The sequence below is a fragment of the Coenobita brevimanus genome, chromosome 76, assembly GCF_032717465.1.
Source record: "Coenobita brevimanus isolate Jiangsu-jjx chromosome 76, ASM3271746v2, whole genome shotgun sequence".
Taxonomy (NCBI): domain Eukaryota; kingdom Metazoa; phylum Arthropoda; class Malacostraca; order Decapoda; family Coenobitidae; genus Coenobita; species Coenobita brevimanus.
In genome coordinates, this window is record NC_137029.1 from 16,582,179 (window position 1) to 16,726,357 (window position 144,179).

The 144,179-nt window shown below is 41.3% G+C and overlaps 1 protein-coding gene across 1 annotated transcript; it reads left to right on the plus strand.

Annotated features, from left to right (window-relative positions):
• The first annotated feature begins 125,625 nt into the window (after nucleotides 1-125,625).
• LOC145408179 (uncharacterized) lies at nucleotides 125,626-126,024 on the plus strand. The gene has a single exon (XM_080278932.1). The coding sequence runs from the start codon at nucleotides 125,626-125,628 to the stop codon at nucleotides 126,022-126,024; it is 399 nt and encodes a 132-aa protein (XP_080135058.1).
• Nucleotides 126,025-144,179: the final 18,155 nt, after the last annotated feature.

A 144,179-nucleotide genomic window follows, 5' to 3' on the forward strand; every position in this document is an offset into this window, starting at 1 on the left:
TTCACCCTCCATCCTCTCCACATGGCCAAACCACCTCAGTGTGTTCCTCATAACGCTTCCTATCACATCCACATCAACACCACAACGCTCCTTTATATTCTCATTCGTCAGCCTATCTCTCCATGTGACTCCACACGTTACTCTTAAATAACTCATTTCCACTGCTCTCACTCTTGACTTGTGTCCTTCCAACAACGTCCAAGCTTCACTTCCATACGTTAGAGTTGGTATCACAATACTGTCATGTAGTAACTTTTTCACTTCCATGCTCACTTCCCTGATTCTTATCACTACTTTCAAAGAACCAGCAACCTTTCTTCCCTGCTGTACCCTTTCAAGCACTTCGCCCTCCAAACTTCCATCCTTACTCATCACACTACCCAAGTACTTAAACGTACTCACATTTTCCAATTCCTCACCATCCATCCTCGCTGTACATTCACTGACTTCACCTCTCTCAAAGACCATCACTTTACTCTTCCCTGCATTCACCTTTAGATTCCGTTTCTTACACACTCTCCCAAACTCATCCACCAAGCCTTGCAGCTCCCCTTCGTCTTCACTCAACAACACAGTATCATCTGCAAACAACAGTACAGGGAGTGTCCAAACACTATCCTCTCTCACCAGGGCCACTCCAACATCCACTACCCTACCTTGTACCTCTTTTATTACCCCATCCATGTACAGACTGAACAACCATGGAGACATGACACATCCCTGTTTCAACCCAACTTTCAAAGAGAAAAATTCACTTAGTTCACCGTCCACACGCACTGTAGCCTTCGCACCATCGTACATACTCTTCACAGCATTCAACAACTTCCCATCTACTCCATATATTCTTAACACTTTCCACAATCCTTGTCTATCCACCCTGTCATATGCTTTCTCCAAATCCATGAAAGCCGCATATAACTTCTTTCCCTTCTCTAGAAACTTTTCCACTAAAGATCTAAGAATGAATATCTGATCTACACAACCTCTTCCCTTCCTAAAGCCTCCCTGTTCTTCTCCAACTAATTTCTCTGTTCTTTCTGTAACTCTGTCAATAAGTATCCTACCATACACTTTTCCTATTATACTAAGAAGACAAATGCCCCTATGATTACCACACACTTCTTTTTCCCCTTTTCTTTTGTACAAGGGAATAATTATACCTGACTTCCAATCCTCCGGGACTCTACCTTCCTCCCAGGCCAATCTGCACATCTTCCACATCCATTCTACTACTATCTCTCCCCCATGCTTCAGCATTTCACCACACACTCCATCAATTCCTGGGGCTTTCCCCGATTTAACTTTCTTCATTGCTTCCACAACTTCTATCATACTGATTTCTTCCTGTCTTCTCACTTCCCTCCTTCTCCCAGCCATTCCCCAGCCACTTATACTCGCATTACTTCCATCCTCTACGTTCAACAATTCCTTAAAGTGTTCTCTCCATCTGCTCACTTTTTCTCCCTTCTCCACTAGTAATCTACCATTTTTATCTTTCACTCCCCTGCTAACTTCACTTCCACCCTGTCTTACTCTTTTCACCTCTTTCCAGAACATTTTCTTACAGTCCCTCCACTTTACACTCAAATTCCTTCCAAATTCCTCATCCACTCTCTTCTTACTTTCTCTTACTAATCTTTTCACCTCTCTCTTTCTTTCTACATATAACTCTCTCTTCCGCCTCTCAACTTCTTCCACGCCCCTATTTCTCATCCATTCATTGTATGCTTCCTTCTTTTGTGCCACAGCCTGTTTCATCTCTTCAGTCCACCACGCTGTTCCTTGCACCCCCCTCCGTCTTCTCTTCCTTCCACACACCACATCACATGCTGCACATATTTCTTCTGTAAATATCCTACACACACCTTCCATGTCTCTCATCTGCTCCAATTCATATTTGCCCAATCGTTCCTCCACTTCTCTCTTATACTCTGCCTTTTTCTCATCCTCTTCTAACCTTTCCACTCTCCTTGCCACTACTCCTTCCTCTCGTCTTTCCTTTCTTCTATTCCTCCATCTTACTTGAAATCTAATTCTGGCCACCACCAAGTAGTGGTCAGAAAGTCCACTCCCCCATCCTCTATAAACTCTTGCATCCATTACACATCTTCGCATCCTTTCATCCACACACACATAATCAATCATTGCCTTCCTTTCATTCAGTTCACCACCCACCCTTCTCATCACTCGCCATGTATACCTGTGGATCATTTTATGCCTGAAGAGGGTATTGGCTATCACCAACCCCCTCCCAGCACAAATGTCCCCTAACGCACTCCCATTCTCATCTATCTCGGCAGGCACATCCCACTCACCAACTATTCCATCCACCTTCACATTCCCAACTTTACCATTCATATCACTAATCAAAAACACTGTCTCATTCCTTCTAATATATATATATATATATATATATATATATACATATATATATATATATATATATATATATATATATATATATATATATATATATATATATATATATATATCCAATTGGATCCCAGGGGTGCTGGGCAAGGCATGGCACTGGGTGAGTACTAAGCGTACCGCCCTCCGCCTATCGGCTCATAGTCGCGAAGCTCATGGGTCCCTAGGGACCCGGGGGTTCCCTAATTTACACAGACTTGAAAAATCCCAGTTCTGTCCAATATTCTGGGCACCGGGTTCCAATGGGATATATATATATATATATATATATATATATATATATATATATATATATATATATATATATATATATATATATATATATATATATATATATATATATTACAAAGAAATGGGAGAGATAATTCACTGAAAAAATTTGTGTAAGTAGAAAGGAAAAAAAAAAAAACACTGATGGGCAATTACTGCAAGATTTGCCTGGTGTCGAAAATCTACACAAACGCTGACGTAATCCCTTGTTTTGCTGCTTTATCGTTTACAGTGATAAAATAATGGATCACTGGTAGAGCAGAGAATCCTATCTTAATCTATGAATACGAAATTGGTACTGAGACCAAAATATAAATAAATAATGCGGAAATTCCTATGGTTTTCCGAGAGTAACTCGTCTGGCCCTCTGGCGAGAATCGGCTGAAATAATTGCGTATCAGGGACAAAGAGATAGCGACAAGATAAAACAAAACTATTTTTGTTATATATATATTTTTTTTACCTTAAAGCGGTGCAGATCGCCGTCCTAAGCACTCTACACTCAGTCATAGAGATTCACAGAAATAAACAGTCTCTTCTTCAATACCGTCTATCACCCAAAGCTAATCAAACACTCATCCACTACCAACACTCACAGACGTTGAACAAACCGTATTAACACTTCATAAACTACACTTAGCGACCAGACAATCAGGCAGACCACTCACCCAAACTCAGGACAATCACACTGTTGTAATTACACAAGCAAAACACTGAAACAGAGCACTTAGCTGTGGGTATTTGCAGAGCGGACCAGCAGGGCGTCTGGCTAGCACAGTGGTCAGAGAGAACAACATCTTAATTTCAGGAATACTCCCAAGGATTGGTACAGGGAATGCCTTCTTCAGTAAAGCATTTAGTATAAATAACAGGGTCAAGTCACTTTGCCTTCAGGAAAGAGTTGAGTTCATCGACACGTGGAACCAGTTTTATGAGCAGTGAACACTATTTGCGAATGATGGCCTACACTTGAATGCCACTGGTTCTGCCCATCTCTGTCGTTTGCTTACTGATGCCGTAAGTTTTTTCTAGAGAAGAAACAAGCATCAAGGGAGGCAAACGTACATGTCATACGATCCAATGAATCAATAAGTAATGAAAGCTTCACACATGGGAAAGTAAAACACATTAAAGCTCTTCTTGTAAAAGCACGTAGTCTACATAATAAATTTTCTGATTTAGAGGCCCTTGTCTATACTGAAGATTATGACGTAATTGGTATAAGAGAATCGTGGCTAAATACTGAGCAGAGATTTTCTAGCCGAGTTTAATTTACCAGGCTATCACATTTTCAGTAGTGAAAGGAAGAATCAAGCAGGGGGCAGTGTATTGTTATATATTAAATCACGATTCATCCAGTCGTAATTACCAAGGCATGTATTGAAAACATTGACACTATTTATATTCAGCTTACAATTGAATCTTCTCATAAAATCACACTTGGGTTAATTTATCATCCACCCGGTCAGCCACTCAACATCGATAATGAAATCTACAATCAAATTGCCGAAATATCTTGTACGCAAAGCACTGTAATATTCTCCTAAATGGGGAGAAGCACTATCCTCACACACAGGGGTAGACCTATATACAAACTTGCAGGAAAGTGCTTTGTATCAATTTGTAAACTATCCGACATGTGGAGCTAACATCCTTGATCTTGTCTTAGCCACATCAGAAAATGTAGTGAGTAATGTTATTGTAGGAGAAGAATTCAGTACAAGTGATCATTGCACAGTTACATTTAACATTAAAATCAGTGAAGACAAAGTCAGGGCCAGTTGTGAGAAAGTGCCTGACTTTAAGAGGGCAAATTTTAAGAAATTAAAGTCAATTGTTGGTGCAGGTAACTGGCATCCTGTTGCCGAAACTTTACACATCAATGATGCGTGGAATTATTTTACAGAAACTCTCAACAGTGCTGTCTGGTTATGTTTTTCAATGTGCAACAGAAGGCCTGCCAAAAATTCTAAACCAAATGGTGGAACTCCGACATTAAACATTGTCTGGAAGCAAAAAATCTTGCATATAAAAATTATAATATCACAAAGAGTCAAAGTGATAAGAATAGATGCGATACCCTTCGACGGAAAGCCAAAAAATTAATTAAATGCAGTAAGAAAAACCTTGAGGCACATATTGCAAGTATCAGTAAATCAAATCCTAAAGAATTTTTCAGTTACATAAGAAGCAAAAAGGTAACTCCGACAATCGGTCCCTTAATCACAGATAACGGAGAGCACACTGAAGATGAAACTATGATGGTGAAAATTCTTAATACTTTCTTTGCGTCAGTATTTACAACAGAAAGTATACCTACGATTCCGTTGTTTCCCCCATTCCTATAGAAGAGGACAGCATAATCACTGACATTACAGTTAGCGATCACGACGTACTACTTGCAATTAGCAAATTAATAGAGAATAAAACACCGGGACCGGACAAAATATCTCCACGTGTTTTGAAGGAACTACAGAATGAAATATCAAAGCCTTTATCTGAACTTTTTAACTTATCACTTAAGAGCAGCAAGGTGCCACATGAATGGAAACTTCCAAACGTAACCCCAATATTCAAAAAAGGCAACAGAGCACAGCCAGAAAACTACTACCCAAATAGTTTAACATTAGTTATTTGCAAATTGCTTGAAACTATTATCAGAGACAAGTTTGTGAAACATTTAGAATCAATCAATCTCATCAAACATTCTCAGCATGGTTTACATAATAATCGCTCTTGCCTCACGAATCCGCTGGACTTTTTCAATGATATACTGCATGTATGATGACACTAAATCAGTTGATGTTGTTTACCTCGATTTTCAAAAGGCTTTTGACAAAGTTCCACACAAAAGACTCCTTCAAAAGCTACAGGCACATGGTTTCAGCGGCAGTGTTCTCGGGTGGGTAGAAGACTGGCTCACTGGACGAGAGCAAAGAGTTGTAATAAACAGAAAAGAGTCAGACTGGATAAATGTTACAAGTGGAATGCCACAAGGTTCAGTGTTAGTTCCTATTCTTTTCTTAATATATATCAACGATATTAATGAAGGATTATGTTGTAAAATTTCAAAATTTGCTGACGATACTAAAATAGGTAACAGAGCACATACAGCACTGAAAAGACAGGCAGTTCAGAGAGATCTTGATCGACTGTTTAACTGGTCCCAAGTTTGGCAAGTGGATTTCAATATTATTAAATGCACAGTGCTAAACATTGGCAGCAAAAATGTAAGAGCTAGTTATAGCATGAATAATGTCCAACATGACAGGGTAAACTATGAAAAAGACTCAGGAGCTATAATAACAATCGATTTTAAATCAAGCAAACAATGCACAGAAGCTGTGAAAAAAGCCAATAAATTGATTGGATTCATAGGTAGAGCATTTGATTATAAATCCGATAATATTGTCCTCACTTCGTATAATTTCTTAGTACGCCCTCACTTGGAGTACTGCGTTCAGTTTTGGTCACTGTATTATAAAAAGGATATGGAAAAACTTGAAAGTGCAGCGAAGGATGACAAAGATGATACCTAGAATGAGAAATAAACCATACGAGGAATGTTTAGAAGCCCTGAATCTATTTATCCAAACTAAACGGAAGTTACGAGGAGATCTAATTCAAGTATTCAAAATATTCGAAGGACATGATAACATGGCTCTTGATAAATACTTCACAGTTGATCACTCGAATTATACTAGAGGCAATGGGTATAAAATAATTGGCAAACGATTCCAGTCACACAAAGCTAAGCATTTCTTCTTCGATAGAGTTGTAAATATATGGAATAAATTGCCCTCCAGTGTAATAAATTCTAATACAGTACTGACCTTTAAAGGTCGCCTTGATAAGTATTTGTCAGCTAACCCTCAGGTTAATATGTTTACTCCTGAATAAAACACTTGTGTATGTATAATTTTCTTATTTTATTTTATTTATTTTTTTAGAGCCCAGATCAATTTATTGAATGCAAATATAATATATGCACAGACTAGGATATGCACAGGTAGCCCTGAGTAAACAGTCACTACTCTTACTTTCGACCTGTGATGAGCTGTGGATCACTGAGGGTCCTTGTTAGTTAAGTGACAACCATCGGGATTTTTTTTAATGTACCAAGGGTCACTGCTAGAGGAGGAGACTCGTGTGCTTGTTGCGCATGGGAAAGCTCCTAGTCTCAGTGAAATGAAAGGAGCTGGGGCCTGATTGACTGTTGCCTACCTTAATAGCGCCAGGCAAGGCTGCCACACCACCCCTGAGCATCCACATTGCACTGTGCAATTTCCATGCTGTGTCCACAGACGCCCCGTTAAACTCAATGTACCTGTACATGTTGTCATGCGTTATTTATTATTCGATTATTAATTTTACTTTACTACTTTCTCTTTCAGGTTATTCATACTTGTAGCTTATAGATAAAGTACTATGGAAAGTAATTTTCCTTTTCAGTCTTCCCTATGAAATTTAAATGTCAGTTTTTCCATGCTGCATGGTGGTTTCTCACTTGTTCTTACCAGTTTTAACTGAAGGGTTTGGAGGTAGGAGGAGCCCTCTTGCTTTATTATCCTTATCCTTCAGCATGTAGAGTACGATCTCGTAGTCTTAGTCTACTCCGTAACATACATCCTCGAAAGGACCATAAGGTCTGTTGCTGTTTGTTTTCCTTTGTACTCCTTTGTACTCTGTACTTACCCCTTCACCACCCTTACCCCTTCACCACCCTCATCTTTTCACCAGCCCAACCCCTTCACCACCCTCACGCCTTCACCAGCCTCACCCCTTCATCAGCACAACCCCTTAACCACCCTCACCTCTTCACCAGCCCAACCCCTTCACCGCCCTCACCCCTTCACCACCCCCACCCCTTCACCATCCTCACCCCTTCACCAGCCCAACCCCTTAACCACCGTCGCCTCTTCACCAGCCCAACCCCTTCACCGCCCTCACCCCTTCACCACCCCCATCCCTTCATCGCCATCATCCCTTCACCACCCCCACTCTTTCACCACCCTCACCCCTTCACCACTTCCACCCCTTCACCACCCTCACCTCCTCACCACTCCCACCCCTTCACCACCCTCACCTCTTCACCAGCCCAACCCCTTCACCGCCCTCACCCCTTCACCATCCCCACCCCTTCACCACCCCCACTCCTTCATCACCCTCACCCCTTCACCACCCTCACCCCTTCACCACCCTCACCTCTTCACAACCCTCACCTCTTCACCACCCTCACCCCTTCACCACCCTCACCCCTTCACCACCCTCAACCCTTCACCACCCTCACCTCTTCACCACTCACCCCTTCACCACCTTCACCACTTCACCACCACCACCCCTTCACCACCACCACCCCTTCACCACCCCCACCCCTTCACCACCCTCACCCCTTCAATAGCCCAACCCCTTCACCACCTTCACCCCTTCACCAGCCCAACCCCTTAACCACCCTCACACCACCACCACCCCTTCACCACCCCCACACCTTCACCACCCCCACACCTTCACCACCCTCACCCCTTCACCAGCCCAACCCCTTCACCACCCTCACCCCTTCACCACCTTCACCCCTTCACCAGCCCAACCCCTTAACCACCCTCACACCACCACCACCCCTTCACCACCCCCACACCTTCACCACCCTCACCCCTTCACCAGCCCAACCCCTTCACCACCCTCACCCCTTCACCACCTTCACCCCTTCACCAGCCCAACCCCTTAACCACCCTCACCCCTTCACCAGCCCAACCCCTTAACCACCCTCACCCCTTCACCAGCCCAACCCCTTCACCACCCTCACCCCTTCACCACCCTCACTCCTTCACCAGCCCAACCCCATAACCACCCTCACCCCTTCACCAAACCAACCCCTTCTTCACCCTCACCCCTTCACCACTGTCACGGGGTTTTTAAAGAATATGCAATATTAAAGAATATTATTCAATAATCTTGAGACCAGGACAATGAACTGTCTTGTGAAAATCAAGCAATGATCACTTTATGGCAGCTTACTTCGCTGATTCTCTAAGGACGAGAATTTATAAACTTTCTCGACAGTACACAGCAGAGACTAATTATTCACACGTGCTGTTTATTAGTACTGTTGGCCTCTGGAGAAAGTGACTCAACCCCTGACAATCAATAACTAATGCTATTAATGATAAACATGTTCTTGCTGATGCAATTAACTCCTAGATGGCACAAAGGATTTGAGTTAATACAAAAGGACTGGCCTAAGTACCAGTTATGAATAGCAAAGCGTTTATGCAAGCTAGGAACTGCAACTAGAATAAGCTTATGGGGAAATAAAACACGAGTTTACATTACATTAAGCTCAAGAAAAAGAACTGTTAAATTTATTGATTACAAAGAAATAAATTTACGTTACATTTCAAAATGAATTCAAAATAAGGAAATCAGACTCACTCAAAAGCTAACTCTTAAACCTAGGAAAAAACGAAAAGAAATACTGGTCAGAAAAGTGGACAAAGCGGATGACTGGGCGTCGTTACTGAGGAAGGAGACTGCACATGCTGAGCCTCTTGCCAATCACGCTAGGTGGGAATATGGCGGCGGCAGGAACTAGGCGTCGTTGCTGAGGAAGGACGCTGCCACACACACTACCTGCTTCCATGGCGCGCAAATCTTGACTGATTCAAATTGTGGGAGAGAGGTGAGTGTCGTGGCTGCACTTGCTAACGGCCAACAAGTGCGAGCGATACACAACTGCAATTCACTCAGCAAAGGTGCTAACATTGCGCACAAGGACGATCACTTATGAAACAGTGAAAAATGTCCTGAAAAACACTCCCGATTGGGTGAATACGTGGCGGTTACTCTGAGCGATAAATACTGGGATTCCACTAGAATTCGCGGTTTCTCACCAAAGTTAATGTCACGAGTTTATTCAAATACATAATCACGCCAACTCGTGACATTACGCCTCATCAAAAATGAATTTTTTTTTTCAGGAAAAAAATTTCAATATACATACTTATAAGTCCTAACTCAGTCACACAAGATTCACACTGTGGTGTGTGTGTGCTATCCTGCTACAGGAGAAAGTCACAGTCGCCAGTGAGCGAAAAAACCTCATATTTACGTTAATAGAAGCAAGCTTGAGGGAAAAACTCCGTGACGATGGTGAAAAATCCTGTTCTCAGGTCAAACTGAGTGAAAAGTTCGCTACATTTCATTAACAAGTAATTGTTATGTAGCGTGGTGTATGTAATACACAGTGTAGGTGTGACAGTTGTGGTGTAACTGTACCTACGTGTAAAATTACATAATGCAAATCAATAATAAATGATGACGACGAGGCAAAAGAGAAGAGGCGGCAGCATGCGTCAGGGACGATCAGGCGTTCTGCACGGCAATGCTGCACCCGCCAGCTGCACCTGCAAAAGGAATCAAGATGGAGCATCAAAAGTGTATTTCTCCCTGCCTAGCAATCAGTACCTATGTCATTATTAACCAGGAAACATAGTCTTAGGATTCACAAATCTCTCAGGACCCTTATAGTTTACTGGTTAACGCTTATTAACTAGGAAACATGGCACAGTTCTTGAGTTGCTCTAATCTCTTAGAACAGGCAGTTTACTAGTTAACCTAACATTATTAACCAGGAAACGTGTCAGTCTTGAATTGCCCAAATCTCTTAAAACGGGCAGTTTACTGGTTAACCTAACTCTACACTTACGATTAATGACAGGAAGCTGAGAATCGCTACGCAATCTCGGGCAGGTCACGTTTTAACACCCACCGTGGGTGTGAACACTCGTGTGGATATTGTGCATTCTCTGGGAATCCTCAGAGAGGCCCACAGCTCGAGACGTTCCACAAGGTAATTAATACACAGCCTCGGACTGTCTCTGGAGGGTTCTCAAACTTCCCCCTTAACGTATGGTATACATGTATATACAAGTCCTGGACGTAACGTGTCCTGTGGGACCAACGGGCAAGACGTCAACAATTACTGGTACACTTTTAACTGGGAACCGGGCTGGTCCTTGGATTACTCAAATCTCTGAGGACGCCTATCTTACGGAACCCAGCATACAACAGTTGCCCGTGTTAGTCAGCAGTTAGCAGGTGAAACATCAGGTCTGCACCTATGTTATCACTTCCCTTGATGTATCTCACAACAAGATTAAACTGCTGTAAATACAGTGTCCAGTGTGTCAATCTTGCACTAACCGTCTTGGTCGTGCTGAGACCAGTGAGTGGCATATAATCAGTTTCTAGAGTGAATGGTGCTCCATATAAATAATAATAATATTTCTTAACACCATCAACCACGGCCAAGAGTTCCTTCTCAACAGTACTGTAATTCCTCTCAGCGGGTTTTGGCTTATGGCTGTGGTATGCCACTGGGAAGATTCCTCCTTCCGATTCCTACATCAATACGGCACCTACTCCATCTTGTGAAGCATCAGTGCGCAGTATGATAGGTTTGTTGGAATCAGGCAACTGCAAGATAGGCTCCTTGCACAACATGTTTTTAAGGGCGGCAAAAGATCTCTTTTGCGCTTCTCCCCATTCAGTGGTGTTTGGAGCATATTTCTGTAGCACCTCGTACAACGGTTGGGTAATGAAAACAAAGTTGGGGATAAAACTCCTATAATACCCCACTAGGCCAAGGAATGCCCTAACCTGTTTCTTGGTCACAGGTCTCGGGGCTTCTCTAACCTTCCTGATCTTGTCACCCTGACACCTGCAGCGACTGTTGCCAACAATATGTCCGTGGAACTCCACCTCACTGTGAGCAATCTTACATTTGCTAGGCTTCACAGTCATGTTGAAACTCTGGAGTCTACTGAAGACAATTTCCAAGAGTCTGAGGTGCTCCTCCAACATGGCAGAATGAACGAGGATATCATCAACGAACATCTCTACTCCTACGATACCATGGAGATGAGGACTTTTCAATAATACCTGCAATCTCCATGTCAGCAATTTCGTTATCTAGTGTGCCCAGTAGTCGCATGGGAATCGGATATGGCTTAATCTTTATGGGAGTATCGCTGGTCAACTCAATCTTTTGACAATCAACCTTTGCAAGTCTAGGTTGGTCAGAGAAGACATCAGCATAATGACAGAGCAGTGACCTTATGGCATTTTGATCACCTAATGCTAAGTCAGCGTTAAGTAAAACATCTCTGACAGTCTCTTCCTGATGGGACTGAGTGGTTAAGGGCTCGTCATCATGGTCATCAGCTTGGATCACCGCGGCTGCCCCGGTTTCTTCCAGTGGCTGGTCACTATCATCAGTTACTCGTAGGCCAGTCTTCTGGGGGTTTGACTCATGATATGCCTTCACTATGTTAATGTGGAACCTTTTGCAAAGATTCCCCATCTGAATTATGTAGTTGAGGTCTGAAATGCGCTCTACTACATCATATGGACCCTTCCACTGCGCCAACAACTTGTTCTGGGCAGTGGGGAGTAACATCAAGCACTTATCGCCTGGACTAAACTTCTGAAGTTTTGCCTTCTTATCATAATAGGCTTTCTGAACTTCACGCGCCTTGATCAATTCTTCCTCAGCTAACTTGCACGTCGACTGGAGGCGGTCAGCTAGATCAAGGATGTAGGTGTAGGTGGTCTTGATTTCAGGGTCGGGTTCTTCATCGTCCCATAACTCGCGAAGGACTTGAAGTGGTCCACGGACCGACCTTCCATACACCAGTTCAAAGGGTGAGAACTTCAAGGAGTGCTGTGGGGCTTCTCGATAAGCAAACGGAAGAGGAGCAAATGAACTGTGGCCATTCTTCTTGAGAATCCCATTGAACCTCTCACACAGCCCGTTACACATGGGATGATAAGGCGTAGTTCGCAGGCCTCTGATGGACATCAACCTGAATGCTTTGTCATCATTGCAGAGGTGAACTGCGAACCCCGGTCGCTTAAGACCTCTTTGGGGATACCTATGCGACAGAACACTTCGATCAATGCCTCAGCAACATTGACGGCCTGTATATTATTAAGGGCCACGGCTTCAGGCCACTGTGTGCTGAAATCAACAATAGTGAGGATATACCTTGATCCATCACTTGCCCTAGGAGAGATTGGCCCAACAATGTCAACTGCTACTCTCTCAAACGGTTCAGAGATTACAGGCATTGGTTTCAATGGCGCAGGACGGACACATCCCCGGTCAGTGGTACGCTGCTGCACATCGCAGGAACGCACAAGTCTTTTTATTTCCTGTCCCATTCCTGGCCAGAAAAAGTCAGCATGGATGCGGTCAGATGTTTTCTTTTGGCCCATGTGACCTCCCATGACTGAACAATGACCTAATTCAAACACTGCCCAGCGATACTTTGCGGGAACAACGAACTGCAGTCGAACCTCGCCCTGGGGTGTTTGTGACTCATGGTATAGCCATCCTCGATTGCGAAGGAACCTGGCTTGACTTCCCCGTGAATACTTAATCACTTTACCCTCCAGCTTCTTATGCACTGAGGCAAGTGTCGGGTCAGACTGTTGTTCTTGGACAAAATCTTGACTACGAATCAAATCTTGTGGCATTGCGACGGTCAACGGGCTGACACGATTCGGAGCCTTGGCCATGGCTCGTGTTACTGCAACAGCCGAAGTCTGAGTAGTAACATCTACGGCGCAACTGTTTTTGATGCCCGGTATGTTGCCGATAATGAGGTCAAACAAAGGTTCTGGCATGACAACAGCAGCTGTCAAGCCAGTGTAGAAAGGAGATGCCACCTGGATACGTGCCTCAGGGAACAATCTCACTGACCCATCAATAAGTCTAACTTGGATCTGCTTACACGTGTACTTGTCGGGCCAAACTAAACTTTGCTTGACAGAGCAACCTGAGGAACCATTATCTCTCAGGACATTTACAGAAACACCTCCCACAAACCCTGGCTGAACAAGAAAGGCAGTGTTACTGGTGGAAGGGTCTGAGGAGGTAGCAGCCAGTCATTGGTGAGACTGCAGAACAAACGATGCAGCAAATGTGGCGCCCTGAGAACTTGATACCTGAGGGGTCGTGCTCACCATCTGAGGAGCTGGAGCATTGACCACCTGTGGAGGAGGGTTCACTGTCACTGGGGAACTAGTGAACTGCAGGGAAGTACCCGTACTGGTGGGGTTGGCACCACTGTATGCTTGTTGTGGCATGAGGGCTGCATTTTCATCCTGCCTCCGATACACTAAAGTCGATTGTCCTGACTGAGGGTTGCGTGGTTTGTCCTTGCCCTGCTGCTGCTTGAAATACCGATACTGCTGCTGGTTAGAATTCTGCTTATCGTACCGCTTCCACTCAGGTTTCTGAGTGCTTTGCCCCTGATCCTTCTTCTGCGGTTTTGGAGCTTGGCCATTATTCTGAGAACGGCCTTGTTGCTGGGGTTCAGTCTGAGACAGTTTCCCAGATTTATCATGTTTCCTGTTCCAGGTATGCTTCTTGCGAGTTTGATACTCGTATGCAGTGAAGAATGCGTCAGCCTTCTTCACCATTTGGCTGGCATCTCTTACCTGGCAGATCTTAAGCTGAACCATAAGTTCAGTTGGCCACGACTCTTCCAGCTGCGTGCGCAGCATGAGGTCAATTATCCTCTCACATGTGGAAGGAGTTTCATCTTTCTCCATCCACTCATCTAAGTAAGCAGTAAGCCGGTCAAGAAACTGAACGGCAGTCTCTTTTTCCTGTAAATGCGCCCTCATGAACTGACTCTTGGCGTCGTCAACTGTGAGACCGTACGCTTTGACGATTGCGGCGTTCATCTCATATGTGAGATTGTCTCCACGAATTCTGTGGAGAATATCGAGGGCAGGGCCCTCAAATAGGCTAAGGAACTGAAGCCTCTTAGCTGCATCATCCAGCTGGTAAAGCTGAGCCATGTCTTCAAAACGAGCTATGTATGGCTCGATTCGCTCACTTTCCTTGTATGGGGGAAGCTTGATGTGTGGGGTTGCCAGAACATGTGCAGGGAGGGCGCTCGTGGAACTTGGGCCAGCTGCACCAGATGTGTCTGAAGCCAAGGAATCTCGCTTGAGCTTCAGCACTTCAAGTTCATGTTTTTCGCGTGCTTCTCGCTCGGCACATTCATGTTCTCATTCTCCGTCTCGTTGTTCACGCTCGTACTCACGTTCTCTCTCATGTTGTTCTAACTCGTGTTGACGTTCTCTCTCACATTGTTCTAACTCGAGTTCGTGTTGTTTTTGCTCGTGTTCACACTGTTCTCGCTCCTGTTCGCACTGTTCTCACGCTCTTTCACGTTCCTCACGCTGAATTCGATGCTCCTCACGAGCATCACTCTCGCATTGCTGCTCGTAATTAAACCGAGAGAGGACAAAGTCCTTTATTTCTGTTGGGTCTGTAAGCCCCATATCTTTGGCTTCCTGTACATAAACGCTGGTAGACATGATGCTAACTCAATCTGCCAATAATCAAGAATAAAGAATATAGGGACAGGTTAGTGGTGACCAGTTTTATCTAATTAAACTGGTAAAGAAAGAAAATTATACAAACAACTGACTGTGAAAACTATTACGTAAATTAATAGAACTGAATCAATAATCACCAGTAAGATAGTGCCTATAGACTTTAATGACAAATACCTAAGTATAAGTGAGTGAGTATTATCTCGTGAATAGCTTTAGAGCTAAGAGTTAATATCCTGGCATGAGGTCGCCAAGTGTCAAGGGGTTTTTAAAGAATATGCAATATTAAAGAATATTCTTCAATAATCTTGAGAGCAGGACAATGAAGTGTCTTGTGAAAATTAAGCAATGATTACTTTATGCGGCTTACTTCGACGATTCTCTAAGGACGAGAATTTATAAACTTTCTCAACAGCACACAGCAGAGACTAATTATTCACACGTGCTGTTTATTAGTACTGTTGGCCTCTGGAGTGACTTCACCTCTGACAATCAATAACTAATGCTATTAATGTAAAACAAGTTCTTGCTGATGCAATTAACTCCTAGATGGCACAAAAGATTTCAGTTTATACAAAAGGACTGGCCTAAGTACTAGTTATGAATAGCAAAGCTTTTATGCAAGTTAGGAGCTGCAACTAGAATAAGCTTATGGAGAAATAAAACACGAGTTTACATTACATTAAGCTCAAGAAAAAGAACTGTTAAAATTATTGATTACAAAGAAATAGATTTACGTTACATTTCAAAATGAATTCAAAATAAGGAGATCGGACTCACTCAAAAGCTAACTCTTAAACCTAGGAAAAAACGAAAAGAAATACTGGTCAGAAAAGTGGACAAAGCGGGTGACTGGGCGTCGTTACTGAGGAAGGACACTGCACATGCCGAGCCTCTCGTCAATCACGCTAGGTGGGAATACGGCAGCGGTGGGAACTAGGCGTCATTGCTGAGGAAGGACTGTGCCACACACACTACCTGCTTCCATGGCGCGCAAATCTTGACTGATTCAAATTGTGGGAAAGAGGCGAGTGTCGTGGCTTCACTTGCTAATGGCCAACGAGTGTGAGCGATACCCACAATTCACTCAGCAAAGGTGCTAACATCGTTCACAAGGACGATCACTTATGAAACAGTGAAAAATGTCCTGAAAAACACTCCCGATCGGGTGAATACGTGGCGGTTAAACTGAGTGATAAATTCTGGGATTCCACTAGAATTCGCTGTTTCTCACCAAAGTTAATGTCACGAGTTTATTCAAATACTTAATCGCGCCAACTCGTGACAACCACCTTCACTCCTTCACTACCCTCACCCCTTCACCAGCCCAACCCCTTAACCACCCTCACTCCTTCATCACCCTCACCCCTTCACCAACCCCACCCCTTCACCACCCTGACAATGATTCCTATAGCCCTTGCAGCCAAGTTTCGTCTGACTGGAAGGTAAATTCGGATAGAGTGAAATTATATTCAGCTGACGTAACAATAACATTACCAAAGCTTAAATACTAAGCCGTGGTGTCATGAATTTCAATAAACCTTAGTTATGAAGAAGAAATGAGTCTCCCTGGTTAAAAGTCAAATCGCTCTTTCAGTCTGACTGCACTTGGCCATCAACTGAACTGGGAGGGGTTGGGGATGTTTGTCAGGTTAGAACAAATGCACTGTGGTACCTAAGAAGACTCATTCCTTCATGTAACCTCGATATAATGTTCATCTTGTGGAAGTGTCTTAACTCCGTCAGATGAAAACAAATCGACTTTTAATAGCCAAGCAGCGCAGTTCTACTTCATAACTAAGGATTATTGAATTTCTCCTCGCCGGTGGGCAGATCAGGAACCCGCGTCACCCTAACGTTCACAGTGGCTTCGTAGGAGATTCTTAATAAATAAATACATGATAATTAGTTCGTGAGGCCCTTGAGGTGGAGCCAGGATTCTGAGGGTTCAGTGGTGTGTGGCTGAGGTTATGGCCCATGTACAGTACACTTGTGTGCACTGTAGTAGTGATGATACAGTGCTGTGCTTGATGAATACACCGCTCCACACAAGGTTCAAACTCTCCACAGAAAGTTACTATAATTGATTTGGCTTATGTGAGGTAAACAACACTGGGGTGTATACCTGTGGAACCTTGTGGTTTGTCTGGGTTGCCCTAAAGGAACTGGAGGAGTTAGCATTATGAAGGTTAGAATATTATGCTTTGATGAGGCATAAAGCATCAACTATGGTCTTGTTGTGAAAGGATATTGAGTGGTGGATATGATCAACGTTCTCATGTTAAGTCCAGTGCTCCGGTGAGGATGTGCATTCAGACCAGGGATGCCGAAGGCCAGATCACGTATGGGAGGTTAATTCTACAGAAACCAATGGGGACTAATGATAACAATGGTCATATGAGCAGGGCTGACCATTTCGGCCAAATGGTATGGCCGTGTGACATCACAGGGAGTATGCTGAAGCAGACCCCCCCAGTTTGCTCTGTACCACACTGAAATGACATTCCACAATGCGAACACCTTGGACAAATTTCATAATTCTCCTGGCTTGTTGAAGTTTACCCATCTCACATTCTTCATTGAAATCATAATAGTGCTTGTGCATATTTCAGACCAAACAATGGATTTTTTTCTGTTTTGCCTATGCACCATGATCAGAACATCCTGGTAATGGAAGCAAGAGCAACTGAGCTGAACCATGATAAGAGTGGCCCACTGGATACTTGCAAGCCACCAGTGCACCTACTAATTCCATGGCTGTGGGACCCTCCACTACAACAACACTCAACAGCATGTCCCATAACTGCTTCACTATCCACCTCCACCCCTAGCTCTTTAGGACCTGCCATTCCAACCCTCGAGGAAGAAGACGAAGACAGGGAGGAAGGGCCACTCTAACATGAGGGGAGAAGGTGTAGGAGAGGTGCCAATGGAGACACCGAGAAGGGCGGGAGAAGAAAGTGGGTGTTTGACAGTGATGGCAGGGTGGATATTCCATTCAACCAGTTCAGTGAGACAGTGCCTCCAAAAGGATAATGTGTAAGTTGTGCACTGTAAAGGGCCATAGCCTAGGTGGGACACCCAATTCAAGCATTCGGAATGAGACATATTCCTTTGTCACGGTGATTGCTGTTCTTCCTGTCACACCTGGAGAGCTTTCTGGGATTGATAACTTCTGTCCTAAACCCGCTTCTTCCCTTTTCTGTCCATTCCAGTACTAGAATTTGACTCTTCCAAAGTTGTTTCACTAAAGATATAGACTAAGTACATAAAATCTATCCTAGACAATTACCAACCAACAAATCTCCAGGTCCAGAGAGTATTCCTCCAATCGTTTCGAAAAAGTGTTCCCTAAAACTTCCTGTTGCAGCCAAATTATTCAGACCAGGGACGTCCACAGAAGTATTTGTGGTGGACGTACATTTTGTAAGGGGGTCCAGATTTTAGAATTGGGGAGTGGTGAGCAAAGTGAGCCTATTCAGCTAATTTTTTTCCTTTTTTTAAGTTTTAATCAATTTAAAGTGCATTTTTAAGCTATCTATAGAGGTAAATTTAGATGTAAAATAAAAAGTTTACTTTGAATATACAGGTATTTTATCTGAAATTTACATTATCCAAGTAGCTGAATGATACAATAAAATGTTTTTGAGTCACCATACTCATGGTTTCAATACTTTATTTGGTAACTACATCAACATTTGGTAACAGTAGACTGTAGCACCAGTCGAGCAAGGCAGTACTCCCGAGGTGGATGGAAAGCTGGTGACAGGGAGAGCTGGAGCTCCCATTTCATCAGCCCTCAGGACTAGTTCCTGACCATGCCCCTTTGCTAAACCTTTTCAGTGTCTCAGTAACACAGAGAGAAGGCCAGCATGCTCTCCAATATAAGTTTCTCTATCTACGCCAAACTACATGCACAGTACACACTACACTTCCTTTTCCAAAATTCAAAAGAAAATTATGGCTACCAAACACAGGGCCTCAGAGTTCCCAGGTGGGGGGACCATAAATGCCCCCACCTTTCGTTCCTCTCCCGGTGACGACTTGAGCTGCCTGGAACCACTGTCTGACTCACTTCTTCATTTCTGCAACATTAGCGGCCTTTCCTCTAACTTTCGCTCTGTTGAGCACCACCTCTCCTTCTCTAAACCTCACCATCTCTTTCTGACAGAGACTCAACTGTCTGAGGCAACTGACAGCAAACCCTATTCTGTACCCTCCTACTTTCTCTACTGTATACTCATTTCAAAGCCAAAGGTGGCTGTTGTGTTTATATATGCAACAACTTATCTTGCTCTCGCGTTCCTGAACTCGATTCTTCTGAATTCTCTACACTCTGGCTTCGGCTATCCTGTCATTCTCTGCCTAAATATATCTGCGCTGTTTACTTATCTCCTAATTCTACTGACTATCAAAATTTCTTCGACTATCTTCCTTCTATGATGGAACACATTCTACCCATTTCTCCTTTCTCTTAAATCTCCAATTTAGGAGATTTCAATGTTCACCACCAGCTTTGGCTCTCCTCTTCTTTCACTGATCCACCTGGTGAAGAAGCCTACATCTTTTCTATCCTTAATGACCTAGAGCAGCTTGTACAGCAACCTACCCGTATCCCTGACTGCCTTGGAGACAGCTCCAACATACTTGACCTCTTCCTTACAACTAATCCTTCTGCTCACACTGTTAATCTTTTCTCTCCGTTGGGCTCCTCCAATCACAACCTTATCACCTTAACCTGTCCTATCGCTCTGGTACGGCCTGTGGACCCTCCAAAGAATGTTGTCTGTGGCACTTTGGAGCTGAGGATTGGGGGGCCCTCAGGCAGTACTTCTTTGATTTTCCTTGGAATGATTATTGCTTCCATGGCCGGGAGCCATCTGAGTGTGCCTTGTGCATTATGGAGGTTATTCTCTTGGGCATGGAAGCATACATTCCTTTCTCATATCCTTTGACTAATACAAGAAAGCCTTGGTTTAACCACACTTGTTCTAATGCTGTCCGCAACAAGGAGAGGGCCTATAAAAGGTACCAGATCCAACCCACCCCTGAATCACATTTTGCTTATGTTTCTGTCCGGAATCGTGCTAAGTCTGTTCTTTGCTCTGCTAAAAATAATTTCATCTGTACTAAATGCTCTCAACTCTCCAACTCGAATTCTTCCCGCCCCTTCCGGCATCTTGCCAAGTACCTTTCTAATAACTTTACCTCATCATCCTTCCCTCCTCTTTTCTACTCTCATGGTTCTGTAACTATTTCTTCTACTGATAAACCAGATCTCTTCACTCAAACTTTCTCCTCCAATTCCACCTTAGACGATTCCGGTGCTGTTCCTCCTTCACATCGCCCCTCTGACTTCCTCATGGCTGATATTAAAATTTCTTCAGCTGATGTATTTTCTGCCATCACAGGCCTTAATACTAACAAGGCATATGGGCCTGATGGAGTCCCTCCTGTTGTTCTCAAGAACTGTGCTTCTGTGCTTACACCCTCTCTAGGCAAACTCTCGTCTTCCTTATCAACTTGTACCTTTCCTTGCTGGAAGTTTGCTCTCATTCAGCCAGTTCCAAAGAAGGGTGACCATTCCAAACCCTCTAACTATTGTCCAATTGCTTTAACATCCTGTATCTCAAGTTTTCGAGTCAATTCTTAATAGAAAAAATTTAAAGCATCTTTCCTATTGCAACCTTCTTTCTGATCGTCAGTATGGGTTCCGTCAGGGACGTTCCACTGGCGATCTTCTCACCTACCTTTCAGACTCCTGGTCATCCTTCTCTGGGACTTTGGCGAAAGCTTTGCCATTGCACTTGACATCTCAAAGGCTTTCGATCGAGTCTGGCATAAATCTTTAATTTCCAAACTGCCCTCTTACGTTTCTATCCTTCTATCTGTGCCCTCATCTCTAGCTTCCTTTCTGGTCGTTCTATAGCCGCTGTTGTAGACGGCCATCGTTCTTCTCCTAGATCTATCAACAGTGGTGTTCCTCAGGGCTCTGTCTTATCACCAACTCTCTTCCTTTTATTCATCAATGACCTTCTAAGCTGTACATCTAACCCTATCCACTCATACGTTGATGACTCCACCCTTCACCTTTCCATTCGGTTCCTGCAACGTCCATCACAGCATTTACTTCAACAAACAAGGGATGAGGCTATTGCACACCTAATATCTGACTTGGCTCGTATCTGTGACGGGTAAAAATAATCTAGTTGTTTTTAATGCATCAAAGACTCAGTTCTTACACCTATGAACCCGACAAAATCATCCACAGGTGTACCCACTATGGTAATGTTTAATAATACTCAACTTAATTCTGCATCATTCTTGACCATGCCTGGGGCTTCATTCACTCAGGACTTATCTTAGAAAGATCATATTACATCTCTTGTAAAATCTGCTTCCAAGAGATTTGGTGTGCTAAGCCGACTCCGTTCCTTTTTAACCTCTGCACAATCGTTGACTCTATACCCGGGTTTTATCTGCCCCGTGTGGAGTACAACTCGCATGTGTGGGGAGGTTCTCCACATACAGCTATTCCCAACAGGGTGGAGTCAAAGGCTCATTAACTCTCCTCCTCTTACTGGCTCCCTTCAACCTGTGTCTCCTCGCCGCACTGTTGCATCTTTATCTCTTTTCTATCGCTACTTCAATGGTCGCTACTTCTCTGAACTGTCTGCATGCATCCTCCACCTCTACACGGACGCATAGCACCCGTCAAGCAGCAAACTCTCATCCCTTTTCTGTCCAACTCTCTAATGCAAGAGTTAACCGTTACTCCCAGTCCCTCATTTATGCAACAGGTCAACTCTGGAACTGTCTTCCTCTGTCTGTATTTCCTGCTTCCTATTATCTCCAGTCTTTGCAGTGTGTCCAGCCATGTCGAAATGATCGGATCTTGAATTTGGCTCTCTCTTGTATTTTGTTCTTCTCTTGGATGGGACAATAATTGCTGGCTCGTGGCCTTTGGTTCCTTCTTCCTAGCATTAAAAAAAAAATGCACAAATTATTAGGCCAAGTTATAAAGATAACATTATGGCCAACTGCTCGTCAGTGAAAAATTCTCGGACTCTGTATAGGAGTCTCAATTTTTTAGAGGCTTCTTTGGCAATGGATCTAACATAGGGTGTCCAGCTTAGGTTAGTATTTAGTGTCACACCATGAATGTCAATACAAGAGGAAGTGGGAATATTTACATTTTAAAAAATTATGTGGGAATGGGAAGGATTCTGTCGGTTAGAAAACTGAATTATTAGAAAATTTCGATGAATAGGACATAGCATATTTACCCTAACAATGAATAATGAACGCTAGGTTATGATAAAAGAAGCAAATTGTGACAAATCTGTATCTAGGTAAAGCTTATACAAGTGTCGTCATTCAAAAATACCATTTTTTTCTAATGTCAAAAACACATATAGGCTTAGGCAGTCTAGATCATAATAAGCCCAAGTGTGGAGCCTGTGGAATGTAGCACCAAAAATCCGAAATGGCAGTTATCCCTATGTTCAAAGAATATTGATATCTTCTATTACCGTAGTATTTCACATTGGTTTTGTGTCCCTACCTTTAGTAGCAGGCTATCTATCCAGGCTTAGGTTTGTAAGCTATGCATCCCATAGCAGAATGAATTGGTTTAACTGACGGCTGCTGCAATTCCTCAATATCTAGAAATGTAACTGTGGATTCTTATGGAGGCTGCAGGCATAAACAATGCAAAAAAAAAAAAAAAAAAAAAAAAAAAAAAGATATATATAACATGTTATAAAACACAGAAATAAATTACCGCTTTCTTACCTTTTCCGAATGTAAACAATGAACGTTCTCCAGCATTCGAAAGGCAAAAAATCATAATATTAATTGATTGTCTTGTGAGTCTCTTATATAGGAAACTAGCCTGTAATAAAACCATTGTTTCATCAAATATTCATTCGGGTGACCAATTATCCAAATTATCAAAGAGATACCGAAACACAGCATTCGACCTTGTATAAAACAAGATTATGGTAACTAAAGAAAACCATCCCGAAAGTAAGGACGGGGGTAACTATTAATTTACTATTGACTACTCTCTTACATTGTGTGTTCTTTCTTTTCTTACATTATGATAAAGTTATCAAATTATTTTAATCATGATTGAGTACATGTTTAGGTAATATATTTGATTATATTATACTATATATTGTTGTCCAGTATGAGGTTTACTTAAGTAAGGTTGAGATTTCCCTAACAGGGCCCCAGGAGGCCCTTTCTTGCCTGGCGGCCATACAGTGGACGCAAGTGCTTCCGGTATGTGCGCCAGGGGGCGCCCTTGATTCAGACTATGAATACGTGCAGGTACTTTTTCATTCCCTCATCCTTGGAAAGATGCCAGCCTCCAGCCAATTCCAAAGAAAGGAAGTTCGTCTGATCCCGATGATTACTGACCAATAACTATCACATCTTCTCTAGGAAAAGTATTTGCGATTGTCATTAATAAGCAAATTGTTAAGCATCTTGAATCCAACAACTTTTTGGCAGTAGACCATAGCACCAGTCGAAAAAGGTGTTATTCCCAGGGTTTGTGGAAAGCAGACGATAGTGAGAGCTGGAGCTCCTGTTTCATCGGCCCTCGGGACTAGCTTCTGACCATACCCTTTTGCTGAACCTTTTCACTGTGTCAGTAACAGAGAGCAGGCTAGCATACTTTTCTATATAACCTCATCTAACTGTCAGCACCAACCACATGCACATTACACACCACACTTCCTCTTGAGAATATAAGAAAACAATGGCATCTGAACACCCAGGCTCGGAGTCCCCTGGGCGGGGAAAGGAGGGAACCATAAAAGCCCACACTATCTGCCTCTCTTCCGGTGAGGGCCAAGCAATATGCCTCGAACAACTGTCTAACTTCTTCATTTCTGCAACATCCGTGGCCTTTTCCCCAATTTTCTCTGTTGAACACCACCTATCTTCCTTTAAACCTCACCTTCTCTTCCACACAGACTCTCAGCTGTTTGAGGTGACTGAATGCAAACCCTTCTCTGTATCCTCCTGCTTTCTGTGTACCAGCTTCAAAGTCAAAGGTGGCTGTTGGGGATATGTACGCAACAACATATTTTGTTCACGTGTTCCTCAGCTTGAATTTTCTGTGTTCTCAACTCTCTGGATTCGGCTATCCTGCCATCCTCTTACACATGTATCAGTGCTGTTTACTTGTCCCCTAATGCTACTGACTGAAAAATTCTTCGACTATCTTACATCTAAAATGGAACACATCCTATCAGTTTCTTCTTTCTCAGAAACCTCCATTTTAGGCGATTTCAGTGTTCGCTACCTTCCTCTCCTCTCCTTTCACTGATCCACCTGGTGAACAAGCCTACATCTTTTCTATACTTAATGACCTAGAGCAGCTTGGACAGCACCCTACCCATATCCCCGACCTCCGTAGAAAGAGTTCCTAACGTACTTGACCTCTTCCTTACAGCTAATCTTTCTGCTACCTCTTCCTTACAACTAATCCTTCCGCTTGCTGTTATGACTCCCAAGACACAACCAGTCTTGTCTCTTTTATGTGAACTTCCAAGATGCCAATAAAGAAAGAGTGAACCGAATAAATATAGGGCAGAATCAATATTCATTAGAAAGAAATGATCTGTACAAAGATACAATATATTGAAATATTATAATAAAGTCACCAAGTAACATATCATTAGCTAGTTGGATAGAATCAGCAATTTTCACTTATCACTACAACAGATCACATGTGGAATATTAGGGGAAAGGCTTTTTTGAAGTGTATCCTGCAGTTGTCTTGGAATATATGGGGTATTGGATTCCTTTTAAAACACTCACGCCAATAGCTGCTAACACACTGGAAGTCCCTCACGTCACGTGTGTCCGCGGACCACCTACGACGGTTGTTCGGTTGCAAGAGAGACCCTCAACACATCAGTAGGCGGGACCCAGGCCCACTCTCTCGTCTTCATGTAGTCTCATCAGCCTGGAAGTCCGTGCACCGGCATATGTTGCAACTGCGGTCTCTGCTACTAGTAGCAATATCTTTCAGCTTCAGTATCCTCGTCCATGGATCGACGAAAGACAGGCGTGCTCAACACTATGGAGAGTATTGAAGAAGGCAGTCAGCTTATGATTGGCAAGAGTAGCGTGTTGTGCTAGACTGCTGACAGGCGATTCGTATTAATTGCCAGGCATCAGCTCGCCTAGCCAGCTCGTTTGACTCGATACCAAGACATCATGAAATCCTACTCACTTTAGGAAGCAACCAGCTCGTTTGACTATACCGAAACATAAAAATGAAACCCTGCCAAAGTTAGGGAACAGTTTACTCATGCGTTATATATTCTGTATATACAACACGTGAGTATAATATATAACCAAATTATATTCAAGAAATGGTAGACAATGGAACACGAAATTCGGAACATACCGGTAAGAAATATCAAACAAAGAAATATCAGTTAGCCTTATGAACAATGATCACCGGAACATCATGCTGTTAATATTTTCTCTCCATTTGGCTCCTCCAGTCACAACCTTATAACCTTAACCCGTCCTAGTGCTCCCATAAGTCTTGTGGATTCTATAAAAAAGCAGCGGCTGTGTTACTATGGAGTTGCTGATTGGGAGGTCCTCAGGCAGTACTTCTTTGAATTTTCCAGGAATGATTATTGCTTCCATGGTCAAGAGCCTTCTGAACGTGCCTTGTGCATTACAGAAGCTATTCTCTCGGACATGGAAGCACACACTTCCTTCCCTTATCATGTGACTAATGCGAGAAAACCTTAGTTTAATCACGCTTAAGGTACTGGAGCCAACTCACCCTTGAATCTCATCTCTCATATGTTTCTGCCCGGAATCGTGCTAAGTCTGTCCTTGACTGTGCCAGAATAAATTCATCTGCTTAAACACTCAGAACTATCCAACTCTAAGTCTTCCCATTCTTTCTGGTACCTTGCCAAAAACCTTTCTAACAACTTTCTCATCATCCTGCCTTCCTCTTTTCCACTTTGATGGCTCTGTAACTATTTCTTCTATTGATAAAGCAATAACTTTTCACTGAGACTTTCTCCTAAAATTCCACCTTCGGCGTTTCCGGTGCTGCTCCTCCATCACTTCCCCCATCTGACTTGCTCATGGCAGATATTAAAATGTCTTCAGTTGGTGTGTTTTCTGGTATCACTGGCCTCAATACTAAGAAGGTATATGGGCCTGATGGGGTCCCTCCTTTTGTCATCAAGAACTGTGCTTCTGTGCTCACACCCTGCCTAGGTAACTTTTTTTGCCTGTGTTTGTCAACTTGTACCTTTCCTTCTTGCTGGAAGTTTACTCTCATTCAGCATATCCAAAAGAAGGGCGACCATTCCCAGCCCTCTAACCATCTCTCATGGTTTGACGTTCTTAACTTCTAAAGTTTTTAAATCTGTAAAGATTTTTTTTTTCTTAATAACAGAACGGAGGAAGGAAAAACAAATGGAGGAAAAAAAAAAAAAATCCATACACCAGATTACTGGTGTCCTCGGTTCATAAAATATCTGTAACAGTTAGACTTGAACAGTTGTAGGTTGAAATTTGGAGGAAAACAACTCTGGGGAAGCGAGTTCCAGAGAGATGCAGTTCGGGGAATGAAAGAATTCTGATAGGCAGAAGTTCTGCAATATGGTTGAGTGACATTCCAGTCATGAGCGCTACCAGATGCCCGTGTAGCACGAGGGAAGGCATGGAGAGGCGGCACCATGGACGCAACTTCGTCTGAGCATTTGCCAAAAAAATATCTGTAAAATAATGCAAGGGAGGCAACATTCCTTCTTACTTGCAGGGGAGGTAGTTTATATGTAATGGCAGGGTTGTTAATGATTCTAACAGCTTTATTCTGAATTTTGTCTAGTTGTCTTAATGCAACCTCTCCACAACCATTCCACAAGGGTGAGCAATATTCAAGCTGAGAGCGCACATGACTCTTATAAATTTTAGCTAACTGCTCATCGGCGAAGAAGTTACGGACTCTATACAATAATCCAAGTTTCTTTGAGGCGGTTGTAGCAAGTGATCTGACATGAGAGGTCCAGCTGAGGGCACTGTTAAGTGAGACACCAAGAATTTCAATACTTTTGGAGATGGGAATATTAGTAGCACTGAAGGTAATGTACGAATCTGGCAATATCTGTCTATTAGTAAACTGTATATATTTAGTTTTACTAGCATTAAAAGAGACAAGGTAATAAAATAAAATAAAATAAAGCACCTTGCCTAACACAACCTTCTTTCCGATCATCAGAATGGGTTCCGCCAGGGATGCTCCACTGGCGATCTTCTCACCTTCCTTTCAGACTCCTGGTCATCCTCTTTTCTGGACTTTGGCGCAAACTTTGCCATTGCACTTGACATTTCAAAGGCTTTCGATCGAATCTGGCACGAATCTTTAATTTCCAAACTACTTTCTTACGGTCTCTGTCCTTTTATCTGTGTCTTCATTTTCAGCTTCAGTTTCCTTTCTGGTCGATCTGTAGTTACTGATGTAGAAGGCCACCATTCTTCTCCTTGAGCTGTCAATAGTGGGGTTCCACAAGGCTCCGTCTTATCACCGACTCGATCTTCCTTTTATTCATCAATGACCTTCCAAGCTGTACATTTAACCCTATCCACTCATACGCTGATGACTCCACCTTTCACCTTTCCATTCACTCTTTGCAGAGTCGTTCTCAGCAGTTACTTCAACAAACAAGAGATGAGGCTGTGGCACACCTAATATCTGAATTGGCTCATATCTCTGGTTGGGATAATAGTAATCTTGTTTTTAGTGCATCAAAACTCAGTTCTTACATCTTTCAAACTGTCAAAACCTTCCACAGGAGTATCCTCTAATTTTTAACAATATCTAACTCAAGGTGACTTCTTACCTTCTTTACCCTTGGACATTTATCGACTTTATACAAGGGTATTATTCGCCCCTGTGTAGAGTACTACTCACATATATGGGGAGGCTCCCACATACAGCTCTTCTCAACAAAATGGAGCCAAACACTTCTTGCCACATTAACTCTCCTTAGTGGCTCCCTTCAACCTGTGCCTCTTTTTCAGCAATGTTGCATCTTTATCTCCTTTCTATCGCTGCTTCAATGGTCACTGCTCCTCTGAACTGTCTGCTTGAATTTCTCCACCATACAGCGGGTGCACAGCACCCGTCTAGCAACAAACTCACATCGTTTTTCTTTCAACTCTTTGATGCAAAAGGTAACAATTATTCCCAGTCCTTCATAATTATATGCAACAGTTCAGCTCTGGAACTGTCTTCCTCCGTCTGTACTTCCTACAGCCTATCACCTCCAGTCTTTCAAACGCAGTGTGTCCAGGCATGTGGAAATGAATAAATCTTGATATTGGCTCTGTGTTACCTATTTATTTTTTCTTGGAGGGAACGATCTAGCAGGCCTCTAACCATTTCCTTCTTCCTTCCATAAAAAAACAAAATAGTGACAGACAGTATGTTTTTCGCCATGAAAGTTCCACTGTTGATTTACTGAATCTTTTTCCGCATACCAACCATCAACTAATTGACTCACATGGAAAAACCCATGCAGTAGCCCTTGATATTTCTAAAGCTTTTGACTGAGTGTGGCACCGTTCCCTGTTATCCAAGCTCCCTTGCTACGTCCTATCTTCTTTTGTCCCACTGATATCCTCATATATAAGAGTTAAGGTAGATTATGTGTATGTCAGTTTCCACTCAGTTAATGCCGGTGTGCCACAAGGATCAGTCTTGACTCCAACAATATTCCTCATTCATACTAATGATCTCGTGTCTGTCACCCATAATCCCATTCACTTTTACGCAGATGACGCAACCCTTCTCAGTTTTTTTAAACTTAACACCCATTCACAAAGGCTAATATCTCTAACTCCCAACTCAGCACAGCTGTTTCCATAATTAAATCAAGACATCCAAGATCACTGAACGGGGACAAAATAACATCGTCTCATTGAATGCTAAAAAAACAAATATATCTAATTCACCAACAGACAGGTATTGTCTGACTACTATATCACCTCCAGTGAAGCCTATACTCCTATCTATAAAAGTATTGAAATTTTCCGTGTTTCACTTAACAGTACCCTTAGTTGGACTTCTCATGTTAGATTACTTGCTAATATCACTTTGAAGAAACTTGAGTTATTGTACAGAATCCGAAACTTCTTCATTGACTAGCAGCTAGCTAAAATTTACAAGTCATGTGCGCCCTCAGTTCAAATATTGCTTACCCTCGTGGAGTGGATGTGGAAAGGTTGCACTAAAACATCCATCCATCCATCATCCAATCCTACATTGCCCCATGAGGAGCGTAGGAGCCCGGGGCTAGGCAGTTGGCCCCGACATTTAAGTTGAGAGTGACCAGCCTCACTCATCCCTGAGTTGCATTACATGAGCAATCGACCCCAACCATCCCTTGGATATAAACCTTCACCGGCTCAATCCGATTGGAGCGCAAGAATTACTCACTAAACCACTAGGGGCCAAAATTTGGTTATATGGTTACCACCCAGCGTAGTAAATGGTTTCCTGGTGCACAGTAAACCATTTGGCTTGTCACTCAGTGTAGAGTCACCCACAGGCTGAAGGAAGTGAAAAGAATGAAGGAAAGAAAGACAGAAGAGGGAGTGTAAAGTCACCCGTAGGCAGAAGGACAAGGAAAGAATGAAGGAAAGAAAGACAGAAGAGACTGGAAGGAAAGAAGGATAGAGAGGAAAGGGCAGACACCCGAGAGCAGCACTACATCGACTGAGTGGATGGTGAGCCCCCACCTACCACAAATACAACTGGACAAAATTCAGAACAAAGCTGTAGGAATAATTAATAGTACAGCAATTACAAATTAACCCTCTCCCTTACAAGTGAGACATAATGTTGCCTTTCTTGCACCATTTTACAGATACTTTTGTGGCAAATGTTCAAACGAAGTTGGATCCATTATGCCACATTTCCACACCTTCCCCATTGCTGCACTGGCATCTGGTACGGCTGATGATTAGGCTATCACACTGCCATATTGCAAAACTTCTGACGATCAGAATTCATTTATTCCCAGAACTGCTTCTCTATCGAAATCGCTTCCCAAGACTGGTTTCCCTCAAACTTCAACTTACACCAGTTAAAGTCCAACTGATACAGGTTTTTTATGGACAGAGGACACATGTAATCTGGTGAATGATTTTTTATTTATTATTTTTATTGATCACCACTTAGTACCTCAAGTGGAGATCTTTGTCTCCATTATTATTATTATTATTATTATTATTATTATTATTATTATTTTATTATTATTATTATTATTATTATTATTATTATTATTATAATCCACCCATTATCCACCCACTTAGTGTAGTGGTACTATGTTTTTAGGGTAGCTCTACACTGAGTGGCAAGCTAAATTATTTCCTGTAAACTAGGAAAGCATATACAACGCTGGGTGGTAACCTTATAACCAACCAACGCGTGCTCCCTACGTGTAAGTGGGTTGGCGGAGGGTTAGTGGCCCTCCCCGGGAAAACAACTAACTAAAAATACGAACAAGAAGCCTCGGACCAGGACTGACCAAAAGATGACGACTAAGGACCGAAGAAAGGACATGGTATGGATAGCTACTTGGAGTGTAAGGGGTGCAAATAATGAGGTGAAGGTAAGAGAGATTGTCCAGGTGCTTAAGGATGCGAAAGTGGATGTATGTGGATTAACTGAAACTAAATGATGAGGTGAGAGTGTGAGAGAATGGGAGTATGGATGGGGTATATGCGCGGGAGTAAGTGAGAATGGGAGGGCCAGAGGAGTGTGTATTGTTATGAGTAACAGGTGGAAGGAGAATATAAGAGAGTATGGATCAGTTGGCTCAAGGATTGTGTGGGTAAGACTGAACGTTGGACTACAAATGTTGGCGATTGTGTGTGTGTGTATGTGCCAATGCAAGATCGTGCAAGTGGAGTGAGAGAAGTTTGGACAAATATGGAAGCATGCATGGAAAAGTTTGAAAGGAATGAGAGAGTGTTTTTGATTGGAGATATGAATGGAAAAGTAGGGAATGTGAAGGTGGATGGAGTAGTTGGTGAGTGGGGTGTGCCTGCAGGAATGGATGAGAATGACAGTGCATAAGTGGACATTTGTGCCGGGAGGGGGTAGGTGATAGCCAGTACCCTCTTCAGGCACAAAGTGATCCATAGGTATACGTGGCGAGTGATGAGAAGGGTGGGTGGTGAACTGAATGAACAAAGGGCAATGATTGATTATGTGTGTGTGTGTGTGTGTGTGTGTGTGTGTGTGTGTGTGTGTGTGTGTGTGTGTGTGTGTGTGTGTGTGTGTGTGTGTGTGTGTGTGTGTGTGTGTGTGTGTGTGTGTGTGTGTGTGTGTGTGTGTGTGTGTGTGTGTGTGTGTGTGTGTGTGTGTGTGTGTGTGTGTGTGTGTGTGTGTGTGTGTGTGTGTGTGTGTGTGGATGAAAGGATGAGAAGGTGTGTAATGGATGCAAGAGTATACAGAGGTTAGGGGAGTGGACTTTCTGATCACCAGGTCAGAATCAAGGGCCAAAGGAAATGGAGATATAGAAGAAAGGAAGGACAGGAGGAAGTAGTTCATGCAAGGAGAGTGGAAGAGTTGCGAGAGGATGGAAAAAAGGCAGAATATAGGAGGGAAGAGGAGGAGCGACTGGGTAAATATGGATTGGAGCACATGGGGGACGTGGAAGGTGTGTGCAAGATGTTCACAGAAGAAATCTGTGCAGCATATGAGATGGTGTGTGGGTTGAAGAGAAGACGAAAGGGGATGCAGGGAACAGCATGGTGGAATGAAGAGATGAGAGAGGCTATGCCACAGAAGAAGAAGGCATATAGTGAGTGGATGAGAAACAGGGGCGTGGAAGAAGTTGAGGGATAGAAGAGAGAGTTATATGTAGAGAGGAAGAGAGAGGTGAAAAGATTAGTATGAGAGAGTAAGAAAAGAATGGATGAGGAATTTGGAAGGAATTTGAGTGTAAAGTGGAGGGAATGTAAGAAAATGTACTGGAAAGAGGTAAAGAGAGTTAGACACGGTGCCAAAGAAGTTAGTTGGAGAGTGAAAGATACAAATGGTAGATTACTAATGGAGAAGGGAGAAAAAGTGAGCAGATGGAGAGAACACTTTAAAAAATTGTTGAGATTGAAAGTAATGCGAGTGTAAGTGGTTGGGGAATGGCTGGGAGGAGGGAGGTGAAAAGACAGGAAGAAAGCAGTAGGATGGAAGTTGTGGAAGCAATGATGAAAGTTAGTAGAATGGATGTGGAAGTTGTGCAGATTGGTCTGAGAGGAAGGTAGAGTCCAGGAGGATTGGAAGTCAGGTATAATTATTCCCCTGCACAAAGGAAAAGGGGAGAAAGAAGTATGTGGTAATCACAGGGGCATTTGTCTTCTTAGTGTAATAGGAAAAGTACGTGGCAGGATACTTATTGACAGAGTCAGGAAAATAACAGAGGAATTAGTTGGAAAAGAATAGGGAAGTTTTAGGAAGGGCAGAAGTTGTGTAGATCAGATATTCATTCTTAGATCTTTAGTGGAAAAGTTTCTAGAGAAGGGAAAGAAGCTGTATGCGGCCTTCATGGATTTGGAGAAAGCATATGACAGGATGGATAGACAAGGGTTGTGGAAAGTATTAAGAATATGTGGAGTAGATGGGAAGTTGTTGAATGCCGTGAAGAGTAAGTACGAGGCTGCTAAGGCTGCAGTGTGTGTGGATAATGAATTGAGTGAATTTTTCTATTTGAAGCTTGGATTGAATCAGGGATGTGTCTTGTCTCCATGGTTGTTCAATCTGTACGTGGATGGGGTTATAAAAGAGATACAAGGTAGGGCAGTGGATGTTGGAGCAGCCCTAGTGAGAGAGGGCAGTGTTTGGAAACTCCCTGTACTGTTGTTTGCAGATGATACTGTGTTGTTAAGTGAAGACGAAGGGGAGCTGCAAGGTTTGGTGGATGAGTATGGGAGAGTGTGTAAGAAGCGGAAACTAAAAGTGAATGTAGGGGAGAGTAAAGCTGTGGTCTTCAGTGAATGTACAGTGAGGTTGGATGAGGAGGAAATGGAAAATGTGAGTACGTTTAAGTACTTGGGCAGTGTGATGAGTAAGAATGGAAGTTTGGAGGGTGAAGTGCTTGAAAGGGTACAACAAGAAAGAAAGGTTGCTGGTTCCTTGAAAGCAGTTATAAGAAACGGGGAAGTGAGCACGGAAGTGAAAAAGTTACTACATGACAGTATTGTGATACCAACTCTAACGTATGGAAGTGAAGCTTGGACCTTGTTGGAGGAGAGAAATCAAGAGTGAGAGCAGTGGAAATTAGTTATTTGAGTGGAGCATGTGGAGTCACTTGGAGAGACAGAAGGACAAATGAGGAAGTGAAGGAGCGTTGTGGTGTCGATGTGGATGTGATGGGAAGCGTTAGGTCGTTTGGCCATGTGGAGAGGATGGAGAGTGAGATACTGACGAGGAGAGTGTATGTGAGTGAGGTGGAGGGGGGGAGAGGAAGGGGGAGGCCAAGGATGAGATGGAGGGATGGAGTGGAGAGGGATATGAGAGAGGGGGATGTGCGCTGGGAACAGGGTAGTAAAATGGTGTTGGACAAGGCGACGTGGAGGCGATTTTTTGTGATCACCACTTATGGAATTAAGGCATCAGGCAATAGATAGATAGATAGATTATTATTCCTTCATTTTTCGTCTCCAATTTTCATCATACCTATTGAGGATGCACAGCACCATGATCCTATAACACTGACCCAGTTTCAGTTACCTTGAGCTACATTTCAAGGTCACAATTAAAAAATGTCCATAATGATGAATTTTCAACCTCAGTTTACTCCACAACTATTATTTATACATGCCCATGGAGGCAATTCCTGTGAAAAAATTGTTTTTCCAACATTCACAAGGAAAAATTTTGGTCATTCGTGTGCAATGTTCCAATATTTCTGGCACCCCACTTTTCAACAATTTTCAATTGCTCTTCTGTACATGAAAAGCCAAAACATAAAATAAGGCACTTCATGACCCTAGATGTTTTGTCTCGTCCTCGACCAGGTTTGTACACACTTTGGTGGCAGTTTGACCAACGGTTTGTGAGTTATTACAAAAAACGTAAGTTCAGCAATATTCTCATAGGTGGAGATCAGTAACTGTCATTGACAGTCTTCCAGTTATTATTATTATTATCATTATTATTATTATTATTATTATCATCATCATCATTGGTCGTCACCTACTACATAGGTGGAGACTACTGTTTTGCTGATATTACTGTTATTCCAGCCTCAGAGTCTCACGAAGATTCCAGGAGAACCGGAGACTGCGGATGGACTCTGAAGGGCCCAGGTTATGTGTTCTGGCAGGGGCAGTTGCTGAAATAAAAAATAACTCCAAATCCTTTACGCACAGTGGAAGGGCATGTCAGAAAGAGTCATATCAGTATTATAAGTGAACGAGATAAGTTGGTCAGTCTACTGAAGATTTCAATGCAACCTGCACAAGAAATCTGAAGGGTGAACTTAGGCCAATTTTCACTAAATTAATACCGAATGTACTCTACCATGACCTGTGAAGACTACTGAGGTGTCTTGTTCATGTCTGTGTGACCGTTAGTCAAGGACTTCCATCCGGAACAGTTGGTGGAGGCTAGTGACTGTCTGCAGGACAGTTACGGAGTTCTGGATATTATTATCACTCTTCCTTAACTCTTCGTCTGCAGTTTTCATCATACTTATTGAGGATGTGCAGCGCCATGACCCTATTATAATGACCCAGTTTCAGCAACCTTGGCCCACTTTTCAAGGTCGCAGGGCCAAAAATGTCTAAAAATTATGAATTTCCTACCTCAGTTTACTCCAAAATTATTATAGATACATGAACATCGAAGGAAATCCAGAGATAAAAATATTTTCCAAACATTTGTATAGAAAAAATTTTAAAGTAATTTGTGCGTGACATTATAATATTTGGGACAATTCAATTTTCAGCAGTTTCGAATTGCTCCTCCATGCAGGAAAAGGTAAAACATAAATGAGGCACTTCTTGGCCCTAGAAGTTCTGTCTGGTCCTGGACCAGGACTGTATACTTTTTGGTGGCAGTTTGACGAACGATTTTTGAGTTATTACAAAAAACATTACTCTCATAGGTGCAGGTCAGTAACTACTAACTGTCTCTGACAGTTACATTTTTTTAGTTTAATTTGTTTTTCCTTTCTTTGTTCATCTTCTGTAAAAAAAAAAAAAAAAAAAAACTACCCCTTCTTATCTCTCCCTTTCTTTTACCTAAATGTTGCCTCATCTTTTCCATTACATTCCGCGCTTCCTCATGCAAGTTTCTGTTACTTTTCGCTCTTAGTACCTTTGTTTCCCCTCAGTCCTACATCTTTCTAATTCCCCTGGCAAGGAAACTTTGATCTTATGCACCCGCATGTACACCTTCAGCGTGGGACATCTCTAACCACGATGGCCAAAATGCCACTTGACAACAAATCAAGCCCAGGAACCCATCCATGTAAGGCTGGTGAGTACAGTACATTCTAATAACGAAAGATTTCCCTTCTCGCACATTTGCTTTGTGTGATATACGCTTTTTTTGCTTCCTTGTGCTCCTTACGATCCTTCCTTTCCATGTACAATATATTTCATTTATATTCCGTATATACATTTACTAGAGTCTGGGCATAAGAAAAAAAAAAAACTACTGTTTATTAATTCTTGGTGAAAAACTATCTAAAGCAAATGTTACTGGAGGTGAAATTTCAATCTTCGCACATCTATAACTCCCATATCTTATTGATTACAGGATATATTTTCTTGGTTTCTTCGTGTTCTTCAGACCCATTAGTTTTATCTACGTGCATTTCATTGCTATATTCTCAATATCTGATTAGCGAGACGGTGATAGTAACACAATAAAGCTGAACACAGTCGTTTCCTTGGGCTCTTAGAGAATAGTCAATAGCTTCGCTACTACGCAGGATGTATGTAATGCATCTAATTAACCTGGTTTCCTTCCCGAAAAACAGTAGCGCATGTTTCAGTTATGAAAACTTCAACTCCCCACAGTTCTCTCTCTCTCTCTCTCTCTCTCTCTCTCTCTCTCTCTCTCTCTCTCTCTGTATGTGAGTGTATATATATATATATATATATATATATATATATATATATATATATATATATATATATATATATGCTCAATCGGATTCCTTTATGTGACGCTACAGAACGTGGTGAAAGTTTCTGGCGTATCAGATGGAGCCAGGATTAGGGGGGTTTGAATGATGAATGAATGGAAGCGTGGCCCAATGGACTGGACAGAGCTGGGCTGTATGGACATTGCTACTTCTTACCCTGCCCTGGGGTGGTAAAGGAGGTTTGGATGATGCTGATGATATATCTATCTATCTATCTATCTATCTATCTATCTATCTATATATATATATATATATATATATATATATATATATATATATATATAGATATAGATATAGATATATATATATATATAGATATAGATATAGATATAGATATATAGATATATTTGTGGTAGGTGGGGGCGCTCAGCATCCACTCACTCGATGCAGTGCTGCTCTTGGGTGTCTGCCCTTTCCTTTCCTCCATCCTTCTTTCCTTCCATCATCTTCTCTCTTTCTTTCCTTCATTCCTTCCTCGTCCTTCTGACTATGGGTGACTTTAAACTCCCACTTCTTTCTTTCCTTCATTCTTTCCTATTCCTTCTGCCTGTGGGTGACTACTCTGAGTCACAAGCCAAATGGTTTCCTGTACACGCTGGGTGGTAACCATATACCAAAATTTTGGCGCCTGGTGGCTTAGTGGGTAATTGCGGCGTACCAATCGGATGGAGCCGGTGAAGGTTTATATCCAAGGGATGGTTGGGGTTTATTGGTCACGTAATGCCAGGTTGGTCACTCTCACCTTAAATGTCATGACCAACTTGTCTAGCCTCGGGCTCCTATGCTCCTCGTGGGGCAACGTAGGACTGGATGATGATATATATATATATATATATATATATATATATATATATATATATATATATATATTTATATATATATATATCACACAGACACACACACACACACACACACACACACACACACACACACACACAAGTTGTTCTTGGAGGTGAAGTGCGAGTTTCACACATGTGTAAAATACATTTTTATTCAGCATGTTTGTTGGGTGATAGACTACGTGTGTGTGGATGAGCGAATGAGAAGACAAGTGTTGGATGCAAGAGTGTGGAGAGGGTGGGGGAATGGAGTCTCGGACCATCATTTAGTGATGGCCAAGGTAGAGCTGCAAAGAAAGTGGTTGAGGAGACGAAGGGGAAGACAGGAGGAAGCAGCTCCTGTGAGAAGAGTGGAGAAATTGCAAGATAGTGAGAAAAGGACAGAGTATAAGAACATAGTGGAAGAAAGTTTGGGAAGGTATGAGCTAGAGCAGATGGAAGGGGTGGAAGACGTATGTAAGATATTCACGAAAGAGATAAGCGCAGCGTGTGAGGCGGTTTGTGGAGTGAGGAGGAGATGCAAGGGTGTGCAAGGGACAGCATGGTGGAATGAAGAGGTGAAACGAGCTGTGGAACAAAAGAAGAAGGCATATGGTGAATGGTTGGCGAGTAGAGGTAGGGGAGAAGATGAGAGAGAGAAGAGAGAGGTATATGTGAGCAGGAGAAGGGAGGTTAAGAGACTGGTGAAGGAGAGTAAGAAGAAAGTGGATGAAGAGTTTGGGAGGAATCTGAGTGTGAAATGGAGGGAGAGTAAGAAATTGTTTTGGAAGGAGGTAAAGCAAGTAAGGCAGTGTGAAAGGGGAAATAGTAGGGGAGTGAATGATAGGAATAATAGATTGTTGGTGGAGAAGAGAGAGAAACTGAGGAGATGGAAGGAGCACTTTGAGGATTTGTTGAATGTAGAGAGTGAGAGCAGTGTGAGTATAAGTGGTTGGGGAATGGCTGGGAGAAGAAGAAATGAGAGGAGGGAGGAAGAGATCAGTAGGTCGGAAGTAGTGGAAGCGATGAAGAAGATTAAGCTGGGAAAAGCCCCAGGAATTGATGGAGTGTGTGGTGAAATGCTTAGGTATGGGGGTGAGATTGTTGTGGAGTGGATATGGAAGTTGTGTAGATTGGCTTGGGAAGAGGGAAGGGTACCAGAGGACTGGAAATCAGGTATAATTGTTCCTCTGTACAAAGGAAAAGGGGAGAGAGAAGTATGTGGTAACCATAGGGGTATTTGCCTTCTTAGTGTGACTGGTAAAATATATGGTAGAATACTCATTGATAGGGTTAGGCATATGACAGAGGAGCTAGTGGGAAAAGAACAAGGGGGATTTAGGAAGAGAAAAGGGTGTGTAGATCAGATATTTGTTCTAAGATGTTTAGTGGAGAAGTATCTAGAGAAGGGAAGGAAAGTGTATGCTGCCTTCATGGACTTGGAGAAAGCTTATGACAGAATAGATAGGCAAGGTATGTGGAAGGTATTAAGAATATATGGAGTGGAGGGGAAATTGTTGAGTGCTGTGAAGAGTATGTACGAGGGAGCTAGGGCTACGGTGCGAGTGGATGGTGAGCTGAGTGAGTTCTTTGATCTCAATGTGGGACTGAAACAGGAGTGTGTGATGTCTCCATGGCTGTTTAATATATATATGGATGGGGTTGTAAAGGAGGTGCAAGGTAGGGCAGTGGATGTGGGGGTGGCCCTAATGAATGAGGGTGAGATTTGGAAGCTTCCAGTGTTGCTGTTTGCTGATGATACAGTATTGTTGAGTGAAGATGAATGGGAGTTGCAAGGTTTGGTGAATGAATTTGGGACAGTGTGTAGGAGGAGGAAGCTGAAAGTTAATGTAAACAAAAGTAAAGTTATGGTGTTTGAGAGGAATGAAGTCACAGAGTGTGCAGTGAGGTTGGATGGTGAGGATATGGAGAATGTGAGTGCATTCAAGTACTTGGGTAGTGTGATGAGTAAGGATGGAACTTTGGGGGATGAAGTACGTGAAAGGGTACAGCAGGGAAGAAAGGTTGTTGGTACACTGAAAGCAGTGATGAGAAATAGGGAGGTGAGTATGGAAGTTAAGAAGTCACTGCATGATGGTATTGTGATCCCTACCCTGACGTATGGAAGCGAGGCGTGGACCTTGCAAGAGGGGAACAAGTCAAGAGTGAGAGCAGTGGAAATGAGTTACTTGAGAGGAGCATGTGGAGTGACGTGGAGGGACAGGTTGACGAATGAAGAAGTGAAGGAACGTTGTGGGGTAGATGTGGATGTGGTTGAAAAGATTAGGAGAAATACACTGAGGTGGTTTGGACATGTGGAGAGAATGGAGGATGAAAGACTGACTAAGAGGGTGTATGTAGGTGAGGTGGAGGGAGGGAGAGGGAGGGGTAGACCGAGGATGAGGTGGAGGGATGGAGTTGAGAGGTATATGAGGGAGGAGGGGGTGAGTTGGGGGGAGGGGAGTCAAATGGTGGGTGACAGAGTGACTTGGAGGCGTTTTGTCTGCGGCCACCCTTTGCGGGATTAGGGCGTCGGGCTATAGATAGATAGATAGATGTTTGTTTTGGCTTTATGAGGTTGAACTTGATCATGCTGAGCATGACCTTTTCTTTCTATCCATGTGTATTTCATATGTATAAATCCAATACAGGCTTCGTCAGACTGGGAAAAAAAAAATTAAAAAAAAACCGAAGCCGAAGGCTTATGAAAACTACGGAAACTTATCGTTCTCTTCTTGACAGGAAAACAGCACAATAAGTATGCCACTTATTGAAGATGAAATACCTATCTTCACACTTCTCTTACACATTTTTACCTCCGCCATCGAAGTTGGATGAAGTTATGTATTCAGCTATGTTTGTCTGTTTGTCCACACTATATTTCCTAAAATTTTAATGAATTTCAGTGACATTTTGTGGAAGGGTGGGGTATGGGCCAAGAAAGAATTGATTTAATTATGGTGTGGATCCTGATCCGGATCCTGTGGATCCCGCACAATATCTCCAGAAGTTCTCAATGAACTTCATTAAACTTTTGAGGAAGTTTGGGCCATGGGTCAAGGAACAATTTATTAAGTTTGGGGGCCGATCCAGATCCTATGTATTTCACACAATATCTCCGTGGATCCGGATCCGGATCCTTTTTAATGGCAATGACATTGGCGGAGGTATGCGCTGTCTGAGTGCCTTCTAGTTTCATCATGCTTTTCTTGGCTTCAGTGTGTTCACCAGTATCATTATTTTCTACTTACAGCAGTTCATATGTATAAACTGAACACCAATTTTGCCAGGCCGCCGAAAAAAATCCTGCTTCCACATCCGAAGTTTATGGTACAGTAACTAAGAAGGATACCTTACCTCAAAATCGGTATCATGGTACCTACGTATGGTGTACTATGAGTCACAAAAGTATCGGTGCACAGGTCGGATGCTTACCGAAAACATTCGAACAACTGCTGACATTACTAATGCCTCACTGTGTATGAACAATGTCTGGTTATATAAACTTATCACTTGCTATATATTTGCAAGAGGTTATTGCTAGTTGGCAATACATGACACCTCCCGACATCAGGGCTCCCAGCAAATTCAGTGACTTTCATTCTGTGGTCCCACATGATTCAAGTATATTGTTCACCGATACATTTGTGACCCATGGCACACATTAACTTTGTTGAAAAAAAAAAAATCAATTTCTCTTCTTTCTTAAAAAAAAAAAAAAAAAAAAGTAAGAGCGAAAATGTGCTCTGGGATGATAATAACCTCTCTTCAAATCTCTGGAGCTCCATTATTATACGTAGTATGAAATTCGGGTTCTTTTATTCCTTTCCTTTCTATAATTACAAGTTCCTTAATAATATTTTTAATAACAATTGGACAAGCCGGGAATAAATTTATACAATAGACTATTAACAAGATCCGTATCAACTCTTCCTTTCAGATAATTCGTAATTGACACTCTATAATTTCTTGGCATGGGTTCTATTACTCGTATGTTGTTGATTCCATAGCTAGCAAGAATCAAATCCACTTTCAGCTCCTTAAATCTAGAATTGGCATACCTGCACGTTGAGTAAATTCATTTCTACTCACTCCTTTCTTACATAAACCAGTCATCCACGAGCCATCTCCCCTTACTTCGTCTGTGAGTGCTCATCATCATCATAATCATCATCAGCCGTTGAGGTCCACCGCAGGACCGGCCTACCCCTACCGAAGCAGGGACGATACAGCCAATGTATCTCTACCCAGTGGCTTAGGCTGTCTGGTAGAGACTGTATGTAGGGTGAGAAGTGCTTGTGAGTGTGATTGTAGTGTTGTAGTGGCTTTGGATGTGTGCGTAGTCAGTGTAATCGGCCCGACTTAAGCCGACTGGGTGTATGCGACACTGGTTCAACCACAGCACTCCATATGTCCGCCAAAGCGGTCAGTGGCTCGTTGAACGCTTCCCAAAGTTTTTACAACTTTGGTGGGAGGCGAACCCGCGTCCACCAGCATGCTAAACGTACACTCTACCACTGTACCACAGAGGCTCTGTGAGTGCTCATACTTGACCATAATTATACATGTCACCACTTCCCATTCATCTATCTCGCCCCTCTCATCATTTCAGTGTCATCACATTATGCCTTGTATCTTTCCTTTCCTGAACTCCTTCTCTTCCTTTATTCTTTGGCACTTTTCAGTCACACCTCAGTCATCTTCACAGTCCCATAAGAGGGCACGGGACCCAGATCCAAGTTTGTATAACAATTATTTTGGGAGGATGGGGTGGGGTGTTGACGGTAGGCATAGTTTAGAGAATAGTGGGATTCCAAACATATATCATCCGGTCCCTTTTAGTGGTCATTACGACATGCAGGGAGTACTACAACATACGTCTGACCTCCGCCGTCACCTCCAGAAAGCTACACTGTTACGAACACACTGTGCGTCCCCACCCACTCACCTCACCAGCCAGGACCAAATCTACCCCAAAACCCACCCCATCTCACCCACCCACCCTGTCCTCACACTCATCCACCCACCCCACTCAACAAGTCACCTCACCCACCCCGCCCACCCACTCATCCATCTACCCGTCCACTCTCACCCACCCAACCCACTCCACTCACCCATCCGCCGATCAAGCTCCACCAGCAGGATGAACTGAAAATTTACACACACACACACACACACACACACACACACACACACACACACACACACACACACACACACACACACACAGTGAAAGCGCACAGTATCTTTTATAGATGTCTGTTTCTCTCCTCCAGTCCTAGAGTGACCTCCTGTACATATGAGTGGAAGTGAAATACATGTATGAAGACTTGCATAATAAGAGAAGGAAAAGAGTAATGAGTTCCCGCTTGCCAACTGGTGGACGGGAGTTCGCGCCTCTCTCAGGTTGCGAAAAGTTTCACTGACGAAGTGGGTGGTTACTGTCCCCCTTGAGCAAGGGGACGGGTGTGTGCGTGTGTGAAGGTCACAGCCTTGCCCTTAGATCGGACTATATGAGCTTTCAGCTCCCTCCGGGAGGGTAAAAGCTGACGATCACGACCATCAAGTGATCCTGACCGACCCGGTGAATTACACACACACACACACACACACACACACACACACACACACAGAGTGAAAGCGCACAGTATCTTTTATAGATGTCTGTTTCTCTCCTCCAGTCCTAGAGTGACCTCCTGTACATATGAGTGGAAGTGAAATACATGTATGAAGATTTGCATAATAAGAGAAGGAAAAGAGTAATGACTTTCACCAGCCAGGTCATTATGGCAGAGTCAGTATTTGGCAGAGACTAGTCGTTGCTACATCTGGGTTCCCGATAAAAGTGCTTGGTGAACAGGGACAAGGGGGAAGCAAGCTTTGATGAAGAATCTGACTGGCCACAGAATCCAGCTTAGGTACTTCCAGGTGCAAGTAAGGCATACTAACCAATGCACCTCTGGCATCACAAGGAATTACATGTGTGGGAATCTCGCGTTATATTTTGATTTTTTGTAGCTCGTAACACTTCATATTCATGTAGTAATTAAAGCCAGTTGCATACACACTCACCGACCCCCGCGTGAAGAAAGACATAAGTAAATAACTAATTAATAAACAAATCAGTCTAAATCTATATCAGTAGCTCTATCTATCTATCTGTCGCTCTATCTTTGTCGATCTATCTATCGATCTGCCTATCTATCTATACACACACACACACACACACACACACAACTAAAACAATTAAAGTCACCAGTGTTGCTCCTGTAACTATAATCTACTCCAGTGAACCACCAGCTTTGTTTTGACAACCGTTAGTGTTACTGTTATTATCAGCACTCAGCTAGCAAAACTCTACAGCAAACACTACATTCACATCTCTGCAACAAGCGTCCGTTGTTCAAGCATTATCACAATCACCAGTGTCTCTGATTGCGTCAGTACACTCTAAAGCCATAGGAGTACTTCCACCACCACTAATACTCCGACTGCTACAACTACGGCTGTCAAATTGGCAGTTCCTACCACGACTGACGCAGTCACAAAAACAATGGTCCCACCACCACTGCAACCATTATAGGCTCCCTGAATGCTATATTACATTTATCTATCATGTAGCGTAGGGACTTGGGGCTAGGTTGTTAGGTTCAGATACTGAAGCTAAGAGAGCAATTCCTTTTCTGCGAGTGCCATTATGTCAAGAAAAATTTCACCCATTTGGGCCACGTCCTGTCTATGTATTTCAACCCTACAGTACAGCATGTGTCCATTTAGTAATATGGTTAACACACAAGTAAGGTGAGGAAAAGCAATACTGGTGACGCAAGGTGAGGCATGTGAGGCACAGTGAGGGAAATTCAAGTGATGAGACAGGTTTTCATCATGAACAGAACCTAAATAAATTAATGGCAGATGTATGTATGGAGGAGGAAAAGGACTAAAGTGGAGCATATGCTGATACTTTAAGTCATTCTCGGAGAAGATTTACGGGCGGTCATGAATACATAAAAAAAAACAAAGTTAAAGGTTAAAAGAGAAGTTATGTGTATGATCAGAGAACGATAAGCATAAAGTAAAGGCTGAAACAAGTGAGAAGTTTTGAAGCTCTAAGGGTGGTAATAAATCATGCACGTAAACAGTAAATGGATAAAGAGAGAAGATCTAATCAGAATGTGGGAATGGTTTAACTTTAACTAAAAAACAGAAGTACACTAACAAAGTCAAAGTCTTTTCGTCTCATTAACTCTCCTCCTCTTACTGACTCCCTTCAACCTCTGTCTCTTCGCCGCACTGTTGCATCTTTATCTCTTTTCTATCGCTACTTTAATGGTCACTGCTCCTCTGAACTGTCTGCATGCATTCCTCCACCTCTACGGAGGGCGCGTAGCACCCGTCTAGCAGCAAACTCTCATCCCTTTTCTGTCCAACTCTCTAATGCAAGAGTTATTCGTTACTCCCAGTCCTTCATTTATGCAACAGGTCAACTCTGGAACTGTCTCCCTCTGTCTGTATTTCCTGCTGCCTATGATCTCCAGTCTTTCAAACGCATTGTGTCCAGGCATCTCGAAATGAATGGATCTTGAATTTGGCTCTCTCTTGTATATTGTTTTTCTCTTGGAGGGAACTGTTATTGCTGGCTCATGGCCTTTGGTTCCTTCTTCCTCGCATAAAAAAAAAAAAAAAAACTGTAATATACTGCACGATACTGAGACCCACCCTGACGTATGAAACAGATCCTTGGGTTCTTAAAACAAGTCACGACTCCAGCCTGCAGAGATGATAATACTGAAGATAATTAGAGTGGTAATGAAAACATATTAGATGAAAACCGAAAAGACGAAGGAAGATCTTGATATGAAGCCCTGTTAAGCATTATGAGAAAAAGCATATTTTGATGGTCTGTACACATGAAAAAGATGTACGAAAGAAGGACGACAAAGTACATTAATTGAACCACGACAGGTAGGAGACCAGCAGCACGTCCAAGTAAGAGATGGATGGATGGTGTAAGGAGCGCACAGGTGGAAAGAGGACAGAGGGTGGAGGAAGTGGAGGAGAATAGAGACTAGGAGGATCGTGAAGGATGGAGGACACTAATCGAGGTCGGCAACTGAATAGTCGAAGATTTAAATTTGTCAAGTGAGCAAGGTGAGAGGCAGGTGGGGTGGGATGAGGCAGGTGTAGTAGGGTGAATCAGGTGTGGTAGTGTGGGGTAAATTAATAAGGTGAGGTAGGTGAGGCATATGCATAAGGTGAGACAGTCAGGTGAGGTAGAGTGATGCAGGTCTATCTATCAATCTATCTATAGCCCGACGCCCTAATCCCGCAAAGGGTGGCCGCAGACAAAACGCCTCCAAGTCACTCTGTCACCCACCATTTGACTACCCTCCCCCCAACTCACCCCCCCCCTCCCTCATATACCTCTCAACTCCATCCCTCCACCTCATCCTCCATACACCCTCTAAGTCAGTCTTTCATTCTCCATTCTCTCCACATGTCCAAACCACCTCAGTGTATTTCTCCTAATCTTTTCAACCACATCCACATCTACCCCACAACGTTCCTTCACTTCTTCATTCGTCAACCTGTCCCTCCACGTCACTCCACATGCTCCTCTCAAGTAACTCATTTCCACTGCTCTCACTCTTGACTTGTTCCCCTCTTGCAAGGTCCACGCCTCGCTTCCATACGTCAGGGTAGGGATCACAATACCATCATGCAGTTACTTCTTAACTTCCATACTCACCTCCCTATTTCTCATCACTGCTTTCAGTGTACCAACAACCTTTCTTCCCTGCTGTACCCTTTCACGTACTTCATCCCCCAAAGTTCCATCCTTACTCATCACACTACCCAAGTACTTGAATGCACTCACATTCTCCATATCCTCACCATCCAACCTCACTGCACACTCTGTGACTTCATTCCTCTCAAACACCATAACTTTACTTTTGTTTACATTAACTTTCAGCTTCCTCCTCCTACACACTGTCCCAAATTCATTCACCAAACCTTGCAACTCCCATTCATCTTCACTCAACAATACTGTATCATCAGCAAACAGCAACACCGGAAGCTTCCAAATCTCACCCTCATTCATTAGGGCCAGCCCCACATCCCTGCCCTACCTTGCATCTCCTTTACAACCCCATCCATATATATATTAAACAGCCATGGAGACATAACACACTCCTGTTTCAGTCCCACATTGAGATCAAAGAACTCACTCAGCTCACCATCCACTCGCACCGTAGCCCTAGCTCCCTCGTACATACTCTTCACAGCACTCAACAATTTCCCCTCCACTCCATATATTCTTAATACCTTCCACATACCTTGCCTATCTATTCTGTCATAAGCTTTCTCCAAGTCCATGAAGGCAGCATACACTTTCCTTCCCTTCTCTAGATACTTCTCCACTAAACATCTTAGAACAAATATCTGATCTACACACCCTTTTCTCTTCCTAAATCCCCCTTGTTCTTCTCCAACTAGCTCCTCTGTCATGTGCCTAACTCTATCAATGAGTATTCTACCATATATTTTACCAGTCACACTAAGAAGGCAAATACCCCTATGGTTACCACATACTTCTCTCTCCCCTTTTCCTTTGTACAGAGGAACAATTATACCTGATTTCCAGTCCTCTGGAACCCTTCCCTCTTCCCAAACCAATCTACACAACTTCCATATCCACTCCACAACAATCTCACCCCCATACCTAAGCATTTCACCACACACTCCATCAATTCCTGGGGCCTTTCCCAGCTTAATCTTCATCGCTTCCACTACTTCCGCCCTACTGATCTCTTCCTCCCTCCTCTCATCTCTTCTTCTCCCAGCCATTCCCCAACCACTTATACTCACACTGCTCTCACTCTCTACATTCAACAAATCCTCAAAGTGCTCCTTCCATCTCCTCAATTTCTCTCTCTTCTCCACCAACAATCTATTATTCCTATCTTTCACTCCCCTACTATTTCCCCTTTCACACTGCCTTACTTTCTTTACCTCCTTCCGAAACAATTTCTTACTCTCCCTCCATTTCACACTCATATTCCTCCCAAACTCTTCATCCACTTTCTTCTTACTCTCCTTCACCAGTCTCTTAACCTCCCTTCTCCTGCTCACATATACCTCTCTCTTCTCTCTCTCATCTTCTCCCCTACCTCTACTCGCCAACCATTCACCATATGCCTTCTTCTTTTGTTCCACAGCTCGTTTCACCTCATCATTCCACCATGCTGTCCCTTGCACACCCTTGCATCTCCTCCTCATTTCACAAACCGCCTCACACGCTGTGCCTATCTCTTCCGTGAATATCTTACATACGTCTTCCACCCCTTCCATCTGCTCTAGCTCATACCTTCCCAATCTTTCTTCCACTATGTTCTTATACTCTGTCATTTTCTCACTATCTTGCAATTTCTCCATTCTTCTCACAGGAGCTGCTTCCTCCTGTCTTCCCCTTCGTCTCCTCAACCACTTTCTTTGCAGCTCTACCTTGGCCATCACTAAATGATGGTCCGAGACTCCATTCCCCCACCCTCTCCACACTCTTGCATCCAACACTTGTCTTCTCATTCGCTCATCCACACACACGTAGTCTATCATTGCCTTTCGTTCAACAAGTTCACCATCCATCCTCCTCATTACTCTCCATGTATACCGGCGGATCATCTTATGACGAAAGTAGGTGTTGGCTATTGACAACCCCTTACCAGCACAGATGTCCACCAAAGCACTACCATTCCCATCTACTTCAGCTGGCACACCCCACTGACCAACCACTCCATCCACTCGTACATTCCCAACTTTGCCATTCATGTCTCCAATCAACAGCACTCTCTCGCTCCTCTCAAACTTGTCCATACATGCTTCTACTCTCGCCCAAAACTCATCTTTCCCTCTTGCCACTCGATCCTCTGTTGGAGCATACACACATACAATCGCCCATGCTTGTATACCTACTTTCATCCTCACCCATACAATCCTTGCACCCACTGTTCCATACTCTCTTATATTCTCCTTCCACTTCTTGCTTATCATCAGACATACTCCCTCTCTTGCCCTCTCATTCTCACTGACTCCCACACATATACCTACACCATATTCCCATTCTCTCACCCTTTCACCTTCCCATTTAGTTTCAGTCAATACACATATATCCACTTTTGCATCCTCAAGCACATTAACAATCTCTCTCTCTTTCACTTCATCATTCACTCCTCTCACATTCCATGTTCCCACCCTCAGAATGTCCTTTGTCCGTTCCTTAGTCGTCAACGTATGGTCCGTCCGGGTCCGAGGCGCTTTATTCGCTTTTTTAGTTAGTTCTTTTTACGGGGTGGGGCACTAACCCACCACCAACCCTTTTAGTCGCCTCGTACGACAAGCAGGGATACTGGGGGAGTATTCTTGAAACCCTCCTACCCCCAGGGGATAGTATGATGAGGTAGGTGAGGTTGAGTGGGTGAAAAAATTTTGGTTAGTCAGGGAAGTTGGTGGGGTAAGTAAAGTGTGGTGAGGCAGGAGAAGTAAAGAGAAGCAAGTGAGGCAGAGTCAGGCAGGTGAGGCAAATGGGGATGAGTCAGAAATGTGAAGCTGTTAGGGGCAGATAAGATGGGGCGAGGCAAGAGAGGTAGATGAGGAAGGTGATGCACTGTGAGACAGGTCAGGTTGGGTAAGGCTTGGGTAAGGCAAGTGAGGTAGAGTGAGGCAGGTAAGGAGGGGTGAGGCAAGTGAGTTAGTGCGAGAAGGTGAGACTTGTCAGAATAGGTAGGAAAAAGAAGGGGCAAAGAACTTTCTGCATCCAGTTGAGACTACTCTTTTCACGAGGAAAGCCACAACAACTGATGAAAGGGCAGGCAGGATGGGAGAGGATAGATGGATGTGCAAGCAGCACCGACAGCTAATTTGCAAGTCAGGTAGGACTGGGGTGAGGCATAATGAATTTAGATAAGACGGGACCAGATCGTGGTAATGACAGCAAGGTGGAGCAGGGGCGATCAATCTGAACAGGAGGCAGAAGAAGCAGCGGGGCTTGATTTGACAGTAATCAAGTGAGGCAAGGCAAGTGGGGCAGGCTAAGGATGGAAGGCATGTGTGTCCTCGCGTGTCTTCAGCAAGCCTGTGTCCGGCTCCGAGAATCTGCCCCTGCCAGCACTACAGAACCACTTGTGAACAGTGCTGGTGGTGGGCATCACTGCCTCACACAACCACCTGCAGTAATATCGACAGACATATATAATTACCCAGATTACAGACCAAACTGACCGTCTTCAGAAAACCACGAATGTATTTTGGATTATTTTCTTATGAAAACCTTGAATATCCACCGATCGATCGACCGCATTAAGGAGCGAAGATAATACATATCAGCACAATTTCGCCTGACCTTTAATAAAAAGTACTTTAGATTTTCGACTTATTAGCCTGTCTCAGGAGTAAAAATAGTGCCACACCACACTCGTCCATTATGGAAGATACTTTCTGTAAAGCCACCGACAATATAGACCATATCAGCGAGTCCCCAGAGGCGCACGCGTGAGGGAGGGTGGCGCGGCGTGGGAGCTAAAAGAATAGGAAGCACCGTGGTAATGGCAAATTGTGGGGGGTTAACCAGCCCAGGCCAGGAATTTGCACGGAAGTGAGACCGCGTATCCGAATTCCTGCATAAATTCTCTAGCTTATTATTATTATTTTTTTTTTCTCATCCACAAAACATGTCTCGTTTTGAGGTGAACAAGAGGGATAAAAACGTACAGATGCCGTGTTTATGGCGGTGTGCTGGGAGATGTCAAGCACTGGCAATCCCCATCGTGCCCTCACCTTTGCTGGCAGGTGTAGTTTATTTCTGTTTGATGTCTCACGTTGCTTCAGTTTTCCCTTTACCATAGTATTATTGAAAATTAACTATTTTCTCCTCAGCTTTTCATGCTTAATCTTAGTTTTTAAATTATATTACAAGCTTTACTTGTGAATTTTGGATTTTTAGCTTATACGACTAGTCTGCCGAGCTTATAAGAACAGTGTATTAATTTGTATTCTGTAAGAGATGAACTCTTTGTTTAGAGCAAAGGCTAGTAACAAACATGACTGTAAAGGACAAAATTGTATTCTCTTCCACACGCTGCACACATGTTTAGTCCCCTCAGCACGAAGGCTTGATTTTTAATATGGTCTTGTTGTCTCGCAACTATTTTAGACAGCATATGGAAGACAATTTAATCTGCGAGTTTCAGACATAGCTTTCATTAACCTCCGAAGATCTTTCCTATCTTGAATATAATTGTTTGCTTCCAATTTAATTAAAATAGAAAATACGACATCGTACTGAGGAGCTAAGGAATGTATGCCATTGCAGATAACTATATATTTAAAGAGTTCTGTGATTGCAGAGTACAGTGGGTGTTGTGGTTGCGAAGTGTAGTGTGTGATTGTGTGGTCTGCCGCCGGCTGCTGTGGCGTGTGGCTCACCTCAGTACCAGAGTTTTTGTCGCTCACCATCGTGGCTAGCAAGGCATGGATCAGCAGGCATTTAATGATGATAAAGTGTAGAAAATGAATGTGTCCATGGTGGCGTGAAGGATAATCACTGTTTGTTGTACGTGTTGCAGTCATGTTCTAATAAAGGTAATGAACGTAAAAGGCCGTAATGATGAGGATAATGAGGCATATGATTAGAATTATTGAAAAGTTCACAATGACGATGATGATGATGACAAATATGAAGTTGGTATTTTCGTACCCAATATTAAGAAGCCATCGTTCACTGGTCAAACGGTATGTCGGTTGGAAGGTAAGGGCAAGAGACATTCAGACAGGCAGAGGGTCAGGTATGGTGGGTCATTTTTGCCGACTGTCACTGTAATCGTTTATGCAAATCGGTCACAATCTCTATATTCTTCCCAGTCCCTTCCTTCCCTTGTCTCGTCCCTGCCTAGCCTTGCCATCACTCTGTCTGGCCCCTGCCCTACTCTCACGGCATCCCTGCCGCTGTGTAGCCATATTCTGTCTTACCCTTCTTTTGTATACCTTGTGCTCTCAGCTTTCACCCCTGCTTTTCTCTCATTCGTTCTAATATAACTCTGCCTCCATTTAAGCCAGCTTACACCGCCCCTGCCACCCTCCAGCAAAAATTGACCCCACTTCTACCTCATCCCGTCGCCTCCGCCTGACTTGCGGCCAGTTCTTCCCTGAGGAAAATTAGGGAATGGGCATCAGTCAACATCTACGGTAAATATGGCATCTGGTAGCAGTTTTCGAGGCTCCTGTTCATGGGAAAAATGCTAATGTCTGATACGAATGACTAACGTCTCCCTTAGCATCATCTTCAATCGTTTCGTTTTTCCTACTTCGTCTCGCAAACGTCGCTTTCCTTCGAACTTTCTTCGTCTCCCTCACAAAAATAATTGGATTAGTGTCGTTCAGACTATGTAGCCTATTCACAGTCTTCTCAATGATACTGTTCTTTGTTCATTAACCACATCATTCTGATGACTTTTTGTTTTATATCATTTCAACTATTTGTCAACTTTGGAGAAAGTTTTTGAAATGGAGACTTTTTTTATAATTAAGATGAAGAGAGGAAAGAAAAACAAGCTAAATAAAAAAAATATATACAGCAGATTATAGGTATCCTCCATTCATTGAAAAAAAAATCTCTAACAATTGGAACTGAACTGCTCTGGTTTGAAGTTTGAGGGAAACTAATTTGGGGAAGCGAGTTCGAAAGAGAAGCACTTCGAGGAATAAAAGAATTTTGAAAGGTAGAAGTTGTGCAACTTGACAGTTCAGTGCAAGAGGTCTGTTTTAAGTGATATTACTCATCTTTTGGTAGAGGACTAAATTAAGAAACTACATCATCGGAGTGAAAGAGTTAAGCAACAGCAAGAGGGAAGAAACATGACTGATTCACACAGATGATTGTTCTGCCAATGAAACCAAAACAGTTTATTTCCAAATCACAAACACCTCAAGTTTTATAATTTACTTGGTCTGGCTTTCCATCTTTGAGAATGCATATGAAGTGCTCTTGAACTTCCTCTGAAAACAGAAACAACGGATTAGAACATTTCTCATTGGGTTAGACAAAGATCTCAACGAAAGTCATTATCCCTTACGATTTTTGCTACTATACTTCTTTCCGTATTGGACAATTTAGTGCAGAGGAATAGGTTTACCTCACTTTAGCAGTCAATCATTGGTGCAGTTTGGCGTCAGTTCAGATATCACGTTATATCATATACATATATTCCTCAATCCTGTGTAGTCTTAGGATGGTCACAAGGAATATCAAGGAAGTCACCCTCAAGCTTCTGTGCCTTCATTGGCAATTCTTCAGTTGGTGAGTGCGAGGACATGGCTCCATTACCGCTCTCCTTGGGAAGTGATCAAGTCTATGAGTAGCTTTTTGTGCTGCCCACATAAAAATGGCATTGATAATGAACAACGGCAATTAAAATTAATGATATTTATTTGTCTACTCACTGAAAAACAAGCAGATCATAAGTGATTTCGAGATACTGTACAGTGAATTTTGTGTACCTGAATGTCAAACCTCTAGTTTAATAAAACAGATGGATTGAATAATACTCCTAGAGCCGTGTAGATGAAAGAACGCAAAAGTCAAATAAAATATGATTTTAGAAACAAACAAATTCGTCAAACCTGACACAATAACGAAATAAGTATTTAAAAAAATATCCAAACAATGTTTTTCAGCTAAAGACAGACTTTTCGGACGGGAAGGGACGAAAACTGTCCTCATTAATCACTTGACTACTAGCGCGCTATCCTAAACTGAATAAAATCGTCCATCAGATGCAAGAATAAGGTACAAAAAGACGTTGTCGGGTTGCTGAAGTTAAAGGTCTAACAATACTGAATTACCATGACTGCTTACAGTAGAAAAGAAAATGAGGTGCAAGTGAACCAGTGAAATGAAGAAATGGTTATATGATGACCTGTGGCAAAAACCGGATGTGATGAATGTTTATGATACTGATGTCTTCTCAGTTGTTTATGCCTTCATATTTTAAGTAGCCTCCCCGCCCCACACATACACGATACAGTAAACTTGTCACATGGATCATGCAGTAACTGAGAAGATTTTCTGTGAAATGAGATGAATAAGATAGAATTCTATGTTTATGAGTAGATGAATCAAGAGCTACATTCAAGCTCTTGGAGTATCATAAATGAGCTAGACATGGAATTGTTGAAAAGTTTGTGGCCCCCACAAAGATTTGTTTGATATACCGGTAATGAAACAATGACTCATTACTGAGTTCCTCGCATTTCTTCTAACGGTGTTGCAGAGCTTTAATCACAGTGCAAAACAACGTTTCCTCCCAAAGAGGAAAAAAATAGCTCTACTGCTGCGTTGACTTCATTATCATCAATGAAGTAAGTGTCGACCAAGTTCTTTTTCAACTTGGAGAACAGGTGAAAGTCAGACAGAGGGAGGCACGGTGAATAAGGCTGGTGATCAAGGAAATCAAAGTGACAGTCATGCAGAACAGCCATGCCAACTCTGGACTTGTGAGGCGGTTCATTGTCTTGATGAAACAGCACTCTTTTTGTGAGCTTTCCAGATTGTTTAACTCTGACTGCCCCGCGCAGTCGCTTCATTAGAGCAGTATAATATGATCCAGTTACTGTCTGGCCCCTCTGGAAGTAGTTAGTCAGCAGTGTTGTTTCTGAATCCCAGAAAACTGGTGCCATCACCTTCCCAGCTGATGAACTATACTTGGTCTTTCCTTGGAGGGGAAATCGGATGTTTCCATTGCTTAGGCTGTTGTTTTGTCTCTTGTTCAAAGCGATGACCCTGAGTTTCATCCATGGTCACAAATCGATCAATGAAATTGGACAGTTTCGACTCGAAGAGAGTTGTTCAAAATATGTTGTGAACTCTCTCATGTGAGATGCCGGCTTCACCAGCGATATACCGAGTAGTTAGTCGACGATCTTTCATAACAATATCATGCACACGATCGATGGTTTCCTGACTGGTTGCTTCCAAGATCTCTCTGACCGTGGGTTATCTTCCAGATTGTCTCTCCCTTCTCCCCTAGAATTCTTCCTTCCCATTATTAACAGTGGAAGAAGAAGGCGCACTATCTCCAAATGTCACAAACATATCTTCGTGGATTTTTGTGGGAGTTAACTCATTGATCTGGAGATATTTAATAACAGAACTTTTGCCAGTGTTATCTGTTCTAGCAAAGTAAAGTTATATTTTTTGTCTGGAAATCTGAAAACAAAGAAGATATTAGCGTATCATGTTGAAATATGATGTGTAATCACCTGAAAAGTTGTATTTAATAAAAAAAAAGTCCCCCTTTCTTTCTTCCTTCCTGAAGGAGCCGTGAATACATCAGCCATTCCTCGTAGTACATCATATCTCCAGTTTAAATTTTTCCTTATTCCTGTTTCTGGATTCTATTTGATTAACATTTGATCCTTAAATGGTACTGAAGAAAGGCACCGTTCCATTGTGGCACTGATACTGGATGGCTCATCTGCCTGTTTATACAGATGTCCCTCAGCTCCCTCCCTGTCGGCCGAATTAATGTTGGTGGACTGTAGAAGGACAACATCAGCCAATGTTTCATTGGATTGACGTTCAGATGAACCTGGGGTAAAAAAAAGAAGAAGAAGAAGAAGAAGAAGAAGAAGATGGTCATAAAAGCACTAGTATCAGTGTTCGCTGACAGAATGAAGAGATGACACTGAAACATCAAATAACTTGACAAGCAAAAATTCTCGTAGCTCACGGACAAAATTGGTTTTAAACCTTTGACAACATCTAAGTTTGATCTTCGATATTCTCTGTACCCAAGAAACCCCCATCGTAGCTAAAACACAATGCTGAAATGCTAAACCATAATTGGCTTAACTGCAGATTTCTCTATATTCTTCCTGCGTAAAACAAGCTTTCTCTAAAGTAGCATAACCTGTTACCTAGGTTTTCTAGCGGAGGGGTTTCACTCTCCAGCAGTTATGGTTTTTGTCTGACAGAATCTTTATACCAGTCTAAATTTAGCAGATATAAATTTAACAAATATGCCGACGTTATAAATAACCGGTGAAAATCGGCAGGGCATTCCCGTAAGCTTTCTTAAACTGAAGAATATTTTTCAGCTATTCATACTCTGTTTCTCGTGTTGAAACTTCAGTATGTAGAATTAAAGATTAAAAAATATGAACTAATAGACAGTTGGTAAGCTCTATGTAGGGATGACGCTGACACATCTATTGAACTTTAACATTCCAAATCCTTCGAAACTTCTAAACATAGTGGCTTATTTAAAGAAACAGTGAAAGAAGTATGGTATATAAACCCATTACATATAATGTATGAAGGTTTATGGATGGCACGGTGCCAAAAAACCATAGGAACTGGGTGGAGGCACTATGCAGGCCAAGGAGGGGTGGTGGTACAATAACCACATGTAATCTCTTCCCCACATCGTTTTAACGCAAGTAATTGCCATTAAGGTGCATGAGTTATTGGACCATAAATACTTTTAAAATGGAAGGTGCCACGAATATGATATAGTTATTTTTCCACCATACTAAATATCAGAATATGGAAAACAATAAGGTACAGATGGGATGGTGTGTGATTAGTATTACATTATCCCTGCCTGGCTGGCATGTATTTTTTTTTTTTTTTTTCGGGTATAAATGGTCATCCAGACATATTGGGATTTTTTAATCGAGTGCCTGGAGAAAAGGCTCGGCAACATTGCACCTTCGCTTCAGCTGGGTGGAAGATGCCAAACAAAAACAAGAAAGGCATAGATAAAGGAGAGAGTATGTCTACGATATATGAATATTTCCTCACCTACGCCAAACAAGCAGTTCGTTTGTTTATTTGTAGGTTTTACGCCCGTCATATTATTAAATTTATCTGTGAATTTACATACTGTACAATATATGAGAACCAATAAGGGACTTAGTTCTCATCGGAAAAAGCACCTTGAATCTTTAAAGAAGATATGAGGGGAACATGTTGTTTTAGATAAGGTTAGAACAGGTAAGTTTAGACAAGATTAGGATTAGGTGGATAAGGTAAGGTAAGTTTAGGTTTGGGTGTATTAGATTATATTAGAATAGATAGGCTTAGGTTAGTTTAGGTTATGTTTGATTTGGTTATATTCGATATGACTGGATGACTAATTGTACCCAAAGAAAGGAACACACGGCCGGCACAATACATCCCTTCCATTGGTACTGAGCCATCCCTACTTATTCTGTTCCACGTAACGCCAGGAATCTGTAGCTAAGCTAAGAGTGAGTCACAAGAGGTTGGATCAGACTGTCACTACTTTCACCCTCTCTTATCGTGTGTCTTATCTTTCCGCCTTGTGTGTGTGTGTGTGTGTGTGTGTGTGTGTGTGTGTGTGTGTGTGTGTGTGTGTGTGTGTGTGTGTGTGTGTGTGTGTGTGTGTGTGTGTGTGTGTTCCACATGACTATAGTTAAGTGGACTGTCATCCTCCTGTTTCTACACTGTCCAACAAACAAGTGGTTTCCTGTAACTCAGAAGGGAATTTACAACGTTGGGTCGTAACCATATAATCAGTTGGACGCCTGGTGGTCTACAGAGTTAAGGGACCCTAACCGGATGTTTACATTCGAGGAACGCTAGAGATTTACTGCTCACATAACGCTGCCATCTGACGACTAGGTGGTTACTCTCGCCTTGAATGTCTAGACTGAATAGCCACTCTACCGAGCCCCTACGTTTTTGATGCGACAATAAAGGTCTGGATGATAAAGTTTAACAGACTCAAGTAGTTTCTCTGCACGGGGTGTCATCCGTTTAGCGACGGTACTTAAAAAAAAAAATGTATAAGCGATGCAAACATAAAGTATTTTACATCAGGTTACTTGTTCACGATACACATAGTTGCATAACTTATTGGAAGGCCTCCAGGAATGGGACCAACAGAGTACTTGTGGGAGGATTCTGTGACTTGCCTTAAATCAGAGTCATTAATGGGTAGCTGAAAAAATAAGGGTTGTCGTCGAAGGCTTTTGAAAGTTAGTGCCGTGCCTGTCAGCCATACAGATGGGATTTAAGACCGTTCACCTGTCACGCGGGTGGGAAAAACATTTAACTAGAGTTTAATTCGGCATTGCTGCTTTGTTTCCATCTTCATTTTCTAATTTCTGCCACCTGTCGACTGTCAGCGAAGATAAGTATTGAGAAGTAATTTTTTTTAACGTATCCTTGTCGCCATTAGAAACATTATTGCCCTTAGATTCCTGTGTCGCTGCCTGGAAATAATTCCCTTCAGAGTACAAAATGAAAGTTTTGAGTTATACAATACAAATAAATTGTGAGAATGTATAACATGCGGTGACGTGGAAGTGCATACCTTCTTAGGACTTGCGGAATGAAATCAACTTCGGAGCAAGAAGCAAATATACGAAATACGTATAGACGGAAGAGTTGGCCTTGAGCACAGGGTGTGTCAGCATATATGCGCAAATTTTATTGCTCGCATGGTCGCCTCGTCTCTAATATTCTAGTTTACCTGCCACAGGGCTGTTATATTCAGTTGAAAATGAGTAACAGGAATTTGAGATTATTAATATGGCGATCATAAACCTTCTTATGGGCGAAAACTCTAGTATTTCATTCCGGCTGACGATAGACAATTTTATTCCAGTAAGAGTGTGTGCAGGAGCCTCGGGAGAACTGTCTCGATCATACTATCTTAGGACGAAACGCCGGCAGGATAGCATAGTGGTTTGAAGAAATACATGATTTTTTCTGATTTTGCATGATCCTATTTTCCTCCTCCTTCCCCTTCCCCCCTCCCTTCTCTCTCTTTCAAGGCCGCCAGTCACACAATCTCTCTCGTGGGCAAACCGCAGCTTGAGACATAAGACGCCTTTTACGCGCTCAAATGGTCGGGTGTTGGATGTTCACGAGGTCGACTGATTAAACTGGCAAATGAAAGAGCGAGGTTGATGGGTTGCAGGAGGGCTGGGAGAGGGAGCAGGGAAATAGGCTGGACAGAAGTATCAAGACAATGGAATGCTTGTATGTGTGTGTGTGTGTGTGTGTGTGTGTGTGTGTGAGAGAGAGAGAGAGAGAGAGAGAGAGAGAGAGAGAGAGAGAGAGAGAGAGAGAGAGAGCTGTGTGTAAGAAGTAATGTGAATAATAATATGATTGATACGGGAGAGAGCTGGAGAAAATGAGGAGAGAGAGGAGAAAGAAACAGGTGATGATGGGTAACTGAAAGCTTAAAACGAAGCGACAGCCACGGTAATGGTATTAATAAACAAAACAGAAAATGACTGGGAGGAAACTAAACGAAAGTGAGGAGTCGTCATCACTACTGAAATATATCTATCTGTTGCCAGACGCCTTAATCTCCTAAGGGATGGCCACAAACAAATCACCTCCATGTCTCCCTATCCCCCATCATTTCACTGCCCATCATCCACCCAGTAAGTGTAGCGGTGCTTTTTTTTTTTTTTTTTTTTTTTCCACTGCCCAGTATCCTTCCACTTAGTGTAATGGTTCTCCGTTTTTAGGGTAGCTCTACAATGAGTGGCAAGCCAAATGATTTCCTCTAAACCAGGAAATCGTTTACAACGCTGGGTGGTAACCTTATAACTAACCAACACATGCTCCCTACGTGACAATAAGTGGGCTGTCGAGGGGTTAGTGCCCCTCCCCGAAACACAGCCAACTAAAAATATGAACTGAAATATATAACGAAAAAAAAAAAAAAGTTGGATCTTTCTGCCTCAGTGCTGAATTTATGGATACAGTGAGATGCAGCCTAATCATTCTTATCGTCGCAGGTGTTTTGAAATAGAATATTGAAAATTACTTGCTGTGCTTCACTTTCGCGGACCCTCTTGAAAATATGGCCATTTAGGATGAATAGACTTGATAGTCTTTCCATGTGATTCTCGTGGCACTTTAGACTAACTCACCACTTATGTCAATGTCACCACAGAAAGGGTATTCACTTTCTGTATTATTTAAACAAAATTTTTTCCAAGATAATCTGAAATGTGCATCACCTTTATTCTTATCATCATGATAGTCATTATTATTATTATTATTATTATTGATATTATTATTATTATTGTTATTATTATTATTATTATTATTATTATTTATTTTATTATTATTATTATTATTATTATTATTATTATTATTATTACTGTGACTACTACTACTTGTGAACTTAGTGAATTTTTCTGAATGTTGGACTGAAACAGGGATGTGTCATGTCTCCATGGGTGTTCAGTCCGTATATAGGATGGGGTTATATAAGAGTTAAAGTGAGGGCAGTGAATGTTGGAGAGGCCCTAATGAGAATGGGCAACGTTTGGAAACTTCCTGTACTGTCGTTTGCAGATGATACTGTATTGCTAAAGTAAGACAAAGGAGAACGGCAAGGCTGGTTGATGAGTTTGGGAAAGTGTATAAGGAACAGAATCTAAAGGTGAATGTGGGGAAGAGTAAAGCTATGGTCTTCGAGAGAAAAGATGTCACTGAATTTACAGTGAGCTTGCATTGAGAGGAAATGGAAAATGTGACTGCATTTAAGTACTTGGGTTGTGTGATGAGTTAGGATGGAAGTTTGAAGGATAAAGTGCTTGAAAGGGTACAACAGGGAAGAAAGGTGGCTGGTTCTTTGAATGCAGGGATGAGGAACAGAGTAGTGAGCATGGAAGTAAAAATGTCCTGCATGATAGTACTGTCATATACACTCTAACGTATGAAGACGACACTTCGACCTTGTTGGAAGGATACAAGTGAGAGGAGTATGTGGAGTAACATAGAGAGACAGACTGACAAATGAGGAAGTGAAAGAGCGTTATGGTGTGGATGTGGATGTGGTAGAATGCGTTAGGAGAAACACACTGAGATGGTTTGGCCGTGTGGAGAGGATGGAGAGCGAGAGACTAACTTGGAGAGCGCATGTAAGTGAACTGGAGGGGGGAGAGGGAGGGGGAGGTCGAAGATGAGATGGCGGGATGAAGAGGTATATGAGAGAAGGGGGTGTAAGCTGGGGGAAGGCAGTGAAGTGGTGGCAGACAGGACGACTTGGAGGTGATTTGTTTGTGGCCACTCCTTACGAGATTAAGTCGTCTGACAATACTGATAGATTATTATTATTATTATTATTATTATTATTATTATTATTATTATTCGGGGGGCTGAAAAGATGAGTGAATGGGAATGTGACCATTCAAATGGGCAAACTTTGGTAAGTATCTGATTATTATTTATTTATTTATTTACTTATTTTATTTCTGGATGATGACGCTGATGAAGAGTCCATGATCTTGCTGTTAACTAAGGCATAACCATCCCGCAACATGCAACCGCAGTCATTTATATGGTGGTAATAACACTTGTTCGTTCATTCAAAGATTCCCTGCACATATAGTGCAGGCCGGGCCATACATTAGCCTGGTCAGTGGGGTATGCGCTGGTTAAAAAACAGTAAATGGGGAGGACAGGACCTGGGGATTGCCCAGTACACACGTCCTGTCTCCTGACTGGCTTTGTGGTGTGTGAGGTAATAACGCGTCATCATTTGAATTTTATTAAGTGTGATCGCAGACCTAATGAGCACTAATATAAATCTGAACCTTATGACTTCCAGGCGTTATTCTCTTCCCCACATAATGGTGTAGCTGTAGTCTAGGTATCATATGTCACATCAACAGTAAAATAGCTGGTGAATAATTTTTTTTTTTTATAATGAATGAAGGAAGGAAAAACAAAGGAAAAAAAAATAAGTCCATGTGCCTAAAGTCATCCTCCATTCTTAAAATACTTATAACAATGGGATTTAAAATCGAAAGGATTAAATGTATGAGGGAAGCAACTCCCAGGAAGTGAATTCCAGAGAGTAGTAGTTCTGGGGATAAATGAATTTTGATAAGCAGAGGCTCTGCATTGTGGGGGAGAGAGTGTGAGTTCATGGGCGTTCCCAGCTGCCCGAGTATTTCGGGAGAACATATGAAGTGGAGGCACAATTGAAGCCAGTTCGTTAGAACACTTACGGTAAAAATAACGATAAAATAGTGCCAATAAAGCGACATCTCTACGTACTGATAAAAGAGGAAGGTCCTGCGTTATGGCAGGATTACTGATTAATCTAATGGCTTTATTTAAAATTTTGTCCAACTGCCTCAATGCAACCGCTCCACATCCACTCCACAGTGGTGAACAGTATTCGATCTGAGAACGCACATGACTTTTGTATATTGTGGCCATCTGCTCGTCAGTAAAGAACTCACGAACTCTGTACATAAGTCCCAGTTTTTTAGAAGCATTTTTAGCAAGGGATTTAACATAAGCTGTCCAGCTTAGGTTGGGGTTTAGAGTAACACCTAGGATGTCAATTGTAGTGGATATGGGAATACTGACATCATTTAAAATTATGTGAGAGTCTGAGGGATTCTTTCTATTGGAGAAATTAATGTATTTAGTTTTCTGAGCATTAAATGAGACCAGATTTTTTTGTCCCCATTGATTAATTTTAGAAAGGTCCTGGTTCAGAGAAATTGCTGTGTTTATTTGGGAATTTTTAATATCAAAGTGTGTAAAGGAGGTACTAAATGTGAAAGAACTATGAAGGGTCGAGTCATCAGCATAAGAGTGTATTGGGTTGTGTGTGACAGATAGGAGATCATTTATATGAATGAGAAAGAGGGTTGGTGCCAAAACTGATCCCTGAGGTACGCCAGCATTTATGGAATGAAATTGAGAATAAATTCCATCTACCATGACCCGTATTTTTCTACTATGAAGGTAAGAAGAAATTAGAGGAACCAGTGATGCAAGGCCATTGTGTGACATCTTAGACAATAAGGCCTGGTCCCATACTTTGTCAAATGCTTTTGTAATAGCAAGTGCTACTGTGCGTGTTTCACCATGTTAGTCTATTGTTTTGTTAATCTGATGGGTAAGAAGGCAAAGAATATCTACAGTTGAACGTTCCTGTCTAAATCCATACTGCCCATCATTGACCAGTTTATTGATTTCTAGATGCTTTACTATGTGTTTGTTAATTAGTGTCTCAAAAACTTTACCGACAACGGAAGTTATTGCAATTGGTCTATAGTCTGATGGATCAGAAGTTGCCCCCTTCTTAGGAACAGGATGGATATTTGCTTCTTTCCAAGGGGCTGGAAAAATTGAGGTACGGATGCACAAGCGGAAAAATTTTGCTAACACAGGAGCCAACACTGAGGAGCAATTTTTAAGTACTATTGAAGGAATTTCATCTGGACCAGTGGCTTTGTCTGCTGAAAGATTCTGTAATACAGCTTGTACGTAGGCTATCTGGTGTGAATCATGAATGGAGGTATTTGAGGGAAATCAAAATCAAGAATGGGAATATTATGATTTTCTGAATTTAGGGTTGAGTTTGTTGAAAAAATGTCTACAAGAAGGTTTGCTTTTCCGCGTGGGTCACTTACTAGATTTCCATTGGGGGACTGTAATGGTGGAATGGAATGAAGTTAGTTTTGAATTAATTAAGGGTTGACCAGAATATTTTGTTATCATTTGGACTGTTTAGTAGTTTGTTAGCTTGTCTATGTAGAAAGTTTGATTTAGAAAGATTGATAATAGTTTTGGCATGGTTTCTGATATCTTTATAATAGTTAAAGGCTTCTTTGGTTTTTGTCCTTGTATAAGTGTTATAGGCTATTGTTTTATGTTCTGTTACTCTAGCACAATTGTGGTCAAACCATTTAGGAGAATTACATCTTTTTCTGTAACTATGATGGGGAATGAATGTTTCCATGCCGACTTTAACGAAATCCTGTATGTGCCCCAATGTGGAATTTGCATCATAGGAGAAAAAGGAGGTCCAAGGAACATCCATGAGAAAATTTTGAAGTCCCTCCCGGTCTGCCTTGTAGTGCCATTTAGTCATCGCGACAGGTTCAGAGCAGAAACCTGCTAAATGGAAATTTAGCACTATCAGTATTCTAAGTACGTAGTATGTGAATTCTTGATTACCTTTTGTGAAGTTCACTTAGTTACCACTAGGATGCTGCAAGACAGTGACGAAGGGTTGAAAGTGGGAAGAAGAAGAAGAAGAAGAAGAAGAAATGAGCGATAGATTAAAGACAACTAAAGTCGGTATTATCGGGAGTGATTATCTCAACAGTTTACATGAGAATGGATAGAATGGACATGTTTTGATAGTTATAGACATAAACATAAAATAATTGGATCGAAGCCACATCCAGGTGTTACGTAGTATAATCATCTTTTCTTCTGTTCTGTTAGTGTTATTATTTTTTTTTTTTTTACCATGCCGACATATTTTCATTGATCTTGTTTTACTTATCTGTTGACACGCAGTCGGGTAAGAATCAATCTCTAGTACAACAAAGAGAATCATTACCATCATCATTATTATCGTCTCTACTTTTTACTGTACACTTAAAGGAAGAGTAAGGCTGGGTCTAGAATGCACAAAAAACGCAAAAATACATATAAGTAAAAATTTAAAAAAACTTATAGAGGAAAACCTAAGCAACATCAAACCCAAAGAAATGGGCCACTCGGTCATTCCCTTTATATATATATATATATATATATATATATATATATATATATATATATGTATATGAGAGAGAGAGAGAGAGAGAGAGAGAGAGAGAGAGAGGAAGGGCTTGTAGATACCATTTATGACGGCGCGGACCATGTGTCCTAGATCTATAGGGTTCCCCCGAATATACTGAATAAGGTGGCAGAAAAATAACATCTCACCATAAACTATGTGGTAGGGAAGTGAGATTATTTGCCACAAACTCTCCAACTAAAACATGAATTATACTAGTAATGATTTCTCAGACGTACCTGTTGGATCAGTGTCTACTAAAGTCTAACCGCACAGCTTCCTGTGCTTGCGGGCAGTGTGCCGCTGAAAATGAGTAGGCATTGACTCGGCAAATCAATGCTCGGGACATTAAGCAAACTTAAATCCATGAAAATCTATGTAACGTACAATGTAAAGACAGAATTAGAAAACATCAGTTGGGACACAGTTGGTTAGAGCGAGAACCATAGAAAAGAGGAAAAATTAATTCAGCACAAAGACAACAACCACCTATTTTACTACAGAGGAAGGCAATATGAAAGAGTTGATGGTGTTGGATTTCTAATTAACAGTAATCTTGGAAAGAACATTGTTAAATTATTAGTATATCTGACAGAGTAGCATGGATTGTAACATAGGTCTACATAATCAAACTTTTTTCTCACATCAAGTATAAAGTATACAATTTCTAGACCAATTTTTGACGACGATCACGAATATGCAGTCCATTTTAGCGTAGCAACTCACAATTTAATGGAAACTACCTTTTATCATTTTGGTTGAATTTTAGTGCTGGACGCATATGCTTACTTATAAAAACGAAGTTTTCCTTAGTACAATATATACAAGGTTTCGAAGTTGTTTGAAGTATGTCGATTTCTCGTATAAATTCAGTGTCCCCAAATTGTCCAAATATACACTGTATTTTCATCCAAATTGAAATGACAAAACAGGAAACTCTCCTGCAAGACATAACAGAAAGTGAGTTTCAGTGCACATTTACCAAGATCAAACTAGCCTAGTCAAAATCGTCGAGCTTTATACTTCCTTTGGTGCTGCGTTCCAGGCTCGTCCCTGTACAGCATCCAGCAGTAATTGGCGAGCATACTTTCATTCCAGAAACCTTGATAGCGATGCTCCATTGCCCTGATATCTTGATGGAAGCATTCTCCCTGTTCGTCAGATATGGCTCCCAGGTTCTGCTTGAAAACTTCAAGGTGTGAATGAAGAAAATGAACTTTCAGCGACATCCAATACCCCATAGCAGCAAATGAATTGAGAAGTCTCTCAACACCATCTTCATAATCGTGACCTTTTGTTTCCCAGGAAATTGTCACATATCCACTTGAATGAGGTCCAGGCAGTCAGTTCCACATTGGCCAAATAGGTGCTGAAGTTGTGGTCTCTCAGAAGTTCCTTTATCTGTGGGCTGATGAATATTCCTTCTTTCAGCTTAGGTTCAGTGATGTCTGGGAATTTGCTTGCGAAATATCCAAATGCTTCAGTGTTTCTTCTTCCCAGTGTCTTCATGAACTGCTTCATTAAGCCGAGCTTTATATGAAGCGGAGGAAGAAGAATGTCTCCAGGAGGAACCAGGGGCTCATTCGCAAATCTCAATGTTCGAAGTTCCTGGCACGTATGTTTGTCTAGGTGGCCATGTCGACTGCACTTAGTGCTTGAAAGTTGCATGGCTATTCCAGAGGCATAAGAAACAACAGTGTTTTGTGAAGCCTGATTGCAGTCCCATCAGCAAACCGATCATTATCAAGTCTCCACGCAACGTCCATTTGTATTCTTCATATTTCATGGCATCTAAATGTGCCACACTGTTTTTACAGCATTCTTTCATGTGCCATGAATGTCCTAAAGGCACAGAGGGTTTCATAGTCCCATTGTGTAGCAATACCTACTTCGAGCTTTTCTTTGATTAATCAATGAATAAACGCCATTGAGAAGGATTATGTTCCTCTGAGGCAGCGGAACAATCCATCAACGTCGTTGTAAAAACATCGTGGTCCAACAACAGAAAAATATGAAGAAAGATCTTCATTTCGTTTCTTGAAGTATGTTACTCGGACATCTTTCTTGAGCAGACAATTTTCTTTCAAACGAGATCCCAAAAATTCAGCCTTGTCCTTCGGTAGTCCCAAATCTCGAACTGAGTCATTCAACACTCCTTGAGAGGACTGCTCAGGTGAGTCTCCATTCTCGGCTAAAAACTCTGCATCCTCAGCTGTTTCACCTGACTCAGTCTGGGCTACACCTTCGTCCTCATCGTCGCTACTGGCGATACCATCTTCTGGTGGTACTGGAATGGGAAGATCATCATTGTGCGGCACTGGTCGTATAGCGGATTCCAAACTGGGGTAAGCAATCTTGTCTTGTTCTTAACAGAAAACCCGGATATGTTGACCTTGCAGAAGTAATAATCTGCAGCATGATCTTTCGGCTCCCTCCATGTCATAGGAACGGCAAATGGCATTGTCTTTTTTCTCTTATTCAGCCAATCTCTCAGTCCATTTGAACAAGCGGTGCCCATTATCTGTCTTGATTTGCAAGATCACAGCTGAAGTACAGATGATAGACCTTCTTGATATCATTCATGATGTTGCGTCGCTGTCTCTTGGGAGTGACAGAACCACAGACATAGCAGAAACAGTCGGGGCTATTTTTGCATTGCCTTGACACTTCAACTGTTTCAGTAAACAACAACAGCTGCAAAAATGCATAAGCAGTGTTAAGAACAGGAATATATGTGAATATTGTTATATACAGTTTCAACATGAAACTTTATCATTCATCATAAAAACTAGACGTGTTAGCAAAAAAATGATAGGATTTTCGGTATCAGCACCTAAAACTGTATCAAGAGCACCACAAAACTTTTATGATGATTTTTTATTGTTGACCAGTGTAATTAGACTAGGAAAAAGATCCACCCTGAAAATAATACAAATATATGCACCGACTTTTAAGCGCTCATATGAAGAAACAGAAACATTCTATGACAACATCTCCCAGATTATGGAAGAAGAAAAGACCGCATATACTATACTAATGGGAGACTTTAATGCAAAAGTTGGTAAATCGAAAAATGGAGAAGCATGTAGGGGAAAATTCGGAGTGAGAGAAAGGAATGATAGAAGTGAAATGGTAAGTTTTGGTGAAATGTATAACATGAGAACAATGAATACATTCTTTCACATAAGAACACGGAGAAAATGATTCTGGAATTGCCCAAATGGAGAAATATGGAATGAAATTGACTTCATTATGGTAGATTAGAGTAATATGATCATAAATATCACAGTTGTCAACAAAGTAAATAGAGGATGTGACCATAGAATGGTGGGTTGCACAACCAGGTTCAGTTTGAGAAGTGAAAGAAAAAAGATAAATAAAATTAAAAAGGTACGTGTACTTCCAAAAAAAGTAAGAAAAACAATGCAGCCTTTCAGTTAGAAACAATGAACAGATTTCAGGCTCTAAGTTATGCTGAGTGTGACACTGATGAGTTGAATGATGGACTTATAAAAGTGCAAAGAGAACCAGCAGAGGTAGTAGGGAAAGCTGATACAACCAAAGCCAACAAGTATTCAGAAATGACCTCGAGCTTATGAAAGAAGGAAGGAAATGAAAATAAAAACAAAGAAAGATGAAGTACAACGAGTGGAATTAAATAAGCTTATCAACAGGCGACAGAGAGAATTAAAAAGAAGGAGAAACATGGATCAGCTCAAAGAAACCATCAAAAAAGGAAAAAGCCTGAAACATGCCCGAAGTAAAATGGCACGAGGAAAGCAACAAATTATATCACTGAAAAACAAAAACGGCGACGTCATTAAAAGCAGAGATAGGATGGTGACGAGAGTTGAAGAATTATACAAAGAACTGTATGCATCAACGACAGTAGTACCAATAGCTAACTTTTTCGCTGACACAAGTGAAATATCTGAGGTAACACCAGTGAAAGTAAACATTTCTCTTAAAAATATGAAAAGAAGGAAGGCTCCAGGAGATGATGGAGTAATAGTAGATTTACTGTCGGATGCAGGAGTAGACGTACAAACAGGTTCGCCCACTTATTATCACTGTGCATAAAGAAAAAAAAAATCCAAAACATTGTGTAATGCAATAGAAATTTTGCTTTACAAAAAAAGGCGTCTCAAAATCTTTTGAAACTATCCACCCATCAGTTTATTACCAGTTAATTAGAAACTCTTCACTAAAGTCCTTATGATCAGATTAGCAACAAATTTGGAAGAAAACCAACCTTGTGAAGAGGCAGGATTCCGAAGCGGGTATTCGACTACTGATCATCTACGCACAATTAATTAGCTAATTAAGAAAACTACAGAATATAATAAACCACTATGCATAGGTTTTGTTGATTACAGAAAGGATTTCGATGGAGTATACATAGTAATTATATATTAAGTGAAGGAACAAGGAGTAAATGAGAACATTAAAAAACTGCTCGAAAACACTGATAAGGAGGGAACTGCTACAGTTAAATTACATATAGACTGGGAAAAAATTGAGCTTTAAAAATGCGAACGAAAATATATTCAGAAAGCTAGACTAGGAGAACAAAGGAGTAAACATAGACGGGGAAAACCTAAACATTTAAAATTTGCAGATGATAATATTATCTTAATCTCAGAAACAAGAGAGACATTGCAAGAAATGTCAAATTACTTAAAGAGATAAGTCTCGAAGTAGAGTTAGAGATGAACCGGAGTAAAGCTAATGTTTAATCCAGATTTACCAAAGAGCATCATAATGTTTAATCCAGATTTATCAAAGAGCGTCATCAGAATAGACAAAGAAATTCTTGAAAAAGATGAGGCATACAAGTACCTGGGGTAATACAATAACCAACAAAGACCGCGATAACAATATAAAAGGACACATTATAAATGGAGAGAAAGTTTTCGGTAAATACAGAGACAACATGAAAAGCACCTTGCCAGTATGTGGCAAAAGAAAAGTATCTAACGAATGTATAATCCCAGTTACAATGTACAGTTAAGAGATGTGGAACTGACAAAATCGATGGAAAGTCAACTAGTCCGTTTTCAAAGAGCAATGGGCGGTTAATGGTGGGAATATCTTTAAAAGAGAGGAAAAGATCAACTTGGGTGAGAGAGCAGACTAAAGTCAAAGGCGTTATAGAAGTTATAGAAGAACAGAAATGAAGGTGGACAGGTCACGTAACAAGAATAAACGATAACCAATGGAGCAAGAGGCTGACTGGACTCCAAGAAATTGTAAGCATTGCAGAGAACGGCCAGACAATAGATGGAAAGATGAGAAGAGAAGTGTGGAGGCAAAATGTGTCAGAGATTGGCTCAGTCAAGGAATTCGTGGAAAAAAATGGAGAAGGCCAGGGCTTTGGTCAGCAGTGGACTTGCAATAGCTGATGATATATATATATATTTGAGCCGGTAAAGGTTTATATCCAAAGGGTGGTTGGGGTTGACTGGTCATATAATGCCGCTCAGGGATAAGTGAGGCTGGTCGCTCTCATCTTAAATGTCGGGACCAAATGCCTAGCCCCGGGCTCCTACGCTCCTCATGGGGCAATGTAGGATTGGATGATGGATATATATATATATATATATATATATATATATATATATATATATTGCCAGACGCCATAATCCCATAAGAGGTGGCCATTTGACTTTGAGTTATTTGTTTTACGGGGAGGGGCACTAACCCTCCACAACTCACTTGTTGACACGTAGGGAACACGTATGGTTTGGTTATATGGTCACCACCCAGCGTTGTAAATGGTTTCTTGGCTTACAGGAAACCATTTGGCGTTTCACTCAATGTAAAGCCACCTGTAAAGGAAAGAAAAGTAATAAGATGTGACAGGAAAGATGGGAGAAATAGGAAGAGAGGAGGGCAGGCACAGAGAAAGAATGATAAAGGCTAAGGAAGAAGTAGGCAACACTACATCAAGTGAGTGGATGACAGTCGCCACCACCTACCACTCACCTATATATATATATATATATATATATATATATATTGTTACATAGCCTATGATTTCATCATCCTTTGTGTAATTCTAACGTACAGTATGCTGCATGTTTGATCACGAGCGTGTTCTACCTCACTCCCCCCCTCCTCCCTTATAGTAGAGTAAGTCGTTCTTTCTGTTGTTCAGAGCAGGAGTGTCAACTCTTTGTCCCCTCTGGCTTCATTTGCGCGTCCTTCTTACAAGTTGTATCAAGCTCTGCCGGCCCCTATATAATGAGCTCAGTCTCTGCATTAACTGCCACTTAGATCTACTCCTCATTTTGTTCACATCTCTGTCCTCCCCTGTACAGTTGTTATTATTGTGAGTGCTCAGGAAGTCTCCAACCATCTAGCAGCTGTGTAATTTGAGTATGAGTGTTATTACATTTTGTTCTTGTGCAGTATAGCATAAGGTGTTGATTCGTAGGCCTAGTAAAGTTTTTGTAATTCATATTGTTAGCCAGTGGTAATAATATTTTGTATCTGTAATAATATATCTTGCATTCACTGAGTATTATCTGGTATTCTCATTTTATCAGGGCTGACTTAGATAAATTTACTCTTGCTAACTTCGTGTTAATAGAGGCTATTGCAGTTAACCATATATTTAACCTGTTTTTTGCCATTACATTATCCTTATGATTCCTGAATGTTTAGTTGTTAGTTTGAGCATTAAACTTTAACTTGTAATTTTACCTAACTTTTGTTTTGAACCTGGAACTTTACGGGACAGTAGTGATTTTTTAGTATTCTCACTTAAAGTGTACATTATCTTTCTCTGTTCCGTAACATAAATTTGGCGACCTCGCCAGGATATTCAGGATATTATCATAAGGATATTGCTAGATATTTAGTGACTGTGATTTATTCATGATGTCTACTATAACTACGCTTGATGAAGCCAAAGATTTTTTGTCAAATGTGCAAACAGTGTGTGATGTAGAAAACAGAACAAAGAATGAACTTAAGCTTGTTGCTCAAAAATTGGGAATTTTAGTTCACTCTCATCATTCTAAAGATCAAATTGTTGGCATGATTAATAAAAGCTTGTTTAATGTAACTCCTCCAAATGAGCAAACGAAGATTGAAATAGCTAAGTTACAGCTAGCTCTGCAGGAGGCTCGTGATAAGGAAGCTGAGTTTCAGGCTCGTGCTAAGGAGGCTGAGTCTCAGGCTAAGGAGGCGGAGTCTCAGGCTCGTATTCAGGAGGCTGAGTTTCAGGCAAATGCTAAGGAGGCTGAGTTTCAGGCTCGTGCTAAGGAGGCTGAGTTTCAGGCACAAGTTGAACTTGCTAGGATTCAGGCAGACCATGAGTATCGCATGAAACAAGGTGGAACTGGATCATCTAGCCCTGATGATTTTGATGTGGCTAAAAATGTCAAACTTGTCCCTCCTTTTAATGAATCTGATTTAACAAAGTATTTTCAGTTGTTTGAGAGGGTAGTTACAGGTTTTAATTGGCCCAAAAAGTATTGGCCAGTACTCCTTCAAACTGTTCTCACCGGTAAAGCTCAAGTAACTTATGCATCTTTGCCTCAGGATCAATGAGATAATTATGATGTAGTTAAGAGCTTGATTCTTAAGGCTTATGAGCTTGTTCCTGAAGCCTATAGAGTAAAATTTAGGACAACTTATAAGCAAGATAAGCAATCCCATGTTGAGTATGCAAAAATCAAAGATCTGTTAGAGCAGTGGTTAAATTCTAAGAATCTAAATTCTGATTTTGATAAATTTAAGCAGATGATTTTGCTGGAGGACTTCAAAAGGTGTATTAATAATGATGTAAGCCTATATCTTGATGAGAAAAGAATAGATAATTTGTCTGATGCTGCAGTTTTAGCTGATGAATATGTTCTCACTCACAAGAGATATTCTAGAGAAAAAAGGAGAGCTGAGAGTAAGTACGTTGCCTCTACTCAGAGTACAGGTAACAGGAAAGAGAATAAAGATGATGTTTCTCAGGAAGTAAATACCAGCTTCACCTCTAGATTTCAGAAAAGTAAATGTACTTATTGTAGTAAGCTTGGTCATACTACGGAGAAATGTTTCAGGAGACAGCGTGATGTGAACAAAAAGGAGTCTTTAAATATTCAGTCAATTGGTCTAGTGTCCACCCTTGAGAGTTCCCAGAATTCTTTAACTGAGTTAACTGAACCTGCTTTGAGGGGTAAATTAAATTCTCATGATGAAGCTCCTCTTTTGAGCAGTAACGTGGGTGACACTCTCAAGAGTTCATGTGCTAATTTCCTGTCTGATGGTTTTGTCAGTCCTCTGGACAGTAATGACAGGAGATCAGTTAAAATATATCGTGATACAGGTGCTTGCCAGTCCCTTATGCTGACCAGTGTTCTAGGGTCTGATGTTAATTCCTCTGATGAAACTGTAATCTTACAAGGTGTAGGGAATAATTACTTCTCTGTCCCTCTGTGCAGAGAGAATTTAGAGTCTGGTTTTGTTAATGGTTCCGTTATGGTTGGGTTGGTTGAGACACTCCCAATGTCAGGCGTAACTTTCTTACTTGGAAATGATATTGGCGGAAGTCAAGTGTGTCCAGCTCCTCAGTTGTCTAGTGAGCCAGTGGCTGCGGCCCAGGATTGTGATGTCCCTGATGTGTTCCCTGCATGTGCTGTCACTAGGGCTAAGTCTAAAGTTACTGGTGACTTAGAGGATAATGATGATGATGATGTTATCCTAGCTGACACTTTTCTTGCTAATTTGGACCACTCACCAGATGAGGCAGTACCCCGAAGTGTTGATAATTTGTCTTGTCAAGAGTTGGTTGAGTTGCAGGTTGCTGACCCTGAGTTGAAAGGTCTAGCTAACTCTGCTTGCAGTGAGGAAGAGTCAGCTGGTGCTTCTACTTGTTATTATGTAAAGTCAGGAGTACTTATGAGGAAGTGGAGACCCCCAACAGCATCAGCCGACTGTGAATGGGAGGTTGTACATCAAGTTGTCATCCCTCGTGTTTGTAGGCAGGATATCATTAGAGTGGATCATGATTCCAGTTTGGCAGGACACCTTGGAGTGAGGAAGACTGTGGCACGCATTTTGAAACACTTCTACTGGCCAGGTATCATCAGGGATGTTTCCTGGTATTGTAAGTCTTGTCACACCTGTCAAGTTGTGGGGAAGTGTAATCAGACCGAAAAGGTTGCACCTCTAGTTCCCATTCCTCCTTTTGAGGCGCCATTCACCCGTGTGTTGGTGGATATTGTGGGCCCTCTTCCTAAAACTTCTTCAGGATTTTCTTATGTGTTGACCCTGATTGATATGGCTACTCGTTATCCTGAAGCCATTCCACTTAGAAATATCTCAGCAAAGAACGTGGTTAAGGAAATGCTAGGGTTCTTCACAAAGTTTGGTCTGCCCGAGGAGGTACAGTCAGACCGGGGAAGTAATTTCATGTCAAATGTTTTCAAGCAGTCTCTGAAAGAGTTGGGCATCACCGAGATCACGTCTTCAGCTTACCATCCCCAGACCCAAGGAGCGTTGGAGAGATATCATCAAACACTCAAATCGATGCTCAAGAAATACTGTTTGGAACATCAGAAAGACTGGGATAAAGGTCTTCCATTCGTTGTATTTGCCGCAAGAGAATCTCCAAATGAATCACTGGGCTTCTCACCTTTTGAACTACTGTTTGGCCATGAAGTAAGAGGACCCCTCAAGTTACTCAAAGAATGCTGGCTGTCGGAGGAAGATGACGTCAACCTGCTGGAGTATGTGATGAAGTTCAAAGAACGGCTGTCCACTGCTTTACAGCTGGAGAGAGAGAATTTAGGAGCTGCACAGGAGAAGATGAAGACTTGGTATGATAAGAAGTCCAGGTTAAGCCACTTTCAGCCAGGAGATCAGGTTTTGGTTCTGCTACCGGTGCATGGGCAACCTCTTCAAGCCAAGTTTAGTGGTCCTTATTTCGTGGAGAAGAAACTCAGTGATGTCAACTATGTCATCGCCACACCAGATCGTAGAAAGAACAAGCAACTTTGTCACATCAACATGCTAAAGTTATATCACAGGCGGGACGAAAATAACCCAGTCTGCACTGTAGCTGTTCCACCCGAGTCTGCAAGTGAAGTTCTCCCATACAGCATGAGCCTGAGTGATAGTTTGGGGAAGAATCCTGATATCATGAATGATCTCCAGACTAAGCTTTCTCATCTAGCTCCCGAGGAAAGGCAGGAGTTTTCGGCATTACTGCAGGATTACCCGCAAGTGTTCCGTGCCACTCCAGGAAGAACCACTGTGTTGATGCATGATGTCGATGTTGGAGACGCAAAGCCAATTAAATTGCCTCCTTACCGTGTGAACCCAGTGAAAGTTCCTCTCATCCAGAAGGAGCTTGGCTACCTGTTGGACCACAAGATGATTGAGCCCTGTCAGAGCGAGTGGAGTACTCCTGTCACTCTAGCCCCTAAGCCAGGTGGGTCACAGCGGCTTTGCATTGACTACAGACGTGTTAATCAGATAACCAAAACAGACACTTACCCTCTCCCTCGCGTGGAAGATTGCAGAGACAAGATCGGAAAGGCTAGGTACATAAGTAAGTTTGATTTGTTAAAGGGATAGGGGCAAGTACCTATAACTGAACGTGCTAGGGAGATCTCATGTTTTGTAACACTAGGAAAGACTTTTGCATGTTCTGTAATGCCATATGGTATGAAGAATGCACCAGCCACTTTTCAGAAGCTCATGAATGTTGTAACAGAGGGTTTGGCAGGGTGTGTTGTTTAAATTGATGATGTATTAATCTTCAGTGACACCTGGAAAGATCACCTATGCCATGTCAGTAAATTTCTTGAGCTTTTGGTTCAGGCTAATCTTGTAGCTAATTTATCAAAGTATGAGTTTGGTCAAGCTAAAGTTCAGTACCTTGGGTATGTAATTGGTGATGGACACGTTGTACCACCAGGAGCTAAGGTTCAGGTTATAAGTGATCTTCCCAGACCTAAAAGTAGGAAAGAGCTACAAAGATTTCTGGGAATGGTAGGTTATTACAGGAGATTTGTTCTTAACTTTTCTATTCTTGTATCACCACTTACAGACCTACTGAAAAAGGGAGTTAAATTTGTCTGGACCGATAACTGTGAATCCTCTTTCAGCAGACTTAAAGCTATCCTATTAAGTCAGCCAGTGCTCACTACTCCAAATTTTGCTAAGCCTTTTAAGATGGCTGTTGATGCAAGTGATACAGGAGCTGGGGCTGTTTTGCTGCAAGAGGATGATCAGGGTATTGAACACCCTGTATCTTATTACAGTAAGAAGTTCACTGCACCTCAAAAGAACTACTCCACTATTGAGAAAGAGCTTTTGGCCTTGATTTTGGGTTTACAGCATTTTTCATTTTATTTGTGTTCTGGTTTTGATCCCATAGTCATTTATACCGATCATAACCCACTGAAATTCCTTAGTAAGTTTAAAGATAAAAATCAGAGATTGACAAGATGGAGTCTACTTCTTCAGGAGTATTCATTAGACATACAACATGTCAAGGGGAAAGAAAATGTTATTGCAGATTGCTTATCTAGACTTTAGACAGATTGTTTTAGAGTAATAAGAAATTTCCTTCGTAAATTTCTTTTTCTTTGTGGGGAGGTGTTACATAGCCTATGATTTCATTATCCTTTGTGTAATTCTAACGTACAGTATGCAGCATGTTTGATCACGAGCGTGTTCTACCTCACTCCCCCTCTCCTCCCTTATAGTAGAGTAAGTCGTTCTTTCTGTTGTTCAGAGCAGGAGTGTCAACTCTTTGTCCCCTCTGGCTTCATTTGCGCGTCCTTCTTACAAGTTGTATCAAGCTCTGCCGGCCCCTATATAATGAGCTCAGTCTCTGCATTAATTGCCACTTAGATCTACTCCTCATTTTGTTCACATCTCTGTCCTCCCCTGTACAGTTGTTATTATTGTGAGTGCTCAGGAAGTCTCCAACCATCTAGCAGCTGTGTAATTAGAGTATGAGTGTTATTACATTTTGTTCTTGTGCTGTATAGCATAAGGTGTTGATTCGTAGGCCTAATAAAGTTTTTGTAATTCATATTGTCAGCCAGTGGTAATAATATTTTGTATCTGTAATAATATATCTTGCATTCACTGAGTATTATCTGGTATTCTCATTTTATCAGGGCTGACTTAGATAAATTTACTCTTGCTAATTTCGTGTTAATAGAGGCTATTGCAGTTAACCATATATTTAACCTGTTTTTTGCCATTACATTATCCTTATGATTCCTGAATGTTTTGTTGTTAGTTTGAGCATTAAACTTTAACTTGTAATTTTACCTAACTCTTTTGTTTTGAACCTGGAACTTTACGGGACAGTAGTGATTTTTTAGTATTCTCACTTAAAGTGTACATTATCTTTCTCTGTTCCGTAACAATATATATATATATATATATATATATATATATATATATATATATATATATATATATATATATATATATATATATATATATATATCCCGGCTCAATCCAGTTGAAGAGCCTGAATTACACACTAAACCTCCAGGCACTATAATCTGGTTATATGGTTAGAATCCAGAGTAGTTAATGGTTTCTTGGGGTACATATATATATATATATATATATATATATATATATATATATATATATATATATATATATATATATATATATATATATATATAATCTCACCAGCCGTTTGTGTGTCCATTACAGGACCGGCCTATCCCTACCGAAGTGGGGACGATACAGCCTATGTATCTCTACCAAGTGGCTTAGGCTGTCTGGCAGAGGCTGTATGAAGGGTGAGAAGTGCTTGTAAGTGTGACTGTAGTGCTGGAGTGTCTTTGGATGTATGTGTAGTCTGTGAACCAACAATCGGCCCACACAATCCGACCGGGTGCAAGCATACTTTATAGTATGCAACACTGGTTCAACCACAGCACCCCTTATGTCCGCCAAAGCAGTACGTGGCCGGAAGAACGCTCCCAAAGTTTATTACCCTGGCGGGGCGAGAACCCTCGTTCTCTCTTGTACGGAAACGCACACTCTACCACTGTACCACAGAGGCTCCATATATATATATATATATATATATATATATATATATATATATATATATATATATATATATATATATGTGTGTGTGTGTGTGTGTGTGTGTGTGTGTATGTGTCTACCTACCTACCTATCTATCTATCTATCTCCCTACCTATTTATCTATTAGAGAGAGAGAGAGAGAGAGAGAGAGAGAGAGAGAGAGAGAGAGAGAGAGAGAGAGAGAAATCGACTGAACAAACCGTCATGCATTCATCACCGACGTAAAGCTGTCACTCAGGGACGTACATACCTATCATAGTTGGTGGCAGAAGGGACTGCCACCCTGGGCGGCGAGGTAAGGAGGGCGCCAAATTGCCTATGATTTTTTTTTTTTTTTCAAAATGTGTATTTTCAAAGAATGATAAAAAAACGAAAAGATTACACAATCAGAAAAGCCTGTACTGCTACTACATTGGACCGAATCATTGATAATTTTCAATCATGAAATATTGGACATTATTGTTATTATCAATTTTCAAGTGTTAGTACGAATATAGCATTGGTTTGGTGGTGACTGGTAACCTGTCTGGTCCCCTAAGGGTCTGTTTGCTGCTCGGCGGCTCCACTGTCAGTAGCCTATAGTCTTTCGTTATGTATAAAGGGTTTTCAGGTGACATCATCAAACGTGAAATCCTAAATCGTGGCAAACGTAAACAAGCGTTGGAATCTGGCAAAATGTAATGTCTAAGACTGTTATGATAGGCATGATTGAGAGAGACTTAAGAGCACTACAGGCTATCGGAGATGTTCGAAATCAGGGAAAAAACATTTAAAAGTGAGTAAGGAGAGACGTTTATGGCTTACAGTCCTAATAGGGAGAGCATGTGAGGGAGAATATTAATCCTCGACTAGCAAATGCTTTCGTCGTATATCGTTTCCCACTTTTATGGAATACACACATTGCTATGTAAAAATTAGTCAAGTAGACTGACATTTAGTACTGAAAGCTAGCCTGTCTTTGCTATCATTTATACTTTCTCAGTTGTAACTGGTTGTGACTGCATGTCTCTAACACTTTCCTAAAACCATCTAATTGTAAGCATCGAGTCCTATAACTTTTGAGATCATCAGTCATTTAAGGGCTTGATGAGAATATCGGATAACGATATCTGGGTAGCAAATACGAGGATGCACATTAGGGTAATTATTTACCAATTATTTCATTTTTTTTTTTCCTGTAGCAACCGTGGCTCAGTGGGTTAGAGTGCTCCACTCTGACCGAAGAGTCGGAGGATCGAATCCACCCAAGGGTCATTGGTAGACATCAGGAAGGGCATCCGGTCATAAAATGCTACACGCTCCAGTCCAAAAGTCCTCTACCCAGGGGCAATGCCTTAGCCCTTCTGGGATACCAGGCGTAAAACTAAATTATTATTTTTTTCATTCTTTTCCTGGACATCGCTCCTTACCTTTATGCTGAAATTCATCCTTGTACGAGTATATATCAGGAACTCTAGACCGACTCTTAAACGTCCTGTTAACATCTGACACTGATAAACATAGCAATGTTGTCAGAGACTGCATGAATAGTTATTTCAGTGTTTACAATAATAAACTGTCAGCATGGTGGTGAATCCAAGCTGATGACGTCAGTGTAAACCCCCTATTGAACATGGACAGTGGCAATGCACACTGAGTTTTTGCCAAATTTATCCAGTCAGCGAAATTTTGTCTTGTTCCTGCGCTGGCTAAAAGAGAGAGAGAGAGAGAGAGAGAGAGAGAGAGAGAGAGAGAGAGAGAGAGACTATTATGTTCCTCTCGACCTGTGTGTGTGTGTGTGTGTGTGTGTGTGTGTGTGTGTGTGTGTGTGTGTGTGTGTGTGTGTGTGTGAACAAAATAACTCAAAATGTTTTTATCTGATTTTAACTAAACTCGTGATGAGGGTCAGTGAAGGAGTAAACCTGTTTCTTGTACGATTAAAGTTTTTTTTTTTTTTTGTGTGTCCGACTCTGGGCATAGGCTTCACAGCCTGCTATCAAGGCCCAGCAGTCCTCCTACATACCATACACCTCTACATGTCACCACTTCGGCGCTAACACCCACCGTCCATATTGAATACATGCTAGGGCTGTCTCATGCAGGACTGGTGTATTGGTATTAGCGGGGGTATTTTTACGACATATCGGCGGGTCTTCTGGTAGATCAGTAAAGCCTGTTTTAATGAAATTCAAATCCTTAAACTGTTCCCTGCCCTAGCCGGGATTCGAACCTGGGTCCGTCAGGACTGCAGGCCACCTCTCTACCGATTGAGCCACCGCCTCCCCCAGGGGCAACTTACACATTTGTCATCTAATTTACTCCGAGTTTATTGGAGGGTTGAGGACAGAGCAAGAATGAAAAGATTTGATTCTGTGAACAAAGATCAAAATCACAGGGCAAGGTCAAGGTTCCACCCTTGTGTTTGTGGATGAACAAAGTAAGTAAAAATTTGGATCTCATCTAGAGCAAACTTAGTGAAATTGTTGAGGAGTAGCCAAAGGGTTAACTTTTTTTTTTTTTTTTTTTTAATACTTGAACATTAGGTCAAAAGTCAAAGTCAACAGGTAAGCTTAATGTGTTTTATTTGATGTAGACCATACTATGTGGAAGGGTTCAGGCTACGGCAAGGATAAAGAAATTTGATTTGAGCATAGTCAGTCAAATGTTAAGTTCACAAAGCAAGGTCAACTCAAATAGTTTTGGTGCAATTTCGACCAAATTGGTGGAATAGCAAAGGGTCAGGCAAGAATGAAGTAATTCGATTTTTAGAACACTCAGTGGAAGGTAATGATCACAGGGCAAAGTCAAATGTTCTGCCCTCAGACCAATTGGTGGGTGCAAATATTTAACTGAGTTTTTTTTTTTTCTTTTTAAGTTTTCCCTCACTTGTTTGCATAACTGTTTACTGACCATTCCCACTGGATGAAGTAGGATGACATAAAAAAAGAATCTTAATAATAATGGCACACTGTGCCTCTAATATTTGAAAAAGGTTTATTGTAATGATTTATCTTTTATATGAATTTCATTGCTTCCTACTATTTTTTTCATGCGAAGAATGTTAATTTTAGGCAATTTTTAGCCATCCTTGGATTCTAGCAATGTTTTTCCTTTTATACAGTATCCTGTTTTTCATCGTACTCACTCACCTGAGCTCTTTATTGGTTGTTGTAATAAATCTTAAAATGCATGCAGCATCACCGTTGTCTTAAAAATATGCATCACCGTCAGTGTCTCAGCAGTCCCTTATTTACTTCTAAACTGTATTATTTAGACGAATTTAGTTGACATAATTATTTGTGACTAAAGTGGGGTTGTAGGGAGTGGAGAGTTAATGGTGGTGAGGAACCAAAAAGGGAGGGAGGCACGAAATTCAGTCATTGCCCTGGACCCCATCAACGTTTGTTACAGCCTTGCTGTCGTCTTTCCTAAGCAATATCTGTTGTGACTGTATGAACTACACAAGTGAAAACAAAAGTGAGGTTTATATTATACATATGTAATTGCAATTAATGTGATAAGCTGATGAATTTACATTATTCTTAATATATACATTGAATAAATCTAGTATACAGTTATTATTATTTTATTTTTATCTTTTTTATGCGAGGAAGAAGGAACCAAAGGCCAGAGCCCGCAGTAACAGTTCCCTCCAAGAGAAAAACAAAATACAATAGAGAGCCAAATTCAAGATCCGATCATTTTGAGATGCCTGGACACACTGCGTTTGAAAGACTGGAGATCATAGGCAGCAGGAAATACAGACAGAGGGAGACAGTTCCAGAGCTGACCTGTTGCATAAATGAAAGACTGGGAGTAACGGTTAACTCTTGCATTAGAGAGTTGGACAGAAAAGGGATGAGAGTTTGCTGCCAGACGGGTGCTGCGCGCCCGTCGTAGAGGTGGAGGAATGCAAGCAGACAGTTCAGAGGAGCAGTGACCATTAAAATAGCGATAGAAAAGAGATAAAGATGCAACAGTGCGGCGAAGAGACAGAGGTTGAAGGGAGTCAGTAAGAGGAGGAGAGTTAATGAGACGAAAAGCCTTTGACTCCACCCCATTGAGAAGAGCTGTATGTGGGGAGCATCCCCACATACAGCATCAGGCTATGGAGAATAGCTGTGAGATCCGTTCCCTGGATCCAGTAACCATCTAAAACACAACAAAGGATTGGCTTCTAACAGACGTCATACATCACCAGGCATTAGGTTATTATAACCAACCATTCTGTTGTGGTATGCTATGGGTATAAAATTCAGCCCATGTATTATGGTAGTATTAGAGGTTATAACGTGTCGGTACAGCCATACGGAAGCGAACGTGGTGATATGGAATTCAGTCATACAGACTTCCCTGCCGCAGGCAGGACTCAGCCAAAACCACATAGCTTCCTGCCATAGCTTTTTTCACCTCACGACCACCTCTCCTTGTTTATTGTTTTTACTTGCTTGTGTATAATATTAGATAATTTGAAGCAAAAACTACATAATATGAATAATTTATAGAAGCAATTTTAGGTTAATCATTATGTCCACGAAAATATAATGGCTGCTAAGTATACGCACTGCTTATATGGCGTGTAGGATACATGAATAATACAGCATACTAACTATTTCACCGAATTATGTGGAGAGTAACACGACGGTCTATCACACCACCTGGCGAAGTGGACTGAAAACACGGCCAGTTATCATAAACGTTCGTTCAATGCATCCATAACTGGAGAACGTGGCCGCTGTAAAATATCAGGAATTTGGGTAAAATAAAAAGCGGCTTGTAAGAGAACACCGGTTTTCGAGGTATCGTTTATCATCTTACGTACTCGCACTGTATTTTTAAGAAATTCTGCTGTTGTTAACAGTCGAGCCTGCGTACAGGTTGGAGTCTCTAATCCAAAATGAGTTGATACTATGCTTGTGGACAGAAAAAATGGTGAATATGAATATGGAAACGAGGTCAATATGTGGTAAATGCAGAAGTGTTCATGGTAAGCCACAGAAAAAAAGGTTCAGCTCAATTGACTGTGGGTAATATATACCCAAGTGTCAGATGGAGAGATGGTTCGGGCACTGTAAGTTGAGGTGATGGGGGAGATGAGTCTGGAAAAAAGAAAGCTTTACTGAGCCGTGGCTAAATCTTAAGATAAGAGGTGAGAAGTCAGAAGACTCTCACCTAAAAATATTTTGAAGATGACCACTGTTGGTGTATTACGAGAGGTGCTTTACTTGTTGCTCCAGCTAAAGAGACCGGTGACAAAATATAAATATGTTGATGGCACTCGTCTGTAGCTAAACCGCATGCCAGGGGCCTTAATACAGCCTTATGTACTTTCTTACTTGGCATTTATATTACACACACACACACACACACACGTGTACTGTATATATACTGTGTGTGTGTGTGTGTATATATATATATATATATATATATATATATATATATATATATATATATATATATATATATATATATATATATATATATATAATATATATATATATATATATATATATATATATATATATATATATATATATATATATATATATATATATATCAGTCAATCAGTCTGTCTATCTATCTGTCTGTCTATCTATCTGTCTGTCTATATGAGGAATGCATAATGGTGTAGGATTTCTAATTAACAGAAATCTTGCGGAGAACGTTGTTAAATTCAGTAGTGTATCTCACAGAGAAGCATGGACTGTAATTAGACTAGACAAAAGAAACACCCTGAAAGTAATACAAGTATAAGAATATGCACCGACTTCACAAAACTAAGATTTTTTTTTTTTTTTATAAATAACAGAACGGAGGAAGGAAAAACAAATGGGTAAAAAAAAATAATCCATACACCAGATGACTGGTGTCCTCCGTTCATAAAATATCTGTAACAGTTAGACTTGAACAGTTGTGAGTTGAAATGTGGAGGAAAACAACTCTGGGGAAGCAAGTTCCAGAGAGATGCAGTTTGGGGAATGAAAGAATTCTGATAGGCAGAAGTTCTGCAATTTGGTTGAGTGACATTCCAGTCATGAGCGCTACCAGATGCCCGTGTAGCACGAGGGAAGGCATGGAGAGGTGGCACCATGGACGCAACTTCGTCTGAGCATTTGCCAAAAAAATATCGGTAAAATAATGCAAGGGAGGCAACATTCCTTCTTGCATGCAGGGGAGGTAGTTTATATGTAATGGCAGGGTTGTTAATGATTCTAACAGCTTTATTCTGAATTTTGTCTAGTAGTCTTAATTCAACCTCTCCACAACCATTCCACAAGGGTGAGCAATATTCAAGCTGAGAGCGCACATGACTCTTATAAATTATAGCTAACTGCTCATCGGCGAAGAAGTTACGGACTCTGTACAATAATTCAAGTTTCTTTGAGGCGGTTTTAGCAAGTGATCTGACATGGGAGGTCCAGCTGAGGGCACTGTTAAGTGAGACACCACCAAGAATTTCAATACTTTTGGAGATGGGAATATTAGTAGCACTGAAGGTAATGTACGAATCTGGCAATATCTGTCTATTAGTAAACTGTATATATTTAGTTTTACTAGCATTAAAAGAGACAAGGTTGTTTTGTCCCCATTCACTGATTGTAGATAGATCTTGATTTATGGAGATGGCTGTATTGAGTTGAGAGGTAGAGATATTAGACTTTGTAAATGGATGTCTGAGTGTGAATGAACTATGTAGTGTTGAGTCATCTGCATATGAGTGAATGGGACTGTGGGTGACAGATAAGAGATCATTAACATGAACCAGAAATAGAGTTGGCGCCAGAACTGATCCCTGCGGCACGCCGGCGTTAATTGAGTGGAAATTCGAATATACATCATCTACTTTTACTCTTATTTTCCTGTCACTAAGATAAGAAGAAATCAAAGGAACAAAAGACGTTAGTCCATAGCAAGGGAGTTTGGACAGCAGGGAACGGTGCCATACTCTGTCGAAAGCTTTAGAGATATCAAGAGCTACTGCATGAGTTTCTCCAAAAAGATCAATTGATTGACGGATGGTATGAGTTAAGAGATTGAGTATGTCAATGGTGGATCTTTCGTGGCGAAAACCGTATTGTCTATCACTAATTAAGTTGTTGGATTCAAGATGTTTAACAATATGCTTATTAATTAAGGTTTCAAATACCTTACCAAGAGAAGATGTGACAGCTATTGGTCTGTAATTGGAGGGGTCAGACGAACTTCCTTTCTTCGGAACTAGGTGGATATTGGCTTCTTTTCATGAATTTGGGAATAAAGAAGTACGTATGCATAGTCTGAATAATTTAGCTAGGACAGAGGCAAGTTCAGGGGAACACTTTTTCAAAACAATTGGCGGAATTCCATCTGGACCTGGAGCTTTGTTGGTAGGTAAATTGATTCTATGATGACATCTCCCAGATTATGAAAGAAAAGACCACATAATGTACTGTACTCAATGGAGACTTCAATGCAAACGCTGGCAAATAAAAAACTGGAGAAGCATGTACGGGAAAACTCCGAGAGGGAGAAAGAAATGACAGAGGGGAAATTGTGGTCGTGTGCTGAAATGTCTAACATGATAATAATGAACACATTCTTTCACAAAATAACAAGGAGAAACTTTACAAGGAGAAGTCCAAATGGAAAAACAAAGAATGAAATCGACTTCACATAAGAATAACAGTCATAAATGTCACAGTTATCAACAAAGTAAGTATAGGAAGCGACCATAGAATGATGGGGTGCACAGCCAGATTATAAATCAGAAGTGAAAGAAAGGAGCTGAATTAAAAAAAGATATGCCCAATAGAAGCGAAAACAAAGTAGCCTTTCACTTAGAAATTACGAGCAGATTTCAGGCTCTGAGTCATGCTGAGTGCGACGTTAGTGAGTTGAATGATAGACTAACAAAAGTGCTGTGAGAATCAGCAAAGGTGGTAGGGAAGGACAATACAGCCAAAGCCAACAAGTATTCAAAATGATCATCGAGCTCATGAAAAGAAGAAAGATGAAAGTGAAAACAAAGAGAGATGAAACAGAAAGAGAAGAATTAAGTAAGCTTATCAACAAGAGACAGAAGAAAAAAAAAAAAAAAGAAATCTGGATCAGATCAAAGTAATCATCAAAAAAGGAAAGTATGAAACAGGTCCGAAGCAAAATGGCGTTAGGAAGGCAACAAATTATAGTACTGAAAGATAAAAACTGTGAGGTCATTAAATGTAGACATTGGATGGTGAAAAAAGTTGAATTTTTTTACAAAAAATTCTATGAATTAAAAAAAAAAAATAGTACTAATAACTGACTTTTCAGTTGACAAAACTGAAATACCAATCCACTCACTTGATGTAGTGCTGCCTACTTCTTCCTTAGCCTTTATAATTCTTTTTCTGTGCCTGCCCTACTCTCTTCGTATTTCTCCCATCTTTCCTGTCACTTCTTATTGCTTTTCTTTCCTTTACAGGTGGCTTTACATTGAGTGACAAGCCAGATGGTTTCCTGTAAGCCAAGAAACCATTTACAACGCTGGGTGGTAACCATATAACCAAACCATACGTGCTCCCTATGTCTCAACAAGTGGGTTGGTGGAGGGTTAGTGCCCCTCCCCGTAAAACAAATAACTCAAAGCCAAATGGCCACCCATTACGGAATTATGGCGTCTGGCAATAGATAGATAGATAGAACATGAGGCGAAGTAGACATTTCTCATAAAAGCATGAAAACAGGGAAGGTGCCAGGAGAAGATGGAATAGCAGCAGATTTACTGTTGAATGCAGGCTCGCCCATTTATTTACTCATTGGTTAAAGAAAAAGAAAATTCCCAATACATGGAGTAATGCAATAGTTATTTTGCTTAACTTGAAGAGCGACTCTAAAGATCTTAGTAACTATCTACCCATTAGCTTATTACCAGTTATGTACAGACTCTTCATTACAACAAAATTAGAAGAAAATCAATCTCTTTAGCAAGCAGGATACCGAAGCAAGTATATGACTACTAATCATCTACACACAGTGAATCAGATAACTGACAAAACTACAGAATGTAAAAATAAACACTGTGTTTAGGTTTTGTTGATATGCAAAAAAGGTTTTCGACTCATCGGAGCACATAGCAATTATAATTTCATTGCAGAAACAAGGAGTAAATGAGAATATTGTAAAACTACTCGAAAACATATATAAAGTGAGAACTGCATCAGCTGAATTACATAAAGGGTAAGAAAAAAAATAAAACTGAGAGAAGGCGTGCATCAAGGTGATACAATTTCAACAAAATTATTTACAACACACCTTGAAAGTATTATCAGGAAGCTAGATTGGGAGCACAAAGGAGTAAATATAAATGGAAAAAACCTAAACCATTTCAGATTTGTAGATGACAGTGTCCTAATCTCAGAAACAGCAGAGACATTGCAAGATATGTTAAATGACCTATATAGAGAAAGTCTCAAAGTAGGGGTAAAGATAAACCGGAGTAAAACTAATGTTTAATCCAAATACACCAAAGAGAGTCATCAGAATAAGCGAAGTTCTTAAAGAAGTCGAGGAGTAAAATTACTGGGAACAAATACTTAAAGTAACGAAAGACCATGACAGCGAAATTAAAAGACGCATTACAGTTGGATGTAAAGCTTCCAGTAAACACAGAGACATCATGAAAAATAGCTTGCCAGTATGTAAGGAAAGGAAAGTATATAATGAACACAAAATATCACCTATGACGTACAGTTGTGTTCCTGGAAACTGACAAAAGCAATGGAAAAGCATCAAATTCATTCTGAAATAGCAATGGAAAGGTCAATATTGGCAATATCTTTAGGAGACAGGAAAATATCAACTCGGGTAAGAGAGAATAGTAAAGATATTATATATATTTTAAGACAACAGAAACGGAGATGCGCAGGTCATGTAGCAAGAATAAAGGATAACCAATGGAGCTAGAAGCTGACTGACTGGACTCCAAGAGTTTGTAAGCGTTGCAGAAAAAGGCCAGACAGGAGGTGAAGAGATGAGATAAAGATTGCAGGTAAAATGTGGCAGGGATTGGCTCAGTCAAGGAATTCGTGGAGAATGTTTGGCGCGGCCTGTGTTCAGCAGTGGGCTTGCAGTGGCTAATGATATATATATATATATATATATATATATATATATATATATATATATATATATATATATATATGGGGGGCGACCATCATCCACTCACTCGATGTAGTACTGCTCTCGGGTGACTGCACTTTCCTCTCTTCCTTCCATCTTTCTGACCTTCCTCTTCTCTTTCTTTTCTTCCTTCTTTCCTCTTCCTTCTGCCTATGGGTGACTACACTGAGTGACGAGCCAAATGGTTTCCTGTACACCAGGATACCATTTACTATGGTCGGTGGTAACCATCAAGCCAAATTATGGCGCCTAGTGGTTTAGTAGGTAATTTAGGCGTTCCAATAGGATGATTGGTCGAATTAACCCGTGACGTCACCAGGGCACCACCCGCCAGGACAACAGTATGTTTTGAGCAGTCAGTGCGACGCATAGCCTGCTTTATTTTATACATTTTATGAGGTTATAGTACCTTTCAGTATGTGCAGTGTGTACGGGTGTTTTGTGGAAACATCCCACTGTTGCTATCCGAGTCACTTTCACATGCCAAATGATAAAAAGAACCAGACTAAAGTTGATACATTTGTGTGGACGGAGGGACGAGGTTTCTTATCACGACCGTGTCTACGAAGGACTTTTCTATTCGGAACAATATTTAAGAGATCTGCAAAGCGACCTTCTAAAGGACAACGCTATAAAGAAAAAAAAAAAAAAAAAAAAACCTAAAGCCTAGAGCAGTCCCGGATCAAAATCTGCCTGCAAAACAACAAGGGAGTACGTAGTGAATGAATAGTTCTACAGTGAAATGTACTCGATGTTAAGGGAGTACGTAGTGAATGAATAGTTCTACAGTGAAATGTACTCGATGTTAAGGGAGTACGTAGTGAATGAATAGTTCTACAGTGAAATGTACTCGATGTTCAGTTATGAACATCGAATGGTTACGTAACTTGTCAACAGGACTGTCTTGCCTCTAAACACAGAATTGTCATCTAGAAACTACAGGGGGTTTGTGATATGCTAAATGAATGTCTGTGAATCAAGTCAGTTCAAACGTAATGTAAAGCATTATCATTGCACCATGACTACATTTTCATTTAGTATAACACTCTTTATATACTATCATGGTGAAATGGTGACAGATTTATTATAATATTCGTGAGGCGGTTAGATATTACGAAAAAATTGGCTAATGGAACAAAATATTGCTACCGACCAACATGTATGACAGGAATTCCTGTGATCACGTTAAATTGATGCACATCCTTGAAATTCCTACAGAGGAAACTGAAATACTGGAAAGTTACAGTAGAAGAGAGAGAGAGAGAGAGAGAGAGAGAGAGAGAGAGAGAGAGAGAGAGAGAGAGAGAGAGAGAGAGAGAGAGAGAGAGAGAGAGAGAGAGAGAGAGAGAGAGATGAAATAGGTGCGGGGTCTCGGTCTCTCTCTCTCTCTCTCTGGTAATATAGTGTTGATATAAAGGCTTGAATGCAAAATAAAGCTAACTGCGTCTTGTTAAAAAAAAAAAAATCCGTTTTGATAGCTTATAACAAATAATTATCACAAGTACTCTAGTTTTGTACTGATATTGTAGGTAGTTGTCTGGTGGTGGTAGTGGTAATGATGGTGGAGAGAGAGAGAGAGAGAGAGAGAGAGAGAGAGAGTTTCCTGATGACGTTCACAGAATGGATATTAGGAGGGGTCATATTCTGGGGATGGAGTAAGCTGCACATGAACACTCTGTTTGTCTCCACACTGTGCCCTACCCTCTCTGTCTGTCTGTCCCCCTCTGTTCGTCTGTCCCTCACTCTCTCTCACGATCAAAACCGTAAAAAATTTGCTTATACACTGAGGCTGGTTAAGAGAAGAATATCTTAGGAAGGATTAAGGGGGTTTGGGGAGTGGAAAATTAATGAAAACATAAGAACACAGGGAGAGGAAAACTGTAGTAGGCCAGTTGGTCGATGCTAGGCAGCTCGTACGAGAGGGAATAAGTCACTAGAATAAGACAAGGATAGCAAAGAAGAAGGCTTTCCCCCATCGACCAAACCCTCTAGCAGAAGCCGGCAGGAAAAAGTCAGAAGGAACACCAAACAGAAAAAAAAAAAAAATGGCGAGAACATTTTAATGGAAAGTGTGAAATGAGAAAAGAGACTATTGAAGTGAGCCTTGAAAAGGAAAAAGAATGAATTAGTACTGGCTGTTAGATCTTTTTTTTTTTTTTAAATCCAACCCTTACTTGTCATATGCTTATCTACCTATGCATGAAACTCTCAATGGAAGGGACAGCAACCACTTTACTAGGTAGCTTATTCCATTCCTCCACTACTCCACTGCCAGATAAGTTTTTACCGATTTCCTTACCACAACGGAATTTATCTAGTTTGAGACCATAACTTCTAGTTCTGTTCTGCATAATCACTTTAAGAACCTTGCTAATATCTTCCTTATTTGTATCTTTCATTCACATAAACATTCAGTTAAATCTCCCCGTACTCTAAGCCTTTCTATTGAGTGCCAATTTAGTCTTTTCAGTCTGTCTTCATATGTAAGGTTCCGAACATCATGTGTAATTTTTGTCATTCTTCTCTGTTCATTTCCTAACGAATTTATATCCATTGTATAGTACGGACTCCAAAATTGCACTACATAGTCTAAATGTGGCCTTGCTAATTCCAGATAAAATTGCATTATTAGTTTAGATGTCCTCTTGTTCAAGCTTTGCGAAATTAATCCTTGTACCTTATTTGTTTTATTTCTCACATTAATACACTCTTACCTTGGTTTCAGGTCTTTACTAACCATAACTCCTAGATTTCTTTCACATTCTGACTTATCAGTTTCTTTATCTAAGCTGTATATAGTATCTTTGATTGTTTTGCTCATGTTAAGCACGTTACATTTTTCCTTATTAAATTCCGTTCACTAATTTTTAGACCATTTGTACAATATAATTATCGAGGTCCTTTTGTTTGTTAACACAGTCGTCAGCTGAATTAATAATATGCTTTATTTCTGTATCATGGATAAATTGCTAATACTGCTAGTTATTTCTAAGTCTCGATCATCTAGAACATAAGGCCGGTAGGCCCATGCTAGGGAGCTCCTACAAAAGTAAATGAACTACTAGAATGAGATATGGATAGCAAAGAAGAAGGCTCTCCCCCGCCCTCCAAGCCCTCAAGCCGAGGCCCGCAGGAAAAAGCAAGAAAGAACACCACGCAGTATAGGAAAACTGGCGTGGACATGTTTTAGTTAAGTGTGAAAGGAGAAAAAGAGGCTATCATAGTGTAACCCGAAAAGTAAAAACAATGAGTTAGTACTGGTTATAAGATTTGTTTTCTATACCCATCTCTTATTTGTCATATGCTTATATAGCCTATGCCTGAAACTCTCAGTGGAAGTGGCAGCAATTACCTTACTAGTAGCTTATTCCATTCGTCAATTACTCTATTGCCAAACCAATTTCTACCTATTTCCTTATTAAAACGGAATTTTTCTAGTTTGAAACCATTACTTCTAGTTCTATCTTGTATGGTCACTTTAAGTACCTTGCTAATGTCTCTCTTATATATTCCCTTCAGCCACTTAAACACCTCAGTTAAGTCTCCCCCTACTCTACGGCTCACTAGTGAGTACAGATTATCTTTTAAGTCTGTCTTCATATGAAGGTTCCGAACATAATGTATCATTTTTGTCATTCTTCTCTGTACGTTTTGTAATGAAAGTATTTCCATTCTATAGTAAGGACACCAAAATTGCATGGCGTAGTCTAAATGTGACCTTACTAATGCTAAAGCTGCAATATTAATTAAGATGTCCTATTGCTCACGCTTCTCGAAATAAATCCTAGTACCCTATTAGCTTTATTCCTCACTTTAATACATTGTTGCCTTAGTTTGAGGTCTTTACTAACCATAACCCCTAGATCTCCCTCGCATTCAGATTTAATAATTTCTTTGTTGTCTAATTTGTATTTAGTGTCTCCAATGGTCCTGCCTACGTTAAGTACATTTTTCAACGCTAAGTTCCATTAGCAAAGTTTTAGACAATTTAGACAATATAGTGAGGTCCTTTTGTAAGTTATGGCAATCGTCAGTAGAGTTAATGATACGCCCTATTTTTGTATCGCCGGAAAAATTACTCATACTGCAAGTGATTCCTAAGTCTAGATCGTTTGTATATATTTGTATATATAATATATAATAAGGGACCGAGTACTGAACCCTGTGGTACACCACTAGTTACTGGTCGCTAGTAGTATTTAGTTCCATTTATTAGTACTCTCTGCTTTGTCCCTTCAATCCCGATTCTATCCATTTTAAGATATAGCCGTCTATACCGTGTGCTCGAACCTTTCTAACTAACCTTTTGTGTGGGACCCTATCAGAAACTTTACTAAAGTCCAAATAAGTAATATCGTAAGCTTTATCGCTATCTACTGCCTCGTAAACCTCCGAGAAGAATGACAAGTTAATGAGGCAGGATCGTCCTAGCATGAATCCATGCTGGCTTTCACTTACAAGATTAAATCTTTCTAAGTGTTCCCCAATTATATCTGCTAAAATTTTCTTTAGCATTTTTTCCTGCTATTGACGTTAGGCGTACCGGACAATATTTCGACATAGATGCTTTATCACTGTTTTTAAAAATGGGCACTACGTTTGCGGTCTTCCACTCCTCTGGAACTTCCCGTGAGATTAATGTTATTAAATAAAGTTGAAAGTGGCTGACATAACTCTTCTTTGGTTTCTTTTATATTTTTTGCATGTACAGTATATCGTCCGGATCTGGCGATTTTTGAGGTTTTAACTTATTAATTTCTTTTAACACGTCCGCCTTACTAATGGTAATTTTACAAAGAATATTTTCCGTACTATCGTCGTAAATATTTGCTGCTTCAGGGACCAGGTCAAGATATTCCTTGGTAAATACTGATATGAAATAATTATTTAGGGTGGAGCACATTTCTTTATCTTCACTGATAATGTTGTCTGATTCTGTTCTGATAGATCCTATTCTATCTTTAGTTTTCATACGGTATATTTTGTGAAAACCCTTGGGGTTTTCTTTCGATTCACTAGCAGCCCTAATTTCATAACCTCGCTTTGCTTTCCCTATCTACCTCGTTACTTCTCTGTTCAAAATCGCGTACCGGTTACGTTAGTGTTCCTCTCCACATTTTATTTTTCCGATATATTCCTTTCCTTTGGCCTATGAGAGATTTCAAGCTGTTGTTGAACCTTCTCTGTTCTGAATTATTAGCTCTTTACGCTTTTGAAGGAATGTATTTATCCAGGCCTCCGTGTATTATATTTGCTGTCTCATCATATTTCTCGCTGACCGAACGGCTGTGTGGTAACGGACCTGAGTTAATCTCCGTCGCCTGAACTACATTCCCACCTATATCCTGTCCCTCACCTATGACCTGAGCATCCCCATTGACCTGCGGCACATTCCCACTCATTTCCTAACCCTCACCTTTAACCTGAGCTTTCCCATTGGTCTGATGCACATCCCCACCCATTTCCTGTTCCTAACTCATGACCTGAGCTTCCCCAGTGACCTGATTCTCCTTCCAGTAATGAGTCTGTCAATGGATTTTTGTTCTGAAATAAGCTCAGTCTACCAAAATCAATTAGGAACAGTCAAGCAGATTTGAGTAGAACAGACATCTCAGTTAAATCTGAACTTAATTTCTTCATGATCGCTATTACCGAGTCGTCACTCACTTCTGTATCACAAGTGACGTTTGCTCTATAAGATAAAACCAAATGTAGTATATTATGACCTCTAGTCGGTTCCTTGATATACTGATAAAGGAAATAATTTTGTACTACCTCTAGAAAATCTTCTAACTTTGTATCCCCTGTCTGATTTCGCCAGTCTATGATTTCATTGATATGATCCATGTTTGTTTTAGTTTTCCCAATTACCTTTGCCATTTCCCTTAACACTTGTGTTAGTCTATTATTCAGTTAGTCAATGTCACACTTAGTATAACGTAGAGCCTGAAATCTGTTTTTTTTTTTTTTTTTTCCAACTGAGAGACAACTTTGTTTTCGCTTACTTTTATTGGGCATATCTATTTACTTTTATTCACCTTTTTTTTTTTTAACTTCTGAAATTGAACCTTGCTGTGCAACATCCATTCTGTGGTCACTTACTGTATTTACTGTCTTGATAGCTGTTACATTAGCAATCGTGTTGGTCTTATGTGCTATAATGAAGTCGATTTCATTTTGTGTTTGTCTGATTTTTAAAATGAGTCATTTGAAAGGATCATGTGAAGTTATATGGAGACAGACTGACAAATCGGGGAGTGAGGGAGCCTTGTAGCGGGGATGTGGATGTGATAGAAAGTGTTAGGAGAAATACACTGAGGTGGGTTGGCCATGTGGAGAGGATGAAGCGAGAGACCAAATAAGAGAGTGTATATGTGTGAGGAGGAAGGGGGGCGGGGAGACCGAGGATGAGATGAAGGGATGGAGTGGAGAGGTTTATGAGAGAGGGATGTCTGAGCTGGGGGAAGGGCATAGAAATGACCGGGGACAGGGCGACACGGAGGCGTCTGGTTCTAGACAGATTGATGTATAGTTACTGTAGTTTCTCTTTCTGGGCTTCTCCAGGTCCATTTTCCCCCAATTCTTTTGTGGAAGAGTGTGAAGTACTCTTGTGTTATACATTTCAGCAAAATTTACCACCCCGTCGCCTCAGTCATTTCTCTCTCGTACTCCGAATTTTCCCATACATACATCTCCATTTTTCAATTTGCCTACTTTTGCATTAAAATATCCCATGAATAGAGTATATCTTGTTTTTTCTTCTTCCCTAATCTGGGAAATGTCATAATGTTTCTGTTCCTTCATCTGTGCTTTGAGAAATGAGTGCATATACATGTATTACCCTTGAATTGTCTAATTATCATGCCATTCTGTCATAAACACTGGAGAATTTAACAATATTCTCTGCAAGACATATGTTAATTAGAAATCCTAAACAACTGACTTTTTAATTCTGCCTTCCTCTCAAGTAAAATACGTGGTTACTGTCTTGAAGCCGAATTAAGTTTTCTTCTTTTATGTGGATCTCGCTGAGATCTATAACATCCCTACTAATGTTTCCTCATCCAGTCATTAAGGTATAAAGTTTGTAATATTTTGTGAGGTTTCTTACATTACGTGTTTATATATACAGTATGTATATATATATATATATATATATATATATATATATATATATATATATATATATATATATATATATATATCTCAGCCGTTTGAGTGTCCACTGCTGGACCGGCCTCTCCCGACCGAAGTGGGGACGATACGGCCAATGTATCTCTACCAAGTGGCTTAGGCTGTCTGGTAGAGATTGTATGTAGAGTAAGAAGTGCTTGTAAGTGTGATTGTAGTGTTGGAGTGGCTTTGGATGTGTGTGTAGTCTGTGAACCAAGTGTAATCGGCCCGAGCAAGCCGACTGGGTGCAAGCATACTTTATAGTATGCGACACTGGATCAACCACAGCACCCCTTACGTCCGCCAAAGCAGTACGTGGCTGGAAGAACGCTCCCAAAGTTTATTACCCTGGCGGGGCGCGAACCCTCATTCTCCCATGAACGAAAATGCACACTCTACCACAGAGGCTCTCTCTCTCTCTCTCTCTCTCTCTCTCTCTCTCTCTCTCTCTCTCTCTCTCTATATATATATATATATATATATATATATATATATATATATATATATGTAACAGACACAAGGAAGGGCAGTGGATTGTGGAGTGTCTTTAATGAGGCAGAGTAGGGTGTGGAAACTGCCAATACTGCTTTTTGCTGATACTGAATTGTGAAGTGAAGCTGAATGGGCGTTGCAAGGCTTGGTGAGTGAGTTTGGTGTATCTAGGCAATGGAATCGACAAGTGAATTTAGCTAAGAATAAAATTATGGTCTCTGAGAGAAATAGTCACAGAAAGCACAGTGAAGTTGGGTAGTCAGGAAATGCAAAATGTGAGTACATTCAAGTATTTAGGTATTGTGATGAATAAGGATGGAGGTTTAGAGGAGGAAGTGCATGAAAAGGTACAGTAGGGAGGATTGATTGCTAGGTTACTGAAAGCAAAGATGAGGAATAGGGGAGTGAGTATGGACGGAAAAAAGTTCGCTGCATGTAAGTGTAGTGATCCCCACTCCAACGTAAGAAAGTGAAGCTTGGAGTGAACACAAGTCAGGAGTGAGAACAGTGGAAATGAGTTAACTGAGAGGAGGATGTGCAGTTACATGGAGGGACTGACAGTGGAGTCATATGGAGAGACAGACAGACGAATGAGGCAGTGAAGGAAGATTGTCATGCTGAGGTGGATGTGACTGAAAACGTTAGGCGAAATACTATGAGATGGTTTGGCCATATGAAGAGGATGGAATATGAGAAAGAGCGTACTCTATGGTAGAGTGGTGGAAGGCGGAAGGGGTAGGGGAGACCGAGAACGAGATTGGGGGATGGAGTGGAAAGTATATGAGAAAGGGGTGTGTGAGTTGGAGGAATGCAGCCAAATGATAGAGGACAGGGGGACATGGAAGCGATTTGTTTGTGGTCATCCCTTACGGGATTGATGCGTCTGGTTATAAATAGATATCTTTTTTCTCTCTCTCTTTGTTTTAAAGCACACATAATGACAAGTGTTCAAATTTGTACTTCCTTATGAAGATTAGCTGACATATGTGTGTATCACTGGTTAGCATGCACGTGAGGCGAATCTGTAAAGTTTCTCACCTCATTAATCAGTGACATCCATGGGCTTCAGCCCTACCAACAATACGTGCTTGTAATCCGGGACTGAACAGTGCAGACAGGACACCCTGCTCCCATTTTCCTACCGGAAGAACCTCTTACACGAGAAGGTTACTCCAATTATTGGTTAATTCTAAATATCGTACAACTTTTTCGCTGTGTTTTAGAGGAGACAGTGGTTTCCTCCTTTCATTGCCTGCTACAACACTGGTATATTCTGAACGGTGGACTGAATGACAATGACGCATGATGGGAAAGGGAAAATGCCAATAAGGGAGGGACTTGATGTGAAAATCTGTGAAAAAACGGGTAGTAGGATGTAGAAGGTGAAGAATGAGGAAGTGCAGATGAAGAAGCAGCTGAGAAGAGAACAATGATTGTGATACAGGGTTGTTGATAGGGACACAGTGAGATGCGGAGAGAAGTACAGTATTCACTGCCCGATGATCAGTTTTAAGGGGAACGAGAAAAACAGGCCTTTATGTTCTGTGGATTCTAACTAGAACCGCAATACTCATATAAAAGATTGGTAAGGATGTGGAGGCTGCAGAATCTTCTCCCCCCAAATCTTACTATTACAGCTCATATACCTTCCTGACCATTGTGCAGTCGACTGACATAAATACCAAGTATGTAATAATTAACTGACTCTAGCTGCAGGGTTGCCTCACCGGCCTTTGCTTTTTCTTTTTCTCGCCACTAGGGCATTTTTCAATAAAGTTAGGTTAGCTAGATCTCATTTTCCTCCCTGGCCTTAGTAGTTATAGTAAGTGTCTATATCTGTTTACTGAGATTGCCTTTGCTTACTCACCTCTGGAGTGTACCCCCCACTGATCGCTCTGGGGTGTGAGTTATACACGGGCGCGTCCTCCCGAGAGTGGTTTGAGAGGGTAATCTCAGGCAAGGTGTGTCTTTCCCAGGTACCTTGTCCCTTGCTTGTTTTTCTCCTTCTTCCCACTTCCCCCTCACGGGGGAAGTGGTTGCTATGACGGACGCCCCTGCTGCCTCCCCCCCCTTCAGGGGGGGAGGTAGTCCTGACGACATCCCTACCGTGACTGACCGGCCCCAGACTGACGGACGCCAGACTCGTTCCCCGCTTGACATCCCTGTCAATAACGCGACCTTTGTAACTCTTCATGCTCTAGGTTCTACTCCCCTGTCCAGACTCAATCCCTTCATTGTCAAGAAGGTGATTGACCACTGTGCGGGAGAGGTGGAACAAGTAAAAAAACTTGGAAATGGAGACCTCCTGGTTAAGACGTTCAACTCCTCTCAAGTTAAAGACTTGCTAAAGTTGCGTAAGTTTCACTGCCATGATATCGAGGCCAAGATCCCAACATCCATGAATTCCTGCAAGGGTGTTATCACTTGCAGGGATCTCATGGTGATGAGTGAGGAAGAAATCATACAGGAACTTGCTCATCAGGATGTAATTGATGCCAAATTCATCACTCGTTATCAGGAAGGTGTAAGGACGAAGACAGCCACAGTTATCCTCACTTTTGGCAAAGTTTTGCTACCTACAAATGTCAAAGTAGGATATGAAATTGTAAATGTAATACCGTACATCCCGAATCCCCTTCGTTGTTCAAAATGTCAGCTCTATGGACACCATGAAAAGGCTTGTCGGGCTTCCAACATCGTGTGTGGCAAGTGGGCGGCTGTGGGTCACTCTGCTGACAACTGTACATCCGAGACTGAGTGCTGCTTTCACTGTAAGGATGCTCACTCCACTTCCTCGAGGATTTGTCCCAAGTGGAAGGAGGAGAAAGAGGTCTGCACAGTGAAAGCGACTGAGGGCATATCCTTTTACGATGCTAGGAAGAAGGTGAAGGAGTTGCATGCAGCTCCCAAGCCTAATATCTCCTATGCATCGGCGGTTGTGTCCCGTCCCGTGATGTGCACCGTTGAGACACAGACTGACCTTACATTCGCTCCTCATGCCCCACGCCCTACCTCTCAGTCTAAGCCTCCTGTACGTTCCAACTCTCTCACGGATATCCCTGTTGCTACATCATACTCTCAGGCTGCCGCTGCTCCTTCGCAGTCAGTGCGGCAAAAACAGAAGCCTGACAAGTCTGACAAAATTAATTTGACCCCCCTCACTAAGCAGTCACGTCCTCATGTCCTTCCCGCTCCTGGTCCAACGAGGGAGAAAAGAATAGCTCTTCCTCGGTGGAGTCTGAAACCTTATCATGACGACAATATGGAAGTCTCCATGAACAAGAACCGGGAAAGGTCCCCCAGTAGCCACTCGCCTGGACGCGGGGGGCATAAAAAAACTAAGCATACTGGCCACCCTCGTAAATCTTAAACCGCCGCATTCACTCTATTACAGTGGAATTGTAGAGGTGTCGGGAATAAGTTACACAATATAGCAATCTTGCTGTCAATACACAGGCCAGACGTTGTTTGTTTACAGGAGACGCGCCTGGAGGATCATCCTGATCCTCCACAGTTCAAACACTATCACTCGTATAGAAGATATGAAGGTCACGGAGTTGCCATATACACACACAAATCACACCCACAAACGGAAGTGATTCTAAATTCTACTCTGGAAGCTGTCGTGTGCAGAGTAAAATTTAATAACACATATCTGTCTATTTGCTCTCTGTACTGTCCTCCACACGGCCCCATTGATAGTGATGCTTTAAATTCACTAGTTGAACATCTACCTGGCAATAAGTTAGTGTTGGGCGACTTTAACGCCCATCACTATCAATGGGGTAGCTTGAGGATTGATGGTCGTGGGGAGCAAGTAGCCGACCTAATACTACAGTCCAACCTCTGTCTTCTGAACGATGGTAGAGCGACTCGTGTAGATGATCGTACTGGTAACTTTTCGGCCATTGACTTATCTATGGCCTCCCCTGGTATACATCAAGATCTCTCATGGGACCCTTACGACGACTCCTTGGGAAGTGATCATTTACCCGTCTGTCTTTCTTATACACGCGACATCATTTCGGACCCTCCACCTCCAAAATTTAACTATAAGAAAGCAGATTGGGGATCCTTCTCAAGGATCGCCAATTTAGATATATCTGGGGAGACCATAGATGTTAAGGTCGAAAATATAACCCAATCCATATTACACGCAGCTGAGGCTGCTATTCCCAAGACTTCTACAGTTCATGCGAAGCATAGAGCACATTGGTGGACGCCGGATTGCCGACAAGAAAACGCAATAGGAGATACAGGATTTTTGATAGTCAGCCCACTGAGAAAAATTTTATTGCATACAAACAGGCGCGGGCTGAGGCAAGGAGAATAATAAGAAGGGCCAAACGTGACTCCTGGCGGTCCTTTGTGTCCACGGTGACTCGTACAACACCATTACGTAAAGTCTGGTCCACCATAAGAATATTAAATAATAAAGGCCCATATTTCCCAGTCACCACCCTTCAGGTTAATAATAACATCTATGACGAGCCCGTGGACATTGCTAACATCCTCGCCAGGAGTTTTTCTCATGTAAGTAGCTCAGCCAATTATGACCCGCGTTTCCAACATCATAAACGCACGGCTGAGCTACAGATATTAGACTTTGCCACAGAAGACGTAAACTCCCATACAACCAAGAGTTTACGTTATATGAGCTGCTCCTTCCCTTAAATCCTGTAAAGACACCAGCCCTGGACCAGACACCATCACGTACGGTATGATCCAGCATCTTAATCAGGACAACCTGATTAAGATGTTATCTTTGTACAATGAGATTTGGGCGTCTCGAACGTTCCCAAACTCATGGCACTTTGCGCAGTTCATACCGATACCCAAAGAGGCTGGTCGTCTTATGAATCCCACTTCATTTCGTCCTATTGTGTTGACTTCTTGTCTATGTAAGGTCATGGAACGTATGGTTAACAATAGGCTTCTTTTTGTTTTAGAGTCGAAGAATTTGTTAAATGATCAACAATGTGGCTTCCGTAAATACAGAAGTTCACTAGATCATTTAATGAATTTGGAGCATTGTATTGCAGAGGCATTTGCCAATAAAGAATTCATGATAGGGGTGTTCTTGGACATCCATAAAGCCTATGACATGACCTGGCGACACGGTATACTAATGAAGCTCTATGCTTATGGTTTAAAAGGAAATTTACCTGTTTTTATTTCAAATTTCTTAAGGGACAGAACTTTCTCTGTCAAATTACCCCGTAACGTAACATCGGATATATTTATCCAGGAAAACGGGGTGCCACAGGGAAGTGTGCTTAGTCCTACTTTATTTAGTATTATGATCAATGATATTCTGTCATCAGCTCCCATCCCGAGGAATCTTAAATACTCGCTCTACGCTGACCATTGTGCAATATGGCACTCTTCCCGTAATGCACAATTTTCGGCTGGGCGGATTCAAGCAGCCCTTGACTCCATCCACCAATGGGCCTTGCAGTGGGGATTTAAGTTTTCCGTACGTAAGTGTGCCGCTATAGTTTTCACTAATCGTAACGTACCTAATTTGTGCTTAACTTTGGATAATCAGGCGGTACCTTTTCAAAATTCTGTAAAATTTTTAGGAATACATTTTGATCGTAGAATGAATTTTAAACTTCACGTTAATACTTTGCTTACTTGTTGTGATAAACCGTTAAATGTCCTCAAGTACCTAGCGGGAACTACCTGGGGTGCCGACAGAAAATCTTTATTAATGGTGTATAAGTCACTTATTCGATCGAAGCTAGACTATGGCGCACAGGTGTATGGCTCGGCATCCGATGCCACTCTGAAAGGATTGGATGTGTTACAGAATAAATGTTTGCGAATGTGTCTTGGAGCCGTCCGGTGTACCCGTGTGACTCGTATGGAAGTGGAGGCGAATGTGCCTCCCCTCTGTATTCGCCGTGACCACCTGGCCTTGTCCTATGGCATAAGGACATTAAGGAAAAGTAATATCGGCAATGTGGCCTGTACCCCCCTGCGTCAATACCACCACCTTCTGCGGGGGGTGCGTCGGCCACTTGCCGCTCGCCTCCACTTACTGACTCAGGAGCTTGATGTGGACCCCAGTGACTGTGACAAGTTGGTGCTTAAAAATATAGCGCCTTGGGAGCCACCCGGCTTTACAGTCGATGTCACATGGCTCCCAGCACCAAAGGCCAAGGCGCCGGAGGCGGAGGTCCACCACTTGTTTCGTAACATCATTGTTCGTCACTTGGGGTCCCATCAATTGTACACCGACGGCTCCAAGTCGAGTGAATGTGTGGGTGCAAGTGTGTGGTCGACTGAATGTGCCCTCAGGTATCGGTTGCCGACTCATACATCTGTGTTTACTTCAGAACTTTTTGCTATTGACAAAGCCATAGACTATGCTCTCAATTCTAGGCATGATTCATTTGTCATATTTTCAGACCCAAAATCAGCCCTTCAGGCAATTGCATCTTGCACTACGGACTCTCATGAGATCCAGGGCCGCATCGTTAATAAGTTGCATTCATGCAACAAGTCATTCACGCTGATCTGGGTGCCTGGTCATTGTCGTATCTTCGGTAATGAGCAGGCTGACTTACTTGCAAAGTCGGCTGTGGAGCTCGAGGAGACTTGGGACGTTCCTCGTGATCTACGGTCGAGTCTATCTCTCGGAAAGAAATCAATAAATCTTCTGTGGCAAGGTCAGTGGACCAGACTAAATATTCCAACTTGTAAGCCGTACCTGGGCGACTGGGACACTGCCAACCGTCCCAGTCTCCTAGAAGAAAAAGTATTGGCACGGCTACGGCTTAATGCCACCATTTTAACCCACATAAAACCATATATGGAAAGACGCTTCCCACCGCACTTTGACATCTGTAATGCGGTGTTATCTATCAGTCATATCATCCTGCGCTGTCGGCGATTTATTCGTGAACGCGCTTCACTTATAAATTACTGCGGCGCAGCAGACGTCCCCTTCACCCTTTCCACTATCCTGGGTGATGGGGACATTGTTATGACTGATTAATTGATGGCTTTCTTGAGAGAGACCGGACTGATCAGAGTGATGTGACTTTTTTACTGTGTGGTTATGGTTTTTATGAACAGTAAATATGTATATATTGTAATATTAATTAGGGTTGACAGTTGACATATTTTAAATAGTTCCTCCTCCCACCGATCTATTTCTAATATAGATGTCCCCTATATTAAGCCAAGTTCCTCGCCTGACAGTCACCAGCTGATGAGTGCAAGTGTGCAATATAGGAAGGTATTGGGCACTTGCAGTCGATGGTAGTCTGCTGGGCGAGGTTCTTCAATTTTTGTACAAATTATGTAAATACATTATATTATCTTGCTTAAGTTATTCTAATTAGGGACGACAGCTGACGTATATGGAAATGTTCCTGACTCGTCTGGTTCCCTTTCATATATTGATGTCCCCTATATTAGGTTGTGCCTCGACTGACAGTCATCAGGTGATGAGTGCAGGTATGTCATGTAGAAAGGCATTACATATCTGCAGTCGATGGTGTTCTCTTGGTCGAGGCTTTTTGAATATTAGTGTAGGCCTAGTTATTTGTCTCTTAGGATTTAGTATAGGTTAGCGATTTGTCTGTTAGGTGGTTAGTTTTAGGGTCTTTAGATTATGTATTTTGTTTATAAGTAATATAAGGTTAAAAATATAAAAAATAAATAAAAATAAAAATAAAACTACAAAAAAATAATAAAATAAAAATTATTATATATATATGTACGTGTGCATGAAAGTGTGTATGTTCATATGCATGGATGTGTGTATGTATGTATGTATGTATATATATATATGTTTGTATATATATGTATATATGTGTCAATATATATACATATATATATCTGCCTTAATGACCAGGGGCTCCGGCCTCGATGGTCGATAGGCAAAAAAAAAAATAAATAAATAAAAAAAATAACTGACGAATTTCCATGTAAAAGTACTGTTCTATCGCCATGAAACTAATACCAAACAAGCAGCCGCTGCTCAGTGGCTTGTATGCAGATATGGTGAGAAAATGAGAGAGAGTAAGTAAAAGATGACAGGACTGGGTAGTGAGTGATAGAGAACGAGTGGTGGACGACTACATAGTCACCGACGCTCTCAGCAAAATTTTTATAGATTTCAGGCCGGTATTGGTACACCTTACCGCTATGCTGCTGCTTATTATACAGCAGCTTCACTTTGATTAGTTTTAGTGTGATGTTGCCTAAAATAGCATTATCTTGTAAAATGTTATATTTTAAATGGTGACAGCTTTACTTTCAGTTAAACCTGTGAGAGATCAGACATTACAATGCTTTAATAAGTACAAGGAATATTAATTGCATCAGAAAAGTGCTGCAGATTTAGTTTGGGTTAGGTTAAGCTGAATCAGATTATTTTATAGAAAACTGTGGTAGAGGGTGATGCACTTTGACCTTCAACTCCTGCCGTAAGACCTGGGTATCCTACTGATCAGGATTCACAATTTCTAACCAAGCGAACCGGATCGAAAGAGAGCCGAATCTCCCTCACACCCGAGCGAGCCGAAATTGGTGGTGGGGGTCAAGTTGCGCCCGGCGGTGACAGTTCCTCTCCAGATTTACAACATGGCTTTTTCTTCCATTATTCAATAAAGCTTGAAGGTGGGAGTTTGTGCGGCTGGTGGACCGTGGACGCGATTTATGTGATCAAATGAGCACGCTGACCGCCCCTGCTCGCCCCCCTCCAGGTAGTCTGTGTGTGTGTGTGTGTGTGTGTGTGTGTGGTGAAGGGGAGGAAGGGTTAAAACGATGCGGTAGGAGGATCGGTGGAGGAAGAGGTAAAAGAAAGTTGGGAGAGGGAATGCGACTTTTCATTTTGTAAAATTTTAGTTATTCAGGAGTGAGGGAGGGGGTGGGATTGCTAGTAAACTGGCAAGGGAATGGAAGGAAAGAAAGGAGGGGAAGCTTAGCTGAGGTGAAAGCTGTAAAATTAAAGGGAAAATTGAGAAGTGTATTATTGCTGAGACTGGGGTAGGCAAAGGTATATATATATATATATATATATATATATATATATATATATATATATATATATATATATATATATATATATATATATGTGTGTGTGTGTGTGTGTGAAAACGCAAAAAACATGTTCTATATTATACAGCCATTACTTGTTCCGATCAGCCTGTAGAGTAATCTGTGATAACTTGGTAATGAATGCTATTTTTTCGACTCTTCATCCCCTTCTCCAGTTTTCTTCCTATTTTCTACCATTTAACATTCTTCCGTTATTGCAAAATTTCTTATATTTTTCATTTGATTATCGAAGTTCGTTTATAGTGTCACTGTCTTATTTTTCAGAATATTTCCTTCCTCCTGCATTTCTTTTTCTGTTATTTATATACTGTATTCCTACAGCTTTGTACTTCCTTTTCTTACATTTGCCACATGTCATTGTTTTACATTTTCCATGTCTAACCATTACTCGGTGTTTTGTGGACTTGCGCATTTTACTTAAGCTAACAACAAACGTTTTAACACAGAAAAATCCTAGCAACGAAAACCTTATAATAAAAGCTGTAGTATAACCCTTTCTCTGTTACAGGTATATCGAGGAATTTGCCTTAGCTTATACGGGCATCAGACAATTTTGATCAGTCGAAAGATATCGTAGCAGGGGTGATCTTGCGTACAGATTTCCCTACTCCAGTTCCTATTTAATTTCTATTTCCTACCTGCTTTTGCCTTTCATTATTTTCCTTTCTCTAATTTTTTTTCTTTCCTTACATTTTTTTTTCTCCCCACGTGTTTCATTTTATCATATCTTTACTGACACTCCCAAACTCCATACTGTTAGAAAAAAATATTGTCTTTTGCGAGGTGGGATAGAATATTGCAGTTGTCCTTACCATAAATAAGTTAATGAAAACAATACTACCATTCATTGTTCTGTAACTCACCCTCAGTTTAATATCATCTCTTGCCAGCTGAACAGATTATTTGAGCTGTCCTGACCGTTAGAGGGTTTATGATCTCACTCATCTAGCTTTCTATCTTTCTTTCTCTACTTTATGATTATCATTTGTCGTTTCACTTGTGTCTCTTATTTTCTCGCTCCTTTTGCTCTCATTTTCTGTTAACTGACTCTCCTTTTTTCCCCTCTCCACTTATTGTAATTTTCTCTTTCCCATTTCTATTATATATATATTTTTTCTATGTTTACTCTCCTGTTCTCTGTTCATACACATCCACTTTCCTTTTTCTTTTACTTTCATTTTATTTCTCTTTGTATTCTGATTTCTTTCTCATCGCGTTTTACCGTTTGCTTCCATTTCTATCTCCTTTGTCTCTGATAGTCTGTCTTTCTTCTCGCTTCTCATTCCTGGTTTTCTCTCTTCCTTTACACCCATTTTTTCTCTCCATTTACGTTTTCAATTCCATTGATTACTGTTGGACTGCCTTCTTCCATAATTTCTTCTATAGCCTAATTTTAATTTCCTAAATTTTTCAATATACACCTTTAAATCTTTAATTTTACTTCTTAACTTTTTCCTCTAACTATATGACTTTCGCTCTTCCTTTAATGATCTTTCTGTCAAATATTCATTTAGCGTTGGAATAGTGTGCCTCCCCCCCCTCCTCCTCGGTAGGGTCTACCTTCTTGGCCACTCAATGCCCCAGGTCCCTCCGGATTGACCTGTAAGTCAGCAGTGATGGGCGAGGAGGGAACACAAGTGGTTTATCTCCCCTTTATCTTATGGGAAAAACAGTGATCAGCACGTCCTGGAATTTATTGTGAGTCGTGGCTACCCTGTGAACTATTCGTGCAAGCAATAATGCACTGCCTTATAGGGTGCACCGTACTCTGTGTTTTGGTGTCGGCTTCTTTGCCAAGGGAGAGGAGGTGTGGCAAGAGAAATGTGCCTTGCTATCAATTTCTTCCCACTATTTTACAGAAAGCCACATGTTTACAGACTCTGCCTTCGAATAATGATTAAAGTTACCTGCAGGGAAATATGAATCATTGTTGTACCATTTATCTATGTAACCCCACATAACACTAACTCCCAGTGCCTTAGTGTATCTCTGTGTAGCTCTAACAACCCCCCCCCCCCCTCTCTCTCTCTCTGCACTTCGCACGTAACATTATGACTATCAGTGATCTCGCACATAGTACTTCGATGTACCTTCAGACATTTCCCATTCTCGTTCTCTCCCACCCACTCTGTCTCTGTCTGTCTGTCTGTCGGTAATGCACAAGGGGCACCACAAGCCAGCTAATAATTCCTCCTCGGCTGCCAGTCCCCATTGGTAGCAAAAACTCCCACCTATGGTCACCTTCAGAGCGGCACCAATCACACTCCATCCTTCTCCCGCCCTCGCTATCTCGCTCCTCTATCTGAGTTATCGTCTGGGGCATCTTTTCTTCATTCTATCCTAGCCAAGTCTGGAGGCGGAGTACCTACCATGCTACTTTCATTTGCATAACTCAGCCGTCTTTGCCAGTACTAAGTGATTGCCTCGAAGTTTATGCGTTGTGGCTTTTTTCCCCGTGTGTTTCGCTGCAAAATATGATATTGAGAGAGAGAGAGAGAGAGAGAGAGAGAGAGAGAGAGAGAGAGAGAGAGAGAGTTAACCACAAGGACAGCAAAAGGAAAAAAAAGTCAAACATGGTTACAGATATACTAGAGAGTAAAATGGACAGCCTGATAACTGTGACAAATTATAAACCAGGTAGAGGTCATCAATCAGTTCAGGTCAAAGGGATGGCGACCAGAGGTGGTTTTCATAAAAGATCTTAGCCAACCTTACGATATGTAGTTTTCCATTACTGTGGTTTATTGCCCGAAGTAAATATGCTTTTTAATATTTTTCACGTTGTTATTTACTTCAGTTTCGCGCTGAAGTATGTGGATGCGTTACTTAGTGAGGGTAAATGCATGCATCATAAGTGGTTCTGGAGATCATTCGTAACACCTCCTCCTTAGCGATTTATTTTGTATACTACTCCTATTTATACGCGTGTACCATACCGAAGCAAACAATTACGGTACTAAGAATAAATAACCCACAAAAAGAGATTATCTAGGTGTTACAGGCATAGAAATCGCCACTTAGAAGACAGCTCAATAGCATAAACAATATTATATGCTATTAAAGCTCAAGAAATTTTACGATATTCTCGTCGGCATTGGAGGCATTGTTTCACCTGTCTCTACGCTTTTTGTTCTGTATTTCACCTTTCAATATCCTCCTGTATGCCAGTTTGCATACTCGGAATAAAAGAGGATACTAAAGTGTAATGTGTACAGTATATTGTAGTTGCAGCTCGTGAACCCGTTGGACTTCAGGCTTTAGCTGATCTCTTGCAGTTCACTATCCTCCTTTTGGGGCATAGGGAATTAGTTGAGGCACACTCGTATAACCAGACAGTTGAGTGACCTGGTTATATCGGTGCCAACACATGAAGGTGTCCCTCTCCAGCACCAGGCGCCCCTGTCCAACAATGTGCAATAAAATACACTAATAAGGAAGAGGTGTGAGGGGGGGGGGTCCTTAGCCGGAGAGAATACTGCCCCAGGACCCACCTTTGGACTCCAGGGAATTGTTCATAAAGGACACCCCAACCATGTCATTCTAATGGTGTCATTTCCTTTTATATATATATATATATATATATATATATATATATATATATATATATATATCGCTAAACAGTTATATTCAGTTGTGGTGGGACTTTTTGAAATGGAGAGTAGATACAGCTTTCAGTTTTTTTTTTTTTTTTTTTTTTTTTTTGACAAGAGGCTCTCCTGCAGCTGCCTAAAATCATCTAGAAGCAGCAAGAATATGTTAAAGCACTTTACCGGGTTGAGGGGTTAAAATATGTTACAATATACAAAGTTTCTGTAGTTGTGTTTTGTGATCAGAAGTGCTTTTGTTTTGTCGTTTTTTTCCCCCTTAATATTAACTCCAGTTTGCTAGTGAAGTGATTAGCAGCTGTATAAGTGAAGATGAAAATATGAACAAGCGGTACTCTATAGAACTAAGCTCAAGAATTTTTTCTGAAAGGCAGATCTCGGATCACTTCGATACCGTTAATGGGATTTGATTCTGTGTGAACAGAATCCTTGTTCTTCCTGCAAGGACATGGGAAAACTACTCTTTATCTTCCTTGTATTTTCAGCGAGATGCGAGAGACGCAGGAAGATTCTGCTCTTTTTGGACCCCTGTTCTGCCCGGAAAAAACTAATCCTAGATACGGCAGACGTTGATGGTAGGTAATTAGTGGACCTCAACTCTGGGCCATGTTTTCTCTTGGTTTGAAGATTTTATATCACTATTTTTCAGCCATTTACTTTGTCTAATACACCTCATTATCCTCTATCCTATCTCGAATTTAAAAAGATTTAACGTGGAAAAGAATAGTAATTCTCTCAGGCTCCTATGACTCACTCTTAGCTGAATGAAACCCTTTGGGGTTAGCTGAAATAGAATGGTAGAGTTGTTCCGACCATGAGAGAGTTAATGGGGACTATTAACTCTTTTAAGCTCCAATGACTCACTCTCAGGTGAATTCATTCGTCTGGTCTTAGCTGGATAAGATGAGACTATGAGATGGCTACTGTTTAATATGCAAACTAAATTGCTAAAGAAGAAGTGCTATGAGGTCTCCTGTGCTGTGTCAGGACCCTCTGTTCTGGCAGTAAAATGACTGGAATTCTCAAACAGACCAACTGTCTATTCCTTGTCTTAAGTATATAAGTAAGCAAATATGTAAGTAAGTCAGTAGTTAGTAAGATTTGCTTTTATTGGAGGAACAAGGAGAATAAAAAAATTATTCACTTTGTCTCTTGTTTTTATCTAAAAAAAAAAAAAAAAAAAAAAATCGCTTACAAGAGGAAAAGTTTTGTAAGTTGCTTTATGAATCTAAGGCCATGATCCATAATTCACAAACAGACTTCTGACAATTTCTTTCCTGTAACTCAAAATCTGAATTTTAGGAAGGATAAAATGCGAGAAGTTGTGCGTTCAATATTCCGTGTTCTTCCTCGAAAATCGAAACTTCACTAATTCTAGTTTTTTTCCCCCAAGATTTTATTTGTAGAGCCAGAGACATAAGAAGATTCTATGCTCTGGATAGGAATGGACGGAAGGGAAAAATTCCAGAAGAAAAAAAAAAAGTTAGTTTCTTTATGAATTCTTCTCCAATGCAAATGTTCGTAAATGATATTAGCAAATTTACATGATATAATCTTCAAAGCAGCTAATCATTATCGTGAATTATTTTGTTTTGTAGTATTTTGCACAGGGGTATACACTCTGCATTGGCTGTCTAGTATTTAGGAGCTGTTAAAAGAAACAATCTCATATACAACCTAGGACCAAAAGCGTTTGTGAATATGACTTCTGACTCCAGGGACCCAACTCCTAATTTCACTCATTTGTCTTTGTCTCGCTTGTCCCTTTGCCTTCCACCCTTTCACCCGTCACTATGAGAGTTTACTCTGAGCTTATTCTTGTTGATGGCAACAGGAGCAAAACAAGAGGCGTCATCCTAGTGAAAGTGTTATTATGAAGGTTGTTTCTAACTCCTCATCTGCAAGAGGTCCGCCTTAGTTGAAGAAACTTCTCTGATGATACAAAGAATAAAACGGAACCATCTTACCGAACACTGTATATACTGCAGACAATTTCTAGCCCTCCCCATTACGAAAACTTCCCCATGATCTGAGTATACTATTTTGGCCGTTAACTAAAACAGGATACAAACATACCGTACTAATGGGGTTAAAGTGTAAATTACAGACGAACTTCTAAATTTAAGAGGACCACAGTTCTGATAAAAAAGTCTGCCTTACGAAGAATTTGTTCAGCTTACGGTAGCATTTACAAGCATAAGGGATTAGACATAGCCTTAATTTGCCGTATCACTATGAATAAAGTCGTTTAGTGATAGCAAGACAGATAAGCATTCATTAAACAGACCTAGCCTTAATTTGCCGTATCACTATGAATAAAATCGTTTAGTGGTTGCAAGACGGAAAAGCATTCATTATTGCAACATTACTATTTCTGCAGCTCTTCTAACATAACGGGGTTTGATCGTGTTATACCCTCTTGCCACGGATCAGTCTCCAGTCTGACTATCTCTCCCATCACCCCTTAACTCTAATTAGGCGATGAAAGTAATAGTGAGGGAGCAGACTGAATAAAAAAAACGACTGGAAAAACAAATGTGCAAGACGGATGGGGGAAAGGGTCAACACGAAAACGGCGGCACGAGACGGCGACGGGAAGGCCATGAGCTCCATCTTATCTGACAGTCTGATAATATGTATCGCCGACAGATCTGCAAAGATAGGGGTAGCCGGGGTTACTGCTACCAAGACCTGCACAACCACACTTGCCCCAAATACTACTACCGCCATCATTACCACCTGCACCACTGCAAAGTTTAGGACAACGGCTCCCTCCATCACCATATCCTCCATCACCATACATGCGCTGCCACAACAACCTCCTGCACATTGCAACCATCACTACCACTGACAACAACTACTGCCACCATCACCACTTGCTCGATGAGCTCACATTCAGCATTACAACACTCAGTGCCACCATAGCAACTAATATCATCATCACTGTCACAATAAAGACATTATTACAACTGCTACCACAATAATTGCTACCACCACCACCACCACCACCACCACCAGCACAACCACCACACCTCCAGTTACATTATATAAAATTATACAACTTCTATTTTATGTGATGGTAATCGTTATTATCCTAACAACAAAGCTGTCATCATCAGACGTAATGGAGTATCCATCATACCAGAAATATCAGCTCCATTAAAACAAAATACCTCCATTACCTACCACGTCTAATGGCAACACCTTCGGTACAGATATAAAACCATCATGTGCAGTGTGTCATCATCACCACTGCTACTGAACTTACTGCTACAGATATATTCCACTCTGTCCCTACCTTTAACTACATTAACCTCTTTCTTCCCATCAACTCAAAGGGTTACTGCCAATTTTACCGTTCCTACATCTTAACTCAAAATTGTATTATTAGTCACCGATAAACTATATTTTCGTACCATCTCGGTATGTACCACCACCAGCTTTCCTAGAAACCTAATCCCCGATGTTCAGTAATTAACCTACGACACTTGAGCCGAGGGTTACTCCCCGACAGCTCTCACGCGTCACTTCATACACTTTTGCCATGGCATGCTTAAGATATCTTACTCAGGATCTGATGTTGTGACAGTGATTATTGTTAAATGACGAGTTAGTAAGGTCGTTATGAATAATTGTGAAAGTTACCTTAACGAAGACAAGTCCTCGGAATGTTCCTAGCATCAGCCAGGAATTGAACACACGTCTTTACGAACAGAGCCTACTTTCCTATGCATTCGGCCACCACCTGCCTCCTCATCACTGGTCTCGATATTACTATTATTATCATAATCATCGCTAGGTAGGTACTGTCTTACTATTACCACGTCGAACACCACAACTCCTATTATTGCTTCCGTGCATCACTACCATTAATATCCATTTATATCCTGCTCCAAGGTTACGCCTGCCATCACCACTAATGTACCTTTCTTTGGTTAAGCACAACTAATGTATCTTTCTTTGGTTAAAATTATTTACTATTTCATTTATAGTCTCTCAATAATCACGGGTGCCTTACCTTCTTAGACGCCATTATAACGACTATCATATCTAGATTAGGATGGACTGTTAGGTTTAGACTTAGGGTAGTCTAAGTTAAGTTAGGTTAGGTTACGTTATGCAAGTGATCATGCTAATTGCTGATATTCTTAAGTTCGACAGTATACTGCCCCAGTCACCAACCTCTTCAAACGCTCGCTTCTTTTGTCACCACATCTATTACAACAACACCTATTGCCATCACAACTGCTATCACCATAATTGCTACCATCACGGCTCTACCATCACCGTAACACCTTTCCTGCCATCACCATATCCCGGCCACCATCACAACACCTCCTCTACCTCCACCACAGACCGGCCACCACCACTGCCATCGCCACACTCTGTTAACATCGTAGCACCTCTCTTGCCATCACCACACCCCTGCTACCAACACAGTGCCTCTCCTGCTACCACACCTCCCACAACACCTTGCTGGCCACCACCCCAACGCCTTCCGTACCACCTCCCAATCACCTCCCCTGCCCCAACCCAACGCCTTCCCTACCACCATCCAATCACCTCCCCTGTCCCACGCCAACGCCTCCCCAACCATCACCTAATCACCTTTCCTGCTATTACCTCAACGCTCTCCTGCCACCATCCTAACGTCTCCCCTGCCACCACCCTATAACCTCCCCTACCACCACCATCACCACAGTTTCCCTGAAAACATAACCACCAGAATACCGTCCCTGCCGCTATCGCCACAACAGCACTTTCATCAGTCATCACCCCATCACATCCCTCTCATAACCATCTCAGCTATTACCGTCAACACAACTTGCATCACCACAAGTACTATCACCACAGCCACCACCACCCTGCCAGGCTTGTCACCCACACCTCACCCCCTATCACCGTGGACAGTGAAACCCCGCACCCCGTCATTTGTGCCTCACCACCCCGTCCAGCGCCTCGCTCCATCCAGTGATGTATCGGACCGCCATGGTGACACTCAAAGATTTATTGCACCGTCTGGCTCAAGAGGCCTGTCCCACCTACGTTTCGCAGCTGAACTATGGAGAAGGCAGTGAGTGAGTTATACGGCTTTCATATCCTGAGCGTTGTCTTGCACAAGAGCAAAATTTTTCATTCCACCGTACCAAAATTTAAAGGAGAAACTACTTCCACACAAACAAAGCGTTTCACTTAATTTCAGTGCTCCCCTCCCTCCCGCACATCAGTAAACAGATGAAAAAAATAGGCCACTACATGATGAGAAAAAGGGTTGAATGAATGTGACTTCAGTATAAAAGCGATGGGTTTCACTTTATTTTGTTGCTTCCCTCATCGTTAGACCGAGGAGCAAATGATATTCTATAATAGGCAAATGTGAAAAAAAGCCTTGAAATAACGATATGCCTTCGAAAACAGTGAATTTAAGCATTTAATGAATGCTAAGTGCCTCTACAGTACACGCACTTCGATATGCAAGTGTCGTGTTTTACTTCACTTCGATACATCCCATATCACTCGATCTAAGAGTATATAATATTGTAAGGAAATTCATTATAGCAGGAACTGTGAAGGATACAATATGCAACTTTACAACCACTTCGATATAGAATGTTGTGTATTATTTCATTTCGGTGCCTCCAACATCGCTAGATCGCACAGTGGAAAATGTTTTGTGTGCAGACTGTAGGAGGGAGTGAGGCAGCGGGCGACAGAGCGGGAGGGAGCCGATAATTATGATATATTGATGGAAGTGTGATACCCGACCATTATTTTACCCACCAATTTGAATATCTGTCCGCCCTATCTTCACTCGCTCCACTTGCCCTCATCTGAGCCCTTCTCCTCTCCTGTAAAACCTTCGCTATTTTGACGCCTTTTTTGAGTTTCGGGAGACACTTTATGTAGGCATGACTCCGACGTGCCCATAAGCCTTAAAATTTATTGAAGCTTCCAATTGCACAGGTTTTTAATCTATTATTACATGAAGCCATAATCTTCAGGCTTTTCTACAAATAAAACAACTGAAGTAGCTAGAACATAATGCGAAGCCAAAACGCGATAAAAGTGTTTGTTTAACCTCGATTTCTCCACGTTCTTCTTTCTTAGAACGGCCTAGCTCTAAAATGGCTCTACTAATATTGTTTTTCCTCACTGATGGGTTCTGTACGCCACTTTGCCTACTCCTTTATAGATACTGGGCAAATAACCTCATAGGTCATAGGTTAGAAGTAGGTCAACTTTTAGTGTTTTGATTCTGTTTCAGCCAAACTCAGTGAACAATCCGACAGCTGGCGGAGCGTGGAGTGATTCAGTATTGAGACAAGTAAAGGTCACATGACAAGATAAAATTTCAGCACCTTATTAAAAAAAAAAAAATAAATCGACTTGAACAAATCTTGGCGGAAGGGTTTAAGGTCAACCAAAGATGAAGTAATTCTATTTTGAGAACAACAGACCTAACACCAAGGTCACAAGGCAATGCCATCTTGAACATTTTTTATCCAGTTTGGACCAGACTTAATGGATGAGCTGTTGGTCACGCAAGGATGAAATATTTCATTTAAGAGCAACTGGTCAAAGATCAAGGTTACAGGACAGGGGCAAATGTTCGGCCATACACAGAGTGTGAGGAGTGGGTGCGGTGCTCTCACGATGCTGCTTCTTGTTATTTTCTCTAGATGATTTATTCAGCTCGAGAAAGACTCTTCATATGGGAGGGAATCAGTCATAGCCTTCACTGTTACATTGCTCTCCCAAGTTGAGCCTTCTGACACAAAGACTCGAAAAAGACAGTGAAATAACTACGCCGAAACCCACTGGAACAAGGCCGAGGCAGGAAGAGGACTTCTTCTGGATATTATGGGCGTCGGTCGCGTTAACAACAGGAAAAGGACATAAAACCATCTGTACATTTTTATTTTTGTTTCTTTACTCCAGCAAGTTTGATTATGACGTAATATTTATTTCGGCTTAAGTGCACCAAAAATAGAAAAGCGTCACGGTTATGGTATAGCTTAAATGTATTACCTTAGAAAAATTATTGGGATTGGGTTATGCGTATTTTCACCACCTTGACCTTGTTCCAGTGGGTTTTGGCGCAATGCGATCCCACATCTTTATATATTATAAGATGAATGTTCATACGTGTATGTACTTCTTACTTCCCCCAGATAAATCATATTCAACTGAGCAGAAATCTGGGAGTGTAAGAGTGAGAAACAATCTTCAATAACCCCTTCATTACCATGACAACTTTTTGATCCGCCCGGGCGTCAAACCTGGGTTCACCCATTTCCATGTTGACAGTGGTAATCACTGCATTACCGGCTTCCTCGCTCAAATTTTTTGAAATTCTGTTGTGTTTGTGGAATAATGTTAGGCATCTCGTATTTTGAGAGGTATTGATGAGTTTTTGCTGATCCCACTGCATCACTTTTTCGGGTGTTTTACTCTTTCTCGTGTTCTGATATATTTTTCTTTGTATTTTGTTATGCTTCTGAGTTCCCAAGTTTTTCTGGAGTCTTACTTTTGTTGATTCTTTTCATATGATGATGATTTATCTATTATATTGTTGCAACCACTAGATGGCTTTATTAAAATTCTGAGTCATAACGAAACGAACAGATACAAATTATCTCCAACAATTCCTTCACAAAGAGAGGCTTCCTTAAAGCTACATAGGACTGTCCGTTGATGGTAAGATTAAAATTAAACAGGCATCGTACTGAAATGGTTAATTGGTAATGCCAGCTAGACCCCCAGTTTTATATATGATTTTGTCGATGTATTAATAAATGATTTTTTTTCTCTGTCAGAGGCACAGGGCGAGTACCTCAGATCTCAGATCAGTCCACTTGAGAGGTGGATGTAGTTAAGAACTGTAGAAAGAGTATCGAACTGTTAGCATGATAAAAAAAAAAAGTGTTACGAGGTGCATCTCTACCCTTCTCCCCCTTTTCTTACAGTGTCTAATTCTGGGCGTAGACGTGGTATAGTTCCTCAACTTTTCGGTCCTGTGGCCCCCTCGGACAAGCATTAAAAAAAAAAAAAAAACTCTGTTCGAATGAGCATTTCTAACTAAATTATAAGAATTCTTGTACTTAAGCACAGAGATGCATATCAAAGAATACTCAGAAAATGAAATGAAAACTCAGTGTTATTGATGAAAAATGTATTTTGCCATCAGCTGTGTCATCATTAGATCAGACACAGTCAGAGCGCAGAGGAGACGTCTACCACGTAAAACTGATCATTCAACCTGATGCTTAAGAGCTCGGAAAATTCTGTCTTGTAAAAATAGGCATACGAGATAACATAAACACACAGTTTGTGTGCTGTAGCGCCCCACTCTCAAACTCCTCCAGGCTCTTCTATACGATTGTTCTATGGCAAACAAGAAGCTATGCCAAGGCACAGCAAACCCCTCCCCGGCAGTCATATTAATGTTGACGTATAAACACGACAGGACATCTAGTTAAAGATGCCACATATCAAATTTGGAGTAAATGGGGTGAAAATTTACGATTTTATGCCCATTTGAAATTTTAGGCCAGACGCACCTGACATTGACCCCCCTATTGCTAAGGTGGGGAGTGACCCCCTGATGTAATGAGGCATGTTATCGGATGCAGATTTGAAATCTGCACCTTTGAGTTTTGGTTTCATGTCGATATGACGAATTTGAAAGGAATAATGGCGAAAAATATTATATATATATATATATATTTACATTTTCTGGGCCTACAGCCTGGACCTTGGCCCAAATTAGCCCCAGATATAATCAGGTGATCAGAAGGTCATAGCCCATCATCCCTATAATTTTAGCCAAAATCGCATCAGTAGTTTTAGCGTAAAGTTGTTAACAGACAGACAGACAAACAATCAGACAGACAAACCGAGTGAAAACAACACCCGTCCTCGAGCCCCTCCTGGGCGGATGCAGGTAACTGTGTATTACAAATTCTTGGAATTTATTTTGTAGTGCTTTGGAGGTATACTCTGCATGATATGGCTGACAGAAGTAAAAGGAAAGATTTCTCACGAAGCGTACCTCAGGAATGTGATATAAAACTTTCTCATCAGTGAATCCAAATACTTCAGATTACCCCATACATCACCAGCAAATTTCACCATGATCCCCAGTTTGGAGCCACTGAACTGGGCAGTCAGTTCCCTGAGGGCAGCCAGTTCTTTGAGATGCAACAGTCCTCCTACTCACCGAAAGATGGCCTACTGAATCTCAATTAAAAATTTGCCCAAAACCGTTCCTTGCTAAAGTCAGGAGGGCTCTCACGGCCTTGTTCGTCTGTCACTTGACTACCATTCTATTCATCTGAGATTTGATCATCTCTCCAATGGTTTAGGATGACAGGCACTGATAGCATACCGGTACTGGTGAAAAGCTATTTACTCCTATATATATATATCCCTCACCAGTCCCAGGGTGTTGGCTTTAAAGAGACCAGCCAGTAGATGGTTAAAACTGACGTGACACGATAGTCACAATCTTTTCACAGCAATAATGAACACTAAAATAGTGTGATAAAAGAAAATGGCTGTGACCTCAAACCTTGGCGGGAAAAGCAAAACAGCTATGTCCGTCAGCTAGGGTTACCTGAGCACCTGATTTCAGACAGTCGTTGCTGTCAATCGTGCTTTAGGGGCTAAAATCGGATCAAAACAAAAACACTAGCGCACAAAATAAACATGGGTAAATGTGGCGTAGCACCAAGTTGCATGGATGAAGTGGATCTTTAGTCTGGACACTAAGTTTGAAATGAATATACATAGTCTACCCTCACGGATGTGTACAGTATGTGCAAAGAAAAAAATGATATCGAAGATAGTAACTGATATGCTTGTTGCAATGTACTTACTGCAAATGTAACAGAAAGAGACCCATGACTCACCTTTTGAATTTTAATTATCTCAGTACACTGACCGTTAGATATCTTTACTGCTGGGCCGGATTAACCTCACTGGTGGCCCTAGGCTAAACTAGATGTACGGGCCCCCTACCTAAGGTAAGGGGCTCCCATATAAAGATTTTAATGACCATCATTGGTTCTTGTATGATGCCACCTGCTGTACTTACCATCATTTATTTATTTCTATATTTTATGTTTATTTATTATTATTTATTTTTTTTTTTGTAAATGAGAACCCCTTCAAGGGTGGGGGCCCTAGGCTGCAGCCTTGCCAGCCTAGTGGGTAATCAACTCGTTTACTGCCCGTCTCATTATTACCTCGCCCAGACGGAGTTCGACGAGGTATTGCTTTTCATCAATTTGTTTGTTAGCAACATTACGGGAAAACGGCTGAATGAATTACATGAAACTCTTTAGGATATATGGGTACTGGTCCCAGAAGATAGTGGTAAAAGTCTGGAGGTAATCGAAGAATCTTGAAAGGTCAAAATCAAGGTCAAGGGCTATCAGAGTGCTATAACTTGAAAATGGATGAAGATAGAGATATTTACTATTAAGAACATACAGGAACTCGTTGTATGGATTTTCATTTAGCACCAAGACCTTTGACCTTGAGTAACCTTGAAAGGTCAAACTCAAGGTCACGGATATTCAAGTGGCTGTAACTAGAAACTGGTTGAAGATAGAGATATTTACTACTATCATCATATATAGGAAATCCCATATGGGTTTTTAATTGGTACCTTGACCTTTGACTGTAAGTGACCTTGAAAGATCAAACTCAAGGTCACGCATATTCAGGGGACTATAACTCGAAACTCGTTGAAATTAGACATATTTACTATTACCAAGATAAAGGAAGTCTCATATGGGCTTTTATTTGGCAGCATGACTTTGAAAGGTCAAACACAAGATCACGGATCTTCAGAGGAAGTCTTGAAAACATTTGCACCATTATCTTAGACTTCAATTGTGCACTGACGCTAAATGGCAGAAACGAGTCAGTATTTAATAGCAATAAAATAACTGCTGCTGGGTGAGGTTTGTTGTGCCTGGCACCACTTGTTAGAATTTGTGTTCACCTCAAGTGGATCTCTCTGGTTATATCTTATGCTAAGCCATAGTAAACATAAAAAATACCTCACCCCAGTTCGTCTTGCAATAACTACAGTTCGCTGGATCTCTGCTGTTCTACCTCTTTCCAGTCCCATGCATAGCACAATGGAACAGCCATATTAAAACTGACATCTCATCCAACACAAGTATTTCATTTGGTGGTAAAGACAGGCCAATACTTTTGACACTTTACCGGTAAATTTTGAAGTATGTAGGCTCAAAGGTTCCAGAAAAGTGCAATCTGAATTTCTTACCTTACCTGATAATTTGTCAAATGTAAGAAAAGAGTTTAGCTATTTTTCAATTTGAAATACTTAGATTCACAATTCTCTGCCACAGCCTTCAGTACACATTCTTCTTGGATCTTCATTACTGCATTCCATATCTTTTGCTGTCACCAACTGGCTGATGAACATCAGTGATTCTGGTTTCGTTCAAATTTTTCGTTAATTTCCTATTGCTGTTGACAGCACTACAATCTTCACACTCTGTTTTGCTCATTAGAAATACTCAGACTGCAACAGCAGAGAAACTACATGGCTACAGCCCATCTAAATCTTCAATAGCAGTGTGATGTTGCAGAAGTACCTATTAATGCTTCCACCTGAAAATATTTATCCGAATACTTCAAACACTCCTCTTGGCTGATCTTTAATTGTCATAAATAATATACTTGTGAAACTTCGAAACATTTTATACTCTTAAGTTCGCTGAATAGTTGTGTCCCTTGTCAGCTTGGTTAATCACAATTCTTCCTGCACCTGAAACCGATAACTGAACTCTCTGATGATTTGTACTCGTATTATAGTACTTCTCTGTGGTGCAAGACAGCCAGAAGAGGGACATTCTTTTGCCTGGTAGAGAAGCTATATGCTTCGACCTTTGCAGCCACCCTCCCTTGTTTTATTTCTGCACCTCTCATTAGCCGCCATAACTTGGCTGAAAGAATGATTACAAAAAATACGGTCACCTAACAGTCCCTGATCCCTGTATGGCTGTGTAGAACCTTGCCCACGTTTTGCTAGCAGACAGTTATTCAGTGATTCATAACAGTTTGAAGCAAAGCGTGCACTGAGTACTATGACCAGCAGTACAGATGTGGGGTTGCCATTAGCTCTGTGCGTCATGAGAAAAGATGAATTCTTGTGACTCCGTATATATTAATCATCTTACTGGCTCCCAGTCACCTTCGTCGTAACCATCTGGCAGCAGACGATTTTAGTGCCATAGCTTACCCATCTGGGACTGAATCGCCACCAGCACTTACTTGAAGTGAGAGAGCAGGTGACACCGACTCTTCAAACTGACAGACACAAAGTTTTAACGTTTCACCGAGAAAAAGCATAAATACCACATTAATATATTCACGGTTACATGCTCCAGTTGTCACGTTATAGAGAGAGAGAGAGAGAGAGAGAGAGAGAGAGAGAGAGAGAGAAAGAGAGAGAGAGAATAAAGGTACAGTATCCAGTCCAAATTGAAGGCTGTTATCGCTGTGGCAAGAGCATACCCATCTATCCTGTGCTACAAAGACCACAACACAGCGGCGACCATTCCATCCCCATAATCACAACCTCTACCCCGTCAACTGTGCCTTATTTTGGAGTAACGAATATAATGTCTCCCTCTCACCGTCTGCATGTGCTCTTGTCTTCTCAGTGTCGCGGCCTTGTTCTTACATCTTGCGTATTACAGCCTCGAGGGATTTTGTGGTGGGATGAGGGTAGGGTGGGGTGAGGTCGTGAGAGTGTGGAGGGTGGGAAGAAGAACAGAGTGGAGTAGTGTTGTAAGGGAAAAAAAGGTGAAATGAGGTACAGGCGAACAAGATGGGATGGTACTGTTAGGGTAAGGTTGGCTGTAACGCTGAGGTAAAGAACAGTGGGTTGTAAGGGAAAGGGTTCGAAGATGGAAGGAAGAAATGGGTGGGGAGGTGGGTGCTGTGAGGGTGAGCTGGATAAACCTATGTCGTGGAGAATGAAAGGAAGTGAAGATCAGGATGGGGTGGTGTTTTGAGGGTGAGGATAAGGACAGCTGAGTGAAGAACAGGTCGGAGTAGTTCTGTGAAGATAAGTAGGTGGGGCGAAGAACAGGGTGATGTGATGTTATGAAGATGAGATTAAGGAAAGTGGAGTGAAAAACTGGGTAGGGTGAGGTCTTGGACAGGATTCGGTTACGGTGAAAGCAGGGTTAATTATAGACGGGGTTAATTTGAGGCAAAGTGACGATGAGAGCAGGGTGACAGCAGGATGTATGTTGGTGGTGAACAGTCAGTAAAGTGGGGGTGTAATGCAGTGAGGAAAAGGGACAGGATGAGAGTAAGATAAGAAAAAGGTCACCCTGGGACTGAAGATGAGGTAATGACAGCGAATGGCTGCTGGTGATTTACGACTAGGCTGGGTGAGATCGTGAAGAAAGCTAAATGAAGGAAGAGATGAGAACTGGGTGAGGACTGAATAGAGTGATGTCGTGCGATTAATGGAGTGGAAATTAACTGCACATCGCAGGAGGACTGAAGAAGTAGTAATGTGGCTGGATGAGGGAGGGATTAAAATGATGTGAGAGCAAGATGAGAATGAAGTGAGAAATGAATGTCACGCTCTGACGGCCTATTTCACTTATAGATCGATAGAGCTAGGCGCGATATAGATCCATTGTTATCACACAAATCGTTTGATTTCTGAATGGATAGCATTACCTACGCTATCACAGGATCGTTAATATCTACAATTAACAAATCATTTTGTCGCATTACTGTTTTTTTTTTTTACTGCATGTCACCAATGAATGGTTAATTTGTTGTTTATCAATTAGTAAAGATAAGTTTTTCAGTTTATTAATATCTATCAGTGCTGTCATATCAATGCCGTCATGACATGTTACGCCATGTTACTGCTATGATGTCATGTTGCGTCATGCCAGTGGTATGTCATGTCATGTCAGTGATGTCATGTCATGTCAGTGTTGTCATTGTCATGTCCTGTTAGTCCTGTCATTTCGTCATGCTGTCAAAAGGGGAACTGCTTTTCCCCATAAATTTCATAGAAACAAATACATTTTCTCATGCTGTTTTTTTTTTTTTTCTCCATAAATTTCATAGAAACAAATACATTTTCTCATGCTGTTTTTTTTCCATAAATTTCATAGAAACAAATACATTTTCTCATGCTTTTTTTTTGTATTTAACAGAAGATGAAGAGGGAAGAAAAAACAAATTAAAAAATAGTCCATACACCAGATTACAGATGTCCTCCATGCACAAAAAATCTGTAACAGTTTGACTTGAACTGCTCAAGGTTGAAGTTTGCGGGGAAATTATTCTGGAGAAGTGAGTTTCAAAACGATGCAGTTCGGAAAATAAAAGAATTCTGATAGGCAGAAGTTCTGCAAACTGGTAGTATGACAGTCCAGTCATGAGCGCCACCAGATGCCCGTGTAGCACGAGGGAAGGCATGGAGAGGTGGCACAATGAATGCATCTTCGTCCAAGTATTTTCCAAAAAAGTATCTGTAAAATATTGCAAGGGAGGCAACATTCCTTCTTATTTGTAGGGAAGGTTGTTCATTTGTAATTGCAAGGTAAACAGTAATTGTTACAACTTTGTTCTGAATTTTGTACAGTTGTTTTAGTGCAACCTCATCACATCCACTCCACACGGGTGAACAATATTCCAGGCGAGAGCGCACATGACTCGTAAATTGTTGCTAACTGCTCATCAGTGAAAAAATTACGGATTCTGTACAATAATTTAATTTTCTTAGAAGCTGTTTTATCAGGTGATATAACACGAGAGGTCCAGCTGAGGGTATTGTTAAGTGAAATACCAAGAATTTCAATATTTTTAGAGATTGGAAAATTAGCAGCATTGCAGGTAATATGGGAATCATGCAATGTCTGTCCATTAGTAAACTATATATATATATATATATATATATATATATGTATATATATATATATATATACTTTGTGAATGGATGTTTAAATGTGAAGGAACTGTGAAGTGCTGAGTCATTTGCACATGAGAGAATAGGATTATGGGTGATAGATAAGAGATCAGTAATATGAATTATCAATAGGGTTGGGGCCAGGACTGATCCTTTTGGCACGCCAGCATTAATCGAGTAGAAAGTAGAAACTGGAAGATACATCGTCTACTTTTACCTTTCTGTCGCTGAGATATGAGGAAATCAGTGGAAGAAAAAATGATAGGCCATAGCAAGGGAGTTTGGACAGCAGGGAACGGTGCCACACTCTGTCAAAATCTTTAGAAATATCAAGGGCTACTGCATGGGTTTCTTCATGTTGGTCAATTGACTGATGATGGATGATATGATTCAAATGACTTAAAATATCAACAGTGGATCTTTCGTGGCGAAAACCATTTTATCTGTCAGTATTTAAATGTTGGATTCAAGATGTTTAATAATGTGCTTATCAGGTTTAATTAAATACTTTACAAAGAGAAGATGTGATAGCTCTTAGCCTGTAAAGAGAGGTCATAGGAGCTTCCTTTCTCCGGAACTGGGTGTGTTTGGCTTCTTTCCAAGAATTAGGGAATGAAGAAGAACGTGTGCAAAGTCTGATTAATTTGGCTACAACAGGAGCTTGTTCTGAGGAACACTTTTTCAAAACAGCTGGAGAAATTCCATCTGGATCTGGAGATTTGTTGATTGGTAAATTGTCTGGGATGAGTTTTACGTATCTAGTCCATCTTAAGTGGAGTAATTTAGGGAGAGTCAAGTTCTAGTGTATGTGTGTGTGTGTGTGTGTGTGTGTGTGTGTGTGTGTGTGTGTGTGTGTGTGTGTGGAAAGGAGGGTCAGGCCAAAGAAAGGTGGGTCAAGTGAGAGGGGCTTAGGTCGGATTTATGACAAGGAAGTGTCAACTAATGCGTGTGTGTGAGAGAGAGAGAGAGAGAGAGAGAGAGAGAGAGAGAGAGAGAGAGAGAGAGAGAGCTCAGGACAGGTCGAGTGTCGTGGGACAGAGAGAGCGAGATGGAGAAGACAAACGTCTTCGTCAGTTATAGGATCAAGTACAAATTGGGTTCTAATATAGTTAGTACAATAACGGATCGGTTAGGTGGAATAGTTGCCTTTGGTAAAGCGTTTGAGAGCTACAGAAGTAGGTAAACGTTAATGAAAGAGGCATTGGATGATGAGCACACACACAGACACACACACAGACACACACACACACACACACACACACACACACACACACACACACACACACACACACACACACACAGTCGGCCACTGTGAACAATGAGAGGAATTGTATTTTTGCGTCCATGAAAATAAGGACGTGCCATTCCCCCCATAACATAACAATACTGACGGGACAACAGCACTAATAGGACATGCCATGATTGCAGTAACATGACATAACAGTAATGACATGACGTAACATGACTGGCAGAAATGACATGACAGCACTGACAAACAGTTGTAAACTGAAACAATATCTTTATTAATGGACAAACAGCAACTTAACCATTACTTTGTACTGTACTGTAAAAAAAATGCTTGAGTCATTTGATAACTGTTGGAAACCTTAACAAGCTACAAATAGTGCAGCGCATGCAAATGCCATCCATCGTCTGCATAGAAATCAATCAGTTGGTACGATTGCGATGTATCAGTGTGTCAGGTCAGACACTGTTCTGCTACTGGTAACATGTAATCCAGTACTACCTGCCTCAAGGTTGGATCGTCGGCAACTAATTCAGCAGGACTAAAACCAACTCCTGCCAAGCGACAGGTGAGTTGCTTCAAGCCAAGGGCCAACTTGCAGGTTAGACGGAGCTCGTTAGCCTTGGTTGGTAGTCCACCTAAGAGAAAGAAAACTCGGAATCAAACCAGAAGAGTCCATGTCAGGGATCCCACGCCCCTGTCCATAGGTTGGTGGTGAGCCCTCCCATGACTTATAAGGTTTGGGTGGGGTTTGCATCCCCTTCCTGGAATCAGGGTCAGCATGTACTATCTGACCCTGACCCAGTTTTGCCGGAGGGGGGGGGGTTCCTCCTTGGATGCCAGCACGGTCGGGCTTTTGCTGGCACCAGTTATGATGGTTGCTGGGTAAAGCCTACAGGACCCCAGCAGCTGGATGACTGAGGAGACCCCTTAGCCCCAGTCCCGATTTTGACTCACGCTGTGGTAGCGAAGAGGACACACGAACCCGTGGAACCACATGGAGATTTAGCCTTTGGAAGGCACTCCTGGCGGGGGGCTTAGAACATTCTAAGCCTTTCAAAGGATGATCCACTGCCTTTGTTGTTACGAGGGTTAGGGCGATTGGGGGTTGACATAGCTGCACTGCCTGAAGTGAGGAGGCCTGGACATGGTGAGATCAATAGCTATGATTATACACACCACTGGTTTGGCTGTGACGATGGTGCTCAACTTAGAGGTGTTACTGTGGACATTGCTGCTCGCCTTGTTTCTTGTATCGACAGAGTTACTCCGGTTCATGAGCATATAATGCTGGTGGGGTTGAAGCACTCATTGGGCTTCATCTCACTTATTGCCATGTATGCTCCAAAGGAGGTGAGTGATCTTGAGGAGAAGGAGCTGCTCTTTGCTAAACTTGCCTCACTTGTGGATCAGTGCCACTTGCAAGATACACTTTGGGTCCTGGGTGACTCCAATGCAGTAACTGGTACTGACCGAGAAGGCTTCAAGGAACGTGTAAGTCCCCATGGCTCTGGAACCAGGAATTCCAGTAGCCTTACTTTCTGGATTTTGCAAAGTCCAACGCTGGGAATAACTGGATCCTGGTTCCAGGAGTCAGATCTTTCCTGCATGACTTAGTATTCCAGTACCAAAAGGATTGCAAAGGAGCTTGATCACATCCTTGTTAGTGCTTACCGGAGGATCCTTCAGAACTGCAGGATTTCAGAAGTGCAGAGTTCTCTGCTACTAATCACAGACTTGTTGTTGCCACTCTAAAGCTACAAATAAAAACTGAGAGAAGCTCAAGATGCAAGACCAGCTGGGGATTGGCAGCAGCACAGACTTCTGCCTTGATGGGCACAAGCTTTGTTGAAAGAGGAAAAGGAGAGGTATGTCAGGGGAATCGCTGAGGAGGGGAAAGGCCATTTTCATGCTAATGGTCTTTGATCTGCTTACCAAGCTCTGAAGAACTTCATTTCAGACCCGCCTCTCAGGTTGACTCTGCTTGGACAGCAAATGGACGGCTCGAACCAATGACGAGTGAGTACGAGTATAAGATTCTTTGGGCTGAGTAGCTTGAGCAGCTGTATATGGCTGAACCTTTCAGTGGAGAGCTTCCATCAGCTGATGTACAACCATTGACTGTTGTCCCTCCAGCTGATGATGCTGTGCCCTCTCTAGAGGAAATCAAGAAGGCAGTGGATAAGTTGAAAAGTGGTCAAGCAGTTGGAGTTTGTGGCATCCCGGTGGAACTAATCAAAGCTAAGGGTGAAGAGATGATCAGAGCATTACATGCAGTCGTCGAAGCCATTTGGCAGACTGGTATCACTCCTGACTGGATTAGGGGTTTGGTCATCCCAATATGGAAAGGGAAAGGAGACCAGCATGACTGTTGTAACTACCGTGGCATTATACTGCTCAGTGTACCAGGCAAGGTTCTTGCTCACAGTCTCCTGATGCATGTTCGTGTCCATTTGCTAAAACTTTAGAGGCCTGAGTAATCCGGATTCACATCCAAGAAGTCTACAGTTGACCATATTCTACCTCTTCGAGTTCTCGTGGAATGCTGCCTTGAGTATCGACAAGGTCTATTTGTAACTTATGTGGATCTCAAGAAGGCGTTTGACTCAATAAATCAAAAGGTATTACGGGAACTAACGCGACTCCGTGTGATCCCCGCAGGGATAATCCAACTGACTGCTGGCCTCTATTCAAACACTAAGAACGCTATATCAAGTGTGAAGGAGGAACACCCGACTTCTTCCCAGTAAGTACTGGAATATAACAGGGAAATGTCCTTGCTCCCACCATCTTCAACACATGCATGGATTGGGTACTTGGCCGCGCTGTGAGTCAAAGTCATTGTGGAGTATCAATTGGCAATTTTAGGGCTACTGGCCTTGACTTTACTGGTGATGCAGAATCCTAGCGGAGTTGCTGGAGATACTACCGAGTGCTCACATGGAGTTTCACAAGAATGCAAAGCCATTGAGACTGAAGGTCTCTTAGGCCAAGACCAAGGTTCAGGCATTTAGTAGCTTGATGGATGATGCAATTCAGTGTGTGTAAGCATGTGGCGAGAATGTGGAAGTCTTGGAAAGATTCACTTATCTTGGTAGTGTGATCAGTAACAATGGTATGTCAGACGATGAGATTTCTTGTTGCTTCGGTCTGTCCTACAGGGTTGTGAATTCGCTTAACTTGGGTATTTGGCGTTGCCGTTATTTGTATAGGACAAACATTCGGATCTTCATGGCACAGGCCTTCCGTGTCTTACTCTATGGCTGTGAGACATAGACACTAAACAGTGGCCTGAAGCAGCAAATTGACTCCTGTGGTACTAAGCGCTTTTGCAAGATCATGTGATAATGCTGGTACGAATAGGTGCATAATGAGCGACTACTTCGCAAGAATGAGTTGAGGCCTATTATTCACATAATATGTCAGCACCAGTGTCAGTTTTACGGGCAAGTGGCACGTTTTCCTGAGACTGACCGTGCTCACGGGGTGATATCCGAAGGAGTTAGCCTGGGGTGGAGGAGACCTAGGGGAATGCAATGGAACTCATGGTTGAACCAGGTTGATTATTCATGCAGAGAGATACTTACAGGGGGAAGAGTCGCTGCCTGGAGGGTTGCACGAAGGGACCTATGTGGGTTGAGAAGGAGGGCGAGTGAGGCTATTGCCATCCCCAAGTGATAATGTTGATGATGACGATGGATCAATTTCGCGTGCTGTGCTATCGTATTTTACTCTTCAAAAGTTAACTCTCAGTCGGTTGTGATGATTTATTAAAGAAAAAAAAAAAACATAGACAAGCAATCTTCTCCACAATTCAAGCTTAAGAAAGTTGAAAATGTGGAACCACACCAACATATTTTCAGATGCAATGTAATTCTTATGACCAGCAGACACAGTAATGACAACCATCCAATCCATGCCAATGAAATCAAGACAGACAGACACACAGACACTGAGAGGGAGAGTAGGAAGGGAGGAAGAAGGATGGTACTAAAGACGCATTTCGAGATAGGAGGGAGAAAGAAGAATGCCTGAGATACAATGGCGATCAGTAGTTCCTTTACAATGCCTGTAAACCGTGTCACAACCTAAGGATATGTTGGCTGTCTAACCATGCGTTTATAATTTCACTGACAGAGCTCGAAACCTGATATGTATAGGGAATATTGGTTGTGACCAGAATCACAAAAAGAATCTCATGCTTGTAGTTGGGAAATAGAAGATGAGTAAGATCAATACCTAGACATAGAGAATATGGACAGGTGAATGAATGCACGTTCGACTACTGTCGAGGGAGCTAATAAGAAACAAGTCGTATTCCCGTTGGCATATTCAACTTCTGAGCACATCCTCCTTAGCAATTTATGGTGAATATGCTACGTCAGTATTTGCTAATGCGTTATTCACATACACGAGTATTTCGTACAGACGTATAGTGTTCGATGGCATATATAAGGATATTAATGATACATGCAAAATACAGTAAATTGTTAAGGTTTGTATTAATTCTTCATATTTCCTGGGGAGTTTATTAAGCTTTTGAGATATTTATTTATTTATTTGTTTATTTATTTATTCATTATTTTTTTTTATTGGAGTGACTCAGTACGACCTTTACTGATCCCGTCACTGCCAGGGAGTTTAATCTTGTAAGCTGACTGAAATGTCTGGTAGCAGCAAGAATGGTATATAAAAAGATATCACCGTACCACAGGAATTAAGACTGAGGTGGTACGAAACCTCGCAGGCCAATAAGTATACGGCTTATACGAACAATTTAATATGGTTTGGCTAATTATGGGGAGTAATCTCAGTAAGAAAATGGAGAAAGTAAGTACATTTAAGTATTTAGGTAGAGTGATAAGTAATGATGGTAAGTACGAGGATGAAGTGCTTGAAACGGTACAAAACAGTAGAATGGTTGCTGGTTCATTGAAAGCAATGATAAGGAATAGGGCAGTGAGGATGAACGTAAAAAAGTCTGCCTGACAGTATAGTGACTCCCACTCTAACGTATGGAAGTGAAACTTGGACAGTGTTGGAAGAACACAAGTCATGAGTGAGAATAGAGGAAATGAGTTTTTTTAGAGGAGCATGTGAAGACAGTGGGAGAGACAGACAAACGAGGAAGGGAGCATTATCTTATTGATGTGAAAGTGATTGAACGTGGTAAGAGAAATACTATGAGATGGTTTGACCAAGTGGAGAAGATGGAGAATGAGTGACTGACTAGAAGTGTGTTTGTGAGTGATGTGCAAGAAGAGAGGGAGGAGCAGGGGAAGATGAAGGATGGCATGGAGGGATGGAGTGGGGAGATATAATTATGAGGGAGGGGAATGTGAACTGGGGGAAGGCAGACAAAAGGAAGAGGACAGCGTCGTGGGGGCGATTTGTTTATGGCCACTCCTTACGGGATTAATGTGTCTGACAAGAGATAGGTAGTGAGAATCTCATTGACTAGAGCTAACGAAGGAACTGGAGCAGGAAACAGAGGAAGAGAAATGGAATATCTGAAGAAATTGGCAGATAGGGGAAAAATAATAGATTAAAAGTGAAATGTGGATGAAAGGAAGGAGGCAAAAAGGGTGAAACGGAGGGAAAAGACGAAAAAGAATTATAAGAGATAATTAGGCGGGAAAGATGGTAGAGGGATGGATGAGGACAAAGGAAAAGGAGAGAGATAAAAGTGTAAAGAAAAACAGAGAAATAAGGATTATCGAGAGAGGGCATAAAGAAGTGGTAAATCAAAAGCAGAGAGAGAGAGAGAGAGAGAGAGAGAGATAGAGATAGAGAGAGAGAGAGAGAAATAAGAGTTGGAGTTCATTTAGTCAGAAAGTAGGTGGGTGGGGATGAGGAGTAAGATACAGCAAATTAATACGTGCTTAGGATGGATGGCACGAGGGGCCCAGAGGCAGAAAGATATTAACCAGGAAAATCTAATCAAGTTACGAGTCCTAATTAACCATTGTTGTCCTCATCACTGTCGTCTTCATGGCCGCATGCTGTCATCCTGCCATAATTTACTGCAAGTTGTTTGTTGTATCTTAACTCCGCCTAACTACTCCCTGACGTCGCACCAACAGGACATTCTGGCACTAAAATCCTAAACAAAAGCGGACAGCACTCCCCACGACAAATCACCGTCCTTCAGTGCGAATTTTCATATCCTTTCAACTCCCCGAACTCTCTCTCTCTCTTTCTCTCTCTCTCTCTCTCTGCAATCCACTACACCCTTGCATTCAATTTTTCACTCTCCATTCATACGTTCAGGGTCGAAGGTTCATCTTTAAACTGATTTTAAGGCGTCACACGAGCACAGGGGATGCGGACTGATGGCACTGTCAGTCCATGAAGTACCAAGAAAGGGCTAAAAATGAGTTTTGATTCCCCATCGTTTGATTCGCTCGCCACCGCTGCTGTCCACCCACCCCCTACCACGTCCACCCCTGCCAAGCCACCCATTCATACAAGGATTGAGTGAACGTGTGATCGGGGAGGAACTAAAGGTGACAGTGTCATCATTGTCGAGTGGGAGACGACGCCTGAGGATGGAAGTTACCACGTGAAGTGTGACAGGCCTTGGTCGCCCTAGCGAAATAGGAAAATAAAGAAAATTTCATTGTAAAGAATAAGTGTTATTAAGAAAGTAAGGACTGACATTCATAGAGTGAAGAAAGATTTTAGAAAAATAAGTGCAATACACATATACATAAATTATTTGGCCATATAGAGAGGATGGAGAGCGAGAGACTGACGAGGAGAGTGTATGCGAGTGAGGTGGAAGGGGGGGGAGAGGGAGGAGGAGGAGGCCAAGGATGAGATGGAGGGATGGAGTGGGGAGGTATATGAGAGACGGGGGTGTGTGAGCTGGAAGCAGGGTAGTGACTGGTGGGGGACAGGGCGACATGGAGGTGATTTGTTTGTGGCCACCTCTTACGGGATTAAGGTGGATAAACAGAACAACAGTACAGATAAAATGTGCTTTGACTATAATAACCATTTGGAAGTGAGTGCCATTCGTGTAGTGAAGTAAGAATTTAGAAAAATAAGTGCATTACATGTAAACAGAAAATGGAGAAAGCGTAGTTGGAATAGGCGAATGACAGCAGGCACCCATGTCATGCCCGGCCTGACCCAGCCTGTACAGACAACCCTCAGTAGCCATAGACTTGCCTGCTCATTGAAACGCAGCCTCGCCGCTACCCCAAAAGAGACCTTTGTTCTTTACCTCCTTGCTCCACAATTCATTCACTTAGACGCCTACGGACACATACAGTGGAGAGACGAATGATTGTTGAATATTTTGAGGTTTATTTGTTACTGAGATATGATGGTTTGAAAACAAGCAGTTTTGCAAATATTCCCGTGTACAGTATGCAGCACACCAGATTCAGTGCTAGGCTTTAAGGGTGAACCATATTTGGTGAAAGGGATGAGAGTCAGCCAGGGTGTTGGCCAATTGTGTTTGGGAACTATAGGTCGGATGTCAGGCTCTCATGGTAAGGTCAGTTTAAAAAATGTTAATCAGATTTGCATCAAAACTGATGGAAGGGTTAAGGGTACGGCATGGACGAAGGGAACAAATTTTGAGAATAGTAAGTAAAAGCTCAAGGACACAGACAAAACCAAAGTTAGAACTGTGTGTGTTGTAGTGTACTGTACAAGTATCTATTTGATGTTCATTAGCATCTGTTGCGTTTACTTGCAACATTTATTCTCTTCCCTGTCCATAGGGATTCCTATAATATTATTCCTACATAAGATGTCTGTGAGCAGGTCTTTAAAACGATGGCATACTTTCTTCTGTAGTACTGTGGTAACTGCTCTGTCTGACAAAGTATTTGTTGAAACTGGTAAACTTCCGAGGAAACCAACCAAGAAACATGTAGTACCGTTTGAAGGAAGGTCATGTAGATTCTGAAGTACAAGTTCTGTTGCAACTAGCTTTTCTGACAACCACATGTCAGAGAAAAGCAATTGCAGGGTTTCCCACTGCTCCAAGACCTTGTTTACTCCACTGCATAGTGATAGTTTGTGATGAATGGAGAATTCTGTTTGGTTTCAGATCAACGAAAGTCTGGAACTGTACAAATTCACACTGCTGCTTGCTACTGCAGTTGAGAAAATTATTAATCCCCCTCGCTAAATCTTCACACTTTCTAGGTAAAACGTGACAGGCCCCACTGGCACAGAGGTGTGCAGAGTAACATACACTTGATCACAAAAATACCTGCCATTCACTACGGAAGCGTGTCCATCAGTGGGAGCAAATCTGAACCGGTTAACGTGGGTGTGAGAGTAAAGTAAGGATGTGTCCTGACTCCTGTCATTTTCAACATCTATCTCACTGCAGTCACCCTTTTAAATCACCAATTAATGAACCTTAATGATGGAATTAAAATTACATCTAGGCGATAAACTGATTATTTTATCTTAGACATCTTCAAGCACAATCGAAGACTGGAATTGTTCATTTCCTAGAGATACAATATGCTGATGACTGTGCTGTCCTTGCACATACTCCAGAAACTCTACAAGAGTCTCACTATCGTCTCCAACATTTACCATGCAATAGGGCTCCAAATAAATGTAAATAAATCAAAAATAATAACCCAGAGAAATAACCAGCAGGGCCTCTTGCATTTCGGATAAATGGCGAGAATATAAAACAACTGGAGAATTTTACCTAACTTGGAAGTGGGCTCACAGATTAACATAACATCGATGCAGAAGTCCTTGCACAAATCAGCTATTCCTCAGCCTCTTTTTGACGTCTCATATCCAGAGTCTTTGAAAGCACTAATTTGAGAATCAATATATCCGGTTGTATGCCTCTCCACCCTCTTACTCGTATAGTGCTGAATCCTAGACTGCCTACCAGCATCACATCAAACAGCTTGACTCGTTTCACAACCAATGCTTACAGTGCATCCTAGGACTCACATGGGAGGATAAAGTCCCTCACTCACAACTTCTCCAGTGAGCCAAGTCAATCAGCATAGAAACCATGCTGGCTAAGAAACAGCTGAGATGGGTCAAACGCGTACTCCGCATACCTGAACACTGCCTTCCCCACGAGGTTCTGTATGACCAACTCTCTACAGCACATAGCAACCCAAGAGAACAGAAGAAGAGATATAAAGATCACATAAGTACACCTCTGAAAAAATGCAGCATCATACCAAAGATATTGAAACCAATGACTTGGACAAAAAACAACGGCGAGCCATCTGCTGCAAATGATAAAGCTTAGAACCTGCCCAGAGAGGAGAGTAGACAACGGAGGCACAACCAAAATAGAGTTCTCCCAGCAAACCCAGACTTGACATGACTGTGTGGCAAAGTGTGTGGATGTTGAAATGGTCTGCACAATCACACTTTGGCACCAAAGACAATGAGAAACACACCATACTGGTGAACATTGCAGCTGTCGTCTTCTGTATCAGAAGAACAGCTTTGAGTTAGTGTGTGTGTGTGTGTGTGTGTGTGTGTGTGTGTGTGTGTGTGTGTGTGTGTGTGTGTGTGTGTGTGTGTGTTTGTGTGTGTGTGTGCTTCATCTTCTCCCAGGCTATTTGATGGACTTGAATGAAACTTCCATGGTGAAATGGTTGGGTTACTAGGAAGGTCTTCCACTAAATACAAGTTTCCAACCATGATTTTTCGGTGAAAGGTAGGCAGATATGGATTTGATATCTTAGTACAAGTTGTGCAATGGACTCTGATCCATGATGCGATATTCGGGGAGCGCCACTCCCTCCCCCCCTCAATTATTCTTGGGTGGTCACCCCCTACCGAAAATAAAAACTATCAGTAATAGGAGAAACTTCCCAGGTGAGTTCTTCTGGTTACTCTGAAGGTGTTCCAGTAGGTACAATTTTCCAATCGTAATTTTTAGGATGCTCAACCCCTCACACCAAATAAAAAATTCTAAGGAATCTTGAAAGGAGGGCGTATACGGCTTTGATATCTTCGAACATGTTGTACAGTGGACTCTCATCCGTTGTTCGATATTTAGGAAACGTGATCTCCCCTCTCCCCCCAGTGATTCTTGTGGAGGTCAGCACCCCCTCTAAAATATAAATGACCAGAAACAGGAAAAGATTTGAATGAGACTTCCAAAGTGGGTTTTTTTGGTTACACTGAAGGTCTTCCACTATGTGCAGTTCTCCTGTCATGATGATGATGATTGTGGTGATAGTGATGATTACACCAAATCACTGAAGGCGAAAGTGAGGTGGTACTTTGAACGTGTGTGTGTGTGTGTGTGTGTGTGTGTGTGTGTGTGTGTGTGTGTGTGTGTGTGTGTGTGTGTGTGTGTGTGTGTGTGTGTGTGTGTGTGTGTGTGTGTGTGATTTAACAGTATAATTCAAAATGTTTTCATTCGATTCAACTAAACTTGGTGCAAGGATTTAGGATACCCGAAAGAGATGACTTGCTTATTTTCTTTTTTTCTTTTTTCTTCATTAGTTAAGAACAATAGGTCGAAAGTACAGATCCCATAGCAAAATCAACTGTACCATTTTTTATCCGGTTTAAAGTAAGTCTGGGGGGAGTGTTGAGAGTAAGGCAGCAACGAAAGAGGCCTATTTTGAGAGAAAAAAGGAGTTCAGGGTCACAGGACAAGGTCTACATTTGATCTAATTCATACCAAACTTGGTGGAAGGACAGGGCCAGCCAAGGAACGGGGTTGCCCAATCTTTACTGAGAAAAATAGGTCAAACGCCAAAGTCACATGAAGGTAATTTTTAATCGGTTTTTGTATGATCTGGGCCAAACTTGGTGGATAGGGTATACGTAAGGCGAGGGCAAACAATTCGATTTTGAGAAAAACTGATTAAATGTAAGTGTTGCAGGAAACGATCAATGGTCAAGATAACAAGGCAAGGACAGTTCTGACATTGTGATCCGACTTAGACTAAAATTATTGGAAAGGCTGAGTGTATGGCGAGGGCTAAAGGTTTCTGATTAGAGGAAAGTCAGTCTAAGGCCAACGTCGCAAGACAGTGTCAACATTCCAGCCGTGTCTGTAGGCTATGTCTGTGAAAAAAAAGAAAAAAAAAAAGTTAAAACAGTTTTAATCCGGTTTGGACCAGACTCGGGTAAATGACTGAGGGTTACCCAATTGGTTGATCTGCTCTTTTGGAGAACTGTAGGTCAAAGGTCAAGGTCACATGATAAAGTACACTTACATAATATCATTCGATCAGGACCAAATTTGGTGGCAATGTTCAAGGTCATGTAAGGGTAAAGTTACTTGATTTTTAAGGCAGTCGCTCAATTTATCAAAGTGAGGATGATGATGATGATGATGAAGTTTTCTGTTGTTATTATCGTTATAATAATAATAATAATAATAATAATAATAATAATAATAATAATAACTAATAATAATAATATCAATAGTATTAATAATAGTAATAATATTAGTAATGATTAATAATAATAATAATAATAATAATAATAATAATAATAATAATAATTATTATTATTATTAATTTTTGTTGTTGTTACTATTGGTTTATATTGTTGTTGTAACGTCAGCAGCAGTAATATCATCATCATTAGTCGCAGCATTGGTACTATTGCTTGCGCGAGGGGAAAAAAGTATATTACACACACATTCCCTGCATGTTGTAGTGTCTATTAAGGGATGAGGGAGCTGAGGGTAGAAGTACCAGCCACTTTGAAGTGGGATGTGGCAGCCTCATCGCTAAGCAGTGCTGCCGCAAAAATAATCTCTTTTCCTACTGCATTGTCAGGGAGAAGAGTTGACTGTACTTTAGACTTTCTTTCTCCACTGATTAAAAAAAAAAAAATAGAAGATTGTCCTCATGATCTTCCCTCTTCATGCAAATGTTGGAATGCTCCTGCTGACGACAACGACGACGATGATGATAATGTTGATGATGATGATCTTTATAATTGTTCTTTATTTTTTAGTAGTGGTAGTTGTTCCCTAGGCAGTCTGGCCGAACAGTCCCGAGTCCCTAAAGAAGACCACGGCCGAGACCGGGTTTTCCCACAGAGCTCTCAAGGAGTGTATGTTGTGTTGTTGGCGCAGGCGATTGTGCACAATGCAGTCTTCCATAATGCACTTAATAGTAGGAGGTGCTGTGTTGCATCCTGGACAGGCATACGAGGGCTGGATAATGCCCACATCTCAGCCTAGCCAGGTGGACCCTGTCCTCATAAGAGAAGTAGAATTGAGAAGGTGGATATTAAGAGGCCGTGCATGCAGTTGTGTGTTGTCTTTGAGTGGCAGAATGGAGCAGCGATGTTCTTTATTTTGATGTTGTTGGTGGTGTTCCTGTCGGGACCTAAAGTGAGGAAGTGTACAGCATAATGGTTACTCTGTTCTTCTCTGGTTCCAGGCGATTAACTCCGGCCCAGCGTCGTAAGAGACAAGGATCACTACTAAGCTGGCCATTGCCTGAGTGGGAGGAATTAAAAAATGCAGTAGGCTATTGTGAGATGTCACTTTCCTGAAGGTTAAGAATATATTGTAAATTAAAAATGACAAGTATTATTACAAAAACTACTCTGACTCCTGCCAGGCATAACAATTAATGTCTGGACTACGTGAGAAAGTATTTTAAGTTGAAGTCTCATTAAAAAAAAAAAAAAAAAAATCCACCGAGCAGGCTATCCGCATGCTGAGCCCTCGACCAGACGAGTAGAGTCTTTGGTTGTAAGCTGATGGCTGATGGAGAATGTCATTTTAGAGGCAGCACCATTACACCACTGCTTCTCGAGTGAAACTTGAAAAATGATGTCAAAAGTATGAGAAGAGGCCATCAATTAATCTGTTATCTCACATTGCCGCTGAAAGTCAGCAGAGGAAAAAAAAAGATGCAGAGGTTTTACGATGGCAGAGAAAGCTGTAAGACCAGAGAGATGACCAGCACTGGATGAGGTATGATCATCGTCTTGCAGTTCAGTGAGCAGGAACCTTTCCTGTTACTGGTCACGACTTCAGAGAACCTGATGAAGATCCACAGTCCCTGGTATCAAGAGAAGGATCTTCAAACTGCTCCGATAAATAGTCTGACGAGTATAACTCTTAGATGAGATTGCAGGCTTCTGTGTCTCAGCTCCCATCTCACCCGAGGGTTTTGACGGCTTCTGTCTTAGAGGTAAGTGAAAATGAAGACACGAAGAAATTACAGGTTTCTCTGCCATGGCCGCATTTAACGAAAATTATCAGGTAGCTGAGACGGCAAAGCTGCAAAAAAATAAACTGAAATATTATTGTATCCATCTGTGTACTCCTGATAGTTTCATGAGTTAACAGAAAGCGTTAGGCCCTCCAGATTCATAGATTAACGGCCTGTTACCTTTTTCAGAGTTCTCTACTTCCCATAGAGACGCCATAAATTAAAAGTGGTAGCTTGAAATTCTTTGCTTACAGGTTCCTAGGCCTTTTCTTTTTTCATGAAAGGAAGAAGGAACCAAAGGCTAGAAACTCACAAGATAGTTTCTTCCAAGAAAAAAAAAATAACAAAGATCCAAATTCAATGTATGTTCATTTCGAAATGCCTGGACACACCAAGTTTAAAAGTAAGGAGATCATAGGAAGTTAGAAAGACAGTTCCAGAGTTGGCTTGCTGCATACACGAAGGACTGGGAGTAACGGTTAACTCTTGCTAGAGAGGTGGACAGAAAAATGATGAGAGTTTGTTGCTAGACGGGTGCTACGCTCCCTCCGTAGTGGTGGAGGAATATAAGCAGACAGCTCAGAGAAGCAGTGACCATTGAAGTAGCGATAGAAATGAGATAAAGATGCACCAGTGCGGTAAAGAGACAAAGGTTGAAGGGAGCCAGTACGAGGAGGGGAGTTAAGGAGACGAAAAGCCATTGACTCCACCTTGTTGAGAAGAGCTGTATGTAGGAAACCTCCCCACACATGAATTGTACTCTACACAGGGGCGAATAAAGCCCCTGTATAAAGTCAACAACTGTGCAGGGGTAAACAAGGCGGGCAGTCGACATAGCATACCCAACCTCTTGGAAGCGGATATTACAGAAGAGGTAATATGATTTTTCCAAGATAAATCCAGACAGAATGAAACCCCAAGTATGTTCAGATGATACGCATGACTGAGCTGGATATATTGAAAATAAGAGGATACTCCTGCTGAAGATTTTGATGGGTCGAAAGATGTAAGAACTGAGTTTTTGATTCTTTAATAACAACAAGATAACTTTTACCCCAGTCAGAGATATGAGTCAAGTCAGAAAGCAAGTGTGCCATAGCCTCATCCTTTGTTTGTTGAAGTAACTGCTGATATGGACGCTGCGAGAAAAGAATGGAAAAGTGAAAGGTGGAGTCATCACCATATGAGTGGACAGGGTTAGATGTACAGCTTAGAAGGTCACTGATGAACTGGAGGAAGAGAGCTGGTAATAGAACAGAGCCCTGAGGAACACCACTACTGATGACTCTAGGACGAGAACAATAGCTGTCTACAAACAGCAGCTGCTGAACGACTAGAAAGGAAACTAGAGATGAAGGCAGATATAGAAGGATAGGAACCGTAAGAGGGCAGTTTGGAAAGTCAAGATTTATGCCAGACTCACTCGGACGACTTTGAGATGTCAAGTGCGATGACAAAGCTTTCGCCAAAGTCCCGAAAGGAGGATGACCAGGATTCTGAAAGGAAGATGAGAAGATTGCCAATGGAGCGTCTCTGGCAAACACAATACTGACGATCAGAAAGAAGGGTGTGATAGGAAAGGTGCTTTAAAATATTTTTGTCAAGAAGATATTCAAAAACTTTAGAAATACAGGATTTTAAAGCAATTGGGCGATAGTTAGAGGGCTGGGAATGTTCACTCTTCTTTGGGTCAGGCTGGATGAGAGCAAACTTCTAGCAAGAAGGAAAGGTACAAGTTGACAGACAAAGGTGAAAGAATTTACCTAGGTAGGGTGTATGCACAGTAGCACAGTTCTTGAGAATAACATAAGGGACCCATCAGGACCATATGCCTTGTTAGTATTGAGGCCTGTGATGGCAGAGAACACATCAGTGGAAGAAATTTTAATGTCAACGATGAGGAAGTTAAAGGGGGGCCGTGATAGAGGAACAGCACAAGAATCGTCTAAGGTAGAACTGGTGAAGTTTTTCATTTGGTGACATTCTTAGCCTATTTAACATTTTTAGACTGCATGTGACATTTTTCCAGTGCTGATAATTACGGTATGCCGGCACTTTGTCCAGACTGGTCAACATTATTTAAATATTAATCTGTAGCTCCTGAGACTCATAGTTTCCCTTCTGACTCTCAAAAATCCGGAACAAGTAAAGCTTTGTTCATTCTTCTACGTATTCGGAAAGCCATAGTCCTCAGCCTGGATAGAAATTTTAATGTTTCCTCTGGTTTTGTGGGAATAAAGGGAATTACTGCTACATATTTTCACCAGTAAGAGTACATTTTCCAAGAAATATTTTTCACATTCACACTATCGAAGTGGCTAAATGTTGCACCAGAAGAGGAAAACGTCCAATTCAAAAAGTATGCAGTTGGAAAAAAAATGACCAACTTAGCAGTTACTTGGAGCAGTTCCCCAGTAGCTACTCACAACTCGCAGTTAGTGGCAAGGGAGTCAGCTAGACAAGGGAAGGGATCAAAGAGATGACTACAGCACACTCAGACTAGTGTAAATAAATTGGTCATAGCCCTTCCTTCACCTACCCTGTCTTTTACTGCCCAACCTCTTGACTCCACTCAGGACGTTCAGCCTCCACTCAGTTTATTGGTGAATTTTTACTTGCAGACGATGAAGAGTGATTTTTCAGATACGTCTGGATGTATGGAGACTAAAATTTCGAAAAAAATATGGCCCAAGCGCTTTGTCGCCCCTCTCGGAAAAGAGTGTTGATTCAAGCAACAGACATTTTGAAAGACACAAACGTCTTAAGACAGCGAGAATAAGAAAAGAAAAAAGATGGCTTAGGAATATTGTCTGACCACTACACCGGGGCCACTCAGACAGACAATTATTTTTTTGTTTAATCTCAGCCTTCTCCTAGATTATATATCGTAGCAGTCAATGTTACATGCAGGTCCCAGGGTGTACTACCGGGTAAATAGGGACAAGGGGAACAATTTTTTTTCCCAAGCGTTTGACGTGTCCGAAGATCGAATATAGGTTTTTCTAATTGTGAGCTAGACGTGTTGTACCGTATGCTGAGTGAGGCTGAGGGAAGCATGCAATAAAACAAGCGAGATGGCTGACCAGAATAATAATAAAATAGGGAAAAGATCCGAGCAATAAAAAATGTATGGCATATAAAGACTGCCAACATTCCCGGTGGAATGCAAGCGGATCTTTACACGTCTACATAACATTGACGTACAGTTCTTCTCTGCAAATTGCCATGATGTTTATTGGACATACAAGAACAAAGGTTACTCAAATTTGTGTTTAAACGGTTTGACGTTTTGACTCCACAAGTCCCTTTAAAATGCCTGGATAATTTAAAAAAATAAAAATAAGTGTCTGGTGTTTGTGGGTATCGGCGCAGGAACAGTTGTGCCAAGTTTGAGGCAAATCGGTGAAGAAATAAAAGAATGACTCCAAGCTGATCAGTGTTTGCAAGAAAGAAGAAAGGAGAAGAAAGCAACTGATGGAATACAGTACAGTAAGTGTGAAGACCTAATAAGTACGATCAAAAGAAAGAGGATTTAATGACAATATATTGGAAGCAAATGAAGTTAGAGAGTTGTGGAATACATATAAAGACCGTTTGGTCGGGAAAGTACACACTGACGAATGAGAAATTTATACATAAGGTTGATACTGATGGGCAGTTAGCCATATTTTCTGACCGTCCGCTTTTCCTAGGGGAGGCAGCTAGGTGTGATGGGGATAGCGCGGGGTGAATGATGCCACCTTTAGTAAGATTCCCTTTTCTCTCATCCAATGTGTCATACATATTTGTTGACTAAATCTTGGCTGAAAATTGTAGGAGCAAATACAGGGTGGATCGTAAATAACGCACCGCTTGACAGTCACCGGTCAGCATCGTACATGTTGAAAGGACGGCTTAGCATGTTCGCGTAGGTGTGGGTGTGGTAGTAAGAGCAGACAATTATTCGGTAATGCTGGGTTCAAACTGATAACACTGACCAAGCCACCTTTGTAACACTAAAAAAATCACCATGGAGAGTGGAAGAGGAGCATTGTTAACGGAGCACCCTGTATATTCAGCAGTTTGCATCAGCCACATGTTGCTATTGTATTTGTCTCAGGAGAATCCTTGTTAAATATGAAACATAGCTGAATGGGATATCATTCCTGAATTTTGGGAGAAGGAAATTCGTTTCCATGATCTACGTCCTCATCACCGAACTTGCCTACTATACATTCTATGCCTTGTTCATATGGAGAAAACACATGCATTGGACTGAACGTCCTCTCTCACCTAGTACATCTGCAGAACCTGCTACAGAGTCGATGCACTTTGTACCAAACGGTACGTCTTACTTCATCCATCTCTAAATATTCTTAATGATCTGCGTATACTTCACCACGCCTGAAGTATCCCAAATTCATCAGTATTATCTGAGGGATGAGAGAAAAATGGCAGACACTAAAGAATGTAAAAGGACAAGTGGAAACGTATTCCACTGCGGTTAAAGAAAAAATCACATTGTAAAATTTTTTAATTTACTGGTGACCAAGTTCCTGTGGTAAAAATTTGGTTGACTCGAACACACATACTGAGGGTGTGAGTGGGTAGTAAAAGATTGATGGAAAATACAGAGTGCAAGCAATCATTATAGCAAACTAAGAATGGGAATGCGGGAGGAATGGATGGGACTGCAGTTCAGTGCTTCTGACAGTGTGTGGCATAATTTTGTATAATGGTCAAAAAGACTTTTCAGTGGCACTGTGCTCATGCTTTCATTAATTATGCCTTCATTTATTACCATCATTAGACGAAACACACTTTCTTCCGTTGTTTTATTACTGTCCGTAACCTTTTCAAAATTACTTTTTTACACCAGCGCTTGCGCAGCAAGAGCGGTGTTATGTTTTGATCTGTGTGTGTGTGTGTGTGTGTGTGTGTGTGTGTGTGTGTGTGTGTGTGTGTGTGTGTGTTTGAAGTCGGCGTCACACTGAGCAGGAAACGGCTAACATGTTAGCTGTTTTTTGCTGGCCAAAATAATCAACAGTCAGTAGGATTCAGCCTGCAAGGAGGTTTGTAACTGCGATGACTACTCCAACTGATATATATATATATATATATATATATATATATATATATATATATATATATATATATATATATATATAATCCTGGGCTTCCTGGGCTAACATGGACGCACATGTGTGTGTACGAGTTTGTGCAACAGCCAAATCTGGAAAAAGGATTTTCTATGAAAACTTGGCAAGAAGGTTGGAACTGGGTCCTAGATGGACCAGTTTCAGTTTCATGTCGACTGACATTTCCTGAAGGAGTGTTTTGAACCCTAATAACAGTGTTGCCAACCGTAGGGCTATTAAGCATCATATCATGGATTGTAGGGCCGTAGGGCGATTTTACAGAAACTGAGCAAAACGTAGGGCGATTTTGAATTTTTGGTATGAGTTATATTTACTTTGCAACAAAAGATAAATTATATAAGGGGAAAGGAAATGAGTAATACACTGTACATAACGTATCTATGTATGCATTCAAAAATGTATAGAAAGCATTGGAATTATCTGTAAAATAAAACTGAGTAGCTCTTATATTTGTTTTCAGGCTGTAAAGGACATATTACTTTTACTACCTAAAACCCGTAAGAATGCTTATTTCTTTTGAAAAGGAGGTTGATTCTGATTTAAAGAGGCTGAGGCAGGCGAGGGCTATTATCTGCACTATATGTTCAAATTATTATTGTTGCAGAAAGATATATAATCTACATGACATACATATAGATATACCTAGCTGACTTCCCCAAGACGGGAGTAGCCACGACAAGCCGCTCACACAATGTACTCACTCATTAATTATTTTTACAGGAAGATAAGGTGTAGGTCTAGTCCTGCACTAAATAACAGAAAACGATAATAGGTTATATGCCATTATATATATATATATATATATATATATATATATATATATATATATATATATATATATATATATATATATATATATATACATATATATATATATATATATATATATATATATATATATATATATATATATATATATATATATATATATATATATATATATATATATATATATATATATATATATATATATATATATATATTTGTGGTAGGTGGGGGCGCTCACCATCCACTCATTCGATGTAGTGCTGCTGTCGGGTGTATGCCCTTTCCTCTCCTCCATACTTCTTTCCTTCCATCCTCTTCTGTCTTTCTTTCCTTCATTCTTTCCTATTCCTTCTGCTTGTGGGTGACTCTACACTGAGTGACAAGCCAAATGGTTTTCTGTACGCCAGGAAACCATTTACTATGGTGGGTGGTAACTATATAACCAAATTTTGGCGCCTGGTGGTTTAGTGGGTGATTTTTGCGCTCCAATCGGATTGAGCCGGTGAAGGTTTATATCCAAGGGGTGGTTGGGATTGATTGGTCTTGTAATGCCACTCAGAGATGAGTGAGGCTTGTCACTCTCATCTTAAATGTTGGGGCCATCTACCTAGCCCCTGGCTCCTACGCTCCTCATGGGGCAATGTAGGACTGGATGATGGATATATGTACAGTATATATATATATGTATATATATATATATATATATATATATATATATATATATATATATATATATATATATATATATATATATATGTAATGTAAACTACCAACTTGTTGAGTAATAGTTTCATCCTGAGCCGTAGGGCGATGAAGGGAAATGTAATATATTTTCAGTGTCTGTTAGGATGAAGAAATTTTAGAGGTTGGCAACACAGCCTAACAATGGTCCCATTGGTGTTACGATAAGCCTATATGGAAGAGGTAACCGGGCACTGCTGTGGAGTTTCATGCGTCTTTGCACAGAGAGAGAGAGAGAGAGAGAGAGAGAGAGAGAGAGAGAGAGATGGCGTAGTGATTCTACAGTCTGATGTCTATTACTTCAGTGTAGCTACGAGCAGACAATATTATTCAGCACAAAATGGTGATAGGTGTGATGGTCAAGGTGAAGGTGGTAGCTTGGTAGCCGTGATGATGATGGTGCTGGTGACAGCTTTGGTGGTGGTGGTAGCTTTGATGATGGTGGTGGTAACTATGACGGTGGTGGTGGTGATAGTGGTGGTGGTAACTAGATGGTGGTGTTGGTAGGTATGATGGTGGTGGTAGCTGTGATAATGATGGTGTTGATAGCTGTGGTGGTGGTGGTGGTGGTGGTAGCAGTAGCTGTGATGATAATGGTAGTGATGGTAGCTTTGGTGGTGATGATGGTGGTGGTACGTGTTCAGAAATGGCTTTCATATGGGCAAGTCCTTTGCATGGCACTTGTTCCAAAGTAAAACGTGGTCCAGAGATGGCTCTAATTTAGGCGAGTTCTGAGTGGCCCCGTAGGGCCATGAGGCTCCTGTATCTATTTATCTATCTATCTATCAATATACATATATATATTATGGTCCTGACCGGGAA

Coding starts and splice junctions, on each gene's coding strand:
- LOC145408179 (XM_080278932.1), top strand. CDS start 125,626: ATGGCTGAACCTTTCAGTGGAGAGCTTCCATCAGCTGATGTACAACCA.